This window comes from Cynocephalus volans, chromosome 1 (assembly GCF_027409185.1).
Source record: "Cynocephalus volans isolate mCynVol1 chromosome 1, mCynVol1.pri, whole genome shotgun sequence".
Lineage (NCBI taxonomy): Eukaryota > Metazoa > Chordata > Mammalia > Dermoptera > Cynocephalidae > Cynocephalus > Cynocephalus volans.
This window is the reverse complement of record NC_084460.1, coordinates 252,504,372-252,648,550: the sequence shown is the minus strand read 5'-3', so window position 1 is coordinate 252,648,550 and position 144,179 is coordinate 252,504,372. Positions and strand designations below refer to the sequence as shown.

General features: G+C 34.4%; 1 protein-coding gene across 1 annotated transcript; it reads left to right on the top strand.

Annotated features, from left to right (window-relative positions):
* The first annotated feature begins 37,659 nt into the window (after positions 1 to 37,659).
* FSIP2 (fibrous sheath interacting protein 2) lies at positions 37,660 to 132,452 on the top strand. The gene is made up of 24 exons (XM_063085975.1): positions 37,660 to 37,758; positions 38,105 to 38,230; positions 41,426 to 41,587; positions 42,329 to 42,418; positions 43,406 to 43,545; positions 44,673 to 44,814; positions 45,335 to 45,445; positions 54,679 to 54,799; positions 57,334 to 57,420; positions 58,777 to 58,889; positions 59,760 to 59,805; positions 60,945 to 61,048; positions 63,030 to 63,093; positions 87,908 to 87,965; positions 90,645 to 90,678; positions 93,074 to 99,570; positions 99,619 to 102,059; positions 103,811 to 113,115; positions 115,552 to 116,052; positions 117,298 to 117,395; positions 124,409 to 124,455; positions 127,658 to 127,701; positions 130,975 to 131,044; positions 132,316 to 132,452. Exons 1-24 carry the CDS (start codon positions 37,660 to 37,662, stop codon positions 132,450 to 132,452), a joined length of 20,637 nt encoding a protein of 6,878 aa, XP_062942045.1.
* The last annotated feature ends 11,727 nt before the right edge of the window (positions 132,453 to 144,179 follow it).

Genomic DNA, 144,179 nt, shown 5'->3' with positions numbered 1-144,179 from the left:
CAAAATCAACAAAGTAAATTGATAAAACAAAATCTGTTTTTTTGAGGCCAGTAAATTTAATAAACATTTGCTGCAAATGATGAGAAAAAACTAAAGAAAACAAAAATTACTCATATTGTGAATGAGTAGAGGACACCACTACAGATCTTATAATTTTTATTTTTAAAAAAGGGGATATTATAAATTATTTTATAGCAGTGAATTTAAAAATTTGAAAGAGATATACAAGTTAATTGAAGGATACAAACTCAAATCTCACTTGAGAAGAAACAGATAGCCTAAAAATCTCTATATCAATAAAAGAAAATTAATATGTAGTTAAAAAGCTTCACACATAGTAAAACTCCAGGCCTAGGTGCCTTCAGTGGTAAATTCTACCAAAGATTTAAGAAAGAAGTAATTCCACTACTATACTAATACACAATTCCAGGTAGTAGAAGTGGAGGGAACATGTTCCTGTTGATTTTCATTTTGTTTTGTTTTGTTTTGTTTGTTTTTTTGAGGCCAGCATTATCCTGATGCTAGAACTTTATAAAGATAAAACAAGACACAAAAAAATAGACAAATATCTTAGCATAGACAGAAAAATTCTTAACAAAATGTTATCGACTTCTACCCAACAATACACAAAAAGGATAATATATCATAATCAAGGGAATTTTATCCCAAGAATGCAAGGTTGGTATAACATTAGAAAATCAATCAATATAATTCATCATATTAACAGGTTAACAGGATAAAAAGAAATTCCCTTATGATTTTCAAAGTATGTGCCAAAAAAGCTTTGAGAAAAATCTATCCCATTTTTGTCAATAAAACTCTAAGACATTTAGGAATAGAACACAACTTCCTCAATCTGATAAAGAGCTTAAATGAAAAGCAACAGCGAACATCATATTAACTGGGAAAAAATTAAAAATTTTACCCTAATGTAGAAAGAATGGCAAAGATATCTTCTCTCCCCACTTCATTTCACTATCTTACTATCTTATAACCAGTATAATAAGGAAAGGAAAAGAAATATAAGACATACAAATTGGACTGAAAGAAGTAAGACTGTTTTTATTTTCAGAATACCTAATTATGTAGAAAATCATAAAGAATTTATAAAAAATCTGCCAGAACTAGCTTGTGAGTGTAACAAGTTTCCAAGATATGTAAACATACAAAAATCAATCATATTTCTATGTACTAGAACTCAAAAATTGGAAATTGAAATTTTTAAAAATACTGTTTATAGAAGCATCAAATAGAGATAAATTTGAAAAACATATCCAACTCCTCCCACAGAAAACTACAAAACATTGCTGAGAATTTAGAAGACCTAAAAAAATGCAGAAATATATCATAACAATGGATTGAAAAATCTAATTTATGAAGACATCAATTGTCTAAATTGATTTAAAGTTTTCAAGAAAACTTATTTAAAATTCCAGCAGTATTCATTATAGAAATTAACAAGCAAATTCTAAAACTTATATAGAAATGCAAAGATAATACAATAGCTAAAATAATTTTGAAAAAAAGAGCAAAGTTATTGAATTTACACTATTTGATTTCAACACTTCTTAAAAAGGTACATTAACTATGTCAGGGTTTACTGATATGAAAATAGACATACAGACTGCACATATATGATAAAATGATTTTTGACAGAGGTGTCAAGGCAATTAATGCAGGAAAAGATAAACTTTCAACAAATGATTCTAGGTAGCCATAGAAACAGAAACAAACACTCAACCCTAACTTCACTCTATAAAGAAAAAAAAAACTCAAACAAAATTAATAATAAATCCAAATGTAAGAGAAATCTTTTAGAGGAAACAGGAGAAAATTTTGATGACCTTGGGTTTGACAAAGGTCTCTTAAATAGTGCACAAATAAATAAAATACAAAAGAAAAATTGCTAAATTCAATTTTATGAAATTAAAAAATATATAGTCATCAAAAACCAGTTTTCAAAAAGAAAAGGCAAGTCGTTGACTGGAAGAACATATTTGCAAAACATCTATCTGAAAAAGGACTTTTTCTAGAATATAAAAAGAACTTTCACAGCTCAATAAAAATAATAGCCTAATTAACAGTAGGAAACAGTGTTATATAGACACTTCAGCAAAGAATATATATGGATGGCAAATACTCATATAAAAAGATACTCAATATCATTAGTCATTAGAGAAATGTGAATTAAACAACAATGGGATGTCACTACATACCTAAAAGAATCACCAAAATTAAAAGTTTGGACCATACCAAGTGTTATTGAGGGTACAGAGCAACTGGAACTCTCATACAAAGCCAGAAGGAATGTAAAATGTTACAAACTCTTTGAAAAACAGTTTATAGTTTCTTAAATATTTAAACATATATACACATTTTTTTTTTTTTTTTACTTTTTAAAAAAGTTGCTTACTTTATTTTGAATTCAAAGAAATACAGCTTCATTAAATTTGGAAAATTCAGACATGTAGAAAAAGTAAAATGAAAAAATAGCCTGTAATCATCTTAAAGACAACTATCAACAACATATTGACATATCATTTTAGTCTGTCTTTAAATTCTGTTAGATCTTCAAAAATAAAATTTAGTTAAAAGCTTATTTTTATAATTTCACATTACTAGGAATGATATAATTGTTGTAAACAAATATCTGTTTACTTTTTTATTTTTATTTTTTTAGGTTTTTATTTATTTATTTATTTATATTTTATCAATATACAGTGTAGTTGATTTTCATGTCCCTTTATTGATTCCTCCCTCCCCCTCCCTCTCCCCCCTCTCACCCATCAGCATCATATCTGTTCACTTTGGTGGGACTGCAGAATGGTGCAGCCCTTATGGAAAGTGGTTTGGAGGTTCCTCAAACAATTACAGATAGATCTGCCATATGACCCAGCTATTCCACTGCTGGGAATATACCTGGAGGAATGGAAATCATCATGTCAAAGGGATATCTGTACTCCCATGTTTATTGCAGCACTATTTACAATAGCTAAGAGTTGGAACCAGCCCAAATGTCCATCATCAGATGACTGGAAGCAGAAAATGTGATATATCTACACAATGGAATTCTACTCTTCTATAAAAAAGAATGAAATACTACCATTTGCAGCAACATGGATGGACCTAGAGAGAATTATATTAAGTGAAACAAGTCAGACAGAGAAAGAGAAATATCACATGTTCTCACTTATTTGTGGGAGCTAAAAATAAATAAATAAATGCACCAACAAGTGGGCAGGGGGGCGGGGAAGAAGACACAACAATCACAATTCCTTGAACTTAAGACAAACATATATATACCTTACATATATCCCACTCATCCCCCTTCTAGTTCCTTATCCAAAAGAAATGTAAATATATATGTTCACACAAAGATGCTATGCAATTATTCATGGATGCTTTATTTTTAACAGCTCTAATCTGAAAGCAAGTCAGATGTTGATTAACAGGTAAAAGGGTAAACAAATTGTGGTATATCTTTATGTAATGAACCCTACTCAACAACAAAAATTCACATAACCAGGATGACTGCCAAAATAATTATGCTATTTGAAACAAACCAGAAAAAAAAAAAGAATACATAATTTGTAATTTCATTTATATGAAACTCTGGAAAATGCAAATTAATCTATTGTGACAAAAAGCAGATGTGCATTTGCCTGGGGGAGAGAGTGGAGGAGGATTAGATGCTTCAGTTTGTTCGTTATCTTGATTTGTGGTGATGGTTTCATGTTTCATGGGTTTATTGATATGTCAGAGCTTTTCACATTGGATACCTTAAATATGTCTTGTTCATTATACTTCCATTATACTCTAGTACAGCTGTAAAGTATGTCTGATTTCCCATGTGAGAAGTTTATCATAAATTTTCCTTATAATTTATTTTTTTGCATTAGATTGTAGGACTTTTAAAAAATTAAACTTAACTGATTATAATTAAGAAGAGACATGAAGAATTCAAAAATTCACTTTATATTGATTCAATTTTAATTTGTTTTATTCATCTATAAACTATGATTATTTCCATCCTATCATATGATGCAGATATTAGAATAATTTCAATAATTTTAGAAAAGATTATTTGATAAATAAGTATTTTACTCTTTAAAAAATGTTTCCTTAAAATAAATAAACAACTAGGTTATTGCATTCCAAAATGGAAATTTGAGAGAAGGTCTTCTACCTATTATTTCCTTCCTTCCTTCCTTCCTCCCTCCCTCCCTCCTTCCCTCCCTCCCTCCCTCCCTCCCTCCCTCCCTCCCATACATACAGCATCCAGTTTGTAATCTTACAGCTCTGGGCATGGAAAGGAGAATTTTCAAAATGAAGTTAATTCTTATATTTTAAGTCATTTTTACTCAGTTCATTGTTCCATAAATAAGCTTATTTCCTACATAAATTTGATCTTCTTCAGTATTAATGTATCTTTCCTCCTGAACAACAAAACGGGTTTTCCTCTCTTTTTAGAGGTTCTGGAGTGAATAACATTTATAAATCTATATTCGTATGCTAGGGATGCAACAACAAAATAACAACAGAGATTTATTTTCTAACAGTTCTAGAGGCTGGAAGCTCAAGCCCAAGATCCTGGCAGAGTTGGTTTCCTGTGTGCTCCCTCTCCTTGGCTTGCAAGTGGGGTACCTTCTTGTTGCCTCTTTAAAAGAGGTCATCCCTCTAACATGTGCCATTGGTGTTTCTCTGTGTTGTAGGAGATGAGAATATGCTACCCTAAAATATGCCTTTTAGAATAAGGATTGTTTTGAACCAATTAGTTTGAGAAACTGCAGACACAGGAGAAACTTTGAAAATGGAGTAGAATTGACCCTTTTGTAAAGGAAATTTGCATCTCTAAAGGCAATCTCCATCTGTACAAGATGTCTTCCTCTCCATAAAGGGGGGAAAGAAGGAGAAGAATGACTCTGAATCACTAGAGACTTTTATCAATGAGAAAGGCACTGACATATATCTGCATAGAAAATCTTATCCTTGTTTACCATGCTTTTCCTGGTCAACTTTCTGATACTGGCCTCCCCAACACCTTTCTTTCTTTTTTTCAGTAGAAGATGGCATGTAAGCCTGAACTCTAAGCCATCTCTTTGAGATTTACTTATTTCTCTGGGTATCTAGCATGTATATTTTAGGTATACATGTCAATAAACATCTGCTTGTTTTTCTATTGCTAATTTGTCTTTTATTACAGGGGCTTGTTCCAATTAAAAGCTCAGAAGGGTAGGAAAAATATTATTTTTTTCTCCCCTACAGTTCCCTAATCTCCTCTCTTAGAAAAACACCAGTCAGATTGGATTAGGGCCACCCTAATGGATTCATTTTAACTTATGTTCCTGTTTAAAAGACCTATCTCCAAATATAGTAACATTCTGAGGTACAAGATGTTGGGGATCCAACATCAGAATTTGGTGGTGGGGTGGGGAACACAATTTGGCCAATATATCTCTCTTATTGAGCTGCCTATTTCTATTTTCTTTCTTCCTTGTCTCCCTTCCACCTTTCCTTCTTCTCTCCCTCCCTTCCTCCTTCCTTCCTTCCTTCCTTTTTCTTTCCCTCCTCTGTCCCTTTTTTCCCTTCTTCCTTCCCTCTCCCTCTTTCACTCTTTCATTCTTTCTCCCTCCCTTCACCTCTCCCTCTCCTCCTTCCTTTCTTCCTTCTCTCCCTCCCTCCGTTAATTCCTTACTTTTTTCTTTTTCTTTCCTTTCCCCTCCTTTCCCTTCCTTTCCTTTCCCTTCCAATCTTTGAATGTATGGCAACAAAATATTCCTACCTTAAATATATGAGAAAGGGGAAGACAGACATAGACTATAATTTTACACATTTTATGATTACAGAAAAGAGATATTCAGCAGCACTACATTGATTCTGGTAGACAACACTAATATGAATGTTGCAGCCACACAACATTGTTTTTTTTTTTTTTGGATGAGCGAAAAGATCTTTTTACTTTGAAGCAGCCCTAAGACATAAAGACTCACAAACAAAATGCAAATTATCAGGCTAGCATTCAGCACAGTTCTAAATAGTGAGTGATAATATTAAAACAATCCAAGTCACAATGTGAGAAAAATAATGCTTAATAACATGTATCTGGAAATTTCTTTATTTCCCTGGGAAGTTGAAATACCGAACTTCAGTTAAAAACAGATAGTTGCCAATCACACATTTACCTATGACTAGGGCACATCTGCAGAGGATTTCAAATATTAATATCTTGAAATTACAGAAGCTCTGATGTTACTAATTGACTCTCTCTCAACTCACTAAATAAATTCTGCTCACATACTGTTCAGTTTCTATTTTACTATGTAAATGGCATAGTCGTCTGCTTTAAACTTCTAAGAAAACATCAGAAAAGAACATTAGTCCTACATGGTTCTCTGAATTTGGTCTGAGTCCATCTGGCATAATTTGAAAATGGATAAGTTTTCACATATTGGCTATAATACTCGTGAAAGCCAACCTGTAGATGATTTTATAATCTGCAGATGAGCAGTCTGATTATTACCACCTGTTCTCATCTACAGCACAATTCTTATAAAATATTTCTCTCAATACACGAGATTAAAAAAAAATTATTTAATAGTTGCTTGCTTTACAGTACCCTTGTTTTTATTTCAAGAGAAACAGTTAATTAATAACATGCCAATAAGTATTCTCCCATTTATTTTATTAATTAATCAGATACAATTCAAATATTTCTTTTTAAAATAATTGGAGGAGTGACATCAGAAAAATGGCAGAATTGGAGTTATGTAGCTTTACTTCCCTCTACAGAAATCCAACTAGCAACAGTCTACAGGCAGAACTTAGAACCTAAATATCCCAGAACTTGGTAGTGAAACTGAGATATCTCCTTGGATTGCAGAACTGAGAATAACCATCATCTAATGGTAAGAGAAATAGCTCTTTTGACTGTGCCACCCTTCTTCCAAGCCAGTATAGCACCACAAAAAAGGATTCCACTGTACCCACAGTTTCCACAGTGGGAAAAGTGATTTGGAGGCAGACATTCAGCTTCCCCACAATTCTGGAACCCTTCACAGGAGGCTCATGTCTTTCTCATGTTACAGGAAACATTGAAAGTACCAGAAGGATTAGATTACTGGAGGTCAGTTAGAAACAAAGAATAAGGGTGGAGCTCATTATAACCAGCAAGCCAATCTCAAAAGTTTCTCTGCATTCCAGTGAACAGAAGTGTCACACTAGATAGACTAGCCAACAGTATCAAGATGTAGGAAACATGAACAATGGGTCTTCCAGGCTCTAATCCTAGCCAGTTCCCCCACATAGCCTGGGTGCTCTCATTAAGTCTTCCCCAGGTCAAGAGACAACTGCAAGTCAGTGATTACATACAGAGGGAGCATGTGACTCACCCAATCCTGGCAGTAGAGAGGTAATCAAACTAAGTTCTGGTGCTTATATTAAGTCTTTCCCAGACCAGGATGCAACTACAGGTCATCAGTTATCCACAGTGGGAACATCTGGTCCCACCCAACTCTAGTTGCTGAGCAGTGACTACACTTATCCTTGGTACTCTGCTTAAGCCTAGCCTAGTCTGGGAGGCAAGTTGAAGTCTACACCTATCTGTGGAGCATAGCTTCTCAACCCACCCACCTTGTATAGCTGAGCAACAACCACAGAGACCACATCCAGCCTTGAAGCTCAGCACACGGCCCTGCCCAACTACAGATTCCAAACAACAGTAATGTCCAGCCAGGGAACACAACTTGCAACCCTGCCCAATCAGAGATGATTGCAGAGCCCAGCCAGTAGCTTCACCTGAAGGCAGAGTTCAGTCAGTGCACCAAACCATGGTGCACAGTGAGCAGTACCATTTGACCTCAAGGCACAACCCAATACCAAGGTTTGCCTGTCCAGGGTTGCTACCAGCCAAATTATCCAGAATCCCAGGCTAGACCAAATAGTGAAGGTCTATCACCACCGAAGGATATCTGCAAAGATCAGAAGATGTGGCTGTCTCTTCACATGTGCAGGTATCAGTGTGAGGACACAGGTTTATAAAAAAACAGAAAAATATGACAGTACCAAAAGAAACTAAGCTCCAATGAAGGACTGCAAAGAAATGGAGCTCTATGAAATGACTGACAAAAATTCAGAATAGTTATTTTAAAGAAATTCAGGTAACTCTGAGAAAATACAAATAGAAAATTAAATAAAATTTTTTAGAAAAAGGGCCTCGCTGCCACTGCCTGACTCCATCCCCAGCCCGGCCAAGTGCATGTGGATTAGAGGAGGCACCCAGCCAGAGAAGCAGAAGTTCCATGGAGACCACACACCCTGTGGTGCCAGCGCACGACCCAGCAGGTAGGCCTCACCTCAAATGCCCGACTCCATCCCAAGCCCGGCCGAGTGCATGCTGACCAGAGAGGTGCCTCCCTGGAGAGGCCCAAGACCCAAGGTGACCATGCACCCAAGGCACTAGTGGGCAACTGAGCAGACACTGAGGTAGCCATGCCAAATTGGCAGCCCTAGCCAGACAGTAGTGTCAAACCAGTGGACTTTGAAATCGCCTGCCACAGTGACTAAACAACAAAGGAAAGATACCAGAAATATGAAAAATCAAGAAAGTACATCACCAAAGGGTAATAACTCTCAAGCTCTAGATCCTATAGAACAAGAAGCACTTGAAATATCTGACAAGGAATTTCGAGTGATAATTCTAAGGAAACTAAATGAAATACAAGAAAACTCAGCTGCACAACCTGGTGAAATGAGGAATAGTATACAGGACCTGAAAGAAGAAATGTACAAGGAAATCAATGCCCTGAAAAAGAATGTAGCAGAGCTTGCTTAGCTGAAGAAATCATTCAATTAAATAAAAAAACACAACAGAGAGTTTAACCAGCAGGCTTGCAGAAGCAGAAGAGAGAACTTCTGACCTTGAAGATGGGCTGTTTGAAATAACACAGGCAGACCAGAAAAAAGAATTAAAAACATTGAAAAAAATCTAAGCGAGATATCAGACAACCTTAAGCACTCAATATCCAAGTCATGGGTATTCGAGAAGGGGAGGAAAAAGGAGATTGCATTGAAAACATATTCAACAAAATAGTGGCAGAAAACTTCCCAGGTATAGTAAAAGACACATATCTTCAGATTCGGGAAGTTCAAAGATCCCCAAATGCATTCAACCCCAAAATGTCTTCTCCAAGACATGTTATAGTCAAATTGGCAAAACTCAAAGACAAAGAGAGAATCTTAAAAGCTGCAAGAGAGAAACATCAAATCACCTATAAGGGAGTCCCATCAGACTAACATCAGACTATTCATCACAAGCCCTAAAAGCCAGAAAGGAATGGGATGATATATTCAAAATACTAAAAGACAGAGATTGCCAGCCAAGAATACTCTATCCCACAAGGCTACCCTTCTGAAATGAAGGGCAAATAGTATATTTCTCAGACAAACAAAAACTATGGGAGTTCACTACCACACGACCACCCTTACAAGAAATTCTCAAGGAAGTACTGGGTTTGGTACCTGATACCACCCTGATATCACCCTGATACCAAAACCAGGTAAAGATACAACTAAAAAAGAAAACTACAGGCCAATATCCTTGATGAATATAGATGCAAAAATCCTCAATAAAATACTAGCTAACAGAATACAGAAACACATATGCAAAATTATACACAATAATCAAGTGGGATTCATCCCAGGGGTGTGAGGTTGGTTCACCATATGCAAATTAATAAATGTGATACACCATATCAATAAAATAAAATATGAGGACGATATGATCATATCTATAGATGCTGAAAAAGCATTTGATATGAGTGCCGGTCACGGGAAAAAAAAAAAAAAAAAAAAAGCATTTGATAAAACTCAACACTCATTCATGAGAAAGACTCTCTAAAGTTAGGTATCGATGGAAAGTATCTCAACATAACTAAAGCCATATAAGGTAAACCCACCACCAATATCATCTTGAATGGGGAAAAGCTGAAAGTTTTTCCTTTAAGAACAGGAACTAGACAAGGATGCCCACTCTCACCACACCTATTCAACATAGTGTTGGAAGTACTAGCCAGAACAATCAGAGAAGAGAAGGAAATAAAGGGCATCCAGATCAGAAAAGATGAAGTCAAACTGTTCCTGTTTGCAGAGGACATGATCCTATATATCGAACAGCCTAAAGCCTCTACAAAAAAACTCTTGGAGTTGATACATGATTTCAGCAAAGTAGCAAGATACAAAATCAACACACAAAAATCAGTTGCATTTCAATTCTGCAGTAGTGAGCATGCAGAAAGAGAAACCACAAAAGCTTGCCCATTTAGAATAGCCACCACAAAAATAAAGTACTTAAGAACTGAGTTAATCAAGGATGTGAAGAATCTCTATAATGAGAAATACAAACCACTGCTGAGAGAAATTAAAGAGGACACAAGAAGACGGAAAGATATCTCACGCTCTTGGATTGGAAGAATCAACATTGTGAAAATGTCCATAGTACCCAAAGTGATATACAAATTCAATGCAATCCCCATCAAAATTCCAATGACATTTTTCTCAGAAATGGAAAAAAACTATCCAGACATTTATATGGAATAACAAAAGACCATGCATAACCAAAGCAATTCTGAGCAAAAAAATAAATAAAGCTGGAGGCATAACACTACCTGACTTTAAACTATACTACAAAGCTATAATAACCAGAACAGCATGGTACTGGCATAAAAACGGACACACTGATCAATGGAATAGAATAGAAAATCCAGAAATCAACCCACACACCTACAGCCATCTGATCTTTGGCAAAGGCACCAAGCCTATATACTGGGGAAGAGAATGCCTCTTCAGCAAATGGTGCTGGGATAACTGGATATCAATATGCAGGAGAATAAAACTAAACCCATACCTCTCACCATATGCTAAAATCAACTCAAAAAGTATTAAAGAATCAAATATACACCCTGAAACAATAAAACTTCTTAAAGGAAACATAGCAGAAACACTTCACGAAGTAGGACTGGGCACAGACTTCATGGATATGACCCCCAAAGCACAGGCAACCAAAGGAAAAATAAACAAATGGGATTATATCAAACAATGTATATTGACAAAATAAAATAAGCTTCTGCACAGCAAAAGAAACTATTAACAGAGTAAAAGACCACCAACAGATTGGGAGAAAATATTTGCAAAATACACATCTGACAAAGGATTAATATCCAGAATATACAAGGAACTGAAACAACTTTACAACTACAACTACAAAAACAAAAAACAAAAAAAAACACAAGTAACCCAATTAAAAAATGGGCAAAAGAGCTAACAGACACACGAAAAACTGCTCAACATCACTCAGCATTCAGGAAATGCAAATCAAAACCACACAGAGATACCATCTCATCCCAGTTAGGATGGCTAATATCCAAAAGACTGTGAATGAGAAATGCTGGTGATGTTGTGGAGAAAAAGGAATTCTCATACACTGTTGGTGGGACCGCAAAACGGTGCAGCCTCTATTTAAAATGGTATGGAGGTTCCTCAAACAATTGCAGATAGATCTACCATATGACCCAGCTATCCTACTGGTGGGAATATACTCAGAGGAATGGAAATCATGAATTCGAAGTTACACCTGTTCTGTAATGTTCATTGCAGCACTGTTTACAATAGCTAAGAGTTGGAACCAGCCCAAATGTCCATCATCAGATGAGTGGAAGCAGAAAATGTGGTATATCTACACAATGGAATACTACTCTGCTATAATGAAGAATGAAATACTGCCAACTTGCAGTGACATGGATGGACCTAGAGAGAATTATATTAAGTGAAACGAGTCAGGCACAGAAAGAGAAATATCACACGTTCTCACTTATTTGTGGGAGCTGAAAATAAATAAGTAAATGCACCAACAACTTGGGGATGGGGGGAGAAGACACAACAATTACAATTCCATTAGGTTGATATGACAAGCAAACAGAAAGGACATTGTTGGGAGGGAGAGGGGAAAGGGAGGAGGGAGGGATGTTTCAGTAATGGGTCGCAATAATCAACCACATTGTATATTGGCAAAATAAAATAAAATAAAAGTTGTAAAAAAGATATAGTACTTAAAAAAAATTTAAGAACAAAACAAAACAAACTTGTAACCCAAGGGGAAGTTTGACAAAAAATAGAGAAATTTTAAAAAATCATATAGAAATCCTAGAGATAAAGAACACAGTGAGTAAACCTAAAAATTCAACAGAAAGCTAGAAAAGTTTAACAGTGAACTCAAAGATGAGACACTTGTAATTATTCAATCAGAAGATCAAGATAAATAAAATGAAAAAGAATGATGAAGGCCTTTGGAGACTTTCAGACACCATCAAGCAAACTAACCTTTGCATAATAGATTCTTCTGAAGAAGGTACAGAGAAAGGCCTAGGAAGCATGTATGGGGAAATAGTGGCCTCTAATATCCCACTTGTGGGAAAATGTGGGGAAAGACAGCTACAGCTATGTACAGAAAGCTCAGAAGTTGCCAATCAAATTCAACCCAGAGAGGAGTCCACCCAAACACATTACAATCACATTGTTAAAAATCAAAGAAAGAGAATGCTGAAGGTAGAAAGAGATTTTTAAAAAGTGTGTATACACACACACACACACACACACACACACACACACACAGAGCTCACATTCAAGGGAGTCTTAATATGTCTTTCAGCTGATTTCATGGCAGAAAACCTGCTAGTCAGTAGAGACCAATAGAACAGAATAGAGAATCCAGAAATAAACCCACACTTTTTAAGTTAATTAATCTTTGATAAAGGTGCCAAGAACACAAAATGGGAAAAGGACAGTCTCTTTAATAAGTGGTGTTGGGAAAATTGAATATTCATATGCAGAAGAATAAAATTAGACTCTTATCTTATACCACATAAAATCATCTCAAAATGAATTAAAGACTTGTATGTCTTAACCTGTAACTGTGAAACTCCTAGGAGAAAACATAGCAGAAAAACTCCATGATATTCGCATGAGAAACAAACAATTTTTTGTATATGATCCTTAAAGAATAGGTGTCAAAAGTGAAAATAGACAAATGGGATGAATCAAACTAAAAAGCTTCTATATAGCAAAGGAAACAATTAACAAAGTGAAGAGAGAACCCATAGAATGTGAGAAAATATTTATAAATCATACATCTGATATGGGATTAATATCCAAAATATATAAGAGAGTCAAACAAGTTAAATGTACAGAATAAATAACCCAGTTAAAAAATGGACAAAGGACTTGAACAGATTCCTTTCAAAGCTAGTGCAATAGGGGAGAGTGACCAAAATGCAGTGTGAACTGAACTCCATTAAAACAAAGTGTGGGAGAGTTTTTAGTATTTGCTAATTGGCTTTACCCAAAGGAAAAGTAAACTTCCTCATATCTTTGTGATGGAAGGTAGTTATAAAACATGCAGCAAAGCACCCACCAAAGTTGTACTTCTACCTTCCCACAGACTCTGAGAGATAGGGATTCTAGCCAATGATTTGTCTCAATTTTTAATATTACCACCATTATAGATTGTAAATAATTGTATTTCAAAGGATGGCTTCCAGGTTGAGAAAGATATTCCTGGGTGGTGAAACTGGCAAGAGCCTTAAAGATTTACATCTCAAGGGGCAGAAAAATAATTTACAAGTTTTCCAGAGTACATGCTCTAAGAAAAAGGAAGAGAGCTATCTCTGTGGTTAAATCACCTGGATTTTCCAAGGGCTTAGAGACAGGAAGAAGCCTGTCTAATGTTTGGTCAAGCTGAGGGAAAAGTTAAGGCCTTCTTGATTAACCCCTTTAACTTTAAATGTAAAGAACATGAGAACCAAAAAGGAAAGGAAATGTCTTGATCACTTCATATGACAATTAGTATAAAAAATTGAAGCTAAATATTACATATTTCCAACTCAAGGCCAAAATGGAGAATATAGTTAGCATTTAGCAATCATTTGTTATTGTTGCTATTTGTTTTTAACAGCTTTATTGAGGTATAATTGATACACCATGAACTTCACATATTTAATATGTACAATTTGGTGAATTTGGACATAAACAAACATCCATGTTAACACCACCACAATCAAAGTAATAGTCATATTTAACACCTCCCGAAGTTTCCTTGTTTTCTTTATATGTGTGTGTGTGTGTGTGTGTGTGTGTGTATGCTAAGTATTCATGATGGTCAACTACAAGGAATAAAGTAACAGAATCCATTACTGTGTGAAACAAAACTACCTAGCATACATCATACATCAGCTTCCTTAGCTACCATAATACTTTAATCAGCAGAGAAGCTTATATGAAGTTGCCCAAGAGTTACTCTAGTAGAATTTAAGTACTAGGTGATCCCTTATCAGTACTTGGTTTTAGCCAAAAACATTAATGTAAATAATATTAAAATATATTAATATAAATATATCTTTTAAAAGCCTGAAGTTAAAACTGTGCAATTATTAGAAGCATGCCCTCAAGAATTATCTAGTATACGTTATTAGATATACTATCATATATATGTAATATCTTAAATAATTTTTGAGAACTTGCCTCTAATAATTATAAAGTTTTATCATCAGACTTTCAGAAATGCCTTTGCAAATGATTTACATGGCAATGCCACTGGACCTTATGTACTATGGATTCCATATGGTGATAGTCTTATGATTCAATTGTGGTAGAAATAAAAAACAACTAATTTGAAGTAATACTGTGGTTCCTGGACAGGATTAACCTTCTGATAAAAATGAGCAAATAATTTTTACAAATGCCATAAAAGTGTTCATCTTTGACTCATATCCTCAGTAAAGTATAAATAAAGATGATTTAGGTGGGCATTAAGCTACTTATCCATTCCACAGCTATGACTTCTATTGTAGAGGAGCCATTCGAGCAACTGAAAAATTCCTTGGCTAGTTCTCTCCAGAGTTCCATCCTAAGGCATTTTTGGCCAACCAACAAGCATTATTCTTTCAACATGGACATTTTTTTTTCTGAAAGGGATCAGGTAAACTCTAAAGGCAAAGATAAGCTTTTTTGCACAACTACATTATTCCTAAACAGATAAAGAGAGAGCTATTAGATATGAAAAAGATGTTAATTCATGAATTGCTCATAATTAAAGCCATAGTATCATTGTTGCAGTAGAGTCTTGAAGGGTGATAAAAAAATTCTAAGGCATTCTGGAAAGTTATTTGAATTATTCAGAATAGGCTTGCCTTTGCTGGAGGGAAAAAATAAAGCCTGAGAACTAATGCCTTCATAAAATAAAGGTTGTTTCTTTTCTGTTTGTTTGTTTGTTTGTTTTTCCCACTCCTGTAAAATCTAATGAAATTTGGCTGGCCTTTCTCTATCTTGCAGCCAGGCCATCTGGAGTACATGACCTCCATGGTCTCTATAGTAGGATAAGAGGAAGTTATAAGATTGCACAGGATGTTTTTAATTGCCAGGACTGGAAGTGACATTCATCATTTCTGCCTTCATCCAATTGGCAGGAGCGTGGTCCTTGGCTCAACCTTCCTGGAAGAGAAGTTGGAAAATATGGTCTTTCTATGTGCCCAGGAAGAGATAACCATGTGATCAATACCTATCATTGAATCTGCCATAATCCCCACAGTCATATTTTTTCCTAACTTTACCTTCCAAATTGTGTCACAAAATCAGTATTCGTCAAACATTCAGTGCATATGTGTAAAAATGTTCAGTACCTTGACATGGAACATAATTATTTACAGTAGTCACAATATTATATGTATTCTATCTACTTACAAACTATGATTTGAGTTTTTCTAGTGCTACTACTAAATTATTTATTAAATCACACTCTTTCTCTTAAATAACAGGTTCTCCAGGAAGGTAATGCAAACATTGAGTTACATTCAATTCATGACTTGAACTCAAGAATGAATACTATAAAAATTGATATCCTGTGTTATTAAAGATAAATTAATGTCCATGTACCAAATGTGCAACTAGTAAGAATGACATGTTTTACTATGGTTGTGCTTACTCTATCAGTTGTCCATCCTCCTATTCATGATTAAGGTTCCACTTTCCATGTGAGAATCATTTCCAGTTAGCAGTATCTAGTGAGTAGCTTGCAAGGATACAATTTCTGGACATGTGAAACGTAATCCTCTCAAAACATAAGATTACCCCCTGGAATAAAAGGGTGACTCTTACATTTAAAAGGAATTCTTTAGGAATAGATAACTCACTTAGATAAGCTTGTGTATAATTTATTTCCTTCCTTCATATCTAGTTCAAGAATTAACTCACTATAAGACTTGCATAGGTAGTACAAGTTTAAAGTCTTATTCAATAGCCTTGTGGACAGATATGATAGGGAATTCAAAATTTTTACTATTCTTTTTTAAGGGGGGGATTTAGGGCTTTTCTAATTCTATATGTATAGTCCATATGAATCTGTCATATCTTCTGTTTGGCCCTGTACTCAAACGTCAAACTCTGGATGTTGGAAGTAATTGCTAAGCATAAGAATTCTTATTCTGCTATAAATAAGTAGGCAAGGGAAAATTTTGTGTTGCTCTAGGAATAAGTTCACAGATAGCATGAGCACATCATGTTGCAGATTCTATTGGTAAAATAGTATACATTGCTTTTTCCCAGTTATTTCCATGTTAGTTCCATTGTGTCTCACAATGCAGCACAAATGCAGCACAAATTTCTACTCAGTTATTCTCCTAACTCAAGCTGCATGAAATGCACAGTGACATTATATCATAAAAACTCTCAATGGGATTCTTCTTTTGAGATTTGGGTTGAGTAGGCGGACCTAAAATATATCACATGAGCCTAAAGTGGATGCTGTGGTTTCCTAGGTTCCTGTTCCAATGGCTGTGAGAATATCTCCCTCTTTATTGTCTGCCTCTTCATGCATACATACTTTTGACAGCCATCATGGGAATCACCAAGGCAGCAGATGGTCTATGCACAGCTCCCTAAAGCATAAAACAACATTTCTGTACTTGTTGTCAGGACCTTAAATTACATACTGTTCTATCTGATTATTTTCAAATTCTGGATTTGCCGTAGGGACTAAAATGAAAACTATTTGCATAAAAGAATTGCGAGAACAAGATGAATTACAGGGGCAAGTATTTGAGATGAAATGAAATCTGATGTAAAAATCACTAACACTGTTTCTTTGCTTATCATTCATGTTATTTTACCATGGCCTCTGATAATATTAGGCAGTGATTGGGGTGTTCATTTTTATTCATTCAAATAAGTAAATTCTAGTTCCCGCCCAAATAGAATAATATAGAAAAGTGCAAATATTTACCTTCTAATCTTAAATTTCATATATTTATAGAAATAACAAAGGTAATTAAAATTGATATGAAGTCCTACTATACTAAATAGATACTTTATCTACTTATCACAGTAATTTGTTATGAGTATTTGTGTTATACGCTATTTGTTATGAGAGTTATTTCTACCCAGATATTGAGATAGTGGAAAGTTAGTTTTGTGGATGTTTGAAGAGCTTTGTATTCAAAGGAAATAGTCCACAAAGCCTTTAAAGAAATATATATAAGCCTACTGGCCTTAAACAGATTGTTTAATTTGGATGGTCTTCTTTGCTCTCAATTTCTAGCCTTTAACTTTTCCCTCTCTCAAGGTAATTTGAAATGGGGTGATGTGTTAAACGTGTAGAGAAATTAGAAATTTGGCTCTAGCAAAGAAATTGTTTCCAGGGGAAAAGAAATATGTGAATAAAATGTTTTAGAAATGAGGGTAACAGGAGTAATGAGAATGGAAGTGAGCAGTTGAATCCACATTAGCACATGCATTGAAATCCTGGCCTGAATAGCCCTTGTCTAAGTGCAAGTCCACACTCCATCAAAGGACTTGGTTTTCTGAGTCATCACCCTTTCACTGTAGCATGTGGGAACTACCACAGTAAAGCGCATGGTTTTATGAGTCTTCATTGGGTTCTTCACATTACTGGGACTGGTTTCAAACTAAATTTCACAAAGGATGCAATGGAAGAAAAGATTTTCAGCTTAAATGATCCTTTAGGTTTTGTAGATATAGTTTTGACTACTAATGGGGATATTCAATGTAGAATTTGATGAATGGTCACTAGGTTAGTATACAAGTATAATAAGAAGACCTAAGAGGATATGGAAAATATAATTCTTCAGGTCTTTATAATACCTAGAGGTTAACCTGTACCAACCATTTTTTATATTTTTCTTTTGTTTTTGTTCATTTCTGATTATATTTAGTGAGAGTTGCATTGTATACTAATTGTGTAGGTCTGTTCTGTCCAATATGCTAGCCTTTAAACACTTAAACATGTGACTATTTAAATTTTTGTTGCTAAATTAAATAAAATTAAAAATTTAGTTTCTTGGTTACATTAGCCATATTTCCTATGCACAATAACCACAAGCGGTTAGTGGCTACCAATTTAAACAGTGCAGAATGAACATTTCCTCCACCACAGAAAGTTCCATTAGACAGCACTAGTCTAGATGCCAGATACAGAGGATTAGTTCTCTCTCTTCACAGAGAAGCATCTAAATAAGCACCTATTTCATAGTACTGTTTATTATGGAACTTCCCAGAGTGTCTCTTGAAAGACATGCTATCCTAAAATTCTTGTTAGATGGCATTGGTTTTTAGGGTTTAAAAAATATTCTAATAGTGCACTAAGTTAGTTTAAGTAGGTAAACTTTTACCTAATATTTAACTTTGAACTTTTGCTATAATATTATTATTTATTTAGAAACAGAATCCTTGTTTTATTTGGAATAACATTAGTACTTGTGGGGTGGCAAAATGATCTGTTCTCTAAAGTAATTCACAGGAAGGTGGAGGCTGAATAACCAGGGCAATTTTCAGTGCTTCATCTCTCCCCTCTCATTCCCCTCCATCCCCCCAGTAAATTCCCTGCATAACCAAGGAACACGCAGGGATCTCATTGCACTTATTCACTTAAAGATGGATTTTTTTGCATCATTCTTTCATTTCTCTCTCTTTACCTTCTTTAAAGAAATGAGATTTTTAGTTAGAAAACTAACTCTATATAAAACATATACTTATTTCACCAGTTAACAACTAGTTTATTTTTCTCATTCTTTTCACAACCCTGTAACATACTTCTAGAGTTACTGTTAAATATTCTATCATGGTTGTAATAAACTTAGCTTTGTTATTTAATAATATTGTGCACACATATAGTAAGCTTAATTTGCTCAAATAAAATATACAAGTCTAAAATTCTCAAGGCAGAATTTAAGGACCTTCATCAAATGACCCTATCATACCTCTTTAACTATTTTCTTCTCAATGCCCCCAAACCAACCTCCATCCTAATCTCACTGTTTAAATGACCATGTTTCTATGACTCTACTGAAGTCTGACCTGTGCCAAAGATTAAAGGCTGCTACCTGGAGCCGTGTAAGGGCATAGAGGTCCTCAGGCTTCTTTCTTGTTTATGGTAACATTTTCTATTTTTGGATGTCTGGTGGCTGCAGCCTTAATTTGCTACCACTTTCAGGAAACCACTACACAAACTCAGAGTTTGAGAACTTACATTGTGTCATGGCCATATGTTAACATAATGGAGAGTGAGCTGGGTATTGACCTTTGTGGAGAGCTGGATTAGACGTGTGCTAATGCTTGATGGGGGAATAGGAGCAAAAAACGTTTACCACCCATTGATACCTTCTCTATTGATCACTAATATTCCAATAATATATGGATAACAACAACTCTTGGTTTTGCACTTCTTTTTCTACTTGTTTTTTTTTTTAGTTTAAGATATTTAAAAAAGCATACAGTAAAGAGAAGAATAAAATGAACCACCATGTAGTAACTATTCAGCCCTATCACAACCTAATAATGTTTTCAATACTGACTTCTGGTTTTGGATTTTACGTTTTTTGTTTGTGGTTCTTGTTTTTGTCTTTTTAAAAAGACGAAGAAATAGAGCATTAGAGACAAAGTTGAAACCTCCTATGAACCTTTTTAAATACCTTTATTCTTTGTCTCCAGGAATAACACCTCGTCTTAATAGTTTGGTGTTTGTCAGTTAGGCCTCATTTGAGTAGGTGACATTAAGCAAGTATTTTAAGGAAGTTTTTGTAGTTCTTGTATATAAAAACTTTATTCTAGTATATTTTCTGATGTCTCTTTTCTGACAGCAGAATCACATTTTAATTATTCTTTTCATGAAAGTTTATCAGTTTCATTATTTTGCTCCTGCTTTTAAATGATATATGATCTGGGCATAAAATTTCACACTGGTTTTTCTCATGGCATTATGAAATGTTACTTTATAAATTTATTGGTTCTAATAGGGATGAAAAGTTTTCTATAATGATGGCTCAATATTTTAGGATTATCTGTCTTTTCTCTCTGGTAGTTTATAATATTTGTTCTACCCGCAGTTTCACTATAGTGTGACTAGCTGTGGATGTGTATTTATTTATTCTCCTTGATACTGGGAGTTTATTTTTGATCTGCTGATCTTATACATATTTCTTCAAAATTCTCAACTATTGCCCATCATTTCTTCAGTTTTTTTGGTAACATCTATTAGATATCCACTTCTTTCTTAATTACTTTATGACATTATTGTCTTTGTCTCTCTATGCTGTTTTTGAGTGATTTCTTCAATACTATTATTACTTCATAAATTCTCTTTTTTTATTGTCCAGTCTATATTTTATTTTATTGGGCTTTTCATTTTAGTGATTATATTTTTCAACTCTAACACTTCTTTCTCTTCCAATGTTTCTGTTTCATTTCTTTCTATCTTGTTATATAATTTCTTATATAATTTTTTATTCATAATTCATTATAAGCTTTTGTTTATCCTTTTAAGTATCCAACATATTTATGTTAAAGTCTTTTCCAGATTGTTTTATGAAGTTAAATTTCTTCTGGAGTGCACACTTATTTTCATATTGGTATTTGACTGCAGTCTTTCTTAAATGTTAAACATTTTAATTTCTTTTTTTTTAAGTTAGTGATTTTTGTGGTTGCCTCAGTCCAGCTCTCTGGAAACCAGTTCAGAGTCAGATCTCATAATCTAACAGCAGGCAGTGTTTTTTGCTGTGTTCCTGATCATGTGGTTTTAGTTTTGCCTTTTTGCCATTTTGCCCATAGCTCTCTGTCATATTTACATTCAGCAGATTGTAAACAATTTGGATTTGTATTCTTTAAAGATGATGCTGGCCCAATTCTGAGCCCTTTCACTTCTTAGCATTGGGCCGTGAGTCTGTTTCCAGTTCATGTTTCTCTTGGAGCAATACTGATGTCCATTGCCACACTAGGGTCAAACTTTGAGATGTTTCCTATCTCTGGATCCACAGTTCAGAGCACCCATTGCTCCAGTCCCACTAGGAAGCTAAGTGTTATTTTGTTTCTAGACAATAAAAAATATTTGTCTTGTATTTGAGCCCAGTTATGACACTTTAGTTTTATGTTTTTATATTTCACCTATCATTGTTTAGTTTTTATAGTGTAGAAGTAGGTGCCTTAAAGCATGAACTCTCCATTATCCTGACAGGAATTTACCAGTCTGACTTTTTCATATCAAAGTGTTGCATTTAAAATGTTACTCTCAAAGTATTTCACTTAGAAGTATTGCAAAGTGTGTCACTTAGTGAGCATATGTTCAGGGAGAGGAACTACTCCCTCTTCTCACTCTCAAATGACCAGAGTGTAATAAAAAACTTATATTCCTTTACTTCTATCTTTTGGTTGTTTAGGAAGCCATAAAAATGAGAGTCCCAACTCACTCCAATTAGTATGACTGCATTCATGATTAGTAGTGCATATTTTACCACTTCACGGTTTTATGGTTGACACTTTTATTTTTTACAAAAAGGAAAAAAAATAAATAAATAAAAAGCCTTGCATTACCGTTAGTTTTGAAACAACTTGAGGGTATTGAAGACATTTTTTTCTGATCCTCTTTTTCCTAACATAGAGGTGAACAAACATATACAACATTTTAATTACTTTTTAAGTGAGCTATTATTTTTCTGAGGTAAGAAAGACTTTAAATATCATCCAGTACAACTTTTTGTTTACATATGAATACATTTGTGGTTGGATAAGTTAAGTGATTTGCATAAATTCACACAGCTAATAAGTAACGAGCAGAAGTTGTCTTGTTCCCATGACTGGATTTGAAGATTCTGAGTTGAAAATTTAAAACATATACATCTTTGTGTGCCACATCACATGTGGTAAAATGTCTTCAAAAATATCTTGCTCATAAAAGTTTCTTTAAAATTACAAAGAGATTGCAAGGTCAGAAAATTAAAAATATAGTAATAAAAGAGTGTTATTTTGTTACTACTATTTATATTATTGATAATACTGCTATCATTGACTCTATTCATTCACAAAGTATCTACCATTTTAATGATACAATTTAGAGAAAATTCATAGAACTGTCTTTTTTCCTCATTATGTCTTCAGATCTTTATTATTTTTGAAAATAACTTAATTTTCTATCTCTGAAGCATTTCTGTAGCAACTTCATAATTTTGCAAACCTTAAAAATGCAAGTGTACTTTCACTGCCAGTCATAGTGTAACGAGGACTCAGTTTACTTTACCATGTATACAACTAGAAAACTGATCAAAATATGCAAAACTATGTTGTTTTAAACATTGGACAATAGGCAGCACCGGGTCATGATCCCTGATTGAAAATAAACAAAAGAAAGGAGGCTTACAATAGTCTGCATTTTGAATTTTCTGGAGGCAGTTTCCAGGTCACAGAGGTGTATTAGTCTGTTTCTGTTGCTTATAACAAAATATATCTGGAGCTGGGTAATTTATAAGAAAACAAAATTTGTTGCTTACAGTTTCTGAGGCTGGGACATCCAAAGTCCAGGGAACACTGGTGAGGGTCTTAGTAGTGGCAACAGTGACCCAGGAGTCTCACATGGCAGAAAATGGTGGAGCAGAGAGAAATTAACCTCTCATGTGCTCTTCTTTTAAAGCCCTCAGAACCATACCCCTGACCACCATTATTAATCCATTCACTATGGCATGATTATGCAATTTAATCACCTCTTCATGGCCCCACCTTTCAATTACCATAATAGGATTTCCCACCGTCAACAGCTACAGTGGGAATTAAACTTCAGTGAGATTGAGGAGGTATCCACTCTACAGCAGAGGGGAAGGAAACCTAAGCAGAGCATGGTGGTCTCCTATACTTGAAGGGACAGAGTGGAGTTTGGGAATGTAAAAGCAGATAGAGTTTATGAGCATAGAACCAGAAAGATGGTAGCTTCACAGAGAGGTTCTGGAGATATGTAGAGATATCCTTTTTAGGTTTTTTCTCTGAGTACTAATCTAAAGTACATATGCTTTAGAGGAAACCACTGAGCCCAGGTAGAAAACCAATGGTAAGCAGTAGGTTGATCAACTGCCAGAATACACACAGGGCTGGAAATGAAGTTGCCACAAGCCAGAGAAGAAGATCTTGTAATATGTATTGAGTAAAGTCTTCTGAAGGGTGTCTCCTTGGTGGGGTAGATAAATTGGCACTAGGCTAAAATCTCTAAAACCAACCTAAATATGCTTTAAAAAATGAACAGATAAAATAAATCCCTAACAGGGCAACTGAACAAATGAAAAGTATTTAAAGGAATACCAAAATATAGCACTGAACAATGCAATACAATACATAGAATTCAGCAAAAAATTACAACACAAAAAAAGAAAGACTGCGATATGCCTAATGTCAAGAATATTAAAGGGTCTCAGATTTTACCCTAGCGTCATACTAGCAAGTTAGCCTGCTACATTTTCATAGGTGTTAGAAGATAAATACTCCTAGGTCAGAGACAAAGGACTTTATTACTTTTGCCATAGCAATCTTCAATGGGTTTTAAGTTCACATTACTTCTTTTGCCTGCTCTCCTCCTAAGTCCCACAGGAGATGATGCAGAAGTGGACCTGAGTGGTTGCTGCACACTCAATGGATTTGTGTCACAGCTGAGGAATCCAGTGTTCAGGTAACTTCGAAATTTATAAAATACTGTTAGCAAATCTTTCCAATCTTTGTTCCAGAAGGAAACATTATCTTTATTATAATGGTCAGGAAACAAAAGTGCCCTTTTCCCTGCAGGAAGACATTATCTCTATCTTCCAAGGCTGTTTGCTATAGAAATATCCTTGACGAGGTAATCTGGAACAAAAGCTGGTGTAAGAAATGTAGAAATGTCATAAATTATCTCTTAATATCCAACGTTTAGTAGTTAGTAAAAACAGTTTGGTCCACCTAACTCTGGTATGTAGATTTTCCTGTGTTCCTATATTTATTTTCTATATATGCATGCAATTAATTTGATATAAATTGTTATACTTTATCTGAAAAAATAAGTCAGTGAATGTGATGTAAATTATATGTTTGCATACAACATAACATAAGCAACTTTTATTCATGTTCCCATATGTCTTAGGTGCTAAGATACAGAATGAATGAATTCTATTGATGGTAGCTTCTATTACTGCTCTAGAAGAAATTTGAAAATGTTAACATGGTAAGATTGTGACAGTATTTAGTCAGAATAACCAAATGTAGGGTATAAATTGTTATAAGTATACATAAATCAAGCTAATTTTACAAATAATTTAAATATTTTCAAAATAAACATTATCTCAATGAATAATTATATCATAAAAATCTAACAAATTTACCTCACATGCCATCTATTATGCCAATTAAGATGGATTTTCAAGAAGAAATTTATAATAACCCTAGAGTCTGGGTTTGCAGAATGAAAACTATAATAGATGATAAATGAAACTTTTTTTTTTTTCCTGACCTGTAAGGGGGTCGCAACCCACGGCATGGTGTGGTCTGCACCACGCTCAGCCAGTGAGTGCACCGGCCATCCCTATATAGGATCCAAACCTGCGGCTCGGCGCTAACAGCACTGCACTCACCTGAGTGAGCCACAGGGCCGGCCCAAATGAAACATTTTTGTATGCCCAAATTACAGATTGATGACTACTGCTCAAATAGTCTTGCATTTCTTGTGTTTCACTCACTAGCATAGCTTAAGAAGTTTCTAGTTTATATAGTTACAAACCATCCTCAGTCAAGCATGAAACTAAGTCTGAGGCAAATTTTATAGAAGTGGAATTAATAATTGTTATTATTCACAAAAGTAGAAATGCTATTTTTTATCATTTTTATTTTGATTGTTGTAAGAATTTGTTTAAACTTTTTGAATACATTTTTTCTCATTTAATGTTCATAGAACATGTACAAGGTGGAAGATATAATCTCCTTTTAATAGATTATGAAATAGACTCAGAAAGATATTATGACTTACCCCAAATTGTATAAATTGCCAGAGCCAGAATATGAACACATGTTGGTTTGACTTCAATAACCACACTTTTTCTCTTATGCTAGTCTGCTTCCTATATGTTAATACAATTCACCCTTTAACAAACTGGGGACAGGGGCAATGACTCCCTGCATAGTTGAAAATCCACATACAACTTATAGCTTCCCCAAAATTTAACTATTAAAAGCATACGGTTGACCAGAAGCCTTACTGATAACATAGTCAATTAACACATATTTTATATGTTATATGATTTTTTGTATTCTTACAAAAAAGTAAGCTAGAGAAAAGAAATTGTTTTCAATAAAACTATTAGTAAGAGAAAATTTTCAAAAATATTATTGAAAAAAAATCCACATACTATAGGTTAAATGTATCCTCCAAAAATTTATGTATTGGAAACTTGAACTCCTTTGTAACAGTGTTAAGAAAGCTAGAAATTGTATTCTGGTAATTAAAAAGTGGGGCCTTTAAGAGGTGATTAGATTGTGAGGACTGTACCCTAGTGAATGCACTAATCCATGGATGGTTTAATGGGTGGTCATGGTCATGGTTATGATGGCTTTAAAAGAAGAACAAGTGCGAAGTTTGGTTCTCTCTTGCTCAGCTCATTCTCGCAACGTGATGATACCCTGGGTCACTGTAATAGGCCCTCACCGGATGCGCCCCTGGACTTCCCAGCCTTCAGAAGAGTAAGAACTAAATTTCATGGCTTTATAAATTAACACATTTCAGGTATTCTGTTATAAGCAAAAGAAACAGATGAATACACCATGTATAAGTGGACCAGTGCTGTTCAAATCTGTGTTGTTCAAGGGTCAATTGTAGCCAGTTTAGAATAGGGGTCAGCAAACTACAGCCTATAGGTCAAACGTGGGTACCACCAGTTTTTGTAAGAAAAGTTTATGATTACACAGCCACACTCATTCATTTACAGATTGTCTATGGCTGTGTCTGAGCTTCAGTGGCAGAGTTGAGTAGAGGCAGAGTTGAGTAGCTCTGACAGAGATCATATAACTCATAATGTCAACAAAATTTACTATCTTGCCATTTATAGAAAAATTTGTTACCTGCTGGTTTAGAATATTAAGTTACCTAAGTCTATGGATCCATGATAAAGTAAATACATGCCATAAAGAGGAAGTGAATCAAATTTTCTTTATTATTCCTTAGAACATGAAATTCACAAGAAGTTTCACAAGAAGAGAACAACTACCGTACTAGAGATTTATGCATAGAGAGCTGAACTCTACAGATTAGGTAACAGTTCCCCTTATAAAAGGGGAGGTGTTCTGGAATGATCCAGAGCAGGGGAGGGACTAAGGAAAGCCACATTGGTGATGGTCTGCCAGGCTAAATTCTGAGGTTTGGTGTGCCAAATGATGTGAAACAAAATCGCTGGGCACTTAGCTGGGTGAGGAGGAAGTGATAACAAATGGTAGTGGGCAAATACAAAAGTTTAGCCAATGATAATCTTGAATATAAACAGAAATACTTTTGAGTTTGATACTGAGTCAGTGAGCATGTGCTTTCTTTGAATAGAGAAACCTTTCAGTAAAGGGTGAGTACCTATGGATTTTTGAAGATTGCAGTCTTCAAACTGACCCCTACATAATCTTTCAGTGGTTTCCTAAGAAACCATATTATTTTGTTAAGAGTAAAAATTCTCTGAGACTGTCAAAAAAATAGATTTGATGCCTAAATATTCCTCATATAGTGTGTGCCTTACCTGAATTGCACAAAATCTGTGCTACCCTTAAGTTTTCATCAGCTTGTAAACTTTGACATTAAAAACATTAGTACTCTTCCTTTTTCCCCAGAGTAATGGGAAAACTAAAGGTATAATATGAACCCTACCATTTTACCTTATAGTAAAGTAACTTAACCTCAAATTAATTAAAATGGCACATCAAATCATAAAGTAATTATATGGCATGTCATAGTTATATTCTTTCTAATTCTACCATAGAAAAATTAAATAAAGATACAGGAATTTGAATTAAGTAAGCCTCTAAAAGGAAGAACAGACTTTTAAAACCACAAAATACCACAAATATTCTATTCTAACAATTCTCCTTTCTTGGCATATTCTCAGTGAATTAAGAAGTCATTGAAATATGGTTGATGGGCAGTTCTCTTTGTCAAACATTTATTCATTTCTTCACTTATACGTAAAAGATCTACAAAAGATGGAGAATGGGTAAGTAGAAAAAGTTACTAACTAAAAATCATTGAAGAGTGCATAACTCTTCCCACTTACCTGGTCCCTATCCTCCTTGGGAGATGTGGTATTTACGCTGCTAGGAAAGACTAGATTTTTATGTATAATAAAGAGGTAGCAGGATAACTGAGTAAGAATGAGGAAGATAGCTGATTAGCTGGAGGTAGAATTCTGACTGTTTTAATCAGAGAAGAGTGAAAAAGAGATTAGAGAGGTTGCATTGTTGAATGAGTCTTTAAGGGGATAGCTGCAAGAAGCAAACTTCTTCTTATAAGTTTTGCTGCTTATCAGTAGTGTTACTCTCAACACTCAGTAATGCTTCTAGGTTGGAATTTTCCTTTAGTTGTATCACCACACTGTGATGTGCCTTGGAGCAATACCAAAATAAATACTGAATTACAATCTAAATTGATAAATGTTACACCTCTTTTCCCTGTGTAACTGAGATGAAAAAAGAATTACATAATTACTCAAGCACTATATATGCATTGAGGCCCAGATGGACTGCACTTCAGTAATTTCTCCACTAGGAGGGGCAAAACTGTATGTGTCAGCCCCCTCCAAAATTAGCTTCTCCCTTTTATTGTAAAGACAAGGAAGTTTTACAAGAAAATAGAGTTGATTTAACCATTACAAAAACAGAAGGATATGGGCAGAATTATGGCTAACAAATGGAAAAATAGTAACATCATTGAAATAAGCAAAGTGACATCCCATAATGCAATTTGCAAAAGGTTAAGTTGATCCACCAACAAAAGCTTGTTCTTAGCAAATATTGTGTTTTCCTGCAGCAGTTTCCTCAGTATTTTTACATAACAATCAGTAGGTTAACCTGCTCCCAAGGGCATCTGTCCTTCAGAGCCAGCAACTTTGCTGTGTTACAATTCTATATCCACAACAGAGACTTTAGCTGTCGGGTCTGCCGCCGGCCGACCTGAACAGCCCTTAGCCTCATTCCTTTCGGTGGGCGAGCGAACGGCCCGGGATTTCTCTTTCCCTCCTGCTCCCTTTGGAAGGAGACAGGGGAAGAGAACCATGAAGAGAGGTGAGCACACTGCCGGCCCCCCAAAAACAGCCCAGTTAAAGGACACTCAGACATGGCAGGGGTTCTGTTGAGCAGTTCCATTTATTATCACACAAGCACTTGCTTTTATAGGCAGATAGGGAGGGGAGGTTTTAACATAATCCAATCAGCTTAAAGGTCAAGGGCATGCATCCTGTCTCAATGCCTAGCTATTGCAACCATGCAGTGTTCACCAGCACAGAAGCACATATTTGGCCAATAAGGGCTAAGGCAAGGTTCCCGCAGACACCCCCACCCTACTTCTTCCTGGCGCTGTCTTAGGCTGCCACATTAATACGCCCTTGTGGGCCTATAATGGTGCTGCTTGCAATGTCACTTAAGGTGGTGTTAGTTTTTAAGGCCCGACATTTAGCCTGGGGAAAGTTTCCTGTCTTTTGCAAGTTTAGCATTTCTATATGTAATTTTAAGAAGTTAGGCTAAACCTGAAACTACAGGGCTTTGGAAACTAGGCCCTGTGAAATACATTTGCTTTATAAATGTTAGTATACTCCACAGATAAATGCTATGAAGACTAAGTACAGAGTACTGTGACAGTGTAATTTAAATAATGTTATAGATGGTATCATTGAAGAAATGAAGTCTGAGACCATCTGAAAGCTGAGTAGGAATTATTCAGGTGAAGGGTTGGGGTGGGGTGGGCAGAACATATTATTGGTGACTTTTGTAAGAGCAGTTTTGATATAATAGCAAAAGTAAAAGTCAGATGGGGAGTGAGTGCAGATTCATAGTGAGCTTAGGAGATAAAGTAGTATGTATAAACATCCCTCTCAATAAATTTGACTTGGAAAGAATAAGAAAAAAATTATAGCATATGGAGAAAACATGGAATCCAAGGAAAGATTTGTTTCCCTTTAACATGAGAGATGCCATACAATGTTTGAATGCTCATGGACAAGAACTTGTAGAAAGGGGAGATATAATAAACTGACTTCAGACTCTGAAAAGACGAGTAGAAATAGGATCCATAATATGATGGCAGTACTAGCCTTATGGGAAAGAGAAATGTCAACCCTGAAATCCATTATAACAAGAATGAATAAAGAGCACTGGTGCAGTTGCAGTTTGGTGATGAGATGAGGTAGTTCTTGTCTAATGGCTTCAATATTCTTTCCAAAGTAGTAACTGAGGTCATCAGCTGAAAGTGAGATGAAAGATTAGAGGAGTGAGACATTTTATTAGTGTGGAGAATACATTGAAAAAATCACTGATATGAATATTTTACCAACCACATTGAAAACCGAATAAGGTTGATGGGCAATGTTGATTACCCAATTAATACCAGTAGTCACGACTATACAGTGATACTAGTCTACATAATTTTATAGAGCAGCCCTCAATTGCTGGGATAAAAGCTCGAAGAGAATCAGTAGGATTTTGACCAGCATGCAAGAAAGATAAAGAGAGGGGGGTGGAAATTAAAGATATTGGAAACAAAATGATTTTAATGATTGCCTCTGTAATTTAAGCAGGACAAGAAAAAAGGTGAAGGCACATTGAGATTTATGGAGAAAGTGCTGTTGCATGGAAGTTCTCAATGGTAAACACTACAACGGGAAGTTTGCTTAAGCAGTGGGTTCGAGAGAGGAGCATTGGATTGATGATTTAGTAGTGATGGTGCAGTTTTTGGCCACGTTATGAAAAGTGGTGGAAGAAATAAACACCATTAAAGCGGATGTTCCACAAACTAAAAAAATTTCATAACAAAACTGAAGAAGAGCATAGGTAACTATTAGTCTTTGCTGTGAAGAAATCTAGGCTTCTTCATGTTTTTAGTTTTACCCACCAGTTTATGCTCTGCAACAGACTCATAAGATACACATCTCACTTTGTAATTATTCATAGGAACAATCGCTATAAAGTCACGTTGCTTTGCAAGCATGCATTGACAACATGTCCCGAAAAAGGCAATGTAGAACAGCAGAAGTTAAGCACACAGTGGCCGCTCTTCACTGGAAAATGGAAAAGTATTCTCTTCTACTGTTAAACTGGATATTAAACCCACTTATTTATTATTTTGTGTTTGTTTCCTTTAAAACATATCCTTTTCTTCCATCTTTCAACCCCTCTATTTAAGTTCTTGCAAACAACAAGTAATATTTAAACTATGATGCAAGCCTTAGGAAGGTAAGTCACATCTTGTATGAAAGTAGAAAACTTAAGATGTTTCCTATGTTCTTTGAAACAATATTTTGAAGATAGTCATATTTTAAATTCTTTATTAGGAAATTAATAGGACTAGAACATTACAAAACCATGATGTTTTAGCCCTTGAGCACATGCATATGTCTTATTTTCTGTTTCGCAGACAAGGGTAAGATTTTAAGTGGTTTACATTCATAATTCATTTCTGCAGTGACTTAAAAAAAATTCAACTGTTTCTACATCCTAACTTACTAACATTTTCCTATTAGGTAATATTATGGTCATATTAGACATTATTATGTGCTTTTCAGGGCCAATTTTAATTTTGAGTTTTTGAAAATTGGGAGACTGATATAGATTGCATGTATCATGAAGCCCCTGACAGATCTTAAATTAAAACGTTTTATGGCAGATTTCACTCCTCCAAGTGTTCATAGTCATTTAAATAAGAAAAGCATCTTTCTTCTGATCCTAGATTTTTTAATCTAGTATGCTTAGCATTCTTAATAAATGTAAAATATTGAGCATGTTCTAGAATTAAAATGGCTAAAATATAATGATAGACTCAAGTGATTGTAATTATACCAAAGAGAAAAGAAAAAGTATCATTATTCTTTAGTTACCTGTTAACATTAAAAGAATTATGCTAAACATTTTAATTTCCATTATATTATATAATTCTCATGATATCGTTCCTTTACAGATATGCAGACACTGTAGAAACACAGCTCAGAGAGTTCAGTTATTCAAGTTCATCAAATTCATAAGCATCAAGAATTGAGATTTAAACCTAGGTTTTGATATTCCTAATCAGGTGTGCTTTTTACTATTTTCATATAGATATATTTATATTTTATATTATATTTATATTTATTTGTGTGTGTGTATATATATCTCCCAGACTTTATACCTAAAATAATAGCATTTAATAGGGCCTATCCATAATAAATACATTGGCCTGCCTATTTTACCAAATTATTGTGTAGATGAACTATGTATAAAAACTTCATAAATGCTTTTCTAATAGAAAGGTAATAGTAAGTTAAATACAAAATTTTGATCATAACTTGGGAAGTTAACATTTGTGGACACCTGCATGCCATATTTCAAGTCAAATTTGGTGGTAATATCTCTGATAACAAAGTTTGGGAATGTAGTCTCTCTGTGAGGTATCAACATTTTTTTAAAAAAGCAGCTGCATGGGGATTGTCATCCAAGAAATATAATACCAGAGTTCCAAACTGCATGCTGAATAGCAAAAGGAAGAAAAACATTTCACATAAGGTAAAAAGTCATGCTTTCAGGACTGAATAAGGATTATGAGAAAACAATACAGGAATGATGAATAGTATTTGGAAATGTACTTTCCAGCATCATAATTAGTCTTTGGCTCTTATGAAGTAAAAAGGATACACAGATTCCAATGACTGTAATGAATGTCTCCATGCTTAACTTGACAGCTAGTAACAACAATTATACAAAGTATGAAGAGAGAACAACATGGTTTTGGACAGCATTTGTTAAAGCATAGCTTAAATAAGACAAACTCCTACATTATTACCTTTTTAAAAATAATCCTTCATCATTTATCAAATTAAATATGTCCTTCTTTCAAGGCCTTCCATACATGTTCCAAACCTATCTCTCTGACTTTTCTCTTTAAACTTTATGACATCTATCTTGTTAAACTTGTAATTCCTTAAACATATTTTGTGCTTTGTGCTTTCTCCTATCTTTTTACCCAAACCACACTTTAGCTCTTTTTTCGTTTGCCCATCATTCAAGACCCATTCCAAAATCCAAATCTATCTTCTGTGTGGAGTCTTTCTTGATCCATCTCCAATTGAATATGCTCTTCCTTTTCTAAATCTCTCTAGGACCTTGTATCTTTTTCATCTTATCTTTAGTGAGTACTTAGGATATACAGCAAGAAAGTTCACACAAGAATTACAAGTAAATTATCCCTTTGAGAGTTTAGCTTGAAAACTCAAGGCTAAGGAATCCATGCAGAGAAAACAGGCACTCAAAGGAGAAGAAATGGTTCCCAGTACTGAAAGACTTGATCATAATCTGAGTGAGTGCATTAATATACTGAAAAATGAATGAGACAGTCATATTAAGTTAGAGTTGGATGTAACAGTTGATTGTACATATCTGTGGGGTATAGAGTTGAATATCAATACCTATGTGCAATATGTGATATACAAATAAGGGCAATTAGTATATTCAACAATTTACCATTGTTCTTCATGGCCTTTTACCAACTCCTCCCTAACTGCCTCCCAACCCCCAATCCCCACCCCTGCTTTCCCAGCTCTGGTAACCTCAGTTCTGTTCTCTCCTTTTGAAAGTTCAATGTATTATTGTGATTGTTGTATCTTTCTTTCTTTCTTTTTAAATTTATTTGGTTATTTTTTAGCTTCTACTTACGAGTGAGGAAGGACAGGTAGTATTGCTCTTTCTGTGCCTGACTTATTTCATGGGAGTGCAGGTATCCCTTTGACATGATGATTTCCATTCCTTTGGGTATATACCCAGCAATAGAATTGTTGGATCATATGGCAGTTCTATCTGTAGTGGTTTGAGGAAGCTCCATACCATTTTCCATAATGGCTGCACCAATTTACAGTCCCACCAACAGCGTAGGAGACTCCCCCTTTCTCTGAATCCTTGTCAGCATTTGTTCTCCGTCTTTTTGATAATAGCTGGTCAACTGGTGTGAGATGATATTTTAACGTGTTTTTGATGTGCATTTTCCTGGTGCTGAATGATGTTGAGAATTTTTTCATGTGTCTGTTGGCCATTTGTATATCTTTGCCCATTTTTTAATTGGGTTATTTGTTTTTTTACTGTTAAGTTGTTTGAGTTCCTCGTATACTCTGAATATTAATCCCTTGTCAGATGCATAATTTGCAAATATTTTCTCCTACTCTGTAGGTTGTCTTTTCACTCTATTAGTTGTTTTTTGCTGTGCAGAAGCTTTTTAGTTTGATATAATTCCATTTGTTTATTTTTTCTTTTGTTGCCTGTATTATGGGGGTCATATTCACAAAGTCTTTGCCCATTCCTACTTCATGAAGTGTTTCCCTTGTGTTTTCTTGTAGGAGTTTTACAGTTTCAGGTCTTATATTTAAGTCTTTAACCCATTTTGAATTGATTTTGGTATATGTTGAGAGGTATGGTCTAGTTTCATTCTTCTACAAATGGATGTCTGGTTTTCCCAGCACCATTTATTGAATGGTGGATAGAATAATATAAATCACACCAGAGAGATATAAAAACACCCTGCTATAATGGTGAATTATTTTCTTAGGGCTACTGTAACAAAGTACCACAAACTGGGTATCTGAAAACAACTGAAATTTATTCTCTCAAAGTTCTGAAGGCTACAAGTCGAAAATCAAGTTCTTGACAAGGCCATGCTCTCTGAAGGCTCTCTGGGAGGATTGTTCCTTATCTCTTCCTAGCTTTTGGTGATAATTCCTGGCATTTCTTGCTTGTATCACTCCAATCTCTAACTCTGCTGTCACATGGCTGTCTTCTTTCTGTGTGTGACTATGTTTCCAAATTTTTCTTTCCTTATGAAGATACCAATCATTGGATTAGGGCCCATGCTAATCCAATGACTTCATCGTAGCCAGATTACATCTGTTAATATTTTATTTCCAAATAATTTCACATTTTAAGGTTCTGAGTGAATATGAACATTGGTAGGACACCAACTAAACACAAAAGTGTTACAGAACATTCTACTGATGGTTAAGACTGATATATTGGCTTATCAAAAAGGGACTTGTTAAGGATATTGACTTGAGAGAGGACTCAAAATAAGAATCTGTCTAGTAATAACAAAAAATACATATATCCGAATATTCATGATCTTTGTGAGTTTCTAAATGATCTCAGAACTTGCAGAGATAACAAAGAGAATGAAATTATCAAACTTCCTTTAATTGATTTACTAAAAGTAGACAAAAAGCATAAATGAATAGCACCCACCCATATTCTCTTACCTGGTCTATTTCTGCCAGGTAAAAGCTTAGCTTTTGATTAGTTACTGCTTCTGACTAACCACTTATCCTCATATTGCTGACAAATCTTACTCAAATTTTGAAGTTAACCATCCTTTGAATATATGCAAATATCAAATAACTGTTTTCTATATTTCTGTAAGATAACTTCTATGCTCATGTGTTACATAGGGTTCAATTAATTTTTATTATTACAAAAGAGAAAATAAAAACTTACACCAAAAATCTAGTAAGAATCATACAGAACCTTTTCATAATATGAGGTATATTTCTTTGCCAATTTCTCACCCTTTAAGTGTTGCAAAGTGTTTTACTTTGCAATATACTGTGCATTGCTTTTTAAAATATATGTTTGTCTTAATGATGTTGAAAAAATGGTACTGAACAGACTTCTGATTTGTTAAGTAGTCCAAACCATGAAGAAAGAAAGGGGCCAAATTATTGGTAATATTTAGGTAATTATATAGGTAATAGTATAAACAAATCAGAATAAAATATAAAATAAAAAAGTGATACTTAAACATATTTCCAGCTTAAATTTAAAATTTAAGGTAGCCAGACATACAACACATCAGAGGTGGAGGAAATTCCTTGGTAGTAAGAGACATTAACAATATATATTACAGTATTAGTAGCACAGCCGCAGTTGTAGGATTGCCTGGGTTTAAATCCTATTTATTTTGACTCTTGAGTTTCCTCTTCTCTAAAATTTTCATAATGATAATCCTTACCTCACAGGGTTGCTGAATGAGTTAAATTGATAAAAACACTTAGCAAAATGTGTGGGCCATAGAAATGCTCAATCAATGATAGCTTTATTATTAGCATTATTTTTATTGAGTAGTATTAATAGGGACAATGATTAATTTAAATAGTGGGCAGTCTGACCTAGCTCCGAGTAGTCCTGGCCATTGTACCATGTTTTCTAGATTAAAATCATGGAGACATGGAAAGGCTGGACTTTCTGTTTTTTATAGGTTTATTTATTTTCATGATAATTATTGAAGTACATTGCCCCCACAATCCCAGTTACTATTATATGTTTGGTGTGCTTGAGGGAAAAAGTTTGAAAAATAGCTGGAAAATATTATCCAGCAAAATGGGTATTTTTTAAAAATTAATGAAATAGCTGTGGTTTGTTTTTAAAATTATCTTCCTTATTTTATTCCCCCAAACAATACTAAACAGCATTAAAGCCTTTCAGTTTAATAATTTGATATAAGAAAGAAGAGTAAATAATTTACTCTTATATAATGAAGGGTCTACTGTGGTAGACACTCTCTAAAATGGCTCCCAGTGGTCCCTGCCTTCCGGTATTCATACTCTTGTGTACTATCCCTCACTTAAAAGTGGGCTGGACTTAGTGGCTTGCTTCTAACAATCAGAGTATGGCAAAAGTGATGGGACAGCACTTCCAAGGTATCCCTTCCATCTTGTTCACTTCTACTATCATTTCTTTACTCTGAAGGAAGCCAGCTGCCAAGATGTGAGCTACCTATGAAGAGGCCCATTTGGCAAGAAACTGAGGCAGCCCTCTGTCTTACAGCAAGGGAGGAACTAAGGCGCTCAGTTCAATAGCCTTTGAGCAACTGAATCCTGCCTACAACCATGTAATTGGGCTTGGATTCAAATCTTCCCTTACTTCAGCCTGTAGATAAGACTCAGCGCTGGCTGACAGTTTGATCGCAGCTTCATAAGACACCTTGAGCCAGATGCACACAACTAAGCTGAGCCCAGACTCCTGAGACACAGAAACTGTGTAATACCAAATGTTTGTTGTTTTAAGCTGCTATGTTTTAGGACAATTTATTATATAGCAATAGATAACTAATGCTTATTTTGTACCCTTTATTGTGGTAGTCAACTAACAAAGTATGCAACATTATATTCTTTCATTAACATGTGAGACAGTTACTACAATCTCTGTTTTACAAAGAGGTATTTTGGGCTTGGAGAAATTATTTACCTTATTTATAAAACTTTGAAATGGGCTCAGTTACAAGGGATCATCCTTAACGAACAAACCATTCTCCTTTCTCATCATTTTTTAAAACAAAATCATCTTTTACATCTTATATCTTGAAAAATTATGTACATATTTGCTTCTCATGTTGGATTTCACTAGTATAAAATTAGGAAAAATAGTAGAAAAACCAACATTAATACCACCACGAGCCTATAGCTTTATCATCTCTTCTGTGCACCATGACCTGAACAAGGTCTGTTTATTTTCATTCATTTTAGTAATTTTCTGTGCTTAAAATAAAGAAGAATATGCATGAACTCCATTGTGTATTCAATATTACTGATTTCTTTCTTGGCCCATGAGAGTTGTCTCCTCATGCTAGTGTAAATATATTTGATCAGCACGTCCATGGAACTCATCCACACCATCTGGAAAGGAAAAAGTTACATTGTACTTTTTCAGCACATTCTCTCCCTTCACTGGGGGTGCTTCAGGGAAAGAAAGAAGGTAAGTGGCCTGAAATTAGCCAGCTCCCCACCAACACAGCTTCGTAGGTTTTCGTTTGGACTGGCTGAGGGGTGATGGTTTCCACTGTGGTCCTCTCCGACCAGGCCTCTAGGACCTACTTTTCCAACCCTGCGGGAGCCAGCGCCAAAGGCCGCCCCTCCCCCACCGCTCGGAGCCTGGAACGCGGCGGCCGGCCGTGGGGCCTTGGGGACACGGGGCACAAGCCATTCCCGGTCCGGTCCGGTCGGGACCGAGGGAGGACGGCGAAGGGGTGCGAGGGAAGGCGAGAGCGGAGGGTGAGGTGGGGCCGAGGGGCCGCTGCGGGTCATGGAGCTGTACCTCAGCGCCTGCTCGAAGACGGCCAACGTCGCTGCCGGCAAGACGGCCACCAGCGGTCTGGCCACGTACAGCCAGCAGTGCGGAGACGTGAGTGTCCGCAGGCCTGCCGTTGCGGTCCTCTGCCGAGCCTCAGGCCTAGTGGGGGCGGGGGCAGGGGCCGCCGCATACGGGTCCCTCGGTTCTTAACCGCCCAGCTTCAGGCGCCTTCCGGCCGCGCACCGGTGGCGGCCGCTCGGGCTGCGCTGGCTGTGGTGAGACCTGAGGAGCACCGGCGACTCGGGGAGCGCGAGGGCTTCGGGGGTGTCCGGCAAGGCGAGCTCCTCCACCCCTGAGTGTGTGACCCAGGTTTCTTTGATGGGAGTGGGAGTAGATTGGCCTACACGAAAGGATCACTACCTAAGAGGAGACAACACTCTCCCATTGCTTCTGACAGGGCGTGCACAAAACCCACTTTCCAGGGGTCCGAGCGGCTCAGCTACTCGATCTGCCTCTAGGAGTCAAACTCCCTATGATCCCAGGAAGCGATACTTTATTCTTTACTACGAAATTAAGTGAAAAGGTAAACTCATTTTTATCATCTTACATTAGTTTTTGGTTGTTTTTTTGTACCCTTTTCTATTTGATGTTAAATTCAGAGGTTCCACAAAGTTCATTAAGGGAATTTGCACTAACATTCATAGGAAAAAAATAATGAAACCCAGATTTAAACGAAGTTTTTTTGTTTGAGATGCATATAAAGCAATTTCATGCGTGAAATTCATACCATGCTAATACTTCTGTGCTTTTGTCCACCTTGCCCCCGAACTTGGCATATCCTTTTTTCTTCTTCCCAGTTTATGAATCTTTCAAGATTCTTTCTGAACTATAAAAACCCACAATTAGGTTATCTGTGCTTAGAAATCACATTGCCCTTATTTTGCGTGATCTCACTCATCACTTAATCATACTGGATTGTAGAGTGTACTTCCCTCAAACCTTCCTATGTTTTTAGTCTTCCTCAATGCTACCCCAACCCCAAATCTCCAGCCCTTGTCTAAGTAGCCAAGGCTGAAGTAGATTTACTATATTCTTTTTGAGTGGTTGCTTTCATCAATATTGAGAAAAATTCTAAAAGAAAGAATTCTGAGTGACTACCATACCCTTCCACTGTCTGTGATGTCATCCGAAATAAGTAGGGCCCCTTGGTATTTGATACTTGCCTAACTTGCCTATAGGCTGCTATAGCAAAGTACCACAGACCAGATGGCTTAAAAACAACAGAAATTTATTTATCACAGTTCTGGAGTCTGAAAATCTAAGATGGTATCAGCATAGTCAAGATCTGATGAGGCCCCTCTGGGGTCTTCTTATTGTACCCTCACATGGCGGAAAGGGGGCTAGAGAGCTCTCTGTGGTCTCTTTTGTAAGAGCATTAGTCCCATTCATAAGAGCTCCACCCTCATGACTTAATTACCTACCAAGGCCCCACATCCTAACACCATCACATTGGGGGTTAGGATTGCAACATATGAATTTTGGGGGAGACGTTCAGTCCATAAAACCTAATGAACATGATTTCTTAAAGTAAGTTTTGTTTCTGGAAAATATATAATTTCCCTTTTTGAAAACTAATTTGTTCTACTAAAATGAGCAAACTAACTAAAAATATGCCAACCTCACACAATCTGTGTCACATCTATACAAACTAGCTTTGCTAAAACATGCTTGAAATTTACTCCATTACTAGTTACATAATTTCTCTTTAGTGTGTAAACTTAGCTTTGTCTTTTGTTTGCTTTCTCAAATATATTCTGTTTACTGTATTGCCATTTTCTCTGTCAACCATTAATTCACTTGTCTACTACTTTTTGAAAAGATGTTCTCTCTATTCTTTATTACGTCAATTCCCCCGAAATGTATTCATTTTATTATAACCAGGCCCCAGCCTAATTCCCTAAAGACTAATTTTGTGAGATTCTTATTTCTCTTTCAGTGTGATCTTCTTGATGAAGTAATGCTTTGCTTTATATTTATATATTTTAAAGAAAACCAATTATTTAGATTAATGATAGTAGGGTTACTCTGGCTGTAATGAACAGATTTGTTCAAAGGTGTCAGGTTTGGTCCTCAGAAACGTATGCCTGTCACAACATCCAAAAGAAGTTGACAGCTAAATGTTACCATATAAAAGAGATTATCAATCCACTCTGTAACTTATTATTATTGTTTCTCTTCCAAGAAAGATATGGGCTTCATATCTGATCTCACTGAATTTAAGACTTTGCCCTATAGAATTAATTCCTTTCTTTGCCTTCTCAGGGAAGCTTTGGTAATCAGGGAATCTAGCTTTCTGATTAGGCCTCTTGGAAGGGATTAAAGGTTGGTGTTAAACAAGAGGCCAGAAACTTAACAAATAAACTTTTAAGTGCAAAGGGAGAGCTAGTATCTTATTATGTTCCTTCCATTGACCTTTTTGCTCACATATAAAGCACCCAACTACCTACCTTGTAGGAGTTCTTTTTAGGGTTTCATCTAGCCAGGATCTTTAGTGTTCAAGAAGTGAACTGTAGTTGTGGCTACAGACAGACTGAACACAGGTCATAATTTGGTACCTGTAGGCATGTCTGGATTGGTGCATAATGTGTGGTAGTACAAGTTGAACTGGATGCCTGCAAACTGGGCAGGTGGTGCTCTCTGGTTTGCCACATCCCCCACATATTTAAAGTGTCTCACACCTGAACTGGGTCCTGATTTGACATTATTTTGGACCAAAGCTTATGTTGTTCTGGCTAAGCAAACTTAAAACAAAAAGAAAGAATGGAAAGACAACATTAACCCAGTTTCCACACCTGCTTCCATCCTGTACTCTTTCCCTTCAGATGTCCCCCAATAAGACATTATCACTATCCTGCTCTTGAAAAATTCACCAAGAACTCACACCCCAAAAAATCTCACTTTGGTAATGTTTTAATTCATAAATGAGATTAAATACTCAAATGTTTCTTCTAAAGTAACAGATATAGAAACAAGACGCTTAGCTGATAGTCTTTTTTTCCCTTTATATGTTGTTCGTGGCTATTGTTAAATCTGTACTTGTTCTTTACACATACGGAGAAACCTCAATTCTTATAAATATCCTTTAAAATTAATTCTTCAATATATTAAACTGTGTAATATAGACATTGAATTTTGTTCTGACTGTAGCACTCAAATAGTTGGGTTTCTGGCATTAAAAACCTAAAATCTTTATTTAACATCTAAGTTTTACTTCTATTATTTGTTCAGGTTGTTTCCATGAATCATGGTGAAAGATTTTCTGTTAGTTTTTTTTTTTTTCATTTTCAGATGACTGAATACAATAATCATAATTAATATTATTCCTTTATCTTTTGAACATAGTTCCTTGATCTGAAAGAGGGAGGAGAACAAGGGAGCATCCTAGCATTGACTTTATATCTTAAAACAAATTATATCGTATTCCCTTTCTTTTCCTCTCCTCCTACCTTCTTTGGCTCAGAGCCAGGGGCTGATAAGGATCAGAGGGGGAAATAATTGGATGAGGGTGGGTTTTTGGAATAACTCATGTAAGTGAGGAAAAGAGGAAGGGAAAGGCAGTTAAGCCTGTCCAACTCAAATCTTTCTGTTGCTGGTTTTCCCCACTTTATATTCTTCTTTCATGTTGTATTTTCTGTGATCATTCTAGCTTAAACAGATTATTTAAAAGTATAAATTCATTAATGTTAAATCTGTAATATCTTGGAATTTGTGTTTGCAGCTTTTTCGACCTTCTTATGGCTTTAACCTGACTGATCCTTATTGTCGACTTTTGGAAAACGAATATAAAAGTCTTCATGATCCACATTTAAGAGCGTACTACAAGCGCAAAGATATCCTGAGGAGATTAAGGAAAGGTGGCTACATCACCAGCAATAATAAAGTGGGTTGCAGATTACTTCCTTTTTAATCAATGAAATCTTCAAAACTTGATATAAGCTAGCTATGTCTCACTGGTGGCCAGTATCATCTTTAACTTGGCCATAAGAGGATACTTGATGGGCAATTCCATATATTACTCAGTACTTGGGTCAAGAGAAATCAGAAGACTGTTGTTTCTCAATGATACTACTTCTCTCTTTACCTTTTTTCTTTGTAATATCAAAAGATTATTGACAAATAATTTGAGGATGTAAGGATATATTAATTTTCCCAATTGTATCATTGTACTTTTTCTCAGTCTCCAATGGCACTGTACACTTGTCAAGGATTATGTCCTATACACTTTAGAAAAAACTTGGGATGAAATAGGAACCTAGCAAAATTCAGTCTATTAGAATCCTGATAGAATACATTCTTATTGGGGTTGAATATTATTACTACATTTACAATTACAATCCAGTTACAATTAATTGAAATTATTATTTTAATAACTTCAATTAAGTGTGCATACTAAATTCTTCATTTTGGTATAGATCATATTAATAAAGTAATATTTTGGGATAGAAATTTCCTGTTGATTAACAAATGTTGAGAGGTAATGCTAATAAAATTGTTTGCAATTTATTGCTCTTAATGCTAAAATGTCATCAAATTGTATGTCATTAATATTTTCCCCTGGAAAGTTATTGCTCTGATTTTTAAATATATATTTAAAATATGTTTATTTTTGTTTTTGTTTTAGGTTGTATGTACCTTGAGGGAATTGAATAAGTATAGGCAATATCTTACCAGTTTGAAATTAGACTTTGAAAGAAACTATGTAAGAGAACAAGTAAGTTAAATACTTAAATTTGGTTTCTTTAGGTTTTGAAAGAAAGGTTTCCTTGTGTGTACAGTATTTTCTTGTGCTATTTTGACCTATAACTATTGACAGTGCAATTAAATATTTTATCCAAATGAAAATTTAGAGCAGGAATAAACAATACTTGGAGGTTGTTATATTTGGCTAAAAGGAGGAAAAGGGACTAGGTTATCTATGTACTAATGGCAGCTGGCATAATTTAGTAATTAAATTGCTAGTCAGATGTGTTTCTTCTACCTGAGCTGGTGCCAGTGAGATGTGTCTATTGTGGCAGCACGATTCTTAAGCTGGAACACAAACCCAAAACATTTTAAGTAATAGGAGAACAGTATAAATAGCAGTAGTGTCCTACAGGTGACTCAAAGAACATGTACTCTCTGTGTTTGTACCCATACACATGCACCTGTATTAATCCAGTAAAAAATGTTCCTAAAGATGAAGTGGAATAATTGGGTGTAGAGTGAGTCATTATAGTGACTTCCTTTCAATTTTTGACTCAAAGTTGTGTGTGTGTATGTGTGCGAGTTAATTCAGGTTTTAGGGTCACGAAAGTTGGATCAAAATGAGAAAAGTTTGTGCATCTGTGTTTTTACAAATTAATGTTGTAAAGATAAGAGAATTGGATAAAAATGAGAATGATGTCCCTATACATCTAAGTATTCTATACTTTTTCCTACTTCACTTCTCTGCACCTAGAGTTTCTCCTCTACTTCTTCTGTATTTTCATTTAATTCTTCAAAATAGATAGACAAATAAATTGTTTATCTTTTATTTTCAGAGAAATCAAATCTTTATTTTAGTTCAGTTGTCTATGTCTTTGACTCATAATAGGCTTAAATGCAGTTATACAGAAATAACCACTTACAAAATTTAGAAATTTTAATGGTTTTATTTCTATGAAATGTAAAAAACACATTTCTTATATGAATATGTATAATACATACTTTCTTTAAATAGGAAATGCTTGCAAAACAACTACATAAACTACAGGAAAACAATCAAATCCCTGAACATGCTGATGTTGCACAGTTCCAAAATTGGTTGTTACAAGAGGGTATCCACTGTAGTAAGGACCAGGAGCGGTTAATAAGGCACAGGTAAGATTAAAGTTAATGAATATTTTATGTGTATCTTTGGACCCAAATAAGTTGAAACAATACTGAAAAGAATTGAAGACAGATTTTTTAAAAGTACTAGACACTATATAATGCCCCTGTAGCCCTCAATGTGGAGAGGAAGAAAAGGAGATGTACAGGAATTGGGAACCTTGGTTCCAAGATTATGAAGAGAAAAATCTATCAAAGAAGTCAGGGTTGCTGGGAGCCCAAGAGCTGAGCAAAACTAACTGAAGAAAAAAAATCAGATCCAAAATCCTTTCTTTAGGAGGGGAAATTATCTATAGCACATGCCTCAAATAATAACAGATTTTTATGATACATCTTTAAGGACTGTCAACATTAAGTCTGAGAAAGTTAGCACAAAGTCAAAAAAAAAAGTTTTGATATAACTTCATCTAATATCAATATGAATTTGCGTTGTCTCTAAAAAACATTTAAGCTCATTCAGATATTATTCACTCACACTCATTTATTACCATTCCATGATCAAGCCCATTTCCTAGGAAGTGAAAGGCTTTTATAGATTTTTTCTTTTTTCCCGTTGCTAGGCGTGAAGGATTGTGCTGCATTACCTCTTTTATATTCTATGGTTTTGTTTCATGGTAGTGCCATAATACATATTGATGTACAAGAGACCCAGGCTATAGATGGGAGAATTGTTCAAGGACTTGTAAATTACAAGGAATCTAGTACCCACTTTTTTCTTAGGAAATTCAAGTGTTCTGTTTTTTCTCCCATATTTGTAGTCACTGCTTCAGTTATTTCAGCCTTCTTTGCAAATTCATACTCTTAAACCTACTTTGCTATGGATGTTTACTGTGCAAAGTGCTTTTAATCAGTTTGCTCCACATTTTACCATTATTTTGGCCATGATAACTGATACTGTTATAGTAGAGAGACTTCAGAATGAGTAAAACATGGTGAGTTGGTGGATCAGGCTGATGTTGAACAAGTCCATGAACAAGACTGATAGAAAACCTTTAAAGTTCCTGTAGTTCAAGAAATGAAAAGCAAGCAAGGAGGTGGTTTGGGAGTATCAAAGCAGATTATGCCACCATAAAGGAAACACCCAATTCACCCTTAATAATATTTGTACTCTTACTCAGATATTTGGATATGATAAGTCGAGAATTAGAACGACTTGAGCGCACAGCAGAAGAGCAACGCCTAATCCTGATGGATAGAGAAGAAAGACAACAGCAGGAACACACAAGAAGAAAACTTAGTCTTCGCAGAAAAATTGAGGAGGTGAGAGATATCAAATTTAAAATACTGAGAGAAAACTTGTGTATAGTTTTTTTTTTTTTTGGTAAATTTTAACTATATCATACTGCTTGAAGTCATTTCAATTCTAAATAATTTACACCCATTAAACTTTCTTCACAGCTATAATATACAAGTTAGTACATGAAATAATGAGGCAGATACCACAAAATAGATATATGAACCTGTTTCTGCTTTTAAAGAGCAATTTGACAAAGTTACTAGACACTATTTAACTCGCCTATAGCCTCAACATGGAGAGGAAAATTTTTAAATTTAGCTTTAGTAAAAAGTAATCATACCTGCATTCCTAATAGGAGTGTAACAAAAAATCCCATTCTAAAGCCAATGCATGACTTTCAGTATGCTTGACCTGATTTCTGTTAGACCCTTGATGTTTCTAATTTACTTCTTGGTGGAACAAAATACAATTAATTATTAATTATTAAGTATTAATTATTGTGAGGGGAACACACACTGAGTATAGTAATATTGTGCTGTCCAGGAATGGAAGACAAAAGAGATGTTACTTCTGACAAAGATTGGAGAAGATGTTAAAAGACAACAGAGGATAGAAGAACAACGGCGTAAAAGCAGAGAGGAGAGTCATAGGAAGGTAGGGGGAGCTTTAACCTCTAACTTGGGCTGTTTGAAGAGAAGGTTTTGTTAGTTTTGATTTTTCAAAGTAAAAATTACTTTGTGAGTTGATTTTGGGCCAGTTACCCCAAAGGATATGCGTTATTCAAAACTGAAAGCTATGAACATTTTTAATATTGTATTTTGACCATAATATAAAAAGTACTGCCTTATTATTGATATAACTACTTTTGGCTTTCTCTTTATACCATGAACTATACTTGTAGTTCCTATAAAAACTTAACCAATTAAGTTTTTCTTAGAACTGGAAATTCTTGGTAAAAGTTCTCCATTTTTCCCCACCAGTTAATTTTATTGAACTTAATTGTTTTTAACTGTAATAATATATAATATTTTGGGATTTAGAATATAAATAAGGACAAAGAAAAAGAGAAAACATCTGTAATTCCACCACAACTCTATTAACTTTTTAGTGCATTAACAACTTTCTATGTCAATAAATTTAAACTAAAATTATAAGTAACAACTTTAGGTAGGTTATTATTGACAAACCCAGGTGTGAGAGTGTGAGATTTACATTGTTTGGTTTGTAATACATATACCATTGCCATATACCATTATATACTAATTTTGTAAAGATATTGGGAATTGAAGTATGTATATCTTTAATTGTACGCTTGTTACATGTACCTTTTTATATTGTTTGAGTCTCAATGCTCATATGGTAGACTCAGCTTATTCTAACATACTGTAATTATTATTTTCTAATATTCAATTTTCACCTCTTTTTCTCAGTGGAAGGTCTCTTCAAGTTGGCCTCTTGTTTTTGCTTTGAAAGTGCATACCTCTAAAAGTTATCTTTGTTTCTTAGGAGCAATAAAATGCCCAGGGTTTTCTCTCTCTCTCTCTCTCTCTCTCTCTCTCTCTCTCTCTGTCTCTTTACTTATTCCTGATGTCAATTACTATTCGAGGAGTCCTGATTAATTTTAGTCAAGACTAATGCAATGGTTCAAAATATGAGAGTGCCAATTAGACATGGCCACTGATTGTAGTCATGGTAACACCACAGGCTGTCTGAGCTATTTAGTGGCAGAACCATTTGAACTATCGGTATTTCCAATGGAGTTATTCTAAAATTAGTTTTTTTGTGTGTCTTGTTTTAACATAAGAGATTTACGGTTTGTTTGGGTGTTTCCTAATGTCATGTCTTATGATTTCAAATTTGACATTATATTTATTTTTACTCCAAATTATGTGCTTATATTATAGAGTTTAGATTTTACCCTTAACATCTTTATCAAAAATCATTTGTGTAGGTTTTTTTTGATTCTTTCCTGTTCTTTGACTTTTTGTTTACTATACTGTTTTGATTATTGTACCTTTAATAATTCTTTAAATCAGTTGTGCTAGACTTTCAAGTTTGTTCTTCTATTTCAGTTGTTTTGGCTAATCTAAGCCTTTTGCATTTCCATATAAATTTTATAATCACCTTACCAATTTCTATCAAAAAGTGTTGCTGAGAATTTGATTAGACTTGTATTAACTTTAGAGATCAGTTTGGACTCAATTGACCTCTTGAAAATATTATCTTCTGACTCATGAACCAGATAGGGCTCTACATTTATTTTTGTCTCCTTAATTTCTATTATTAATGTTATGTAGTTTGCAGGGTACAGTTCTTAAATATCCTTTGATAGATTCATCCCTAGGTATTCATAGTTTTTATGCATTTATAATTTTAATTTTTCAATTTCAAATTTTGGTTATTTGATTTAGTATATAGAAAAACAAAATCAATTATTAGTTACAGTAGTTTTTTTTCCTAGATTCCAATTGATATTCTATATAGATAACTATGTTTTCTGCGAATAAACTCGGTTTTATTTATTCCTATGTGAATGCCTTTTGTTTCTTTTTCTTGCATGATTGCACTGAATAGAACCTCTAGTGTAAAGTTAAACAGAAGCAATAATAGTGGCTATCTTTGTCTTGTTACTAATCTCAGAGGGAAAGCATTAACTATGTCATTATTAATTACAAAGTTAGCTGTGTTTTTTTCACAGATGCCCTTCAGCAGGTTGAGGAAATTCTCTTCTGCTAGTTTGTTGAGAATTTTTATCAGTAATGAATATCAGCTTTCATCAATGTTTTCTTCTGTGGTTTTATTGAATTATTATGTGACGAGTATAGTGAGTGTGCCAGACCCTCCTGGGTACACATAGTCCTACACGTCTCTGGTAAACTTGTCTAGATCCACCTACCCTAGAGGGGAAGTTTTGGAAAGCCCACCCACCTCCCCCGGGAACACAGATACCTTCCCAACTTGGGGAGACCATTGGAGTCTCCCACCACAGCAGAAAGGTTGCAGGAGTGTACCAGTCCTGTGTGCCCACAGCCTCAACAATCCTCCCCAGTATCACCCACTCCAGCAAGAAACTCCTGAGGATCCCACCCTCTAGGCCATAAAGGTACCCACAACTCCAAGACTGAATAAAGTTGAAGAAGTCACATGAAGACTACACTTCCATACTCACCCAGAACCAAACCTAAACTCCCAGCTTGACTGTCAATATACAGCACTTCTGCAGGAAAGAATTTCTCCCTTCAAAAACTACTCCAAAAATTAGAAGAAGCACTGCCCCACCAGATGCTCAGACATCAACACAGAAACATGAGAAGCATGAAACAACAAGGAAACATGACAGCCCCAAAGGAAGACAATAATTCTCCAATACCAGACCCCAAATAATAGGAAACATATGAAGTGCCTAAAAGAAATTCCAAACAATAATCTTTAGGAAACTCAACAAAGTGCAAAAAAATATAATGAAGTCAGAAAAACATTCCAGGACCTGAAAGAAAAATTCAACAAGAGATATCATAACAAAGAATCAAACAGAAATCCTGGAACTGAAGAATTTATTCAATGAAATAAAAAATACAACTGAGAGCTTAAGCAACAGGCCAGACTAGAACAAGCAGAAAAAAGAATTTCTGAGCTTGAAGACAGTCCTTTTGAATTAACCCACTAGGAGAAAGAGAGAGAGAAAGAGAGAGAGAGAGAGGAGAATTTTAAAAAGTGAAGAAAGCCTATGACATCTATCAGACAACTGTAAGTGAACAAACATTCCTATTATGGGTGTTCTGGAAAGGGAAGAAAAAGAAAAGACACTGAAAACCTATTTAACAAAATAACAACTGAAAATTTCCCAAGCATTCAGAGAGATACAGTTTTCCAGAAGCAAGAGGCTCAAAGATTCCCAAACAGACTCAACTCAAAAAAGTCTTCCCTGAAATCACATTATAGTGAAATTGTCAAAAGTCAAACGCAAAGAGAGAATTCTAAAAACAGCAGGAGAAAATCATCAAGTTACCTATAAGGGAATCCTCTTCAAACTGACAGTAGTCTTCTCATCAGAAACCTTAAAAGCCAGGAGAGAGTAGGAAGTTATATTCAAAATGCTTAAAGAAAAAGGAAAAACAAAACAAAACAAAACAAAAAAACCCCACCTCTGCCAGCCAAGAATGCTATACTCAGCAAAGTTATCCTTCGGAAATGAAGGAAAAATAGTGTATTTCCCAGACAAACAAAATTTATGGGAATTCACCATCACCAGACTGGCCCTACAAAAAATCCTCAAGGGAGTCCTACATCTGGAATCAAAAGGGCGATAACTACCATTGTGAATACATGAGAAAGAATAAAACCCACCAGTACAGCAGATATGCATATGAGAAAGAAAAGGAAACTATATATGACAAACTCATAGCTAACATCATCCTGAATGGGAAGAAGTTGAAAGCTTTTCCTCTAACAACAGGAAAAAGACAAGGGAGCCCACTCTCACCACTCCTATTTAACATAATGTTAGAAGTTCTAGCCAGAGCAATTAGGCAAGATATGGGAATAAAGGGCATTGAAATTGGCAAAGAGGAAGTTAAATTGTCCCTATTTGCAGATGACGTGGTTTTATATACAGAAAAATGTAAAGACTTCACCATAAAATTCTTACAACTGATAAATAAATTCAGTAAAGTTGCAGGATGCAAAATCAATATACAAAAATCAATAGTGTTTGTATACACCAACAACAAACTACTTGGAAAAGAAATCAAGAAAGCAATCCCAGATGCAGTAGTTACAAAAAAAAAAAAAAAAAAAAAAAAAGAAGAAGAAGAAAGCAGAAAAGAAGAAAGAAGAATGAAAAGAAAAAGAAGAAAAAGAAATAATCTAGGAATAAATTTAACCAAAGAGGTGAAATAGTTTTACAATGAAAACTGCAAAACACTGATAAAAGAAATTAAAGAGGACATTCTATGCTCATGGATTGGTAGAATTAATGTGAAAATATCCGTACTGCTCAAAGTGATCTACAGATTCAATGCAATTCCTATCAAAATACCAATAATATTCTTCACAGAAATAGAAAAAACAATTCTAAAATTCATATGGAACAACAAAAGACCTTGAATAGCCAAAGCAATCCTGAGTAATAAGAATGAAGCAGGAATCATTACACTACCTGACTTCAAAATATACTACAAAGCTTAGTAACCAAAACAGTACAGTACTTGGCATTAAAACAGACACATGGACCTATGGAACAGAATAGAGAACCCAGAAATAAATTCATGTACGTACAGCCAACTGATCTTTGACAAATGCACCAAAAACACACTGGGGAAAGGATGGCCTCTTCAATAAATGGTGCTCAGAAAACTAGATATCTGTGTGTAGAAGAATGAAACTAGACCCCCTTCTCTCAATGTGTAAAAGATCAACTCAAGATGAATTGAAGACTTAAATGTAAGATCTGAAACTATAAAAATTCTAGAATAAAACACAGGGAAATGCCCTAGGACATAGGACTGAGAAAATTTTATGAATAAGACCTCAAAAGCTCAGGCAACAAAAGCAAAGATAAGAGAATGTGATTGTGTTAGTCCATTTCTGTTGCTTATAACAGAATTCCTGGAACTGGGTAAATTATTAAAAAAATGAAATTTATTACTTACAGTGTCCTTTTAAATATATTGAGACATTTTATCATCTTTAAATATGATCATTCTTAGTCAATTAAAATGTACAATTTAAAAAATTTGTATTCTACTGTTGTTGTGTGGAGTATTTATAAATGTTCATTAGATATCAAGTTCATTGGTAGAGCTGTTCAGATCTTCTGAATTATAGCTCAATTTTTGAGAGAAATTTATTAAAGTCTCTAACTCTATTTTTAGATTTGTCTATTTCTTCTTGCATTTACATGAGTTTTTGTTTTATTTATTTGAATCTTGGTTATCAGGTGCATAAATGGTTAGGAATGTTTGGTTTATCATTATGCAAATACCTTCTTTTTCCCTGGTAATATTCTTTGCTCTGATATTACCTTGTGTATTATTAATATTGCCTCTCCAGCTTTCTTTCAATTAATGTTAGCATAACAAATCATTTTTCTTTTTTTACATTTAAGACCTTATTTGGATCTTTGTTTTTAGTTTTTTATTTTATTTTATTGATTATGCACATTCATGGGATACAAAGCTGACCGCCACCACATGTGCCCAGGATGTAATGGTGAGATCAATAGTATCAGGATGCCCATTACCACAAATTGTGATTATTCCCCAAATCCCCCACCCAACTAATCCCCAACCTCCCTCCCCCCACCCCCCTCACTCCCCCAGCAACCCTATGTATGCTCTCTCCCTCTACAAGTCCAGTGCACCACTGCGGTCTTTCTTTTCTTCCTACTTTCTCTCTTAGCTTCCACTTATGAGTGAGGTCATGTGGTGTTTTTCCCTCTGTGCCTGGCTTATTTCACTTAACATAATCTTCACCAAGCTCATCCATGTTTCTGAAAATGGCAGAGTTTCATTCTCTTTGTGGCAGAGTAGTATTCTATGGTTTATATATACCACATTTTCCTTATCCAGTCTTCTGTCAATGGACACTTAGGCTGCTTCCATATCTTGGCTATTGTAAATAGAGCTGCAATAAACATGGGAGTGCAGGTATCCCTTCAACATGATGATTTCCATTCCTTTGGGTATGTACCCGCAAGTGGGATTGCTGTATTGTATGATAGATCTATCTATAGCTGTTTGGAAGCTTCCATATTGTTTTCCATGGCTGTGCTAATTTACGGTCCTGCCAGCAGTGCATGAGTGTTCCCTTCTCTCCACATCCTTGCCAGCATTTGTTATTCTCATCTTTTTGATAATTTCCAGTCTAAGGGATGAGATGGTATCTCAGTGTGGTTTTAATTTGCATTTCCCTGATAATTAGTGATGTTGAGCATTTTTTTTAAGTACCTGTTGGCCGTTTGTATGTCTTCTTTTGAAAAATGTCTATTCAGCTCCTTTACCCATTTTTTAATTTGGTTATTTGTTTTTTTACTGTTAAGTTGTTTGAGTTACTTATATATTCTGGATATTAAATCCTTGTCAGATGTATAGTTTGAAAATGTTTTCTCCTGTTCTGTATGTTGTCATTTCACTCTGTTGATTGTTTCCTTTGCTGTGCAGAAGCCTTTTAGTTTTATATAATCTCATTTATTGATTTTTTTTCTTTTGTTGCTTGTGCTTTGGGGCTCTTGTTCATAAAGTCTTTGCTCAGTTCTACTTCCTGAAGTGTTTCCCCTATATTTTCCCTTGAATCTATAGATCACTTTTGGTAGTATGGACATGGTCAGAGTGTTAATTCTTCCAACCCAAGAGCATGGAATATCTTCCCATCTTTTTATGTCTTATTTAATTTCTTTCAGTAGTGATTTGTAGTTCTCATTGTAGAGATCTTTCATCTCCTTGGTTAAATTAATTCCTAGGTTTTTTTTTTTTTTTTTTTGATGGCTATTGGAAATGGGCTTGCTGTCTTGATTTCACTTTTTGTTAGTTCATTATTCAAAAATATAAACACAACTGATTTGGGGGCATTAACTTTGTGTCCTGCAACCTTACTGAAATTATTAATCAGCTCTAAGAGTTTTTTGATAGAATCTTTAGGTTTTTCTATATGTAAGATCATGTCATATGCAAATAGGGAAAATTGACTTTGTCTTTTACAATCTGGATGTTCTTTATTTCTTTTTTTTTTTTTTTTTTTTTTTTTGTCTTTTTTCGCGACCGGCACTCAGCCAGTGAGTGCACCGGCCATTCCTATATAGGATCCAAACCTGCGGAGGGAGCGTCGCCGCGCTGCTAGCGCAGCACGCTACCGAGTGCGCCACGGGCTCGGCCCTGGATGTCCTTTATTTCTTTCTCTTACCTGACTTCTCTGTGTAGTACTTCCAATATTATATTAAATAGTAGAGATGAGAGTGGACATCCTTCTCTTGTTCCTGTTCTTAAGGAAAAAGTCTTCAGTTTTTCACCATTCAAGACGATATTGGCTGTGGGCTTGTCTTTGATGGCTTTTACTGTGTTGAGATACTTTCCTTCTATACCTAATTTGCTGAGAGTCTTTATCTGAAGGGATATTGAATTTTGTTGAATGCTTTTTCTGCATCTATAGATAAAATCATATGGTTTTTTGTCTTTGAGTTTGTTGATGTGGTGTATCACATTTATTGACTTGTGTATGTTGAACCATTGTTGCATCTCTGAAATGAATCCCACTTGATCATGGTGTATAACTTTTTTTATGTGTTGCTGTATCCTGATTGCTAGTATTTTATTGAGGATTTTTGCATCTATGTTCATCAGAGACATTGGTCTGCAGTTTTCTTTTCTATGTAATATAACTTTTTTTCCCCTGGAAATGTTTAAAATCTTCATCACTGACTTTGAGAAATTGTATTATTGTATGTCTTGGTGAAATTTTCTTTTTTTTTTTTTTCTGTGCATTTTTTTGGAGGGGGGACTCCTGAACCTATGAGTTTATGGTTTTTTGTTTTTTTGTTTTTTTTTTTTTGTCAATTTTAGGACATTTTGGGTCATTATTATCAAATATTTATTCTATCTTCTTTTTCCTCTCTATAGGTATATAGTCTACTTGAAGTTGTCCCTCATCTCACTGAAACTCTTTTCATTTTTCCCATTATTTTTCTCTCTCAGTGTTTCTTTTCAGAAGGTTTCTGATGCTGAATTCACAGTAACTAATCTCTTCTGCAATGTCTACTTTGCCATTAACATATCCATTGTATTACTCATATCACATATTATAAAATTGACTTTGGTCATTTTTATGTGTTCCATGTCTCCTCTTTACTATGTAAACATACAGAATTCAGTTATATTAACTATAGTAATATTCTTGTCTTTAATTCTAACATTTGTGTCGTATCTGGGTCTATTTTAATTGATTTATTTACTTCTTTTTATGGGTCAAATTTTGCTGCTTCCTTACATGACTGATTTTTTTGATTGGATGCCAGATATTGTGAATTTTACTTCATGTACTGAATATTTTTATATTCCTGTAAATATTCTTTAGGGTTTTTTTTGGATGTAGATAATTTATTTGAAAACAGTTTGATCATGCAGGTCTTGCTATTTAAGATTTGTTCAATGAGGCCAGAACCATGTTTAATCCGGAACTGTTATTCCCTACTACTGAGACAAGACCCATCTTAGTACTCTACCTAATGCCCTGTGACTCATGAAGTTTTTCTGTATGGCTGGTAAGATAATACATAATTTCGATCCCTAGGTGGGTGCCAAGCACTGTTCTCTCTAATCCTTTAGGATGGTCCTTTCTGTCGTCTTGGGTAGTTTCCTTACATGCATGTGTTGAACCATTTTCTTGCTGAATATTCCACTTAACCCTCTGAGGATCTATGGGTTATTTTTCTGTGTAGTAATCTCCTATCTGGTGCACCCAGAGTTAATACTAGCCCAGAAATTCACAAAGGGAAGTTATATTTCATGTGTTATGTTTTGTTTACCTATGGTGGACCTGAATGGCTTTTGGTTAGCCACTCAGGAATATCCCAATTGAAGATGATTGAGAAATTGCTTAAACTTACTAGGATAGCTATGGATAAGAGACCCTATCTGATCAGAAACTGGACTAGCTCTTTGAAGGTGTCCAGTGAGTAAATTGCATCTGAGTGTTAAATATATTCTTCATGTTTGATCACAAATAGAAATTTATCCCTTATTACCCTCCCATTTTTGTATTCAGTGCAACTTTATAAGTCACAAGACAAGAATGATGTCCATTTTTAATACACTGTCAAATTTTAAATATATTTTCGTTGTGTATTTCTTAACAGAAAGTTGATAATATCCAATATATTTTCTTTAATATTTCAGAAACAAGCACTTCTAGAGAAAAAAATGGCTTATCATTTACAAAAAATGCAAGATACTGGCTTTAAAGGAGAAGATATTGGAAAAAATACATTTGAATACAGAGGACAAGATGGAACCTACTGTGAACGTGAGAACATTAAAAGATGATATAGCTAAATAAGAAATGATTATCTGCATAAAATCCTTTGTAATACTCCGTGTGTTTACACTCGCTATCCACTTTCTGCCAGCCATTGTTTTAGGCATATCCCCGTTATAGTTCAAGTTGGAAAGTAGACACGTATGAAAATTATAACAAATCTAAACAATCTTATCAAGTGGCTCGGGAGAAAATCTTGCCTGTACTGCATTTCTTACCAACTTTACTATATTAAAATAATGCATTTGTTATTAATGAAACTTGAAAAACTTGTATGTAAGACAATTGCTCTTATACAACATCATGGTGTTCTACTGGTGTTCTATCTATGTTGCCAACCATTCAGAGCAGACAGTACCAGGAAAAAAAAAGAAGGAAGAGAAAATGGGATGGAGGAAGTAGGGAAGGAGGGGACAGAAGGAAAAGAGAAAGAAATGAAGAAAGTTTAAAAGGAGAAACACAGAGCCACAATTTTGCTATGTCCAATCTCTCCCAGCTTCCTTTTAATCATAACATTATAAAATTATAGTGAGTTTTTCCTATCTGATATTAGCTAAAGTTTCATGGCCAGAATGCAAAAATGTAGACTTGTTTTAATTATCTGTGGCTATGTAGTAACAGGAAAGAACATGATTATCTCCATTCAGCTATCAACACAGTGCGCCATCAATCCTATTTCTGCCCCATCAACCCTATTTATAGGTAAGAGCCTACCTGTGTCACTCTAGGAGATTACTAACTAGTCTCTGTTGGCTCTTATTTTTACCTACCTCAAGTTCATTGTGTGTACTTCTGCCTAATTATACTTAGAACTCTGTTCTGATGGTTTCTTCTCCTGCCTTCAAAACTGTTACCCATTAAGTAAAGCTCAGACTACTAAGCAAATTCGTCAGCATCTAGAGTCCAGTCCTAACCTGTTTAACTTTATTTCACACTACATCCTTGAAGAAAACAGCTAATCTAAGGGTGATGGGCACAGGCTCTGGAACCAGACTGCTGAAGTTCAAGTCCTACTTTATTATTTTCTAGCCATGTAAGTGGCTTGGGCAAATTATTTAACCTTTCTGAGTCAGTTTTATCATCTGAAAACAATGATAATACTCCTAAATAATTCCTATAAAGAGCCCAAAAGTTCTAGAACATAGTAAGCATTTCATTTATTTTATTGTTCAATCAAATGAGATTACTGACCATTTCTAAAACACAGGTTAACTTTCCTACTTCTGTGCTTCTCTTTATCCACATTTCTCAGCCTATAATGACCTGCCCACTGTCTCCATCTATCAAAAGTCTATAATTCTTTAAGTCCCACTGGAAATTACACTCTATAACATCTTTCTTAATAATCCCTAATTGGAAGATCCCTCTCCTTTGAATCTGTTTAGTAGTTCGTACCATTCTTTATACACTTATATTCTTCCTACTGTCTTAATCACTCATGATAGTAAACACCCAACTTTGTGTTTCACAGAGCACCAAGTGAAATATATGTACTAAATACATGTTTGCTAAATGGATTAATTCAATGTATTTATTTTTATCGAGGCAATGATAGTAATATCATGCCTCAGATAAAAAAAAGTAACTTTAGTTACATTTAGTTACATTCCTGTATCTTCACTTTCTCATGTGGTATGAAAAGAGTTTCAAGTAGATACCTTAAGCATTTGTTACCTAAAATCCTCTTTTGAAGAAGTAGAATATAAATGAATTTAATTTATATTAACAAAGTAACAGAAGAATAAATATGCCTATTTTATAAATGAAATCCAATTATACCACTATAGTAACATTTTCATCTTCCAACAAGTAAACAACTTCCAGAGGGACAGAGAGAAAAGAGAGAGAAAGGGAATATCAGAAGAAACTGTTCCAGTGATCAGTGAGTGGAGAGACAGATTACTTTCTCACATTTTACATCTCTAATGAAAACCCATTGAGCACACGTGCAATGAGGATCCTCTGCCCACCTAAATAGTTAGAAAAAAAAAACTATAATTACCTCTATCACAAAGAAGGGATATATGGAGATAGGTATATATATATATATATATATATATATATATATATATAAATATATAAGGGTACTTCAAAAAGCTTATGGAAAGATTTATATTACTTATTCATATGAACTTTTTGAAGTATTTGCTTATGCCTGGCTATAAAGCACATCCAAGAACTGCAGTAGTCACTGTGGGCTGGTGGGTCTTTAGTCCAGTCACTATGTTTCTCCACAGAGAGGAAATGATATGTTCCAGAGGAACCAGGTGCAGATTTTCCTTTCTGCCAGAAGAAAATTCTCTTCCTTCAAATATATCTTTTAACTTGAAGGGATAATATTTCAAGAATAATTGTCCTTTCTCCCATCTCACATTTCTCCAGTTGATCCTCAAAATCTTACATGTAGATTAGCCTATGGCTCTCCTACTCTTGGGCATGAAAGGATAAATAGTTTATCTTGGGTAATTCTGTCATCACCATTATTAAAAATAAATATTTTGTTATATATCTTTAAGCTTCTGCAAAGAAGAAAAAGAAGAATTCTGGTGATATAAAGTTAGTTTATCCTGTTGGTGACCAGAAGGCATATAAAGGAGCACATGGTAATTGGATATTGTGTTAGAAATATTAACTACTAAATAGTAATTTGGGGAAAGACTGAGTTTGATGATGGCTTTTTTCACTTAATTACAGATAAAATCCTCTGTTCTTTTTTGTCAAATGACTGATTTAGAGTGATGCTTACCCACTGCGCAGCCTCAATGGCTTTCAGAATTTGATCCCTAGGTTATTGATTTAGTGTTTTGAACTTGACATACTATCATTTTAGAAAAACTAAATGAAGGGTCTGTTGCTAGTAAATTTAAAATACAGGATACCTAAAAATTGTAAAATAATTTATAATGCTCAAAATTATTTTACAAAACTGAATCCTTCATGTCAGAAATTAAATACATTAGCTCCAGAGCCACTGTGAACCTTATAGAAATATCACTTTATTATTTCTTATCTCATACTATGTCAATTCATATCCATTTGAGTTCAGTAGATTAGACCGAGCCCAAATAACAACATAAACATTCTCTAATAGTACACTAACAAAAGCATAAGACTATTCAAAGCTGAACAATATGACTCCCTTCTCATTATTACATGTCAGAGAAAAAATTAAAGTGTTAAATACCTTTGTCCTTAACAGTTAAAATCTAAAGAAAATAAAGTCCAAAATCTTCCCTCCCTGAGTATTCAATTTCCTTAGTCTCATCAACACACAGAAACCTAGAGAGAGACAGGTGCCTTAGCCTGAGCTATCTTCACCTTCAGGATCACTGAGGTTGAGTTAATTCAACTCTAAACTTCATGGGTCGCATTTTAAAAGTTGAACAGTTTTTACAATACACCAAAGGGTAATTACAACATGTACAATTATGGCAACACCAGACCCATGACTACTAAATGTAGACAATAAAATCAAATCCTCCATTTCTAAAGCAGTTATCTCAAGCAAAGCAAAACTGGAAGAAATCCAAATGTTCATCAACAGATAAGAGTATTAAAAAATTACATATCCATGCAACGAAATACTTCTTCCAAATAAAAAGGAACAAACTTTGAAACATATAGCAACATTATGTTGAGTGAAAGAAGCCAGGCAAATCAAAAGTGCACACTATATTATTCCATTCATATAAAATTCTAGAAAAAGCAAACAAACTAAGCTTGAGAGGTACAGATCACTGTCTGGGAATGGGAATAGAGAGATGGATGGATTCCAAAGATGTATAAGAAAATTTTTAGGAGTAATCAAAATGTTATCTTGATTGCTGTGATGGTTTCACAGTTGTATATATGTTTCAAAATTAATTAAATATAAATCAGTACAATTTATTGTACCTCATTTACACTTCAATAAAGTTGTTTAAAAAAACTAGAGTTTCTCTTTCATTTACTTTTAGGAGCAAATGCAGCAAATGCTGTTCATCAATCTCAGTGTAGCTCAAAGAATGTTTTGAAAAAATCAATAACTTCAGTTTATCAGCGAGATGTACAGGATAATGGTACAGAACAAAAGGTATAAAATTATATTTTAAACTTTTATACAGTGCTTATTAATTTATCTATTTAACTTTACTTCTATAAGCTATCTCCTTCACTAGCATGGTACTGATTGATTAGAGATACTGAGTTCTATTCATGAGACCCGATCTCCTTCCTAGGCAGAGAAGGTGTTGAGTCAGCTTTGTAATAAATGCACTATGCAATTTAGCAGAAACTAATCCAAATAGACATTTAGCAATTATAATGAAAACAATGGCTAGGTATTTATTAAGTGCATGCTATTGACTAGGCACTGTGCTAAGCCAAGAGGAAGAAAAATGAGGAAATAAATTGGGTCACGTAGAATACCAAGATGAATAAGACACAATCATTTCCCTTGAGGACTCATTGTCTAGTGGGGTAACAAACACAGAAAAAAATGTTATTACAATAAAATAAGTCTAAAATGATTAATTTTATTTCCGTTCAAAGCAGTGTTTTCAATAAGCATTACATTGGATTGTATTAGATATGAATGGGTTGAATTGGATATCTCTGAGACAAATTGAATGACTCTAAACTGTTTAAAAACAACCATTGAATGGATTACCATGCCTTTAAACAAAATATGGACTATTGGAGTAGGAGTAAGTTTGTACATTACTGCACAGTAAGCTCGGATGGTTTTGATCTATTAAAATTTGAGATCCTGTGAAAGGTACCCTAAGAGATTCATAATATGTATTGTCCCTGAAGCAATTTTTATGATAGAGTTAGGAGGTAAAATGGGGAAAAAAAAATCTTTATTTATTTGGTTAATTGATAGAGAGGGCAAATCTCTTTAGGAAGTACAGTAACTAATGATACTAATGAATGTTTTTCTCTTTAACGTTGTACCATACAGAGAGATGGAGTAATAAGTAAAAAATCAAGTATTTTTGATAATAAAGGTAAGAAAATAAAAAAGTATTTATAATTTCATTATTAGGTGCATAATTACAGTTTCATCATATAGTTTTAAAATTGTTTTACCTGATTATAAATGTTATGCTGATTCTGAAAATAAAGGATTATATACATTGTTTATGAATATAGATATTATAATTAGCCTATACATTTGAGTGATTGCTGGATGAATGTGCCTTTTGGAATTTGCATAGTGTGGAAAAATTAGGGTCCCTGCTGCAGGTTGCAATAATGAGAACTGTCCCCTGGAATATCCCCATACTTAAATACCATCAATTCCCGACAAACAGTACATCCTATTTCCCATTTCCCCTTAAATGAAATTTTTCCCCTTAAATGAGTTTAATTACCTAAGACTTTTTTTTGCCATTTTAGATTGCTGCAAGTCACTAAAATACTCCTACGCAATCCTACATACACACAGAAAATGCTAGACATCTCCATCCACCTAATGACTACCACAAATACAATACAAAACCAAATTTTTTATCTTCCTAATCCTCCTATTTTTACTGAAGCAAAAAACCTGAACTATCTTTGATTCTTCCTCTTATAGTTCACAACTTCCAGAAAAGTTGCCACTTTCTGTCTAATGTACCTCTTTAATTTATCTTGTCCTCCACTCCTTTCTTTTTCCACAGCTCCTCTCCTTATATCCTCTATTCTTGACTACCGAGTAATGTTTCTGCAATTTTTCCTCTTTTTGATCCACCATGCATTTTTCTGTGACAGCAATCTTCCTAAAACATAGCTTCGTGTATTCCCCTATTCAAGTCATGAGTGGTTTCTCATTGCCTACTGAATGAAAACAGTTAATTCTGGCAGTGGGCTATACTTAGCAGCAGAAGATTAAGTTGGCATAATAAATTAAGAGGTTAAGGATTTCAGATTTGTTTCCGAAGGTAATGGTGAACCACTGAAAATTTGTAGGCAGTGAACATCGAAAAGTCATGCTATTCTTGGAGATAGTTCTTTAATTCAAATAAATCCCTTATTGTGGTAATTCCTGTCATTTGTGGTAGCTCAGCAGGGAGAATATTGGAGCAATCCTATAAGTTAATATTCACCCTTGTTCCAGCAATATTAACTTCTCATATTTAAAGATATCTCTTTTTTTCTCTAGGCGCTATAAACAAGTCAGCTCGAGATTCAATTATTTCAGTTCAAACATCACCCACAAGAAATGTTACCAGATCACGGTCACTTTTGGATCCTCCAAAAGTAGAGGTATGTAATATGTTTTTTTACTCCAAATACAAACAGAATAAATGAGATATGGTCTTATGATCATCACTGGCATACAAAAATGTCATTTTTAAGTGACCATGCAGAACAGCTTTATTCCCTGAAACTAATCATACCGTCATAAGATTTTAATATCCCAAGGGCAGTCTGCCTAAAAAATGTAAGCCACAAGAAGGTAGTTCACAGTATGTACCTGCAGACTTAGAGGAAGTATCAAATTGGACTTCTTTGGTTGGGCTTCTACTAGTATTGATTCAGTACATTTTGATCAGTGATCAGTTACCTGCTGTTGGAAAGTGACCAGCAAAAGTCCGTGTACATAAAATAGGATTTCTCTGTGGGTTGCCAACTTGTTATTGTAGGAATCAAATCTATATCCTTGGTTCCATTATTGGCATGGTATTAACTGTTTGAACTGTGCTAAGGAATTAACATGGTTTAAAATAAATTTCAATAAAGTGGAAATTTACTGAATTATTTCCAAATGAGTTTTCTACGATTAAGGTAGAACATGGCATACTTTTCCATGTCTAATAATGCAGCATAACTGGCAGACTAAATTACACGTAACTCCTAAAAAGTAGTATGCTTACTGAAATATGTTTCTCTGTGGTGCATTTTTATTTTAAACACTTGGCAAGTGTATACTGGCCTTAATTCACTGCTCTAGTATGTCAGTAGCCACATTAAATATGCTAAGAGTCACAAAAAGAAATTTCTTAACATTGTTGACATTTAAAGTGGTCATATTGCTTGACATATTTCAAAAGCTATGCCCTATACTTAGAAGAAGAAAAGAACTTTTTAAAAAACTGTGTCTAAATTTTATTACTGATCTTTTTAGTGTAATGGATGTACTATTAACTTTGCCATCCATATTAATCTCAAATGAGTACCAAATGTCCCCAAATATCTAATTTATAATAAGAATGAGCATTTTTAAGTATTTAAATAGAATGAGCAATTATAAGTATTGTATTCTGTTTTATGGTATACACAGTGTACCACTGTCAGAAAATGTATTTTTGATGGCCTGTTTTCAACTCTCATACCTAGGAAAAAAATCTATTACACTGCTATTAATCTGCTTCCCAGATTATGCTGAATTCTGGGATAAGTCTAGAGAGCCACATCCATGTGGCAATAATTCAGAGAATCTGTTCTCTGCCTTCCAGCTCTACTTAAACTGTACTCCTATTGTTTGCTTTGTTGAAAAACAAACCTTTTTTCCCATTGACTTGATTAACTCGCTTGCTAATCAGATTGTTAACTTTAGGATACCAGTGAGTACTACTGTGCAGAAAAGAGGTAATAACCAAGCTTGATACTGCTTTGGCTGGTGTCTGGGAACTTGACTGGGAAGTTTTCTACACTGATTTGATACTGAAAAGAGTGGTTCACTGTGCCTAGACTGTGCAAACAATGTGATTCTTACTAAATACCCGCTTTTCTTCTGGGAATCTGGAATTTTGGCATGTGCCAAGGTAAAGAGTTCTACATGACCCCACTTCAATAAAAACTTTGAGTGCTGGGTTTCTGTGTTACCGTATTTTTATTGGAGAAAAGAGCACCCTCAAGTGTGTCCTCTCATAGAAAAGAGAGCACAAGGAAGACTGTGCATGGATTTCTCCAGATTTAGCCTGTGTCTTTTTCTCTTACTTAGGCTATTGTGTATCCATTTTACCATAATAAATCTTAGATGTGAGTACAACTATATGCTGATTTCCTAAGTCAGCAAATCACCAGTGTATGGGTGGTCTTGTAGACACCTTCTGATACAGTTACAAACTTTTGAATTTTGTAAATAATAGGTGTAATATGAACATAAAAAATGTGTGCATTTCTTATACATTTAAGAAATTTTCAAAACTTTCAGTTTCTTTATTTTAAATATAGAAATAATTGATGTTAAAATTCTAGAAGAAATCTTTGGGGATCAGTTTTATTTTTCTGAATTATGTAGAAGGAGACAAATGCTGATTGGAATGAAAAACCATCCAAGAGATCAAACTACCTCTATGAATCAGGTAAATATCAGCAACAATTATGAGTAAATCATGCAGCCTATTAATTCATTCTTTCAACTAACATATATCGAGCTTCTGCATTATGCTAGGTATGGTGCTAAGTCCTGAACATATAAAAAGAGAAATCATGATATTTACCTAGGGCTGTTACAGTGTAGTGGGGAGAAAATCATGGCAATAACACAGCCCAATATGAGAAGTGCAGTAATGAAAGTAGGTGTGCATAAAGTCAGAAGAAGTATAGGGAGGACAATGCCTAGGTCTATCTAGGGTCACTAGGGAAGCCTTAAAAGAAGAGACCATACTTGAAACAGGAAGGATGAGAAGGAACTTTTTATTTTCTTATCTTTTTGCTACTTTTATTGAGCTTGTACTAATGTTGACAGCCAAAATTGAAAAACAAAATTGTTAAAGTTTTTATGCCCATACCTTATACTTATTACTTTTTTGCTGTTACAGCAGCTTTTCCAGAACTTATTCATCTTGCATAACTGAAATATTGTACCCCTTGACCAACCTTTCCCCCTACTGTCCTCTCCCCATTCTATTCTCTTTCTATGAGTTTGACATTTTTATGTTCCACATATAAGTGAGATTATGCAGTGTTTATCTTTTTGCATTTGGCTTATTTCACTTAACGTAATGCCCTCCAGGTTCATTTATGTTGTCACAAGTGGCAAAATTTTCTTTTTTTTAAAGGCTGAATAGTATTCTGTTGTACCTATCTAGCTGTCTGTCTGTCTATCTGCATGCATCTTTCTACCTAGACACACAGACATATTTTTATATATTTTAATTTCTGTCTGTGTCAGATATATATACCAAATTTTCTCTATTCTTTCATCCATTGACAGACATTTAAGTTGTTTTCATATCCTGGCTGCTTTGAATAACGCCACAGTGAACAAGGAAGTGCAGATATTTCTTCAGTATACTGATTTTATTTCCTAAGGATGTATAACCAGAAGTGTGGTTGCTGAATCATAAGATAGTTCTATTTTTAGTTTTTTGAGGAACCTACATACTGTTTTCTATAACGGCTGTACTAATTTACCTTTCACCAACAATGTAAGAGTGTTCCCTTTTTTCCATATCCTTGCAGGTACTAGTTACCTTTTGTCTTCTTGATAACAGCCATTCTAACAGGCCTGAGGTGCTATCTCATTGTGGTTTTAATTTGCATGTCCCTGATGATTAGTGATGTTGAGCACCTTTTCATATATCTTTTGGCCATTTGTCTTTTTCTGAGAAATATATTTAGATCTACTCAGGTTGTTTGTTTATTTTTTTTAATCAGCATATTTGGTTTTGTTTGCTGTTGAGTTGTTTGAACTCCTTTTATGTATTTTGGATATTAAGCCTTTATCATATTTGCAGATATACTCTACAATTCTGTAGGTTTCTGTTTCCCTCTTGATTGTTTCTTTTCTGGGCAAAAACTTTTTAGACTGATATAGTCCCCTTTGTCTATTTTTGGTTTTTTGCCTGTGATGTCAGTGTCATATCCAGAAACTTACTGTGAATTTTAATCTGCTTTGATCAATATCTACTGATTTACATGTTAATCATATTTAAAAGTATACTTGAACAGTAAGATATACACTGGTGTTTGACCAAACAATAAGCTCATTAGCTTAGCCAATTTGACAAATGAAATTAACGTTTTCACTCTGTTTATTCTTTTCTCTGATGTACAGAAGTTTTTTAGTGCAATGTAATCCCACTTGTCTATTTTTGATTTTGTTGCCTGTGTTTTGAGAGACAAAGAATTACTTTCCAGACCAATGTCAAGGTTTCCCATATGTTTTCTTCTAGGGTTTTATGGTTTAAAGTCTTTTATTTCAGTCTCTAATCCATTTAATCCATTTTGAGTTGTTTCCTGTAAATTATGATGGTTTTTGTGTTTTTTTTTTTTTTTTGGTATAGCACTTTTTTTTACTGGTTATGAATATTCATGAGATACAAAACTGATTGTCATCCCTCATGCCCAAGATGTGACAGCCAGATCCATACTGACAGCATGCCCGTTACTACAAATTGCGAATATACCCTGTGTCCCCCACCTAATTATCTCCAGCCTTCCTTCCCATGCCCCCCTTCTCCCACTCAACTTTGTATCCCTAGGTATGCTTGCCACCCCTGGATGTCTAGCACACCACTGTGGTCTTTCTTTTCTTCTTTCTTTCTTTCTTAGCTCCCACTTATGAATGAGTACATGTGGTATTTATCCTTCTGTGCTTTGCTTATTTCACTCAACATAAATTTCTTCAAGCTCATCCATGTTGTTGCAATTGAGAGAATTTCATTTTTTTATGGCAGAGCAGTGTTCCACGGTGTATATATACCACATTTTCCTTATCCAATCATCTATCAATGGACATTAAGGTTGGTTCCATATCTTGGCTATTGTTAACAGGGCTGCGATGAATGTGGGAGTGCAAGTATCCCTTCAACATGTGATTTCCATCTGTCTGGGTATATACCCAGAAGTGGGATTGCTGGATCATATGGAAGATCAATCTGTAGTTGTTTGAGAAATCTCCATACTGTTTTCCACAGTGGTTGTACTAATTTACAGTCCCACCAACAGTGCAGGAGTGTTCCCTTCTCTCTACACCCTTGGCAGCATTTGTTATTCTCCATCTTTTTGATTATAGCCAGTCTAACTGGGGTGAGGTGATATCTCAATATGATTTTAATTTGCATTTCCCTGATGACTAGTGATACTGAAGTTTTCTCATGTACCTGTTTGCCATTTATGTCTTCCTTTGAAAAATGTCTATTCAGCTCATTTGACCATTTTTTAATTGGGTTATTTGTTGTTTTACTGGGTAATTGCTTGTATACTATGGATATCAATCCCTTGTCATATGCATAGTTAGCAAAAATTTTCTCCCACTCTGTAGGTTGTGTTTCACTCTGTTCATTGTTTCTTTTGCTGTGCAGAAGCTTTTTAATTTGATATAGTCCCATATGTTTATTTTTGTTGTTGTTGTTGCCTGTGCTTTCAGGCTCATGTTCATAAAATCTGTGCCAAGACCTAGTTCCTGATGTTTTTCACCTATATCTTCCCTTAGTAATTTTGCAGTTTCATGTCTTACACTTAAGTCTTTAATCTATTTTGAGTTGATTTTAGTATATGGTGAGAGATGCTTGTCTAGTTTCATTCTTCTGCATATGGATATACAATTTTCCCAGCACCACTTATTGAAGAGGCAGTCTTTTCCCCAGTGTAGGTTTTTGTTGGCTTTGTCAAATATCAGATAACTGCAAACCTGAGGGATGATTTCTGCATTCTCTATTCTGCTCCACTGGTGTGAGTGTCTATGTATATGCCAGTACCATGATGTTTTGGTTACTATGGCTTTGTAGTATAATTTGAAGTAAGGTAGTGTTATACCTCTGGCTTTATTTTTTTAGCTCAGGATTGCTTTGGCTATTCAGGGTCTTTTGTTGTTCCATATGAGTGTTACGATTATTTTTTCCACTTTTGTGAAGAATGTCATTGGTATTTTGATAGGGATCGCATTGAATCTGTAGATTACTTTGGGTCATATAGACATTTTCACAATGTTAATTCTCCCATTCCAAGAGCATGGGATATCTTTCCATCTTTTTGTGTCTTTAATTTCTTTCAGTAGTGTTTTGTAGTTCTCATTGAAGAGATCTTTCACCTCCTTGGTTAAATTGATACTTAGGTATTTTATTTTTGTGTGTGACTGTTGTAAATGTGCTTACTTTCTTGATTTCTCTTTCTGCTAGTTCATTATAGGAGAATATAAATGCAACTGATTTGGGGGCATTTATTTTGTATCCTGAAAGTTACTGAAATTATTAACCAGCTCTAAGAGTTTTTTGATAGAGTCTTTAGGTTTTTCTGCATATAGTATCATGTCATCTGCAAATAGGGACAGTTTGACTTTATCTTTTCCAATCTGGATTCCCTTTATTTCTTTTTTTTGCCTGATTGCTCTGGCTAGTAATCACCAATACTATGTTAAACAGAAGTGGTGAGAGTGAGTATCCTTGTCTTGTTCCTGTTTTTAAGGGAAAAGCCTTCAGTTTTTTTCCCACTAAGAATGATACTGGTAGTGGGCTTGTCATAGATGGCTTTTATTGTTAAGATAATTTCCTTCTATACCTAGAAGAGAGTATTTTTCCAATCTGGATTCCCTTTATTTCTTTTTCTTGCCTGATTGCTCTGGTTAGTAATCACCAATACTATGTTAAACAGAAGTGGTGAGAGTGAGTATCCTTGTCTTGTTCCTGTTTTTAAGGGAAAAGCCTTCAGTTTTTTTCCCACTAAGAGTGATACTGGCAGTGGGCTTGTCATAAATGGCTTTTATTGTTAAGATAATTTCCTTCTACACCTAGAAGAGAGTCTTTATTATGAAGGGATGTTGAATTTTGTCAAATGCTTTTTCAGCATCTATTGAGATAATCATATGGTTTTTGTCCTTTAATTTGTTAATACGATATATCACATTTATTGACTTTCATATGTTGAACCATCCTTCCATCCCTGGGATGAATCCCATTTGATCATGATGTGTAATTTTTTTAATGTATTGCTGTATTCTGATTGTTAATATTTTGTTGAGGATTTTTGCCTCTATGCTCAGCAAGGATATTGGCCTGTAATTTTCTTTTTTTTTGTTGTGTCTTTATCTGGTTTTGGTATCAGAGTTATGTTGGCCTCATAGAATGAGTATGGAAGAGTGGCTTCTGTTTCAATTTCTTGGAACAGTTTGAGGAGAATTAGTATTAATTCCTCTTTACAGGTTTGATAGAATTCTGCTGTAAAGCAATCCAGACCTCTGCTTTTCTTTGTTGGAGGTTTACTGATTACCACTTTGATCTTGTTGCTTGTTATTGGTCTGTTCAGGTTTTCTATCTCTTCTTAAGTCAGTCTGGGTAGTTTGTATGTGTCCAGAAATTTATCCTGATTTTCATATTTGTTGATACACTGTTGTTAAGTCTCTAATGATTCTTCATATTTCTGTGGTATCGGTTTTAATGTTTCTCTTTTCATTTCCGAATTTCGTTATTTGGGTCTTCTCCCTTCTTTTCTTTTCTGTTAATCTAGCTAATAGTTTGTCTATTTTATTTATCTTCTCAAAAAACCAACTTTTTGTTTTGTTGATCTTTCCTGTTGCTTTTTGGGTCTCTATTTCATTTAGTTCTGCTCTGATCTTAATTATTTCTTTCCATCTACCACCCTCAGGGTTGGATTGCTGTTGTTTTTCTAGTTCTTTTAGGTGTAGTGGTAGGTCATTTAAGTCTTTCCACTCTTTTGATATAAGCTTTTATTGCAATAAATTTCCCTCTTAGCACTGTTTTTGCAGTATCCCATGGGTTTTGGCATGATGTCTTTATTTTTATTATTTTCAAGAATTTTTTAGATTTCCTCTTAATATCTTCTTGGACCCACAGGTCATTCAGGAGCCTATTGTTTAGTTTCCATGTATTTTTATAGTTTCCAGAGTTTTGCTTGTTATTAATTTCCAGTTTTAGTCCATTGTGGTCTCAAAAGATACTTGGAATGATTTTAATTTTTTTAGATTTGCAAAGACTAGATTTGTGACCTAATATGTGGTCTATCCTGGAGAATGTTTCATGTGCTGATGAGAAGACAGTATATTCTTTAGTTGTTTGCTGAAATGTCCTGTATATATCTACCAGGTCCCATTGGCCTAAGGTGCAGTTTAAATCCTACATTTCTTTGTTGATTTGTTGCCTGGAAGATCTGTTCCATACTGAGAGTAGGGTGTTCAGGTCACCCACTATTAATATACCAGGGCCTATTTCTTTCTCTAGGTCTCAGAGTGATGGCTTTATATATCTGGGTGTGCCAGTATTTTGTGTATACATACTTAGGATTGTTATGTCTTCTAGCTTGATAGATCCTTTTATCATTACATAGTGGCCTACCTTGTCTCTTTTTATGTTTTTTTGTTTTAAAGTCTGTTTTATCTGATATAAGAATATCTACTCCTGCCCATTTTGGGTTTCCATTTGCATGGCATATCTTTTTCCATCCCTTCACTTTTAGTGTGTGTGTGTCTCTGTAGGTGAGATGGGTTTCTTGAAGACAGCATATACTTGGGTTAGCTTTTTAATCCAATCAGTCTGTGTCTTTTGAATGGGGAGTTTAATACATTCACATTTTGGGAAATTATTGACAGGTATTGTTTAATTCCTGTCATTTAATTGCTTTTTGTTTAGATGATTTAAATATCTTTTGATAATTACTTCCCCTTTTATTTCTCTTCTTCAATGTTAGCTGGAAATTTGAGGTGGCATGATTTAGCTTCTTTCTCTTTTTCTGTGGCATTTATGTTTTAACACTGAGTTTTACTCTTTCTTGTTTATTCATGATAGTGATTATCATTATTCATATTCTAGATGAAGGACTCCCTTGAGAATTTCTAGCAAGGCTGGTTGTGTACTGGTGAGCTCCCACAATTTTTGTTTGTCTGGGAAATATACTATTTCTCCCTCATTTCTGAAGGAGAGCCTTGCTGGGTAAAGAATTCTTGGCTGGCAATTGTTTTCTTTTATTATTTTGAATATATCATTTCACTTTCTTCTGGCCTGTACAGTTTCAGTTAAGAAGTCTGCTGTTAGTCTGATCAGGGTTCCCTTATAGATGACTTGGTGTTTTTTTCTTGCTGCTTTTAGAATTCCCTCTTTGTCTTTGAGCTTTGCAAATTTGACTATAATGTGCCTTGGAGAAGATCTTTTTGCATTGAATCTTTTTAGGGACCTTTGAACTTCCTGGATCTGAATGTCTGCATCTCTCCCTACACCTGGGACGTTTTCTATGATTATTTCCTTGAATAGGTTTTCAATACCTTTTCCTTTCTCCTTCCTTTCTGGAATACCCACAATTCAGATGTTAGAATGCTTGAGGTTGTCAGTTATCTCTCTTAGATTTTCCTCATTATTTTTAATTCATTTTTCTTTTTTTGTCACCTGAGTTATTTTGAAGAGACCATCTTCAAGATTTGAAATTCTTTCTTCTGCTTGCTGTAGTCTGCTGCTCAAGCTCTCTGTTTTGTTTTGTATTTTCATTCAGCAAATCTTTCATTTCTAGGAGTTCTGCTATATACTCTTTTTTTTTTTTTTTTTTTTTTTTTTTTTGGTCGTTTTTTTCGTGACCGGCACTCAGCCAGTGAGTGCACCGGTCATTCCTATATAGGATCCGAACCCGCGGCGGGAGCGTCGCCGCGCTCCCAGCGCAGCACTCTACCGAGTGCGCCACGGGCTCGGCCCTATATACTCTTTTTTAAGGTATCAATCTCTCTGTAAATTTCCTCCTTCATATTCTGGATATTTTTTCTTGTTTCATTGTGTTCTCTTATTGAGTCTTCTTTTATCTCTTTGAGTTTTCTTAAGATTATTGCTTGGAATTCCTTTTCAGATATTTCAAGGATTCCCTGTTCTCTGGGGTCTGGAATTTGAGCATTACTGTGTTCCTCTGGTGGTGTATATCTTTTTGTTTGTTTGTAGTTCTGGTATCTTTTTCATTGATGTTTGGTCATCTGGTAAGGCCTTGCTTCTTGTATTACTCTGGGGTTGGCTATGAGGATAAAGATTTCTTCTGTTTGTAGGCTCTACTGGTGATTCTTCTTATATCATTGTAGTCGAGTGAGCAGAGTGGCCCTGGCTGCTACTTTATTAGTGAACTGTTCTTGCAGTGGCAGTAGGTGTGGCTGTGGCTACATTACACAACCTTGGCTCCTGTTCTGGAGTCCATGGCTGTAGATTGAGCCCCCGGTACCACACGGGTCTTGGATCACCTCCATGCCTGCTGGACTTAGGCATGCTTCCCTCCAGGGCCTAAGAGTGAGCCCTCTTGCCACCTGGGTCTCAGCTCACCTCAGAGTCTGCTGTGGCTGTGGGTGCTTCCCTCCATGGCCTCTAAGACTGAGCCCTGGTGCCACACGGGTCTCAACTTACCTCAGCAGCTGCTGCAGCTATGGGCGCTTCTCTCCAGGTCGTCTTCTAAATTATGTCATATATGGGTTCAATTTAGTTCTCCTGCCTATGGATACACAGTTTTCACATTAATATTTATTGAAGAGACTATCTTTTCCCCATCATTTTCTTTTATTTTTTCTATTTTTATTTCATTTTTAATTGACAAATAGTAGCTGTATGTATTTATGGGTTATAATATTTTAATAGGTGTATACATTGTGGAATGATCACATGAGGTAATTAGCATATTCATCATCTCAAATATTTATCATTTTTTTGTGGTGAGAACATTTAAAAATTCTCTTTTGAAATACCCATTGTGTTTTTCTGGCACCCTTTTTGGAAATCACAGTTGACCACAGATGCATGTATTTATTTCTGGTTTCTGCATTCTATCTAATTGGTTTATATGTCTGTTTTTATGCCAGTACCATACTATTTTGATAATTGTATTTTGTAATACATTTGAAACCAGGGAGTGTGATGCCTCCAGCTTTGTTCTTCTTGCTCAAGATTGCTTTGGCTTTTCAGGTCTGTTGTAGTTCCAAATGATTTTTAGGATTTTAAAAATATTTCTATAAAGAATGCTACTGGGAATTTGATAGGGATTGCACTGGACTTGTAGATTTGTGGATTTTAACAGTATAATTCTTTCAGTTCATGAACATGAGATGTTTTTCCATTTATCCATGTCTTTTAAAAAATTTTTTATCAATGATTTATAATTTTTGGTGTACAACTCATTCACCTCTTTGGTTAAGTTTATTCATAAGTATCTTCTTTTTTTTGCTATGTGAATAGGATTGTTTTCTTAACTTCTTTTTTGGGTAATTTGTTTTGTATGTATAGAAACACTATTTTTGTATATTGTTTTTGTATTCTGCAACTGCGCTGAATTTGTTTACCCTAACAGTTTTCTTTCTCTCCCTCTCTTTTTTCTTTCTTTCTTTCTTTTTTTTTTTAGTTGGGTCTTCAGGATTTCTATGTATGTCATTTGCAAATAGAGATCACTTTAATTCCTTACACAAAATGGACCTAACAGAAATACACAGAACTTTCCATACAACAGTAGAAGAATACACATTCTTCTCAAGCATACATGGAAACTTCTCCAGGATAATCACATGCTAAGTCACAAAAAATGTTTAGCCAATTTAAGAAGAACAAAATCTTTTCAAGAGTCTTTTCCAATCAGGATGGAATGAAACTAGAAATTGGTAACAGCAAGAAAACCAGAAAATTCACGGATACTTGGAAATAAAACAACACACTGTTAAACAACCATTGGATGAAAGAGTATCAAAAGGGAGTTTTATTTTACTTTATCTATTTTATTCAAAGTATTTTAACATTTACATATTTGTGAGGTACAGTGTGTTGTTTCAATACATGCATATATTGTACAGTGATCCACTTAGGGTAGATAGAATACTTTTATACCCATTTGTCCACCACTTTTCCTCCTTCCCTCACCTCCCACCTCACCTCCTGGCCTCTGCTAACCATTATTCTACTCTCTACTTCTATTACTATTTTTAAAAAGAAATTCCACATTTGAATGACGTCATGTGGTGGTTGCCTTTTTCTGCTGGACTTACTTCACTTAATATTATGGTTTTCAGTTCCATCCATGTTGCTGCAAATGATAAGACATCATTTTTTTTTAATAGCTAAGTAGTATTCTATTGTGTATATATACCACAGTTTTTTATCCATTCATCCATTGATGGACATTTGGTTGATTCCATCTCTTGGGAATTTTAAATGTATATCTAAACAAACAAAATAAAAACACAACATACCAAAACCTATAGAATGCAGTAAAGGCAGTACGATGAAGGAAGTTTATGATGATAAATACTAAATATGAAAAAAGAAAGATCTCAGGCAACCTAACTTTATACCTCAAGGAACTAGAAAAAGAACAAACTAAGTCCAAAGTTATCAGAAGGAAGGAAATCATTAATATTAGGGAAGGAATAAATCAAATAGAGAATTAAAAAAATAGAAAAATCAACAAAATTCACACACACACAGGTACTTCAGAAGTTTGTGGAAAAATGGAATGAACTTTTGAAGACCCGTATATATGTGGGAATAGCCCTTATACATAAATGATAAATTATCACAAAATAAACACCAGTGAAACCACCATCCAAATATATACGCATCAAACTGACAACTAAATGATTAAATAAATATTTTAAATCTTTAAACTGTAAATAAAAATTACCTAACAAAGAAAACTACTAGCCCAGATAGCTTCACCAGTAAATACTACAAAATTTTTAAGAAAAAAATTGCCCCAATTTTCTTAACATATTAAGGAAGTTGTTTTAAATTCTTAACCTGCTAGGAGTTCCTATTATGAATGGATGTTGAATTTTGTTCAATTTTTTTGTTGTTGAATATTGTTTTTGCTTTGTATCTACTGAGATTATTGTATGATTTTTCTCCTTTATTCTGTTAATGAATTATATTGATTTTCTTGAATGCTACTTCAACATTTTATTACTGCAAATAATAATAATTTTGATCATTATGCATTATCCTTTTTCTATATAGCTGGATTAAATTTGCTGATGTTTTGTTTTATTTTTGCTTCTGTGGTCACGACAGTTATTGGCCTATAATTTTTCCTTCTTATAATGTGTTTTTTGACATCGCGGTTGTACTATCCTCATAAGTGTTTCATCCTTTACTTTCTTCTGAAAGAGTTAGGGAGGAGAAACATTTTTGCATATGAAATGACGAACTGTGAAAATGCTATTTGCCTTGAAATGTACTTTGTCATATATTAATATACCTGCTTGATCAATGTTTTTGTGGTATAGTATTTTTTATACATTTTCACACATTCTTATATTTTAGATGTTTTTGTAATTTGCGCACAGTTGGTTTTTATTTTTATCTAGTCTGTCAATGTTTTTATTTAAATGAAGCATTTAATGTGCTGAACTTTTAAAATTTTAGTAAGTTTTTATTAATGTGTAAGTTACAAACAGAAAAGTCCATTACAAATAATCACAAAATAAACACACCAGTGAAACTACCATACAAATCAAGAAATACAACATAAATAGCATCCCAGAAACCTCAGTCTGTCTCCCATCCCTTAATAATTAACCTCTCTAATCTACAAAAATACTATTATCTCTTAATCTAATTATATAGATGAGTTTTAGCTGTTTTAAAACTTTATGTAGGTGGTATTACATAGATATGAATTATTTAATTTTTTCTTATTAATGTCTTTGAAAAGTTTAGCCAAGTTGTTGCCTATAGCCCTACTTCATTCATGTCATTCTTGTATAGTATTTCATTGTACTAATCAATCATAATTTATTCTGAAGAACATTTAGTTATTTCTGGTCTTTGGACATTGCATAGGGATCTGCTTTGGGCATTTCTGCTCTTGTCTTTTTGACAGTGTACATGCATTTCCATTACGTATATTCCTAGTAGTGTAGTTGCTGAGTTATGTGGTATGTTTATGTCTGACTTTAGCAGAGAATGCCAAACAGTTTTCCAAAGTGAAGTGTATAAATTTGTACGTCCATCAACAGTATGTGAGAATTATTATGGCACCACATGCTCACCAACACTTGCTATTTTCTGTATTTTTAACTTTCATCATTCACATGAATGGTTCATGTTATATTATAGTGGTTTTAATGATTAATTACCTGATTAGTTACTAATAAAGTTGAGCATTTTTTATGTGTTTTTTGACTATTTATTATCCTGTTTCTTAAAGGGCCTGTTCCATTCTTTTCTCCATTTTAATTGGATTGTTTGCCTGTTTTATGGACTTGTATGAGTAATTTATATTATTCAGAAAAGAATCCCTTTTCTGCCCCTTGTACCCAGAGGGGAGCACCAGACTGCATGCCCTGACCTACACCGACGTGAGCCCAGCAGCAAAGCCATGTGGTTAGAGGTAGCCCCTCCCCACTCCTTGGACCCAGAGGGGAGCACCAGCCCACAGGGTCTGACCCACCGAGGTGAGTCCAGCAGAATCATGCAGCACTAAGGGCTCATTCTAAGACCACAGATTCTGGAACAGGAGCCATGGTGGTTTAACATAACCACCACCACACCTACTGTCAAGCAAAGACAGTTCATCACCACAGTAGCAACCAGGGCCACTCTACAGCCAACCTCAGTGTCATAGAAGAAGCAAACCCTTTACCGAATGACCAAACATCAATGAAAAAATATTAGAAGTACAACCAAACAAAAGATGATGCCACCAAAAGAATATAGTAGTGCTCTAAAGTCAGACTCCACAGAACAGGGAATCCTTGAAATATCTGAAAGAGAATTTTGAGCAATGATCTTGAGAAAACTTGAAGAAATAAATGACTCAATCAGAGAACACAAACAAGAAAAAATATCCAGAATATGAAGGAGGAAATCTACAAAGATTAATACCTTTAAAAAGAGTGCAGCAGAACTTCTAGAAGTGAAAGATTGACTCAGTGAAATAAAAATCATAACTGAGAGTTTGAGCAGCAGGGTAGAGCAAGCAGAAGAAAGAATTCAGATCTTGAAAATGGTCTTTTGGAAATAACTCCAGCAGAACAAAAAAAAAAAAAAAGGAAAAAAGAATTAAAAGTAATGAGGAAAATCTAAGAGAGATAGCAGACAATCTCAAGTGCTCTAACATCCAAATCATGGGTATTCCTGAGGGGAGGAGAAAAGAAAAGGTGTTGAAAACCTACTCAAGGAAATAGTAACAGAAAACTTCCCAGGTGTAGGGAGAGATACAGATCTTCAGATCCAGGAATCTCAAAGGTCCCCAAACAGATTCAATACAAAAAAAATCCTCTCCAAGACACATTGTAATTAAATTTGCAAAGCTCAAATACAAAGAGAATTCTCCCAGCAGCAAGAGAAAAGCAGCAGGTAGCTTAATAGGGGAACCCCCATCAAACTAACAGCAGACTTCTCAACTGAAACCCTACAGGCCAAAAGAAAGTGGAATGATGTATTCAAAACACTAAAAGAAAAAAATTGCCAGCCAAGAATTCTTTACCCAGCAAGGCTCTCCTTCAGAAATGAGGGAGAAATAGTGTATTTCCCAGATAAACAAAAGTTGTGGGAGTTCACCACCACACAACCAGCTCTGAAAGAAATTCTCAAGGGAATCATTCATTTGGAATCTGAATAATGGTGACCATTATCACAAATACACAAGAAAGAGCAAAACCCACCAATAATACAAAAATGCCAGCAAGAAAAAGAAACTAAGTCATCCCACCTTAAATTCCCAATTAACATTGGAGAAGAGAAATAAAAGGGGAAATAATGATCAAAAGATAATTAAACCATCTAAACAAGAAGCAATTAAATGACAGGAATTAAGCAACACTTGTCAATAACTACCCTAAATGTGAATGGACTAAATTCCCCATTCAAAAGACACAGACTGATTGGATTAAAAAGCTAACCCAAGTATATGCTGTCTTTAAGAGACCCATCTCACCTGTAGAGACATATATAGACTAAAAGTGAAGGGATGGAAAAAGATATACCAGGCAAATGGAAACCAAAAATGGGCAGGAGTAGCTATTCTTAGATTGGACAAAATAGACTTTAAACAGAAAACATAAAGAGGGACAAAGAAGGCCACTATATAATGATAAAGGGATCTATCCAGCTAGAAGACATAACAATCATAAACATGTATGCACCCAATTCGGGAGCACCCAGATATGTAACGCAAACACTCTTAGACCTAAAGAAAGAAATAGGACATAATACATTAGTAGTGGGTGATCTGAACACCCCTCTCAGTATGGGACAGATCCTCCAGGCAACAAGTCAACAAAGAGACACAGGATTTAATCTACACCTTAGACCAACTGGACTTTTCAGATACATGCAGATAATTTACCCAACAACTAAAGAATACACTTTCTTTTCATCAGCTCATGGTACATTCTCTAGGATAGACCACATATTAGGTTACAAATCTATTCTCAGCTAATTGGAAAACAATTGAAATCATTCCAACCATCTTTTCAGACCGCATTGGACTAAAATTGGAAATAAACAATAAGAAAAACTCTGGAAGCTAACAAACACTTGGAAACTAAATAATAGGCTCCTGAATGACTTATGGGTCAAAGAAGAAATTAAACAGAAAAAATTTCTAGAAACTAATGAAAATAAAGATACATTATACCAAAACCTGTGGAATACTGCAAAAGCAGCACTAAGAGGGAAATTTATTGCAATAAATGCTTATATCAAAAGAGTGGAAAGACTTCAAATAAATGACCTAAAGCTATGCCTCAAAGAACTTGAAAAACAACAACAATCCTTAAAGGTAGTAGACAGAAAGAAATAATTTAGATCAGAGCAGAACTAAATGAAATAGAGATCTAAAAAACTATAGAAAAGATCAACAAGACGAAAAGTTGGTTTTCTGAGAAGATAAATAAAAGAGACAAACCATTAGCTAGGTTGACAAAAAAAAAAGGAGATGACCTGAATAACAAAAATCAGAAATGAAAGGGGAGACACTACAACCAATATCACAGAAATACAGAGAGTCATTAGAGACTATTATAAACAACTGTATGACAACAAATATGAAAATCTGGAAGATAATGGATAAGTTTCTAGACACATACAAACTACCAAGACTGAACCAAGAAGAAATAGAAAACCTGAACAGACGAATAACAAGCAAGGAGATTGAAGTGGTAATTAGCAATCTTTCAACAAAGAAAAGTCCAGGTCTGGAAAGTTTCACAGCTGAATTCCAAAATAAACTTTTTTTTTTTGTTTAATGCGACCGGTAAGGGGATCACAACCCTTGGCTTGGTGTCCTCCGCACCACGCTCAGCCAGTGAGCGCACTGGCCAACCCTATATAGGATCCGAAGCCGTGGGGGGAGCGCTGCACTCTCCCGAGTGAGCCACAGGGCCGGCCCCCATCAAACTTTTAAAGAGGAGTTAATACGAATTCTCCTCAAACTATTCTAAACAATTGAAACAGACTCTCCTCTCCCAAACTCATTCTATGAGGCCAACATAACTTTGATACCAAGACAAGATAAAGACACAACAAAAAAAGAAAATTACAGGCCAATATCCCTGATGAACCTAGATGCTAAAATCCTCAACAAAATATTAACAATCAGAATACAGCAACATATTTAAAAAATTATACACTATGATCAAGTGGGATTCATCCCAGGGGTGCAAAGATGGCTCAACATATGAAAGTCAATAAATGTGATACATCACATCAACAAACTCAAGGACAAAGAGCATATGATAATCTCAATAAATGCTGAAAAAGCATGACAGAATTCAACATCTCTTCATGATAAAGACTCAAAAAATTAAATATAGAAGGAAAATATCTCAACATAATAAAAGCCATTTATGACAAGCCCACTGCTAGTATCATTCTGAATGGGGAAAAACTGAGAGTCTTTCCCTTAAGAACAGGAACAAGACAAGGATGCCCACCCTCACTACTTCTATTCATTATGGAGGTCCTAGCCAGTGCAATCAGGCAAGAGAAAGAAATAAAGGGAATCCAGATAGAAAAAGATGGAGTCAAACTTTCTCTATTTGCAGATGATTTAATACTATATATAGAAAAACCTAAAGACTCTAGCAAAAAACTCCTAGAGCTGGTTAGTAACTTCAGTAACATTGCAAGATACAAAATAACTGCCCCCAAATCAGTAGCATTTATATACTCAAATAATGAGTTCACAAAAAGAGAAATAAAGAAAGTAAGCCCATTTACAATTGTCATGAAAAATATGATACCTAGGGATAAATTTAATGAAGGAGGTGAAAGACCTCTACAATGAGAACTACAAACCACTTCTGAAGGAAATTAAAGAAGACACAAAAAGATGGAAAGATATTCCATGCTCTTGGATTGGAAGAATTAACATTGTGAAAATGTCTATACTACCCTAAGTGATCTACAGATTCAATGCAATCCCCAACAAAATACCAATGACATTCTTCACAGAAATGGAAAAAACAATCATACCTTTCATATGATAAACAAAAGACCCGCAATAGCCAAAGCAATCCTAAACAAAAAAAAATTAAGCCAGAGGCATAACACTGCATGACTTCAAATTATACTACAAAGCTATTTTAACCAAAACATCATGGTACTGGTATAAAAATAGACATTCAGACCAGTGGAGTAGAACTGAGAACCCATAAATCACCACTCAGGCTTATAGCCATCTGATATTGGACAAAAGCAACAAAAATCTACATTGGGGAAAAGACTGCCTCTTCAACAAGTGGTGCTGGGAAAACTCAATATCCATATGCAGAAGAATGAAACTAGATATGCATCTCTCACCATACACTAAAATCAACTCCAAATGGATTAAAGACTTAAGTATAAGATCTGAAACTGTAAAACTGCTAAGGAAAAATGTAGGTGAAACACTTCAACAACTAGATCTGGGTACAGGCTTTATGAGCTTGAGCCTGAAAGCACAAGCAGCAAAAGTAAAAATAAACAAATGGGACTATATCAAACTAAAAAGCTTCTGCCTTCCTTTGAGTAAAGGAAACAATCAACAGAGTGAAAACAACAACCTACAGAGTGGGAGAAAATTTTTGCTAATTATGCACCGACAAGGGATTAATATCCAGAATGTACATAGAACTCAAGCAATTATACAGTAAAAAACCCAAATAACCCAATTTAGAAAAGGGCAAAGGATCTGAATAGATATTTTTTAAAGGAAGACATGCAAATGGCCAACAGATACATGAAAAAATGCTCGACATCACTAGTCATCAGGGAAATGCAAATTAAAACCACATTGAGATATCACCTCACCCCAGTTAGACTTGCTATAATCAGAAAGATGGCGAATAACAAATGCTGACAAGGATGTGGAGAGAAAGGAATGCTCCTCTACTGTTGGTGGGACTGTAAATTAGTACAACCACTATGGAAAACAATATGGAGGTTTCTCAAACAACTACAGATAGATCTTCCATATGATCCAGCAGTCCCTCTTCTGGGTATATACCCAGAGGAATGGAAATCACATCAAAGGGACACCTGCACTCCCATGTTCGTTGCGGCTCTATTTACAATAGCCCAGACATGGAACCAACCTAAATGTCTATCGATGGATGTTTGGATAAGGAAATTGTGGTATATATACACCCTGGAATACTACTAACCCATAAAAAAGAATGAAATAGTCCCATCTGCAACAACATGCATGAACCTGGAGGAATTTATGTTGAGTGAAATAAGCAAAGCACAGAGGGATAAATACCGCATGTGCTCACTCATATGTGGGAGCTAAGAGAGAAAGAAGGAAAGAAAGAAAGACCACAGTAGTGTGTTGGTCTTACAGAGGGAAAGAACATTCCTAGGGCTACAAAGTGGAGTGGGGGTCAAATCGTAAGTTGGAGGGAGGTTGGGGGATAATTGGGTGGGGCACACAGGATACAAAAGTAATTTCTGGTAATGGGTATCCTGCCAGTATGAATCCGGCCATCACATCATGGACACGAGGAGTGACAATTAGCTTTGTAGCTCATGAATATTCATAAATAAATAAATAAATAAATAAATAAATAAATAAAACAATCCCTTTTCTACTGCATGCATGGAAAATATCTTCATCCATTCTGTAACTTGCCTTTAATGGCATATTTTTATAAATAGAAGTACATCTTTTTGATTTAGTCCAATATTTAAATCTTTTAAATCTCAGTGGTAGAACAGATAAGTAAATGAGAAAAAGAAATTATATCGTATCACTACAAAAAACTCGAAAACAACAAAAACGAACAATAAAAGAGAAAGAAAGTAGCAAAAGATACCTAAAACAGTAAAAGAAGTAACAGAATGTCAGGAGTAAGGCAATAGCTTTCAATAACAACCTTGAATGTAAATGGATTAAATTCCCCATTTAAAAGAAATAGACTGGCTGAATGGATTAAAAAACAACACCAAACTTATATACTGCTTATAAGAAACTCACTTCACCTATGCAGAAACACATAGACTGATGGTGAAGGGATAGAAAAAGATATTCCGTGCAAACAGAAACCAAAAACAAGCAGGGGTAGTTATATTGCATAAAATATACTTTAAACCAAAAATTATAAAAAGAGACAAAGGACATTATGTAATGATAAAGGGATCAATTTAGCAAGAGGATATAACCATTGTAAATACATATGCATTCAACTTCTAGAAGAGATATCCACATCCCTATGTTTATTACAACACTATTCACGATAGCCAAGATATGGAATCAACCTAGTTGTCCATCAACAGATGAATAGATGCAGAAAGTGTGGTATATATATATACACAAGGAATATTTGCCAGCCACAAAAAAGAATAAAATCCTGTCCTTTGCCTCAACCTGAATGAACCTGGAAGACATTATGTTAAGTGAAATAAGTCAGACACAGAAAAATAAATACTGCGTATTCTCATTCATAGGCAGGAGCTTAAAAAAAAAATAGTGGAACTTTTAGAAATAGAACTGTGGTTACTAGAGTCTGGAAAGAGGAGGAGAGAAGGGGATAGTGAGGAATTGGTTAATGGACACAAAATTACAGCTAGAAAAAAAATAAGTTCTAGTTATATACAGTAATGTTATGCATCTATAAGTAAGAATATTTTATTGTATGTCCTCAAATGTCTAGAAGAGAGGAGCTCAAATGTTCTCATCACAAAGAAACAGTAATTTTTTGCAATGGTGAATTTGCTAACTGCCCTGATCCTATCATCACACATTGTATATGTATATTGAAATATAACTCTGTACCCCATAAATATGTGCAATCAATGTTTGAATTAAAAAAATAAGTAAATTTCTTTAAAAAATTTTTGCCTACCTAAAGATATAAAGCTACTCTATGTTACTTTCGACAAGCTTTATTATTTCCTTTCACATTTATATTTGCAAATAAACCAGAATTTGTTTTTGTGAATGGTGTGAGGTATAGTATAAAGTTAGAGTATATTTAGTTAAATATATTTAAAGTATATTTAATATAATTATCAATTTTGTTTCATTTAGGTCTACCATATTGTTATGTGTTTCTATTTGTGTTATATGTTGTTCTCCTCCTTTTTCTCATTTCTATTAGATTGAATATGCTTTGGCATTCCATATTATTTCCTCTGGTGGTTTACTGGATAAAATACTATTTTTGTTGTTTTTGTTTTTGTCTTTAGCAGTTTGTCTAGGGCTTAACATATTTTTTTTTATAACTGGTCACACTTTATCTACAAATATTACACAACTTCACATATAGCAAAAGAATCTGACACCAGTCTGCTGTTACTACAATTATCTATAACTTTGTTACTATCATCATATGTTTTATCTTACATGTTTTACCAGTGAACATATTATTATAAATTTTGCTTTGAACAGTGAAGTACCTTTTAAACAAATTTAAAAAATATTTTTAAAGAGTTTTTTATGTTTATCTGCATTTGTCATTTCTGTCACTCTTTATTCCTTGTGTAGATCTGAGACTCCAAGAACTTCCTTTAGCATTTCTTGGAGTGCATGTCCACTGGTGTTATATTTTTTTTAACTTTAGTTTGCCTGAGAATGCCATTTACTTTCTTTTTTTAAATTTTACATCTCTGGGTATGAATTCTAAGGTGATAGTTTTGTTTGTTGTCTATTTTGCTTTTCTTTTAGTATTTTAAAGAGGCCATTCCATTGTTCTCTAGCTCACACTATTTTTTAACAAGTCTGTGATATTTCTTATCTTTGTTCTCTTCTATGTAATGTGTCTTTTTCTCCCCTCTGGCTGCTAATATTTTTTCTTTATATATTTTTTTTTATCAGCAGTTTGATTATGATGTGACTTAATGTGAGTTTCTTTTTGTTATACTGCTTGGAGTTAAGTTTTTGGATCTCTGTGTTTAAAGATTTAGCCAAATGTGGGAAACTTTGGGCTATTATTTTCTAATATGTTTCTGCCCCCTCTTCTTCTGGGACCCCAATTTAAACATATGTTAGTTCACTTGATATTTCCCCACAGGTCACTGAGCCTCTCCTCATTTTTAAAGCTTTTAAAAATAAATATACTTAAGTTTGAATAGTTTGTAGGCCATATCTTTGATATCATTTTATTTGTCTGTAGTGTCAAATCTGCTGTTAATCATACCAATGAATTTTCTCATTTCAGATATTGTGTGTTTTTTACAATTTCTTTGTTTCTTTTTTATGTACTTTATTTCTCTCATTGTTCATATTTTCCTTTAAATCTTTGAACATATTTATGATAAATGTTTTCAAAGTCTTTTCTACTAATTCCCTCATCTCTGCTATTCATGGATCTGTTTCTGTTGACTAATTTTTTTTACTGGTTATAAGTAACATTTTCTTGTTTCCTTACATGTCTAGTATATTTTATTCATATTGGACATTTTTATTACTTTGTTGTTGAGTTTCTGGTTTTGGCTGCTTTCAAAGATTGGAAAATTTTGTTTTCATGTTTATGAATTATGATTTATTCGAGGCTTGTGTTTAAACTTTTATAAACAGGATTTTTAAGTACTGAAAGAGCTAAATCATATGTATTATTCTTTTAATATGAGGGTACTTCAAAAAGCTTATGGAAAGATTTGTATTATCTTTTAATCTTATTTTTTCCACAAACTTTTTGAAGTACCCTCGTACATGCCCTGGATGTATAATGTCAATTTTACTTTAGGGCTCCTTCAACCCTCTGAATAAAAGGGGAATTTTCTGGGATATCTATAACATGTACCAGATATTTATCAAAGTCATTCTCCAGCAGCCTTTTTTCCCCCCTCACCAGCAGTTGTCATTTGCCTGGAATATCACACTAGAATGTGCAACTTAATATACAACTAATCATGAGGCTGGCCAGTTAGCTCAGTTGTTAGAGTGTGATGTTATAACACTAAGGTCAAAGGTTTGGTTCCCATATAGGCCAGCTGCTCCCCCTGCCAAAAAAAAAAAAAAAAGACTCAGGAGGATGCCTTTTTAGGCACATGGACCTCTTCCTGTATGTACATAGTACCAAATATGTCTTGATATTTTAATATATTTTATGGACATTCCAAAAAATGGCTATTGTCTATTTGAGGGTTGTAAGATTCTAATTCATGTATTAGCCAGACACAGGACTCTGTTGCAGCTATTCAACTCTGTCATAGGGAAATCAGCCATAGACAATACATAATAAGTGGGCATGGCTATGAATCTTCCATCAGTTTTGCTTCTGAGAATATGGAGTGTAGTCCTCAGCCTACGACTGCTAATTTCCCTTTAATTGAGTACTTAATTTTCTGTATCTGCTCAGGCTTTTTGTATAACTTCAGTTGTTCGGTCCAAGCTCTTAGGTGTCTGTATTAGCAGAAAACCAGCAAGTGGAACAAAATACAGTCGTTTCTGCTTTATGGAGACAGGATTAATAGACTAGTAAATATCAGGCCCTCTGGTGAGAAAAAAGAGAGTCTCTCTGTTCCTAACCTTATCTAGGTGTAATTTGCAGCCCTTTCTTATTATTTTCAAGGACTAGTGCAACAGAGTCTACCAATGGAGCTCCCCTTCAGGTCCTCTCAATATAAAATTGTATCAGCTCCCTGCCTTTCTTGTCTTCTCCCCAACATGGATAACTGTTTGCCCCACTACTACTCAATGAGTAGTCTGTCCTCCCTCACTGATCTGGAATGCTACCTCTGTAATATATTTAGATATCATAGTCTTAGTCTGTTTTCTGCTGCTATAACAGAATACCACAGACTGAGGAATTTATAAAGAAAAGACATTGATTTGGCTCAGGATTCTAGGTTCAAGAGCATGACAACAGCACCTGGCAAGGGCCATTCCATGGTAGAAGGCATCACAAAGCAAGGAAGTGTGTGAGAAAGAGACCAAGAGCACACCAGACAGAGAGAAAAAGGGCACGAACTCCCTCAATAACTAATCTACTCCCACAATAATGGCATTAATCCGTTTTAAGTCTCTTCCTCTTAATACTGTTATAATGGCAATCAAATTTCAGCATGAGTTTTGGATGGGACATTCAAACCATAGCACCATATATGAGTAGGTCTGTTTCCAATTTCTCTACTCTTTTCCAAATGGCCAGTTGCCACTGCACCAGTTTCACACTATTAATTATTTATTATGATGTCTTGACACCAAGAAGAGAAAGACAAGTAAGTTCCAGGGGATAGTTATTTTTTCTTATCACTTTGAAAGTATTGTTCTATTTAATGGTCCTATTGTTTATTTTACTTATTATTACTGTTTAAATGATTCCTCACCCTGACTCTGCTACCATGGTTACCTCTTTCTTGTCCTTTTCCTACAGTTCCTTTATTAACTCTCATTCTTTTTCCTAACATATAAATTTTGAAGTTGTCCTCTTAATCATACACATGGGCATGTATACAACACGTGCGCACACACACACACACACACACACACACACACACACACACACACACACACACACACACACACACACCAACAATGCTAAGATTTGATTGGCATTGCACTGAAACTATATCTCAATTTGGGAAGAATAGGTATCTTTACAATATTGATTCTCCGTACCAATGAACATGGTCTATCACTTCATTTTTTAAAAAAATATTTCTTTACTTTGTTTATTAATTTTCTCCACAAATATTTTACTTGGTTAGATTTATTTCTAGATACTTAACACTTCTGTGCTATCAGAAATGATATATTCTTTAACTGGTTGGTGCTAGCACATAGAAAAGTGACTGATGTTCATATGATGATTTTGTATCCAGTAACCTTGCCAAATTTTGTAATTAATTCTTCTTACTTCTCTGTTGATTATTTTGGTTTCTTAAAAATATAATCACATCTGCAAATAATGAAACTTTAATTACTTCCTTTGCAATTCTTGTATTTGCAATCTTTTCTTGCACTCTTCCCTTTCCTATGACCTTCAGTGCAATGATGAATAAAGTAGTAAAAGAGGGCTCCTTGTCTTCTTTCCAATTTTCAAGAAAACATTTATTTTAATAATTCACCATTAAACATGATGTCTACTGTAATATTTTAGTAGATAACAATGCAGGTTAAGAAAGTATTCTCCTGTTTCTAATTTGCTAGGATTTTTAAAATCATCTGTGAATATTGACTTTTTCAAAAATGTGTTTTGTGCATCTGTTGAGAGTATCATTTTTCACTGTCAAAACAATCATGCATTTCTTTATTAAATCCATGTTATTTATCATGTATTATTTTCCTTATACATGTGTATATTAAGTTTACTAGTAATTTGTTGAAGGTTTTAGCATCTAGGTTCTTGAGAGAAGCTAGGCTGTTTTTTTCTTTGTTATAGTATGGTTTTTGTATCAAGATTACACTAGCTTTATGAGTTAGTTATGTTGCTTCTTTTTATTATTTTCAGAAAATTTTTAAAGTTGGAATTATATGTTCCTTGGATGTTTGGTAGAAGTCACTGGTAAAATATATAACCTCATCTTCATCCTCTTTCTTAGTGAGAAAAAACTTAGATTATACATTTACTTTAGCAATTCAGAGCTATTCATGCTTTTTATTTCTTTTCAAGTCTTTCTAGCAAGTTACATTTTTCTTGGAAATGAATTCAATTCATCTAAATTTTTTAACTTATTGGCCTACAGTGATCATATATCCTATCCTTATAGGTCAGATTATTGAAAGACAGCATAGCATAATGTTCTATACGGAATTCTAGGCAAAGTTTTTAAAAGATTTCTCCAGCATATTGCTGGAAGCCACAGAAGAGTGTTTCTTTGTTTTTAAAATAGTGTTGTCTTCACACTTAATTTCGCAGGTCTGTGCACTCTTAATCTCAATTACTTCTTTCAAACTGAACACACAAAAACATACCTACAAACTCTAAAAAGATTCACAGGATTTAAGGTATTTTATATGGTACCTATTGGTTACTAGTTTTTTGGTAGAAAGAAGAAAAACAATTAAATTTGACTTTAGATTGGCTCCAATTACTAGCACTACTTTCTGTGACCAGAGTGATCTATTTGTCTAAGATTTTCATTCGTGTAATTTTACAATTGATATATACCAATCCAGTATACCAGTAGAGATGTTATGCATAAAGACTTCTTATGTCACCTAGATCCAGAATATTTACTAAAATAAGCAATGGAATCTTACTTTATTACACAAAAAGCAAATTAGATAGTATTTGTGTGGGAAAGGGTAAGTGGCTGACAGGTCAATGAATAAATGTTAAGGAGACACTTGAGTCAAATAATGTATTCAACAAATAACCAAGAACTGAGGACGTAGTGGTGAAATCATATCATAGTCAGGGATACACAAGAGAAAACATATAAATCCAATATAACATAATAAGTTTTATAGTATGAGCATGTTTAGAGTGTTCTGGGAGCACCAGGGAAGGATGTTTATTTAAGTAGGTTTCAAAGAGTTAACACAAGTGAGACCTAAAAGATAAGTTAAAAGAGGGCACGGGGTGCTTTAGACAAAGGAAATGGCAAAAACAACAGCCCAGAGGCATGGAAATCATGATCCATTTGGTAACTTCAAATTAGAATAACTCTGGACGATGGAATGCATATGAAAGACTAGCCAGAGAAGACATAGTGAGGTAGACAAAGATTTCAGATCATACGATATGTTTTATGCCTTGCTAAGGACTTTGGACTTCACTGTGGAGAGTCTCTGAAAACTTGTAAGCAAGGCAGTGACAGCAGAGAATAAAGACCTAATGGAGGATGTTATTATCATTTAGCAAGCTGCTGAGGATATATACAAACTATAGTTTTCTTTTTTGGTAAATAGGACCACAGACTCATGATGCAGCCCAGGGTATTTTTTCTTCTCCTGTTAACTCAAATATGTAAGTATCTAAGAAAATAAGCAATCAAATTAATATTTTCATAATTACATAAGAGTGCTGTTCACAAGCAAATGATTACACGGAACCCTTCATTCTCGTAGTTCTACTTGGATTTAGTGAAACCATCTTTTGCAAATTTTAAGTACTGAGCATAAATTGCAGACAAAGTGAATGTCTTCCTCTTTCTCTATCTCCTTATCCCCGCTGCAGTTCTATACCCCCTGATATTCAGGGTCTTCATGACACTTTTCAGGTCATCCCCACTATGACCTCTCCTCTTCAGGTAGCTTTCCACCATCTGCACTATCCCTTTGCCTTTTCCCCCTTTGAAACATTTGTCATTTTGTATGCCTTTTGAGGTTATTGGCTAACAAAGATTAATAAAATAGTTTACTATTCAGTATTAATGATTTAATCAGTTATTCCCCTCCTAAAGGGTATTTGCAGTGTAATTCAAAGTAATAATCTGTAATGATGGACACTGCAGGGCCTTGGAAAAGATATTTTTTTAAGCCTGGGAGCTTTTTAGTTCTCAAATAGGTGACTACCTATTCTGTTGATGTTTATATCTGTTTTTCTCAACTCGAGAAGAGAGAGAAAGACTGGTTTTTTAGACCCAGTGCCATCATTTTTTCTAAAAAAAAAAGTTAATGAGTAAATATATATTATTTTGAGGGAAGGTGTAAGGAATAACAGAGTAAAAAAGGCAGTAAGTTTGCTTCCCTGAAGACTGGTTAGAAACTTGTAGTTTATTTATTGGGTGACAGTCTGATGGTTTGGAAGGGGGCAGTTATGGTCAAATTGGCATACATAATGAATAACTGACAGCAGTATATAGGAAAAAATGAGAGTGAGAAACTGGAAACCAGTTCTAGAAATCCATTAATGACCTGCACAAAGGCTTCATTTGGGATTAGAGAGAAATAGGCACAGATTCAAAAGATTTTAAATGGGAATTTGTTTATTAAGTGGTTATTGAGGATCCATTACATTCAAAGTATAATGCTGGATGTTAGGCACATACCAAGATGAACAAAATTGTGCCATTGCAATTGCAAGGAATTGTTTTTCAAGAATATCAAGGAGATGGAGAAAGAGGATGAAACAGGACAGGTTAGGACACCAAACAACTAACCATTCTTATTCATTCACTGTTTTTCTTGAGTAAATACTAGAATGCTGCAGGCCTCTGGTTAATTTCCAGAGTTCTGAAAACTGTGGTTCTGACAATTTTTGCCAGTTTACCCATTGCTTTTATGGAAGAGTAAATTTTTGGAGGTTCTTACTCTGATATTTTTGCTTATACCATGCTTTATTACTATTGTTTTTTAGAAGTCATCAATGAAGCTTTTTCAGTTATTTCATTAATTGTATTTGTAAGTCTTTGCTCTTTGTTTCTGATCTATGTGCATGCTTTTGGAGCAGAAGGACTGTTGGGAACAGGTATCAGTGAATACATAGGACTCCTTGAGTTCCATTTTGTGCCTGTATTATATTGTAGAGAGAACAGAAAAATGAATGTGGGAGCATTAGTTTGCAGAATATCTAAAAGAAGGAAACAGGAAATTTGGGTTGAATTAAGAAACCAGGTCGTAGAAAAATAAATGAGGATGGATAAATAGAGAACATGCTGCTGAACATGACATAATCAGTTTTCATGATTCTGTTTCCATATTGCAAAAAGTTACTAGTCTAAGGGTAGACTATTGCTGCCAAGCCCAACTTCTGAGCTGAAACCAGTGAAGTTTTCTTTTCTGCCAAGATTTAGGATATAATTTTCAGTCTGTCTGTTTCTCAAAATTGAATTTTAGACTTTGGGAAAAAGGTAAATTTGATAAGGTAGAGTACAAGCCTAGTAGAAACAATGAAAAATATGTGCCAGTATTCCTTTAAGAAAGTAGGAAGAAGACAAGCAAAGTGCCCAAATTGGCAAAAATATATGAAAACAAATCAGAATATCTGTTTAGATCTTGTTTTAATAAATATTTATTTTGTTTTTCTATCATTTTTCATGCTGAGTTGTTCTTTTATTTGTTACAATTTAGAAAACTATGTTTTTTACTTATTAGTATGAATTACCTAATTAGATAATTATTACATACACAGAATAGAGATATATATCTAAATTGCAATTGAATATAACTAGAAACCTATGCTTTAAACCTATAGTTATCGTGTAATTATTCACATATTCCCTTCCTACCATGAGATATGGGGAAGGGATAGTGGAACTATGAGATTTGAAAGCATAAGTAAAGCATTATCAACAGACTCTGGTCAGGTGACTTGCTACTCCATCATGCCTTTTAAGCAGACAGAAGGTACTAACCTACCTCCTTTCTGCCAATTCCATGTCCTTTCCCAGAGAACTGTGAAGCAGGCATGGCTAAGGTATGTCAAAAGTACGACTATCAGATAGGTAATATATTTTTGCAGCAGCAATAATTCTACTCACCTGAGTAATAAAGCATATTTCTGAATCCAGGGGCCAATTCCTACCTAAGAAGGAAGTGAAATAGGGGAGTTGGACAAAAAGTAGAGTTAATTCTAGCTTTTGAAATTCTGTAGAAAAACTTTGATATAAAGAAAATGATTCAATAATTAGAAATTTTGGGAAAAGTTTCATAAATTCTTGACTCTAAGTGATAACTAAATGATCAACATTTCTTGCCTTTACAGACAACAGAACCTAGGAAATTGCTTGCAAGAAAAAGTATGTATTGCAAAATGTACTGATAAAGCAGCATGTTAGTGATACTTTCTAATGTGTCATAAAAATTGCGAACAAGAGAACTAGGAAATCATCTGTTGGTATTTTTGTCTCCCTCTTTCCTTTTTTTCTTCTTTAAAGTTTGTTTTCAGTTAATTTTTAGATTTTGTTGTGGTCCTAATTTGTTATCAAAAGGTAATGTTGGCCCTTCCAGAAGGGATCTCATGGGTATAGAATGGGGGAGCATTAAGTGACCTAGCCATCACAGGTAGAGCATCAAATACCACAAACCCATTCTCTCATGGGAAGCCATTAATCAATGTGGCTTTGCAGATCTTGCTGGTGAACTCAGTAGGAGGTGAACCGGGATACCTAGAACTGTCTCTAGCTTTTTTTGTGGGAAGGGACTGGTCACTTATGAGCTGAGGCTTGGAACAGGCAAAGATAGGACAGTATATTTTTATAAGGCCAAGCTCGGGATCTTGACAGACAGTCAGGAAAGAAAAAGAGGTTGGGTAAAAACACATACTTTGTATGTTGTGGATATTAATCCTTTGTCGATGCATAGTTAGCAAAAATTTTCTCCCACTCTGTAGGTTGTCATTTTACTTTGTTGATTGTTTTCTTTCCTGTGCAGAAGTTTTTTAGTTTGATATAGTCCCATTTGTTTATTTTTTCTTTTGCTGCTTGTGCTTTCAGGCTCATATTCATAAAGTCTGTGCCCACACCTATGGGCATAAAGTCTGTGCCTATTCCTGAAGTGTTTCATCTATATTTTCCTTTAGTAATTTTACAGTTTCAGGTCTTATACTTAAGTCTTTAATCTATTTTGAGTTGATTTTAGTATATGGTGAGAGGCACATATCTAGGAGTGGGGGGAGCGGTGGAGGGAGGTTGAGGATAACTGGGTGGGGGACATGGGGTACAAACACAATTTGTGGTAATGGCCATGCTGCTAGTATGGATCTGGCCTTCACATCTTGGGCACGAAGGGTGACAATCAGCTTTGTATCTCATGAATATTCATAACAAATTTTTAAAATACATACTCTGACTCACTATGTCACATGGACACCTGCTCCATTCACAGAATGTGCAGTAAATACAAAAGCTTAGACTCAGGGGATATTTCTCAGTTTAATATTATAATGGAAACAATTGAAAAGTAGGATCTTATTTACCACATTTCACTAAATAGAAAACTTTAGGAATGTCCCTCTTTCATATATCAAAGCTGGAAGCTCTTTCTCACACTGACCTTGGGAGTAATAATGTAGACCTATTGTTTATTATCTCTGGTAATAAGAAAATAACATGTACTGAATGTCTGAATTTATATTTTATATGCATTGTAGTTGATTATCTTCTCTGCTAAAATTTAGTTTTTATTCTTAGAAATATTTGATTTAGGTTGTATTTATATAAGACAAGTATTTTAAAACATAGGCTATCATCCCAAAAGATGTTTTCCAAACCACTAGCCATTGTCTGTACAAGAAGTGAAAAAAATGTATTAGAAGGTTTGGGGGTTAGAGCTGAATAAAATGGCCTTTCCCGGAGTGCTCCCTGAACACTCAAACTGAGGAATACTCAAATTTCCCTACGCTTGCTCAGCCCTCCTGGCTCTTTAATTCCCAGTTCTGCCTTGGACTTTATTTTATATCTAAATTAATTTGTTTCTTCACTTTATCTTCTGTTCTCAGTTTTCCTATCTAAGACAGTTTGCACTGATATTCTTCTGTTGGGTACAAAGCCATTCAATATCTATAAAGCATTAGCTTTTATTGTTGTGTATCAAATAATTTTCAACAATTAGCTGTAGTAATTTCCATGAATGCACACCACAAATTTACCCTTGCAGCAGGGAATGGGTAAGGGGTTGGCTTATTTTCCATCCTCATATTTCAAATAGATAGATGCCTCTGAAGGCATCCAAATATCTTGACTGCATCTGTTTTGACAAATACTTTCTTAGAAGTAATTTGATGTATCTTTAAAAAATTTAGCTAGGTTCTAACCACCACCTTTCTTCTTGCTAAAATACTTGTGTACTGTTTACCTACACAGGAATTTGGTGATTTGTTTTAAACCAAAAAGTCATTTATCCCAGTAATAAACGCTGGGGGGTGGGGGTGAGAGGAGACAACTTCTAAAGGAACCTGAATAAAATGAAGTTTTATGCATAAAATATTTCACTGTGGTACAAAATGTAGTATGACTTGAAATTAATCTGAAATTTGGAATAGATTATTAGGTTTTCTTTATAAACAATGATGGTATTCCATAAAAAATTAAATGATGGTATTCCATAAAAAATTAAATGTTACCTTCTGTCCCTAGAATATATAGAGTAAATTGTTACATGGCTGTTTTTCATCCCTGCTTGCCTCCTTTCTAGATAACTTCTGAAGAACTGAATAGTATAATTCAGAATATAATGACCTGGGTTGTGGCTACAGTGACCAGTATACTATATCCAGCTATCACAAAGTATGAAGAAAGGTTGCAAAATAATATATACTCAGTGTCTGATGATTCCGTCCTCTCTTCAGATAGTTCTAGTTTCTGTAGCACATGCAATGAAGAGTTTGCATATGGAAGCTACACATCTGCAACAACTAAAACATTTCAAGCAGAGCCCTGTGAATTTACAGTTGACATGTCAGTAAGGAGACCAACCACATCTTTAAAACCCTCTTCTGCCCATAGGGAAAGAACAGTTGTGGGGAAAACACATCACATGAAAGAGCAGTCTGTAACTTCTGGATTCACATATAATAAATCCAGTGTGATATATTCATATCCTAAGATCAGAAGTTGTAAATCTGATAGTCACCTTTTAGTATCATTTGAAACAGGCAAAAAAACATCTAAGGATGCTACCACTGAAACAGATGGCTTAGTGAGTCCATTGCTTTGTGATCAAAAAGCGAAAGCCATGGATGAGATGAAGAATTTAAAGAATGTTTTTGTTAACTTTAAATGTCACTTGAAAGAGGAAACTCAATTGATTTTAGAAAGCATCTTTCAAGAAATAATGTCTGATTTAACCCATGCCATTCCCTCTCTTTCTTCTGTTACTGCTGAAGTTTTTGTGGACCAATGTGAGCCTGAAAAAGAAGACTTGTGCTCCAGTGTTGATATCTGCTCAGTAGCTTCTGAGATCGTGGAAAATATGCTTGAGAAGCTAGAGTCTGCAGTTGAGAAAAAATGTGTTGAGATGTTTTCACAAGAAGATTTGTCAGTTGACATTAAACCAAGCTTAACACCGAGTAAGGAATATCTCATATCATCAAATGAAAAACCTTTAAAAGATTCATTGCCTTATGCTTTGGAATCCATGTGTGATATTGCAGATGATATGGTGCATGCCATTTTAGAAAAGCTAATGACTCTTGCATCTTGTAAGCAAAATGAACTTCCTCATCTTGAAGATACAACTAAACTTTCCCATCAGCAACATAAGACAGATCCAACATATATACTCTTTCAAAGAGCCAACGAAAAGAAATCTAGTCCTGAACCTGATGCAGCTAATTTGATTGTCAAAGAAGAAATCCAAAATTTAATATCAAATATTTTTTCCCAGTCTTCTTTGGTTGGTTATATAGAGAAAGCAATCAGCACTATACTAGGTTATGTACAAACTGAACTTAATAATGAGAGACTTATTGCATCTGAAGAAACAGTAGTACTCCTCCAGCTACTTGATGATATTTTCACTCAGTTCCATCAGGAACCAGTAAAACCATGTGTTCAAAAAAGTAAGCAACCTAGACTGAGAAATCCTCCTGACACAGAAGAAAAGTATAGACTCACTGGCACTAGATTATCTAATTGTCCTACATCTGGAAGACCATTTCCACCTGTTAATGTTCCAGGCATGGTCCTTTATTCTGAAGATGATAATGAAGAGATAGATAAAATTGTGAAAAATGTGCTTGATTCATCTTTCCGAAATGAAAAAGCAAAATCACAAGAACAGATTCATAATCATTGGTCTACAAAGGAAAACACTTGTTTTGAACACAAAAGAAATACCAAGCCACCTACAAAGCCTTCTTCTGGAAGCAAAGTTGCATTTCATGACAGGGGATTAAAGACTGAGCTACCATCTCTTAATAATGAAAATATTTTGAAGAAAAAATCCTGCTTAAATAAAGACATTTCAATTTTTAGTCAAGATCAAAAGCATCAAATACAAAAGACTTCAGAAAATATAGTTAAAAGTATTTTAACAGAAATGCTCAAGGACATATCTTCTGTTCCTCCTCGTCACTTAGACAGAAAAACTGGAAAAGTAGCTTCAGTTTTTGTTTCAGAAAAATCTCAAGGACTGCCAAATCAAAAATGTAGGGATGCGATTTTTTCTGTGTCAGAAATTAGTACTGTAGCTCAGGAAATAACAGATGCCGTGTTAAATATACTTTATAAGGCATCAAGATACATTCCTAATACAACTAAAAGTTACATTTCATCATCAGTTCATCAAACTTCTCTAGATAATTCTGATGCTCCTCACATAGTCAAAGAAGCACCAAATAAAAAGCCATTGAAAATATGGTTTGACAGTGAAAAAAAAATGAAATTTTTATCTTCACTTAATGTAGATCTTGCAAAGCCTTCCTATTTAAAATCTGGAGAAAGTGAACCTAAACCTGTAGATGACATTATTGATAAAATTATTAACACAATTTTTAGAAAGCTAAAGTTATTTGTTTGTCCAAAATTGCAAATGGACTTTGAACCTTCACTTGCCAAGCACTTTTCATTACGATCTCAACTTAGTACTTATACAACTAAAGTAGTAAACATTGTTTTGCATGCTATCCAGAATGAACTGGAACTCAATAAGAAAAACCTAAATCATAAAGAGATAGATCATACCAAATGCCATACAGGTAAAGGAGTTTTAGCTGACACTGATACAAAATTAGAGTCTCTTGTCACAAATCGCAATGATGACATTATGGCAAGTCCATTATTAACTTGTATTTTTGAGCTGTTATCAGGTGGAAAAGCAGATCAAAGAAACATTTTATGCCCTTCAGATAAGCCAAGGTCTGCAACTTCATACACATCTGAAAACATTGATGTAGAACATATCTTGCCAAGTATTCAGGACAAAAAGTCTTTCTACAAATATCTGCCTACTCCATGTACTCTCCACAGTGTTGTTAATGAAAAGGATCTCAAAGAGAATGCCAAATTGGAAGTGTTAGATAGAATTGGGGAAACACTATATGAAATGTTAAGCAAGCTCATAGGAGCCCATCCTCACTCTCAGCCATCCTGTAGTCAGCAAAAGAGAGAGATGAACGAGGGTCAGCAAGTGGCCGATGCTTTGCAATCTAATATCCAGCTCATTTCCAAAACAATTTTGGAATACATACTTACAAAATTATGTAGTGTTGACATGGATACCAGTTTTGCAAGTTATGGATTTAAAGCTGTTTCAGAGTCTCTTGACATCGACAGCTTATCATTTGCTTCAATTCTTGAGGAAATGGCCAAGTGCACCAACATAATTTCCAGCATAGTTTCCAGAATGATTCAGGGGGGTAAAGAAGTAGCTAAAAACAAAGCAAAAACTATTGCTTCTGTATCTTCCAAAACTGGGAGCACAAAAGAAATGTGCCTAAATAATCTGAAATCTGTAGCTTCAGATATTCTTAATATGGTTTTTGATAAACTGGAAGGATTTGCCAATGGAAATTTAGAAACTTTGAGTGCTATTGATGTTGGAAATAAAAACAGTAATAAGATGGACCGGGAATGTGAAAGTACCAGTGTTTTTACAGACACACATGAAGAACTATTGCAGTCTGCTTTATACAAGCATGCAAAGAAGGTATCAAGTGCTATTTTGAAGGCTATTCAAACAGAATTAAATGTGAATTCAGATTTGTGGACAAGTATAGAATGCCCACCACCTGAGACACAAATGCTTAAGAATATAGTTAATTTAATTTCAGATGCAGTATCCTCAGATATGTTTAATGAAACTGTATCTGAAGAGAGAGGCATTGAAACTTATCGATACAGGCCAGCTTATGGAAATTTTCTTCCTGGAGGAGCTGAATCAGATTCATTTCTAGAAGATGATGCAAATCCAGATAGAGAATTCATTGGAGAGAAAACACCGCTCAGAGAAGAAACACATTCTCTTCAACACTGGGTTCTAGAAAGAACCTTAAATAAAATTGAAGTGAAACTCAAAGAACCAAATAAATCTCCAATCATCCCCATTATAAGATATATTTTGAATGAAATTTTTCAAAGTGTTTTAATCAATCAATTAAATGTGCTTTCTCTCTCCTACACTCATTCTAGTGGCATGCCTCACAATGTTGATGAGCCAGTTGCTCAAACATCTTTTCAATTGAATAAAATGTTGGGTTCTTTAGTGTCTGAAGAAGATGTAACCATAGTGGCAGATGATTTTGTTAGAACTGTATTCCATAAACTTTATTCAGCTGCCATGACAGAAAGAAATGTAAGTGAAAATAGGTATAAAACCATTATCTTTTCAGCAGATGTTTCTTTTCATGGACATACCTATGGAGGAAAGCCCTCTGTTACTGCGTTGGAAAGAAATCCATGTACTCTTCAGTCCAAATTCAGTGATGTGAAACAACAGGCCAATGTAAATGTAGTTGAAGATATTGTACAGGCAATATTAACCAATTTAGAAACTTTTGCTACTTCCAAAGTAAAATCCCTCTTTTGTTCCCAAGTCAACTTCACAGTTCCAACGGCTTTACCTATTCAGCAGGATACAAGTCCTTTGAGCAAAATGTTATCAGCCAAAGATACATCTTCTGATGAGCAGATTTCCTGTTCCTCGGTGGATCATATTAAGTCAGGAAAGACCAACTCATTGTGCCAACTGTCCTTGTCTAAATTAAATATTTATGCAACAGAAGTGGCTAAAAATATTTTACAAGGAATCAAATATGAGTTAGATAAAGAAAGGGAAAGTCCCTTCTTAACTCATAACATTGTGGTTTCTGAAAGTATTGCTAGTCAAATTGTTAACACAGTTTTAGATGTTGTATCATGTAAGGGGAAATGTGACAAAAACAATTCTGACAAACAGATTGATTCAGATCAGCAAGAACGTATTATTGAAAAGTTGTTCAATAAGCCTGAATATCGAAAAGTACTTCAGTTTCAAATACAAGATACCATTGAAGGTATCTTATATGATATTTATGAAAAAACATTACATCAGAATAATTTCTCATTTGCTACACCCACTCTGAAATGTAGCATAGCTGGTAAACATTCAGAAGCAAATTCTGAAATATTCCTCAAGGATGCAAATAAGATTATTCCTAAGCTTTCAGTCCCTAAATCGGATGTCATTTTGATATCCAATAATATAGTGGATATTGTTCTTGATAATCTCAGTTCTGCTGTCATGCTTGCCATAAATGCAAAGGATCATACTTCTGCGAGATTGTCCCTGACCTTTTGTGATACATTTCCAAAAGCAGAGTATCAACAACCTCTTCTTATGGGGGCAAAAAGTGAAAGAAAAGCAGAATATTTTCCGTATTCAAGGAATCAGAAATCAGCTTATGCTGATGATAATCATATAACTGTAATAGAGAAAGACACCAAGAAATCTGCTCCTGACCCTTATGAGGAAAATGTTGACTTCATTACTACAACTATTTTCAATCGGTTAGAATCTTTTGCCACAGAAAGAATAGATACGCTAATTACTCTTGCTTTCCAGCCTATAGTAAAGTCATTTGTTAGTCCAGAATTTGAAAACTGTAAACAAGATGACAGCGTCGTATATGAATCAAGCCAAGTGGAATCTGATGTGAATATCCTGCAAATATCAACAAATGAAACCATTCTCAGCCAAGAGCTGGATTCCACTTTTGCCAGTTACAGAGAAAAACTTGGATCCACAATTCATCTATCACAAACTAGCCTTAAAGAATATGCTGATATCATTGCCAGTGCCATTTTGAAACTTATTAAAAATGACTTAGATTTAGAAATCCTAAAGATGTATCCATATCCAAACAATGTTTTATTCCAAGATAACATCATTCTGAGTGAAATTGTTGAGCAGATCTTAAAGATTTTATATGATAAAAGATCTGTAAAGGAAATTAGTTTTTACTCAAAAGACAATCCTAACTTTTCACAATTTATTGTATCAAAAACATCAAATGAAATATTGCTGGGACACAGAGAGAAGGAAGAAAACACCAAACTATCCTTGCTTGCAGAGTATCCATTAGAACAAAACCAAATGACATTGGAAAAGGAAAGCCAGAGAAGTGTTTTAGAAGAAATATTTATGAGAAATGGAGACTCAAAACAAAAAGAGAAAACTGAATTGCTTGGTGCAGTGAAAGAACTTTTGAATAAGCTGTATCAAAGAGTAACTGAAGTCACAGGCTATTTGCCTCCATTTAATAAAATTCCTCATTTTTTATCTAATTCTAAGAGTAAAACATCAGACATAACACAAAAAAATTTTTTTCAATCACATGTTAACAGTGTAGCAAATAATATCATTGAAAGTGTTTTGGGGAAAACGTACTCTGTAGTTGTGACATCAATTTATGAAAATAATAAAAGTAGGGGAGAAGTAGAAATATCTAACAGCAAAGATACCTTACCAATGAAACCATCATGCTTTAGAGAAACTAAACAAGCAGGAAAAAGAAGTAATCCCCATAGATATGTGATACCACAGATTTATTCTTATGCAGACAGTCAAAGTGTCTCTGTGTTGGAAAATACTTTTTTGCAGTATCCATCATTGCAAGTGGGGAAAGATTTAGTCCAAATGGTTCTCAGTAATGTCATAAATTTTGTCTCACTTCATCTAGAAGATAGTTTATCACCTGAAGGTTGTTCTGATAAGTTGCAGCTTCTAAGCCCACACAGTACTAAAGTAAGGCCTATGGGCAGTCCTAAGCCAGATTTTAAAACAAGTTTAAAAGCAAGATCAAAAATTACTTCTTTGCCTAAATTTAGAGCAAAACCACGTCTAAGACCTAGTGGCGCTAAAGCCAAAATCAAGACCAAGTTAGATCCTGTGGAGAAGTCTCCAAGACACAGCCAGTCCAATACTGCTATTGGACTCTCACACATCCAATCAACAGGAGATGCCAAGAACTTGCTTGAAACAAAATTGCCTACTTTGGAACTAAAAATGTATGCCAAGGACATAGTAAGTCATATCTTAGAAACAATTCTGAAAGAATTTGAAAAGGTGAAGCAAATTAGAGCAATGGTAAATATAAAAGCTTTACCAGCTGATCAAATCATGGTAGCAAGTGAAATAGTCAATACAGTTTTGCAAGAATTATACGCTATAAACATCCACAATTTGGCTTATCCAATCAAGTTCTCACATCTGGATGAACTCAAACATTCACAAGGGAATATAGGTATTGGGTCCCTTGCCAAACAACAAGCATGTTTTTACCTGGAGAATGTTTCTTCACAGCTAGAACAGATTTTTCCTAAGGATGGTACATTTAAAAAAATGTTTGATAAATGGCAAACAGAATTAAATGACATGGAAAATGAAAAATGTAAGCTATTGATGATAGCTGAAAATGTTTTGACTGAAATTTCAATAAGAGCAAACGAGCTAGAATATTCCCTTTCACTTTTAAATTTGCCAACTCTTGAAGACTGTGAAAGCACGTTCTATAATAACGTTAAAGGAGCTTCTACTAGAACTAATACCAATGCACAGATTAATATGTTTGGAAGAGAAATTGTTGAAATGCTATTTGAAAAATTACAGTTGTACTTTTTGTCCCAGATGCCCACTCCAGATAGTAAAGAAACTCTAGCAAACAGGAAAGCACATATTACTGCTAAAAGTAGATATGACTTTCCAACCAAGCATACCCTCAGCAGTTTACCAACCTGTAACATGAAGATGAAAGACCAAATTTCTATGAGCTCTAGCAACCAAATTGTTCGAGAAATTGTAGAAAGAGTGTTAACCATGTTAGAGTCATTTGTGGACTTGCAGTTTAAACATATCTCTAAATATGAGTTTTCTGAAATAGTGAAAATGCCTGTAGAAAACCTTTTTCCTGTCCAAAAGAGACTATTAAGCAAAAAGATGTTGCCAAAATTACAACCACTGAAAAAGCCTTCTGATGAGTCCAAATCAAGTACTATTTTTTCCAAGGAAAACATACAGAATAGCCTTCTACAAGTTCATTCATTCCATTCAGAGTTACTTACATATGCTGCTAATACTGTCAGTGATATGCTTGGTATAATTAAGAACAAGCTAGAGAAAGAAATAAGCCAAATGGAACGATCTTCAAATAGTGTACTGCAAGAAAACATTGTAGCAAGTGAGATCATTGGCACACTAATGGATCAGTGTACTCATGTCAGTGAATCTTTGATCAAAAACTTTCCAATGCAAAATTTGTTCCAAGGAGTTGAAAATACCTACACTGTCAATCAGGTTGAATTAAGAACGAATATGAAAATTCCCACATTAAAGTTAAAGGAAGCTAGTTTGGGAAATAATCCTCCACAAATAAGTGTACCTGACTTGGTGTTTTGTTCAGAGGAAGATATGAAAAAAAAGTACAGGATTTCATCAAATTTACCCTCATATGCCAGATCTTCTGTACAAGACACGTTTAAAAGCTCAGAGCCAATAGAAAGGCCTGATTCAGAAGCTAGAAACAAAGTACAAGACCACAGCCCAAGGAAATCTAACTTTGGCCATTTTGATGAACCCATGAAAGGAAATAGCTCCATCCCTGAAGGCAGTGTCTTACAAAAACTGTTTAAGAAAGTGAATGACTCTGCAGAAGCAGGGTTAAAGCAAGTCATGTCATTCATAGAAATGGGAAAAGGCGAAAATCCAAGAGTGTTTCATTATGAGACCCTAAAACCAGTTGTTGAGCCAAACCAAATTCAGACAACTGTTTCTCCACTCAAAATATGTTTGGCTGCAGAAAATATTGTCAATACTGTGCTGTTCCACTATGGCCTTCCAAGTCAACCACACACTAGTGAAAGCATGGAAACAATGAAACCATTTTTTATATCAAAACAAAGCCATTTCTCTGAAATACCTGGAGGACAAAAGAATGAGGAGAAAAATTTGCTTAGAATGTGGGATAAAAGAAGCATCTGTATAGCTGAAGAAGAAAACAAAAACCCTGAAGCCAGCCGGGGAGATTTTTCCTTATTACAAAAATGGCAAAACAAAAGGTACCTAAGGATAAAAAAAATAGAGACTCTGGAAGAAGTTGAAGTCATTGCTTTTGCTGATCATGAACTGGGTCCAAATGAGATTCATTTGGTAGCAAGACATGTCACCACCTCTGTGGTTACACATTTCAAAAATGTCAAAACTAGAGGTAAGTAAGAGATAACTTTAAAAATTGGCATAATAGGGAAATTAGTAAAAGATACATTTAAAAGATCCCCTGCTCAAGATGCTGCATTTACTACTTTTTTGAAAATAGCCTTGGAGGTGGGGTAACTATCTAATTACTTTTTAATCTATCATAATGCTAAAAAAACAAATTGTTAAAAAGTTTAACATTTGCATGGTTTGAGTCTGAAGGGTGGGTTGCTCAGTTTTCTGTATCTGTAGATTAGAGAAAATGAGACAATTTGAAGGCAGAAGATTTCGGTTGAGCATGAGGCATTAATTCCAAAGTGTTTTTAAAATTCGAATGCATAACTTTTTATACTCCTATGTCACATACAGTTAATTGATAAAAGTTATTCAACTTCTTTTCAAGATGTATAGTTGAAGCCTTTGCTATTATTATTCAGAGTTTGTAAGGATGGTAGAATGTAATATCTTGTTTTGCTTGCCTTCCAGTATTCTGCCTTAAAGTCATTTTAGGTATAATTCTCTAAACATATGCTTACATGGGTTATATTTGTGTTCCCTTTCTAAGAATGCTTATCTGTATATATTAGGCTAAACCAAATGTAGTAATTTTTATGCATCCAAAATTTTTCATTATTGACAATTTTATAAAATTTAACCTAATAATAGCCCTGAACTGAATCCATAGTTTCAGTTATCAATAATTAGTTGATACATGACTAGTCTAGATACATCACTTGTCCATCACTCAAAAGGGTAACCACATATTAGCAATCCTACCCACCTGTACAAGGAGGCTATTTCCCATCTTTAAAACCAGTATTCTCTCAAGGTGGGACAGTGTGCATAAGCTATTACAAACTCATAAATAGACTTTCCCCAGGTATGACATAGTTGATCTTAGAAAAATAAAGAAAAACTAAATGAGCAAGAGAAGATCCATGATTTTATCTCATTGGCATTTGGATCTTTCTGTCAAATATGTTCTCTGTTCTCAGAATGTCCAGGGCCTTCAGGTGACTTCATTCATGTTCCTTCTTCCACTTGGAATGCACTTTCCTTGCTCCCTTCATCTTGACATGTGTGAGCAATAGTGTGTTGCTCTAGCTACCACTCCCAGAAATTGACCATCCCAAGTAGGTAATGATTTGTAACAAATACTATGTTGAACATAACAAAGAATAGAATCCTTTGCCTGGCTGGGCTGGCCTGCCTTTTTTGTGACAAACTGTAATCTACAAGTTGAAAGTACTACTGTCATTGCATCTATCACTAACGTTTCTAAAGTCGCCCCACTTTTATTTTAGTCAAATTGCTATTGCAACACATCTTCTTCACATCTTAAAAGTAAAACATAGCATAACACTAAATATTTTGACAGAAAATATTTTAAAATAATTATATGAGACCTGTAGATATCACTGGAGACATAATAGGATGTATCATTAAACCTGAAAATCATTTCCCTTGCACAGGCTTTCCAGCTTCTTTAGAGGCCATATTCATGTAAGCAAGGCAAACAGGTGCACTTGACTTAGAGATTTTTATTCTTTGGGTTTGTTTTCACAACTTACTCACTAAAGTTAAGATTCCACAAGATGGGAAATAAATATTTCAGGAAAACTCAATTTCTTTCTTGACTAGATTTCTATTTTTTTTTACTGAGGTGCTCCAAAGGTGAAAAACATATGTAAATAATTATCAATCTATTGAATTTTCCACATTTTTTTAATACACACTAAAAATGGTATTGTTTTCTTTTTTAAGTTTCCAGTGAGGAGAAGGTGTCTGTTGTTTCTCCATTTTTAAGGAAAAAATATGAATCAAAACAGCATCTAAGAAGCGTTTACCGTGATTCTTCAGTTTATCAATTTTCTGAACATCTCACTGATTTGGTTATTTACCACTTAAATTCAAGCATTTCGGATGGCTTCAAAGAGGGTAGAGAGGAAGAGAAAGCATGGGAAATCCAAGACACAGCATTTAACAAGATTATTTCCATTCATTCTCAAGTGTTTGAAAGCAGGTCAATTTCTATTAGAGAACTTGCTTTAAGTATTTCTGGAATTATTATTAAAATCCTTTTTAATAGTAACATTATAGAAGCTGACATTGAACAGCAAATGATTTCCATAAAAACAAAATATGTTTACTGCACAGGAGTAGCTTCTGCTGACTTTGATGATGTCTCTCAGGATCTCTTAATAGGAGTGGTTCATGTACTGTCCAAAGAAATAGGCATAAATCATCACTTTGAAAGCAGTGGAAGAAATGAATCACTTTCCATGCTTAGAAACGAAATCAATACCACAGAAAAACAGACAGGCCCCAGTGATAGGGAATCATCTCACCAAATTGATCAACTCATTCAAAAAGTTAAATTAGATTATCTGGCATATAAATTAGACAGCTTGGTTGGTAGCCTAAAAACTCGTGAATCCAAAGAAGTAGTTAACAAAGTTTTTAATATTGTTTTAGATTTATTTTTGCCAGATGAATGCCCAGATAGGGCTATGGATTCTGATAAAATAGCGAGAACATTTTTCTCTTCCCCAAATAATCAACAGAGTAATAGCATACTTAGAAATAACCTGGGGCTCTCCCCAAAATCAGTTTTTCTACTCAATGTTGTATGTGAGAAACTTATTAGAACACTTTTGGAAAAATGCACAAGCACTGTCTTTCTTGATAATGTTCCTTTTTCTGATGAAATATCAGCAGAAGAATGTCACCTTTTAAAAATCCTTCAAAGTGCAGAAGATGGAGGAGAATTTGATTATTGCAAGGGAGCAATGGACTTGGAACAACTTCAAGGAGATTACCTGTCAGACCTTTTGGAAAATCTGTCAGAAATAGATCAAGATTTATTGTCATCAGACTCTATGCTTACTATTATTTCCCACAGTTTGGTTAAATCATTGATGGACAAACTATCTCACAGTATACAACAAGCTCCTGAAGGTTCACCTTTTGCAAACAAGCATTTGAACTACAGAACAAGAGAAATACAGTCTAGTTTCACAAAATTAAAAATACCAGAATTCATGATTTATGACAGTAATTCTTCACCACTTGGCAAGCAATTAACATTTTCTTCTATGTCATCTCTTAAAAGACAGGAAACAAAGGAAACGAGTACAATAGCCATTCTTAACAAGCTACATCAAGGAGGTATGAACGCAGGTGTTTATTCGGCCACATTTTTGGAGGAAATAATTTCAGAATTATTTTTTAATCTCTCTACTTCATTGTGGGTCAAAAATAAAAAAATCACTGAGGCCCGACTCAATGAGATGAACACATTATTTGTCAACAATGTAGTGAATGAGTTTAAAAACATGAAAGTCACTGTTGTACGGAATGCTGAAGAAAGGATGTGTTTTCCACCAATCCATAAAGAAACTGTTAGCAAGATTGTTGATTCAGTTTATTATGATGTTTTACAACAATATGAACTGGAAGTGACCCGTGCTGATAATCTGGCATATGACAATACCTCAATAACACAACAAATAACTAATAGCATATTATTAGAGATTTTAGACTACCAACTCCCATCTTGCTTTGCAAAAAGGCTCATACCTCATTCGTATTACCCTCTCAAAGCTGAAATTATACTGCAGAAGCTTCAAAATAACCTCCGAGAATTTATTTCCCATCCTATGTCTTTAACAGGCTATAGCACCATGTTATCACACTCATTTTTAGAAGATGTCATCAGAAGGCTTTTATCTCAGCTCATTCCTCCATCCAGTAAGGACTCCTGTTTGGGAAAAAAATATTTAATGAGTTCAGATTTTAATGAAATGTCCACCTATCTAATAAATAAGGTTATGTTCGCTATTTCAAAACATAAAATCTGGTTCACTATGTATGATAATCAATACCTATGCACAGGAAAAAATCTCCAGAAGATGGTGGATTCTGTTTATAGTAATATTTTGCAAATGTCTGACTCTATTGTTTCAATCCAGAAAAGTATAGTTAGCCAAAGCCCAGTTATGGTTGACCGAATAGCCAGTTTTATTATCCAAGAGATTATTGAAAATCATCTTCAGCCATTTTTGCGTGAACAGCTTTTACCTCATCCAAGGTCTCCACTCGATGAAGTATCCAATATGGTTAAACAGGTTCTCAGTGAAGTCATAGAATCCCACAGACCCCAGAGGCCATCACCCTTAGGTATTTACCATAATACATTTGTAGGCAAGATTGTTGCCAGACTTTTATCAAAGATTTTTAGCCCAAAGCATAACAGTGAAGTTGAGGTAGAAAACATGACCCAAAAAATAGTGAACTCAATAAATAACTATTTTGACAAAGCTAAAATTCATATTCCATATGATGACAAAGAACAATCATTCCCCTCTGTAGATCCAGATATTGTGGATAAACTTGTCACCTCCGTTTATAGAAATGTTTTAAAACAGCATGGGCTAGACCCTGACATTGATAAAGAGTCTGAAGATAGTGATATTTTTGTGAAAAATATTACCGATTTAGTTGTAGCAGCTATTTCAGATTATCTTCTTCATCCACTGCTTTCTGGGGATTTGTCTGCTTCTTCCTACTCAGTTTCAATGACTGAGAATATTATTCAGGACATCCTTAGTAACATCAGTAAATCTACCAAGCCTAGTCAGAGTTTACTTCCATATAACACCTTGCTGCCATATACATTTTTAGAAGATATGATCAGAGTACTATTATCTAGATTCTTTTCTCCTGCATCTAGCATGGTTTCAAACAGAGAAATCCCAAAAGATAAATTAAGAGTGAATTTCAATGAAATTGCTTCCAACCTAATTAGTGATATTAGGATGAAAATTTCCCAACATGAAATTAGATTTTCAAAAGATGGAGAAGAAACCAGGTTTGTTTACTCAGAAGATGATGTTCAGCATCTTGTTGACTCCGTATTCAAAAATATTTTACAAGACTCTGGGTCTCAAGAATTAGTAGAGCAAAATATTACAAGTAGTAATGATGTTCTTATTGATAGAATAGCAGCTTTTATCATTAAACACATCTGTCAACAACATCTCCAGCCATTTATGGATAGAAAGTTATTATCATCTTCTTCATACACGTATTTTGATGATGAGAGAAGACAGTTGTTTTATGCCAGTGTTTATTCCTCAACTTTTTTGGAAGATGTGGTCTCTGGGGTTTTAAGCAAAATATTTCACAGGGTGGTAGGCATTGTACAAATTAAATCAGTAAGATATTCAGAAGATGAACTATTTGATAAAGCTGAAAAACTCATACATTTGATAACAGAGGAATTTTCAAAAGCCCAAGTTACCATTATAGATAATGCTGAGGAGCAACTGTTTTTGCCTCCAGTAGGGAGAGATGTAGTCAAAGAAATTATTGACACAGTGTACAGCAAGGTTTTGCAAGAATATGAAATGCAAGTAATGCCCAACAAAGATCTTCTAAGTGACACGAAGACATTGGCTGAAAGGGTAACTAAAATCATCCTGGCTGAAATTTTTGATTTCCAAGTTCATCCAGATCTTATAGAAAATCTGCCTTTTAAGTCACATTCCAAACTCAATGCAAATGTTTTGATAAAGAGAGTCCAGTATGATATTAGTAAATCAAGATTCCAAAGACAGGCTTCAACAATATATACGACTACATTATCACATACTCATTTGGAAAAAATAGTCAGTCGGCTTATATCTCAGATGAGTCCATCGGCCTCCGGTGCAGAACATCCAGATACTTCTCAATCAGACTTAAGTAATACATTAATAAAACTGATAAATGAAATCATGTCAATAATTTCAAAACATGCAATATGTATTATTAAACATGGGAATGAAAAACAAAGTATGATTTCAGAAAAAGATATTCAGTCTATGGTTGATTCTATTTATGATGATCTTTCTTATTCAAATCTATACCAGTCTCTTACAAAAGATAAAAAAGGCATAAGTAACATACCTGTTTCAAAAATAGCAAGTTTTATAATAAAAGAAATCTTTAACCATCATCTTCAGTCATTTATTTCTGGAGATAAAACTGTCCTTTCACCGGCAGTTGATCAAACTTATAAACAGAGAGCAATAGATCCTAAACAAAGAGAATTGTCTTCCATTGTGAACTCAGCTGGCTTTTTGGAGGAGGTAATTTCTGAGCTTTTATGCAAAATCCTTTATGCATTCTCACACAATGTCTTGGCTGCTCAAAACCCAGATAGGACAAAAGCTGAAATTACTGGCATTGTTACAACATTAGTAAAATCTATTGTTTGGGAGTTTACCGCATCAGAAATTTTAGTTGCAGATAACTTTGAGGAAAATTTGTGTTTTTCAGCAGGATATAAAGAAATGGTTCAAAAAACTGTCAACCCAGTTTATGAAAAAATATTAGATGAATATAAATCTTTGATTCAAGTATATAGGGCTATACAAAGTGACCCTGTCTGTTTTGGAAGGAAAATTTATCATTTGCTATTGGAAGAAATTTATGATTATCAGGTGCAGTCCTTAGTTTCAGGAGAATTAGTGTCTTCTTCTTACTCTTCCCCTCAAGCTGATAATATCATCAGCAATGTACTCAGCATCATCATGAAGGATAGCCATGCCTTGCCATCATGTATTACTGTGTTGCCTCGTTCTCTTTTAGAAGATATTATTTACAAGCTTCTAGTACATATCTTCGCTTCAACTGACACGGAAAATGAACTAAAAGAGGAAAAGCTTCCACCAGATTATGAATTTGTGGATGCAGCTTCACAACTGACTGAAGAAATAATAAAAGAAATTTCTGAACATGAAATCCGACTTTCCACAGCAGAGGAGAATGCAGAAAGTATGCAGTTAGAAGATATTGAGAATTTGGTTGATGCCATATGTAATAACATTTTGAAAAAATCTGAATTCCAAGCTGCAGTACAGAAAGATGCAGACAAAAAAGGAGGCTCATTTCTCAGTAAAATAGCTGGCTTTATTATGAAGGAAATCATGGATCATCATTTACAGCCATTTTTACATGGTGAAGAATCATCCTCCAGTGACTTAGCTGGTTATGACCATGTCTCTGTACTAGCTAAATCTGGTAAAGAAGAGACACAGCCTTCTCTATATTCAGCTACATTTTTGGAAGATTTTATTGTTGAACTTGCTCACAAATTTTTTTCTCTTCCAACTATTTTTGAAGATTCTAAGAAAAAAGAAATGTTGGAGCCAGGCACTGAGGGCTTGGCTATAAAATTTGCAAACTCTCTGATAGCGGAATTTAGGAAAAGTGATATTAAAGTTTTACCAAATGCTGAAAAAGTGTTTTCTTTTCCACCAATTGACAAAGAAACAGTTGATAAAATATCCAGTTTTGTGTATGATCAGTTCATAGGAAAATATGGATCTAATGATATTCAGACAGATGATAGAAGTAACATTGTCATAGAAATGGTTGCTGCTTTAGCCCAGAAGGCAATATCTGCATTCAAGATTCAACCACTTTTTTCAGGAAACTGGTCATCCACTTTCTTTTCATTTCTAGATCCAGATAACATCACTCAAAGGGTTCAACACCTACCGCAAAAAGCCTCTGCACAGATAACAAGAGGCTTAAAAGGGAACCAACTTACTTTACCAGAACAGTCATATGAACACACTTCTCTAACCTCAGACAAGAAAAACACAAGGGACACTTTGGAAATAGATGGAGGTGCAATAAATAGTTTGAAAACCAAGGACACTTCAATGAAAAAAGGTGGTATCCAAAATCCAATACTTAGCTCTATAACTGCCATTATGAAAAGCAACAGGATTAACCTGGTGTCAGAGTCAACTGCAGGTGTGGCAAATAAAAAGAAAAAGGATGAAAATAAAATGGGAATTTCAATTCAAAAACATAGTGAGAATGTATCAAAAGTTACTTCTCCAACTACAAGTGTGAGAAGAAAAGATACTCAGGAGCCAGATTTGAGTGAAACACTTATAAATAATAAAATTGAGAGGAAAAAAAAATCAGCTCTGAAAGAGGAGAAGGGGAAAGGTGATGAGAGAGACACACATTTTTCAGTTGCTACTGATGAGATGGAATATGAAAAGGAAGTATTTGAACCAGATTTTGAAATAAACGAGGAAAAGATTGGCAATACAGGAAAAAGTTCATTTAAAAAAAATGACAGTTCCTTTGAATTATCATTTTTGAAGTCCAAACACAGTAATATGGGGATCACAAATACAGGTGAGGAACTATACTTAGATCATGAACATGTTCAAAACGTTACTGAAAATATTTATGATGATGTTTTAGAAATATCTTCTTCTAAAGAACCAGCAGATTTTTCAAAACTCAAATTCAGCAAAAGCTCCCCAGGTGATGATGTAGCATTGAATGTAATTCAAGAAGTTGGCAAGGGTTCTGAACAATTTGTTACAACAAAAAATGCATCCCCCTTAATTAACAAAAATGATCCTGCCAAAGAGGAAGAAAAGAAAGAGAAAGAGACAGGAAGAGAAAAAGAGAAAGTAAGCGAGAAAGAGATTAAAAGTGAACCTACTAAACTAGACCATCCTCAGTACCTACCCAAAAGTAAACAAAAAATTTTTCCTGCTAACTTTTTAGAAGATGTTATCATTGAAATGATTAACAAATTGATCTTTTCTTCCTCACCACAAACACAAAGAAGTGATAGATGTCAACGTGTAAATGATGATCAAAATCAGGCTGAACTCTATGCCACTGCTATGAAACTTATCGATTCTCTGTTAAAGGAGTTTTCAGTTGCTCAAATTAAGGTATTTAAGCCAAATGAGGAAAATCAATTTTTTTCACCTGCAGGTAAAGTGTCTTCAGTTCTTAAAGTATCTCCCAAGTGTAAAGAACCAACTACAGATAAATCATCATCCAACATTAAGATAAAAACTGAGGATAAAATGCCACATATGCATAAAATGACTAAAAATCACTCTTTAGATAAGATACCATTCTTAGATAAAATGCCATCAATCGATAAAACATTGGTTAATAAAGTTGTTCACTCCTCTATTTGCAATATTTTGAAGGAATATAGATCTCAAGACTGTATTTGTAAAAATATTAATAGTAATGGGGAAAATTTAGCAAGAAGACTAACTAGTGCAGTGATACAGGAAATTCTTCAACATCAGCTCAACTTGGTATGTTGTGATGAGGTTCCTGTCTCAGCATGTTTGACTCTGGAATCAAAGGATATTGTTAAAAAGGTCCAAAAGGTGGCCCAAATAGCCAGCAAAGAATGTCAAACATCATCTCCATATACCATAATATTGCCTTATAAATTTTTAGAAGATGTGATTTCTGCTCTTTTATCTAAAATTTTCTCAACAATATCCAAAACCAAAGCAAAAACATCTGAGGGCAATTTGTTCACAGGACTAGATATCCTTCAAATGAGGTTAGTAAGTGAAGTTGCAACACAGATCTCCAAAGATGAAGATATGATTATACAGTATGTAGAATCCTTACATCCCAATGATGATGAAATTATTCAAGTAGTGGTTCAGTCTGTTTATAATAATCTCCTGCCACAGTTTGGATCCCAAGAGATTATACAAAATTGTGTAACCAGTGGATGCAGAATCCTTTCAGAAGCCATAGTTGACCTAGTTCTACGAGAAGTGGCTGGTAATCAGTTGCAGAACTATTTTTCTGGAGAGCTAACTCCTTATCAGTGTGCTGAAGTTGACCGTGTTGTTGAAAATATCCTTAAAGATGTTATCCAAACTACTGATGCTCCCATACCTCAACCAACACATGCTCATAAACTGTCTTATAACATAATAGAAGAAATTGCTATAAAATTTTTATCTAAGCTTTTGTCTATGTTTCCAAAAGTGCATGAGGAAACAAACAAATCTCTAGAAACTGAAATGCAAAAAATAACCTCAAAAATATTAAACTCAATGCAAGAATGTATCTCCAAAAGTAAGATTAAACTTGTATCAACAGCCAAGGAATCACCTGCTATACCTTTAGCTGACTATGCAAATATTGAAAAAGTAGTTAATTCTGTTTATACAAGTGTTTTAAAGCTTTCTGGCTCTCATACTTCTGTATTTAAAGATTTAATGGGTAAGAGCAATGTCCTCTCTGATATAATAGGTTTTTTAATGATGAAGGAAATTTCCAGTTCTGAATTTCAACCTCAAGTAGAGGAAGAAGCATCAAGTTCAGAATTAGTTCTGGAAGCTGTCAAAATTATGGAAAAAGTGGTTAAAATTATTGATGAATTTAAGTACCAGGAAAAGTCTTCATCCAAAAAAGGTTCTATGTTAGATGTCAAGTTTTTAGAGGAAGCATTGGCCTTGTTCTTGGCTAAACTAGTAAAGTTGCCAAGTGCCTCAAGCAAAGATGCAAAAAACTTAACAAAGCCTGAGTTAAATAAAATTGCATCTCAACTGACAAAATCTGTAACGGCTGAAATTTCCAGAAGTAACATTAATCTTGTTCATGTTGCTGATCCTGAAAAACACTTTTTAAACCCAGAAAACATAGAAATGATTTCTCAGGTTGTTAATTCTGTTTATAGTAATGTACTGCAACAATCTGGAACTCATAAAAAACTTTATCATGATGTAAAAGATACAAACATAGTCTTCCCCCCAGAAGTGGCTAATTTAATTATTGATGGAGTTTCAAGTTTTCCAATAGGTACAATTAGATCAAAGAATGCAAATGCTGGAGACCTAGACATTGATAGAATTGTTCAAAAGGCACAAAAGTATGCTGTTTGTGTAATTCCTGATTTAAACGAAGAAGAGTCAGATCAAGATTCATTAGATGAGGAATTTCCAGTTAACATAGTTCCACATGTTGGGGAAAAACCAATCAAAATAGATCCAGATATTATTTCAGAACACTTAGCAGTCATTTCTGTAAAAACTCTACCTCTTGAGAAACTTAGGATGGAGTGTTTAAGAAGAACTGGACATAGCATAGCAGAACTAAGAAGAGCATCAATAAGTGGGAAAAGTTACCCCTCTTCAGATTTGCTTTATGTAGGAAAGAGAAAACAGGAAAAACGTAGCTCATTGACTAGGACGGGACGACTGGATGTAAAACCCTTAGAGGTAAGTGTAAAGGCAATGGCAGAAAAATGAGTGAATAGTGAGACATGGTTGTTTTGTAATTTCTTTCTTCCAACAGTTATATGGGGATGCATTTTGTTGTTGTTGTTGCCCAGTCCAATAGGTGAGCTGGTGGCACTAGTTCATCCATACAGTCATGATTTACTGGGACTTGCCATATCAATTCTATGGCTCACTCTAAAGGTCTCAGGCTGTTTTTCTTCGGACAATCCATTTGAACTAAGATTTTTTTTTTTGTAGAATGGGAATATAAGGGCATATTCTTAATAGTGAAACCAGAATGACTAAAGTTATAATCATCAATTGAAGATTCAGAAGAAACACAGTTTTATGTAGTTCCCTTAGTTCTTCATTATAAATGTGTTCAAGAGGGTCAGTTAATAGAACATCAGCATATATGGAACTATCTAAAGTAGTTTTAATTTTCAAATTTAAGGCTCCATGGTAATACATTTTTTCTGTTAGCAATATTCATCAGCAAACATTAGATTCCAAACTCTTTGATCACACTTGTTTTTATTATTTCACTTTAGTTATATCAGCCTTTCCCATTTGCCTTATACTCTCAAAATGCACTCAGTTTCTTTCCTCTTCTACCCTTGTTCAAGTTCCAGCTGCCCTAATTTTCATATTTTTATGAACCTGTTTCCTCTTGGTGTAGATATCTCTGCCTGTAGCTACATACTCAGGCCTCTTGGGAATTCAAAATGCCAAAAAGGATTTCATCGTTATAAGGAAACTACTACCAAGGACAAAGTAATTATCTGGCCAGTAGAGTTAACACTGATCTATTATCTACATTTTGATTTTTATCAAAGCACATTGTATTGATGGTGTGAATTTGTAAGAGGGCTAGTTGTGCTTAGGGATATCGGCTATGGCAAAGTTTTATAGAACCATTCCCCCTGGAGCATAAGCTCAGAATGAGTTTTTTGGAAAAGATGATGGTTTTTTCCAGCTCTAAAATTTCTTCTTCCATCTGGTTTCTCATCGTTACATTAGCATATACTTCATAGTAGTCTCCATTCATATATAAGTAATCCCTTGGGAGTAAAATTTGTGTGAACAGACTGTAGAATAACATTAACCCAACTTGGTTTTTAATTATCTATCGAATTGTCTGTCACAAATCTTACTTGTAGTTACTGGCTATCTTAAGTCATTTCTAAAGCACAGAAAGCAGTAGGAGAATATCTAAACCAAAACAAATACTTCTGTCATCTTAACAGAATGAAAAACCATCCTAAAAATTTAAAAATAAATAAATAAATAAAAAAGAAGCAGATATAGGCAATGTAATTAAAGCATATGATCTGCACCAATCTGGGTACCAATGTTGTCTATCCTTAGCAAAGGGACAGAGAAGAGACAGAAGAATAGTAGATTAGTTCAAACACTGAGATGCTTGATGGATCTAACTCAGGGCTTAATACTCTGTTTTGAGGTACCACAAATTCTCAACACACCAAATATATGCATATTAAAACCACTTGCAGTAATAAATCCCAAAGCCATATAGAATGATTTTGGGCTTTCCAAACTACTGTTTCCCACGACTAGCACAGATAATCACATTTGATTGTTTTAATTTTTTTATAGAGTTTCTTTCAATACTTTTTTTCCACATAAGATATTCTTTTAGGGTATCTTTATCTAAAAATCTGACTTACCATGTTACAAAGGGAGGTAGAGATCTAAGATTATTAAATTAATTAAGGTTCTGTGGCATGGTCAAAGGCTATGAAATGGGGAAATTCCATTATTTAATTATAGTCTTTTCTTTGATATGTCTTTTAACACTGAACATGGAAAGTGGGATTTGACTAGGAAGGAGAGAAGAAATGGAGATTTATGGTTTGAAGAATCTTTTGGAAGATATGTTCAAAGGATCAGGAGTGGAACAATGGAAAGTAAAAATTCAAAGACCACAATTTTGACTATTCATTATTTTTAAAAGTCAGGGTCAAGCAATATCTTGCCTTTTTTAAAAAAAAAATATGTCTATTTAGATTTTTATATGATTCCTTACCTCAGAGGTTAGAAAAATAGTCTTCTTCTGTCACAAAACTGTCAATGTAAGTAACAAAAATTGAAAGTAATTAAATTATTTTACAACAAAATGTAAAGTTTAAGCAAACAAAAACAAAAACATCTGTTAGCCTTTCCTCTGCTTTTTGGAGTAAATTACAATAGATTAGTATGATCACTAAATGTAGAAGAAATGATAGACACCAATAAATATTGTTTATGACTTTTGTTTCTTCTTTTTAAAATATTACCAATATATAAGTAAGTGTCATTTGAAGGTAATACTTAAACTGGGACTAAAAATCATAAGAAAGTAGCTATATCACAGTAGAACTATAGGAAAAGTGATTAAGGTATTCATTTTTAATATTGTTATGCCTTCAATTTAAGGCCGTTGGCAGAAATTCATTTCCGAATATAAGAAAGCCTGATATCACCAAGGTAGAGCTTTTAAAAGATGTTCATGGCAAAAAAGATCTTATCATTCGATTAGTAGTTCATGATATTGATCAAGAAGAGTCAGAAAGAAACATACAAGAGGTACCAATTTTTGAAGAAGATGAAATTGTTTTAGGAGAGATTGTTGCACAAGGAAAATGCATAGGAGAACCATTTGAAGATCAAGTGGAAGAAGTTGTGAAGCCAGTAGAAGGCAAAGTCATTTCTCCCAAGCCAACAGTAAGCAAGAGCAGCCTGAAAAAATTTTTGTCACTAAGCAGATGTTGTCAGCCTACAACCAGCACATATATTGAAAGTACTGAAGCAACCTCACACCAGATAATAGAATCTGAAGAGACACAAGTTAAAAGAGCTGTTGCTGAGCTTCACATGAGCACACCCACCACCATGACTGAAACAGATTATTCTTGGCAGAAGAAGCCATGGTATAAGGTAAGTGAGAAATACGATTCAGTGCCTAGAAAGGGTAGACAGTTTCACAAATTCTGTCCAAGTATGTACCTTGATTAGGCAGAAAGAAATACAAAGTAGATTTAATCTCCTCCTAAGCCTAGTGATATTTGTAGTATAAGAGAAATAATTAACAGATACAGTCATTAATTTCAACTGAGGGAAAGCAAATAATGGAAAGAAACCTAGATTAGTTAGAAGCCCATGGAAAACAGAAAATTTAAACCAGTTAAGAGAAATGTATTCTAATTATTTAAAACAATAGAATCTAACTCTTTTGTATTTTGGCTGGTGGACACTTCTTGAACACTGAGTGTGGAAGGCCTCAGGCCATTAGGATGGAACCAGAGGTTGGAGGTTGGCTTAGGTAGGAGGAGGTAAAATAAGATCCACAGAAATTAAGATTTCTGGGTTTGAGTTCTGATTCTTACTTAATAGCTAAGTGACCCATAGACAAGTTGTGAAACCAACTTTTTTCTTAAAATTTTCTTAGCTAATTTTCCCAAATGTGACAAGTTAATCAAAATATTTTAAATATCATCCTTACAATCAGCACATAAGCTCCACTATCATCATGGTGAACAGCTCTTGTTACTGATTCTGAACCCTCAGATGGTGTTGCTGAGGAGCCATAATGAGTCTCTGCGTTTGGCCCAGTACAAAAATATGTACCATAACATCATTTTGGTGACTATATGATTTAGGATTTTCTGATGAGACAATTTTCTTGATTATCAATTTAATGTGATTGCCAGGTTAACATAAAAGCTGAGATGAACGAAAGAAAAAGAACAGAGATATAACTGATCAACTCAGAAGCACACATGACTTCCCAACAAGTAGATTAGAGTCAGTGTTAAGATGATTGCCCTGGCAAGCTCCTGAATTGACCAGACTTATCTCTCTCTTCTTCTTTTTTAACTCAGTAAAATATGATTTAAAATATTTTATAAAGTTTGGAAGTGGAAAATTGTATTCTTCAAACATTGTACCAGGTTCATGTTTAAAATCTATTTGAAACCCAGTATTATAATTTAGATATCTTCACTGAGTCATTCAAAAGAATTATAATGGAAGAGACATTTTCATTAGAATTATAAGGTTCATCCATCTTTTAAGTAATCTCTAAAACTTTTTCATTAAGTTGCAGATTAGACCGCAACAAATGCCAATAAAATGAGAAAGCCAAATTCAACTTTGTGTAATGCTTGATTTTCACTTTTCCAGAAAGAAGAAAGGAGTCTTGTTACTGAACCAACACATTACCTCATACACAGAATTATGAGTTCCTCTTCATATAACCAAGATCTCATTTCATCTGCCAGGTACTTAAAATTAAAGCAGTACAAATATAGAAATTTGAGACGAAAGTAGGGCTTATGGGAAGAATCAGGCCCTTGCTAGAACTGTAATTGAGTAAGTATTCAGCTTTAGACCTTCTCTCACTTGTCATTTTTCCCTCCCTTGGCTTCCTGTGGATCATTTGTAAGTCTCTCCTTGCTAACTCCTCCCCCATTTTAAGTTACCTGGCCTCTACTTTCTTGTTTTGAGATGTGCTTTTCAAGTGGTCTTGGATCAAGTATTTGCTAATGTGCTAGGGTATTTTTTAACCAGAGAAATAGGCACTGGGTGAGCAAGAGAATATGAACTATCATCAAAAAAGGGTTCTTGCTCAGCTCTCTTGAGTAAGCTAAATGGTTCTAGTATATAGCACTGCCTTTAGAAGAATCCAGAGGGAGCGAAAAATGTAAGTTGGAACATTTAGTGATGAATTCTGGAAAGCAGTAGAGTTTGATGTGGGCCTGTAAGGATGAATAACATTTAAATCACTAAAATGACTTTAACACAGCTCTGAAAATCAAAGATCTGCTCAAATCAAATGAACGTTTAGTCAGGAAAAAGCCAAAACCAAAATGGTAAAAAAAATTCTGTGGACTTTAACTTTCTCTTACCCAACCTCCTCCCAGCATGGCACAGCACAGTTGAAAGAAAGAAACCCAATTTCCATTTGCCACCCTATGGCAGAAAAAGCAAAGTAGAACTTTTTTTGCACTGTTCTGGACTGTTTGTGGGCTGCCTGAGGAAATTATTTTTGTCTCAACTGAGTACAAGCTCAAATAGGCAGTGGTGGCATAATTTGTGTCTAAGCCTGTAAACCACAGAAGGTACTTGATGGGTGCCACAATGCATGAAAACTACAGGGAGACTGCAGAACCACAAACACTTGGGCAAGAGATTATGGGAAAAGAAATACAATTCCATATCTAAGGCCCTAAGAAGAAGTACAGTAAGTGTCTTTGGGAAATTAAGTAATTTAAAAGCAGCTCAGGAAAATTGGGGGGAAACACACACACACACACACACACACACACACACACACACACACTCACACACCCCACACACACATACACAGGCTCAGGAAGACATGTCCAGAAAAAGACCCGAGAGGACCTCAAAGCTCCACTTCAGACTGTTCCCAAAGCGTAGGGATTCACTAGTTAGTGATAGTTTTCCACACCAATCTGTGAAAACTGGAAGATGTGGCTGTTTTTCTATTTGGATACTGTAATTTTAACAAAGTGTTACTAGGCATACAAAGAAAGAGAGAAATATGGCTCACTCAAAGGGAAAAAAAATCTTCAGAAAATGTCCCTGAAAAAACACATAAATTAGATATACATGAGAAATACTTTAAAACAACCATCTTAAATATGTTCAAGAATTATAATAAAGCACAGACAAAGAACTAAGGAAATCAGTAAAAACAATATATGAACAAAATTAGAATATTAGCCAAAAGATAGAAATCATAAAAAAGAACTGAACAGAAATTTTGGAGCTAAAAAATCCAATAACTAAATTGAAAAATTTATTGGAGAGGTTTAACAGCAAATATAGACAGACAGAAGAAAAAATCAGTTAACTTGAACATAAGTCATTTGAAATTATCAAGTCTGAGGACCAAAAGGAAAATATACTATGGAAAATGAACAGAATCTAATGGACTTTTGACACACCATCAAATAGACCAGTATAGGCATTATGTAATTCCCAGGAGAAGAGACTGTGAAAGGAACAGAGATTATATGAGGAAATAATGACTGAAAACTTTCTAGATTTGAAGACTGATGTATATATATATAAAAGTATAAGAAACTCAACAAACTCCAAGAAGGATAAACATAAAAATATTACACCAAGATATATTATAATCAGATTGTTAGAAGACAAAGGGAGAATCTTAAAAGCAGAAAGAGAAAGGTGACCTATCATGTACAAAGTAGTTCAACAAGATCATCTGTGGATTTCTCAGCAGAAATCTTTTAGGCCAAGAGTCAGTGGGATGATATATTTAAAAAGCTGAAAGAAAAAAAATAATAAAGTCAAACAAGAACTCTACATTTATTAAAAATCTCTTTCAAAAAATGAGAGAAAAATTAAGACATTGGAATGTATTGGAAGACAAAAAATTAAAAGCTGAGGGCATTCATTAATGTTAGACATGGCCTACAAGAAATGTGAAATAATGTTCTTCTAGTTGAAACAAATGATCTAGATGGTAACTCAAAGTGATATGAAAGTATAAAGTTCTCTAGTAAAGGTAAATACATAAAAAAATAAGAAAACAGTATGACCATGATTTTGATTTATAACTTCACCTTTTATTTTCTACAGTATATAAAAAACAAATGCATAAAACATAGATTATAAATCTATGTTGATGGGTACAAAATATATAAAGACATAGTTTGGGACCTCAATAATATAAAGGGTATGGGGGCAGATCTATAAAGAAGTAGAGTTGCTGTATGCTATTAAAGTCAACTTGGTATCATTTTAAAAAATGTTGTCATAACTTTAGGATGTTATATGTATACAATCCCTGTGGCAACCACAAAGAGAATATCTGTAGAATATAGATAAAAGGAAATGAGAAGGGAATCAAAATGTGTCACTAAAAATCATTCACTACACATGAAGGAAGATGGTAGTGGAGGAAATGAGGGAGAAGAAAGCTATAAGACACAGAAAATAAGTAACAAAATGGCAAAAGCAAGTTCTTCCCCATCAGTAATTACTTAAAGTGTAAATGGATTAAACAGTTAAATCAAAAGACATACAAAGACAAAATGGATTTAAAAAACAGGATCCAAGTATGTTTTCCACAAGATATTCACTTTAAATCTAAGGACACATATAGGTTGGAAATGAAAAAATGGAAAAAGACCCCCCATGCAAATAGAAACCAAAAGAGAGCAAGTGTAGCTATACTTATATGAGAAAAAAAAAAAAGAATTTAAGTGAAAAATTGTTACAAGAGAAAAAGGACAGTAATAATGCTGAAAGGGTCAATTTACCAAGAATTTATAACAATTATAAAAATAAACAGATGGTCCCCAACTTATGATGGTTCAACTTATCATTTTAAGTGTATTAAATGCACTTTTGACTTATGATATTTTCAACTTATGATTAGTTTTGTCAGAATGTAACCCCATCATAAGCTGAGCGGCATATGTATGCACCAAGCATCACAGCTCCAAAGCATATAGAACAAATTCTGTCAGAATTGAAGGGGAAAATAGAAAGCTCTATAATAATAATAGGAGACTTCAATAGATCAGTTTCAATACTGGAGAACAATCAGACAAAATACCAGTAAGGAAACATAAGATGTGAAGAACACTATAAACCAATTGGGCCTTAAAGACATATAGACAACACTCCACCCAACAACAGCATCACACAGTTTTCTCAAGTGCACGTTGAACATTCTCCAGGAATACCCTATCTCAGGCCACAAAATGAGTGAATAACTTTTAAAAATTTGAAATCATACTAAGTATTTTTTCCTCTAACAGTGGAATGAAACTAGAAATTAGTAACAGAAGGAACACCTAAAAATTCACAAATATGTGGAAATTAAATGACACACTCTTAACTATGGAGTCAAAGAAGAAACCATAGAAGAAATTAGAAAATATTTGAGATAAACAAAAGTGAAAACATAACATACCAAAACTTATGGAATACAGCAAAAGCAGTGTTGAGAGAAATTTAGAGTTGTAAATTTTTTATTGAAAAAAGATCTTATACCAGCAACCCAACTTTATACCATAAAAAACTAGAAAAGAGCACACCAAATTTAAAGCTAGCAGAAGGAGGGAAATAATAAAGATTAGAGTAACAATAAACAAAATAGACAATAGAAAAACAATGCAGAAAATCAATAATACCAAGAGTTGACCTTTCAAAAAGATCAACAAAATTGACATTTAGCTAAACTGCCAAAGAAAAGAAGATTCAAATAACTAAAATTATAAACTAAAGAGGGGACATTGAAACTGATTTTACAGAAATAAAAAAGTATTATAAGAGAGTACTATGAACAATTGTATGCCAACAAATTCGATAACCTGGATGAAATGAGTAAATTCCTAGAAATGCACAACTTGCTAAGACTGAATCATGATGAATTAGAAAAATCTGAATGTATCTATAACTAGGAAGGATATTAAATTGATAATCTGAAACCTCCTAACAAAAAAAAGCTAGGACCAGATAGCTTGACTGGTGGATTCTAGCATGGTTTTTAAAATAATTAATACCAATTCTCAAACTCCAAAAAAATGAAGAGGAAGGGAATGCTTTCAAACTCTAAAGGCCAGCATTACCTTGATACCAAATCCGTACAAAGACCCTGCAAGAAAACTACAGACCAATATCTCTGTTGAATATTGATGCAAAAATTTTCAACAAAATGTTGGCAAATCAAATTCAGCAGCATGTTAAAAGGTTTATACACCATGACCAAGTGGGATTTATCCCAACAATGCAGGGGAGTTTCAGCACACATAAAACAATAATGTGATATACCACATTAACAGAGTGAAGGGGAAAAAAACACACACACACATACTCACTCATCTCGATTGATGCAGAAAAGACATTTGACAAAGTGCATCAACTTTTCATGATAGTATCATTCAAATGAGGAGTAGAAGGAAACTACCTCAACATAGTTAAGGCCATATATGAAAAATCTACAGCTAACATTGGCCTGACTGGTGAAGTAGTGAAGACTTTTCCTGTAAAATCAGAAACAGCTGCAACAACAAAATATGTTCACTTTTACTACTTCTACTCAAAATAGTACTGGAAATTCTAGCCAGAGAAATTAGACAAGAAAAAAGAAATGAAAGACATTCAAATTGGAAGGGTAAAAGTAAAATAATCTCTGTATAAAAGTATGAAACCCTAAAGAAACTTTAAAAAAATCTTGTTAGAACTGATAAAAGAATTCAGTAAGGTTGTTAAATACAAAATCAATATGGAAAAACCAGTTACATGTCTATATACCTACAATGAACAATATAAAAGGGAAATTTTAAAAATTTTAAGCAGAATAAAAAACTTAGAAATAAACATAACCAACAATGTGAAAAACTTGTATGGTAAAAACTACAAAATGTTCCTGTAAGAAATTAAAGAGGACCCAAATAAGTGGAAATACATGTCATGTTCATCAACTGGAAAATTTAATGTCGTTAAGATGCCAATACTACCAAAAATGAGCTACAGATTCAATGGAATGCCTATCCAAATACCAACAATATTTTTTGCAGAAATAGACAAATTCATCCTAAACTACATTGGAAACTCAAGGGACCCTTAATAGCCAAACTAGTCTTTAAAAAAGAACAAAGTTGGGTGTCTCTCACTTCCTGATTCTAAAACTTACTGCAAAGTCACAGTAATCAAAATAGTGTGATACTGATATAAAGACAGATTTATAGGCCAATGTGATGAAATAAACAGCCCAGAAATAAACTCTTGCATATACAGTCTAATGATTTTTGACAAGGGTGCCAAGACCATTTAATGGCGAAGTGACCCACTTTTCAATAAATGGTGTTGAGAAAAATAGATATCCATGTGAAAAAAAGTGAAGTTTTCTACCTTTACCTTACAACATATGCAAAAATAACTCAAAGTGGATCAGAGATCAAAACATAAGAGCTAAACCTCTACGATTCTTATAAGAGGACATAGGAGAAAAGCTTCGCAACATTGGATTTGGCAATGATTTTTTGGTTATGACACCAAAAGCACAGGCAAGAAAAGAAAAAAAATAGATAAATTGTATGTCATCAAAATTAAAAACTTCTGTGCTTCAAAGGACACTATCAAAAGAGTGAAAAGTCAATCTATGGAATGGAAGAAAATATTTGGAAATCGTATATCTCATAAAGGATTTTTATCCAGAATATGTAAACAACTGTGGCTCAACAACAACAAAAACAAACAACCTGATTAAAAACTGTGCAAAGGACTTGAATTGACAGTTCTCCAAAGATATACAAATGGCTAATAATCACATGAAAAGATGTCCAACATTACTAATAGAGAAATGCAAACCAAAATCACAAGATACTTTAAACCTATTAGGATAGTTGTTATCAAAAAGAGAGAGAGAGAGAATGAGAGAGAGGAAGAAAGAAAATAACAAGTGTTGGTAAGGATACAGAAAAATTGGAACTCATGTACATTGATGGTGAGAATTTAAAATGGTACAATGGACACTGTTGAAAACAATGTAGGGGGTTCTTGAAAAATTAAACACATAATTACCACATGATCTAGAAATTTCACTTCTGGGTATATACCTAAAAGAACTGAAAGCAGGAACTGGAACAGATATTTGTGCAGTCCTGTTCACAGAAGTATTATTCACATAGACAAACAGTGGAAGCAACCCAAGTTTCCATAGATGGATAAACAGATAAACAAAATGTGTTATATACATTCAATGGAATATTTTTCAGCCTTAAAAAGGAAGGGAATTCTGACATGCTATGACATACACCTTGACGATATTGTGTTAATTGGAATGTCAATCACAAAAAGACAAGTATCACATGAGGTCCTGAGAGTAGTCAAATTCATAGACACAGAAAGTAGAATAGTGGTTTCAGGGGATGAGGAGAGAAGGAGATAAGGTGTTAGTGTTTAATGGCTACAGAGTTTCAGTTGGGGAAGATGAAAAGGTTCTAGAGATGGACAGTGGTGATGGTTGCACAACAGTGTGAATGTACTTCAAGCTATAGAACTGTGTACTTAAAAATGGTTAGGATGGTAAATTTTATGTATATTTAACTAAAATTTATGAAGTGCAGAAAAAAGTCAATTTAGAAATCATTTTCACTTGATTTGGTATCTCAGTGGCATACTATTCCAGGTTTACTCCCATATGAGGAATGACTGATAATTGTTTCACTTACCCAGTAATTCATTTATTAAATGCACAGAAAATAATGTTCTTTTTCTTTTGTTTTAGTGAGGCTGATGATTGTAATCCTGATACAAGGGCTAAAATATTAGAAGGTTGGAATCTTTTTTCTTAACTAAGAGAGTATTCAAAAGGAACTTTGTTTATTACTTTGATATTTTTTAGTTATCAAGCTTGAAGTTAGTGTTTTTTGGTTTCTTGTGAGTAAATTTACTTTTGGAAAGTGATTCAGTAGTATATCACTCAAGTGTTAAAATCAGCCAAATACTTTGCTTTATTGTTATAAAGATTTCATTAATGATTTTGGTATCAAAAATATATTGTGGTATTATGAATTTACATTTACCATGTTCCTGTGAGAAATATTCACAAAATAAGGGTGTATTATAATGATATTTTGTATCTGGATCACCCAAGCTACTAGAATTTAATAATTTCTTTTCTGCTTCTTTTGTTATGTTTAGCTCTACTAAAATGTGCGAAAAGCCTTTTAAAGCAGAGCTTATTTGCTCAGATTAAAATCTGGCTAAAATGGGCCTCATTTTCTTTTTTTAAACCTCTGTTAGTACTGACTCCTTAGAACATTTGTTAGGGTTTTTTGGTCTTCTATTTGTTGAGACCTCAGAAGATCAATGTGGTTCTGACAATGACAGCATGTACAAGAGGTAAAGTATCATGTTTACTGTAAAGTGGCCTTGAATAACAGCACATACAAAAGGTAAAGTGTCATTTTTACTATAAAATCACCAAGGTTTATCATGACTATTTCAAACTTGCAACACACTTCAAAAAACATATTCTCTCAACTTGGATGTGGAAATCATTTTCACTAAGATAATCCATAGAATAGCAGTAAGTATGTCAGAATACCATGCACATACTATAACCAGTAGGTGTCAAAATAATCACTGGTATGATTTCTGAATTGTACAATCATAGGCTGTTAGGCTCAGACAGAGACTGCTCAATACAACTCTCCTGATTTTATAGATGAGGGAACACAAGCAAAAACTTGTCCAACATCACTCTGAGTCAAAAATAGAGTTCAAGTCTGGTTCCCAAGTCTACTGCCCCTAAATTCAGTATTCTGTTTTGTCGTATCCAACTTTGTTGTGATGATCATGCTTAGCTTGTGTATCCTTCAGTAATATTGCAGCTGTCCAATTTGGTCAGTTATTTATTCATTCATTCAAAGATTTGCTGAGCATCTCCTTTGTATTCTAAAATCCCATGTGTGAACAAGACTGACAAAGTCCTCACTCTCATGGAATTTATATTTCAACTTGGGGTGGGGTGTCAAAGAGTAAGGACATAAGCAACATAACTCCACACATTGATAAGTAAAACAAAATCCCATGTCATTGCAATGGCTTACAAAATTCTACATCATCTGGGCATCATTCTCAACCCCTATTATTTCTCTAACTTTCTACTTTGTTTCTCTTTCTTGCTCCTGCACTCCAGCCTCCCTGTCCTCCTGCTGTTCCTCATACATTACAGGCATTCAATGTCTTTTCATTTGCTGCTCCTCTTATAGGGCTCTTCCCCCCTGCATCTGCATTGCTCATTCCTCACCTTCAGATCCTTGCTTAAGTGCCACTTTATCAGTATGGTCTTCTCTGATCACACTCTCTGAAACTGCAACTTAAGTCCCACTGTAGCACTACCTATCCCACTTCTTTGCTTTATTTTTCTCCTTGGCACTTATCTGACAGACCATTTGTTTTAAGTATTTGTTTTCTGACTCTCCCTTTCCAGAATATAAGCTCCATGAAGGTGGAGATTTATGTATGTCTGTTTACAGCTCTGTCCCTCAGAGACCAAAACATATGGTATATGTTTTGGCATATGGCATATGGTAGATGGAGGCATTTAGTGAGATAGGAGAGTCTACTGAGGAACTAAGGGTGAAGGGGTCAGGGGGACACAAGAATTCCATTTGGATTACGTTGAGATCATGGTATGTCTTAGATACTCAAGTTGAGACATCACATAAGCAATTGGATATTTAAGTCTGGACTTCAGACAAGCCTGAATAAATAAAATCCTAGTTTCACAGACTATACAGTAAAAATCTCAACATAAATCTGAATATCTGGGCCCATCAAATATTAGAATTTTTTTGTGTCTTTTCATCAAAACAACTTCCTAGTTTGTCCTGGAAGTTTGATAGCCTAGAAACTTAAAAACTCATGTTTGGAATGATGGCTCTAGAAATAAACCCAAGTGTCCTTAGTCATTTAAAAGCAAAAATTAGTCCAATTATGTGCAATATAGAGTAGATTCAGACACTTTAAGAAGATTATCAACCAACAATGAAATTTTACTAATTTTGTCAGATAATTCAATTGCTCCCTCTCATATTTTAGGTAATTGAGGTTTTACTGTAAATTTTTTCCCCCTAGAATCTACATTGGCCCAAGATATAATTCAGAGAGCAATTGCTTGTGTTGGCTCTTGATCAGTACATGTGTATAAAATGTATAGTTTTTACATATATGGTATCTCATTGTATCCCCTTGTGAGACAGGCAGAAAGGATAGTCTCATTCCCATTTCTACATATGAGACAACTGAGAATCAGAGAAGTTAGATTTTATTTGCCAACGTTCACACAGCTCTAAGCAGTGAAATTAAGACTCAAACACAGGTTTCCTGACTCCCCAGCAGGCGAGTTGCCTCCCTAGTAGTGGGTCTTTGTGTAATTTCTCTCACAGTGTCACTTCTATCTCATTGGCTGAATTTCTTTCTCTGATATTTGACCTCTCCTGGAACTCAGGCAACTTTTAATTCCATAGCAATTCTACCAGATTGTCCTTAGGTATTACCTCAAAGCTCTCCGGAGTCTCACTAGAAGTAACTATTTCATAATATCAGCACTTTCCCCTTTATTCTAATATCTGCTTTTAATTAAGTATGGACAAAGAGTGTTAGAACTGGAAGGGCCCTTCGGAATCATCCACAGGGTAATCCTCATTTAACAGGTCGACAAACAGGCCCATGGAGATTGTATGGTTGTGCACAGATGTGTAGCTGCTAATTTACAGAGCCTGCCTCTCCTGCTACATTACACTTTATGTTGTACAATTTCTAAGTGAAGGGCTAAGACATGCCCCAGCATTCTAGGGCTCTCACCTATGTCAGACTTGTGCCCATTGTCTACATGCTAAAAATAAAGATTTCTTCTATCAGCCCAAATTCTATGATTTTTTGGTAGAAAAGAAGTAATAAGATCAAATTTGTGTCAACAAAAATATATGCCTCAGAAAAAGACTATTTTCCTTTTTTACCCCTACAGAAAATTCTCAGGGACAAAAGGCAGAAAATGCAAACAGTGTTAAGGTAAATATTTTTCAGTAGTCTTTAACTGGTACACACTAGGGTCCAATTGGGAATAGACTAGTTTTCAAAGTCCAGTCAGGGACTGTGTGGTGTGATTTGAGAGACATCAGGAAGCATTCCCCTGTTCACAATTCCTTCACCCCCAGATCTCTTCCCCTGAGGTCTGTCCCTGGTACGTGAAAATCCCATAGTCAAAATTTTCACATTAGTGGTAAGTCAGCATTCCTTGTTAAAGTGCATAGGGTGAGTAACTGATTTTCCCTAGCACCTAAGTACAATTCCATTCATTAGCTCTGTTACTCCAGTCTCTGGAGAAAAGCCTAGAGGGAGTGAGTCACTTGACCCTGTCTGAGGTGGGGTAGACCCAAGTAAGGGACTTTGGAGAGGTAGGGAGGGAACAGAAACTTCAAAGGGGGGGAGGGGGGCTTGCAGGAAATGATTGCTGATTCCACCACCTTCTCTGTATTTTTAAGGACTGACTCTTTATAGACAGCTTTCCAAAAGGCCCACCTACTCCTTGGTGTGAGTTCAGGAAATTTCCTCTTTCTTAATCTTTCTTTGGAACTTTTTAGTGAGGAGAGAAGCTACAAATCCTTTTCTCTGTTTTCTTCTCTATTTTTTACCCCCTTTTTAAAATCACACTATCTCTTTTTGGCTCAATTTAATCACCCTTCAAGCAGGTCCTCTCACCTCCATGTACATATGATTCATCAATTATCCAGTCATTTCTTAGTATCATGATATAGCACAATTTTCAGAACCAATTCTTAAAATCCAATAACTCAGACTTAAAGTAATTTTTGACAAGTTCTCAAAGATACTGGGTTAGTCCCCCAAACAACCTAATCCTCATTTATGAACATAAATATCTATTTAACAGCTTCCAGCTTCAATAGGCCACACTTTTCAAAAAGTAAAATCATATGACAAGAAAGGGGAGATGCTGAGGCTGTAGTCTGGGGACCTGTTGGTACTCCCTGTGCCAAGCTGCATTTCTAGCTAATCTGGACCTATTCTGCTCTTTGTCTTTTCCCTCATTTGCTATCTTTTCCATGGTAAAACTGCGGTTAAAGTTGTTATCCAGTTCAGTTCTCACTGATTTCAACTAAAAACTCTAAACAACTACTAAGCATTCCAAAAAGTAATCAACAGCAGGAATTTGGGCAGGGAAATCAAAACTCAAAGAATAACCAATACCATTGTGAATCCTGGGTTTTTTTCTTATATTTCCAGACTCAGGAAATCTCAAATCATGGAACTGCATGGAGGGAATGAATAGAATAAAGCTTCAACAGAAATCATTGCTTTCTGACCTGAGTTAGGAAGGAAATTCCTGTAGGATGGAGACTGTGGGGATTCTCCCCACTTACTTTTCACTCCCCCATGCCTTCCCTCTGCCTCAAGGCAAGTTTTGGTCATGAAGTTGCATGGCAGTGTCAGCAGAAGCTGCTGAGGCACCACCTAAAGCTGTGAACGAAAATTCTTTTCTTTGACCAGAGGAATTACGAAAAGGGTCCCAAATTGCCTAAAGAGCATTGGGTGAACTTGTTATTTTTTTCTCTACTTCCTTTTGTCACTTTACTCCAGAGGGGAATGCAGTCATGTGAAGTATGAAACAGCACACACAGTGGGGCAAGAGCCACAGCATTCTAGCCTTAGAACTAGAAAAGGGGGCAGCTGAGAGCCAGGGACACTGAGGGAAATCCCAGAAAGGAAGGGCCTTGAAAAAGGGATCCCCTAAATCTGTTTATAAACTGTCTCCTGAGCTGTACATACATGGAACCAACTTGAAGTTATGTAGACAAAAGTCTTTGAGAAGAAAAAAATGTCTTGATCGACACACACAAGGCTACTCAAATAACACTACAAAAACTTTGAAAACTGAGATTACATAGGAACCACAGCCATACTACTTTCAGATGTGTGGTCTGAAAGTAATTGGGTTGATTGCCTACTTAAACAAACAAACAAAAAAAATCAGCCTTCTCCAAAGAATTTTAACAGTGTTGACAATCTCATAACTTGTTTAAAATGCCCAAGATACAAATTCAAAATTACTCAGCACACAAAGAACAAAGACAATATCTACAAGAAAAATGACATGACATGCCAACTCCAACATAGCCAACATTGTGAAATTTTCAAATAAAAAACTTTAAAGCAGTGATTATAACAATGCTCCATGAAGTAAGGGCAAACACCTTTGAATCTAACAAGCAAATACACATTCTCAGTAGAACTTAAGTATATTTATTCATCCCAGACACATGATGTCTGCCTTTTGCTTTTAGGTCAGGGATCCTCAACTCTAATTTTCCCACATTAAAGTCTTGTGGAGCATTTTTTAAAAATATATCAACCCTTGCCCCACCCTCAGGGATTCTAATTCAATTGGTATTGTCCCCAGGGAATCATACTTTAAAAAAAAAAATTACAGATAACTTTAGGTTACAACCAGGGTTGAGAACCAATGTTTTAAATTGTCTCTGGTCCATTTTATTCCTCGGATCTCTTGTTTGTAATATCTTAATACATGAACTTCTTAAAGTTCTTGCAGAGGAACTACGCTAAAACTCTTATAATAATATCTGTTGCTATCTATGTGACTTATACACATCACATTTCCCTCATGTTACATATTTAGGCCTTACTTCATTGATTTTTCACTTTCTTTTTTAACTGATAACATTATAGAATAGCCACACTGAAGCCCAACCACTTGTCTCAGGCTATTTTATGCCTCTCTGGGACAACTGTTGCACCTGTATTCAAAGAAGTGATAACGGTCTACAGAGTAAAGCCAGTATCTGAACCACATTTCCAGCACTTCCAGGTCTACAAAGCCACTTTTCCTGACCCCACAATGGCTAACATTTCCATAAAAAACATTAGGAGTTATGAAGTGAACATTCTTTTTCCTTCTCCCCTATTGTTTGTTTTATCTATTTTCAGGAACTTACTCTAGTTCAGCCAAGGGAAGGAGAGGGATGGAAATGGAGTTGGCATTTCCTATGAGTTAATATGGCTGAGCCTTTGCCTATCATTTAGTGGTAGCCAAGGTTAACTAATGTTCATGACAAGGACCAATTTTAGGCATTGTAATTGGTAAAAATTGTGAGCCTAAGTTTCACAAAGCAATTTTTTGAGACTGCAGAGCACAGATATTATTTAAGATCCTATAAGGTTGTGCTCCATCCCTTGAGGATTTTTAGTTGTATCTAGTGCTTAGTGTGCAACAAAAGACTAATTTAGTATTTCAATTTCCCTTGGCAGTTTATCACCATTTTTGAAGGATCCAAGGATGTTCTTGGCAGTGTATATCCCTCAAAGGAAGTCATTTCAGGTATAAAATATACCACCCGTTTAACAACTAGTATGATAAAGCTCTCAATTACATCGTTTTGAATTTTGAATTTTTGATGATTTACCCTCCTGGAATGAGTGGATCTTCTCTTGCACATTACCAATATGGAATGTAAATAATTATTCTTACTATTTATATAAATAGTAATTTGCTGTTTATTATGCAGTTGCTACTTTAACTTTACACCAAAGAGGCAACAGATAATGTAGCTAACATTTATTAGACATCAACTATCCACATTTTATTAAAGAGAAAAGTGAGATTCACTAAGGAGGAAAATGACAGTAGATTATCTAAGGTCACCACACATCTAGTAAGCTGCAGAGCTATGATTCAAATACACATCTGTCTAATTTAAAAGCCTAAGCTCACTGTAAATCATCATAGTTCACACACACAAATAGTTACAGAAGCTAGATAGGTAATACAAACAGGAGCAGCAGGTTGAGCAGGGGTCTAAGGCTAATTAAGAAAATTAAGCCATTTAATTAAGAAAATATGGGTTTTTAATGTCATGTGTATTTTCACGTCCTATCACAACCTATTGCAGAGTATAAGAAAAATACATAAATATAAATATTATTTGTCTTTACTTTAGAATATAATCATTTTGTTAAACTAAGATATGATATTCTCCAAGAGCCTCATGTGCTATACAGGTAGTGCAAGAAAAAAAAAAAAACCCAAATAAGTATTCTTTTATTATCTACACAGTTCTATCTCACATGACACACACAAAAAAATCACTTGGGGTCAGTCCATGGAAAATTTACCCAAAGTAGGTAAGACATTACAATGTTTTTAATGCACTTCTGCTTCCACTTGAGCATTCTGAAATAAACACCCTCACTATTTAGAGTTGAAAGTTACTTTCCTGTTTAGAAAGTTACTTTCCTGTTTAAGCATTTTCAGAGATTCTTCTGCTGGAAAAAGAGAATTGGGCTTTGCATACCTGACTAGAGAAGCCTCAGGGTGCAGTAGGCATAATAGTGCTATGAGAGTATGAAAGACTGGACCCTATTCCCAGCTTGGACACATTCTTATATGACTGTAGGCGAGGTATTTGACCTTGCCAAGCTTCAGTGTCCAAAACTAAAGATATTCTTTCTGCTTCCTTCATAAGAGTGTTGGAAGGACCAAATAAAGAGAATCTTTAATTTCTGAATTCTAAATCATCAATGCCCTAGTATGACTTGCCTCAATTAAAATGTCTAATAAATGTCCATAATACTTTTTTGCTCTGTCCACAGAAACTCCCAAGCCTAGTACTTCCAGACAAGGATCCAAAATGCTAGCGAAGGTATCTTCAGCTCTGTCAAAGGTGTTTTCCCGATCTAACACCAGTATTCCTAAATCTTCCTCACCATCTCACCAGGATGAGTGCTGAGCTTCTGTACTTGATAAGAGTACGCTTACTCCTTAGAGAATAAAATGGTTTTTAAAGCATAACATAGTGTCCTACAAAGTGATTCTTATAATACAAAATTAAGAGCAAAAGAAAATATGAAAGGAACCTCTGTAAAAGAAGGGTTTGATAAATATTTTTGATAAGAATTTTGGTATAAGAAGATGCTAAGCACTGGTATTATCTGTGTGTCATGAGAGTAAGTGCCTAAACGAGTAATTAGTAAACCAGATTACTCATAGTCTCCACCAGAAAATGAACATGGATTTTTTTCTTTTTACTTTTTGGAGTATGCTATCACCAAGAGGGTTAGCAAATTGAGATGAAAATCAAGCTGAATTCTATGACACAGCTATAAAACAGATTGGCTCACTATTAAAGGCCTATTTAGATGCTCAAATGAAAGTATTTATACCAGAAAAAGAAAATCAGTTTTTCCCACCTGCAGGTAAAGTTTCATCAGTCCATAAAATACTTCCCAGGCAAAAAAGATTGAACTATAATTAAGAGCAGCATCTGGAAGTAGATAATAACTGTAGATATAATACCATATGTGCATAAAATGTCTCCTGTGACTAAAAAAAATCCAAACCTTTTCAAGTAGGATACCTTTTGTGGATAAAATGTTATCGATCAATAAATCATTCATCAGTAAAGTTATTAAATTCTTTATATAAGTATTTTACATGAATATGGATATCAAGACTAAATTGGTAAGAACATAAACAAATAATGGGGAAAGTTTAATAAGATGGCTGGCTAGTGCAGTGATAAAAGAAAAATTTCAAAACCAACTAAGCTCACTACTTTGTGATACGGTTCTAACTTTAGCATGTTTGCATCTGGAATCTAAGGATATTGTTAAAAAGATCCAAAAAGTGGACCAAATGGCCAGCAAAAAATGTCAGACATCATCACCATTTATCCAAAGGCTGACTCACAAATTTTTAGGGAATGTGATATCTTCTATCTAAGATATTCTGAACAGTCCTAAGGCAGAAACATATGAGAAGATTTTGTTTTACAAAGTTGGATTATCATTAATGAAGTTAATCAGTGCAGTTAAGACAGGAGCTCTAAAAAAAGGGATTGTATAGTAGACTTTTTACGTATGGAATAATAATGAAATTATTTAATTGTTGGGTTAGTCTATTTATAGTAATCTCTTCAAACTTGGGTGATCTCAAAGATCATACAAAGTTGTGTAACCTATGGATGGAAGACCTTTTCAAAAATGATAGTTGATGAAAGTAGCTAGAAATCCAGCTCAGAATTATTTTTAGGAGAGCTGACTCCACATTGGTTTGCATTAACTGTGTTAAAAGTCTTGTTGAAAATATGCTTACAGATGTCGTTCAAACCACTGATATTTCCCAGACTTAGATACCATATGCTCATAAGCTGTCTTTCAACATAACAGAAGATTTTTCTGTAAAAATTTATAGCACTCTGGTTTACATACTTCTGTATTTAAAGATTTAATACGTAAGAGTAATGAACTTTCTGATCTAAGAGGATTTTCAGTCGTGAAGGAAGTTTCCAGTTTTCACCAGCTCAAGTAGAGGAAGAAGAATCAATTTCAGAATTAGTCCTTGAAACTATCAAAATTTTGGAAAGAAATGGTTAAAAATTGTTGATAAATTTAAGTTCCAGGAAAAACCATTTGGAAAAGGTTTTGTGTTAGATGTCATGCATTAGATGAAACAGTCCTTATTCTTAACTAGTGAGTTAAAGATGCCAAAAGTGTAAGGAATCTATAATTAACAGTGATTTACTGCATATTATCAAACAACTAGAAGAAAGGAGAGTAAATGTTCATATCACAAAGTAATGATTAAGTATTGCAATGATGAATATGCTAATTACTCTGATTAGATCATCATGCGTATGATCTACGTGTGTTAAAATATTACTCTGTACCCCATAAACATGTAGTCAGTATGTTTCAATAAATGTTAATAAAAATGGCATCAAAACCTAAATTTAAAAAAATGCATATCACCTAATAAAGTCTATGGTAGCTGAAATTTCTAGAAGTAATATTGGTCTTCTAGCTGTTCATCCAGAAGAATACTTTTTTAGCTCATAAAGCATTGAAATTAATTCTTAGGTTGTTGATTCTTTTTATATTATACTGAAACAGCAGTTGGAAAACTTTTTATGTGAAAGACTAAGTAGTAAATATTTTAGGTTTGCAGGGAATATGGTCTCTGTCAAAACTACTTCATTATATTACTGTAGCACAAAAGCAGCCATAGACAACACAAACAAATGAATGTTGATGTGATCCAATAAAACTTTATGGACACTAAAATTTGAATGTCATTTAATATTCAAATCACAACATATTCTTTTATTTATTTATTTTCAGTAATTTAAAAAGTGTAAAAACATTCTTACATTGGTCAAAAACAGGTAATAGGCCAGATTTAGCCCATGGTGGTAGTTTGTTGACCACTGTACTATAATAATTTGGAACCCATGAATAAGTTTATTATACATGAAGGGTACAGATTACTGCTTAAAAATAATAACCTTTACTACTAAAGGTTAAATTTCATTACAAAAAAATTAGTTTACAAAGTCCAAATGTTGATCTGTTTAGTGATTTTATTATTAAATACATGGTTGAGAAGGCACATGAGCATGCTGTTAAAACATATGCTGATTAGAAAAAGAAGAGTTAGATCAAGATTTAATTTGAAAGTGAATTTCTAATTTAAATTTCTTTCTTATTTTTGAAATAGTCAATCAAAATGGATGCAAACATAATATCAGAATACTTCGTAGTAATTTTTGTGAAACAAAAACAAGAACAAACAAGCAAACAAAAACCCCTAGTTTCCATTGCAACAAAATGGTAAAGTAGGCAGCTCCAAGCTCTTACCCTCCCATAAAAACATTGACAAACAAGCAAAAACTGTCAAAACCAACTTTTTCGTAACTCTGGAAAATGGTTGAAGGTTTACAGCAACAAATCAAATATTGAATCAAGAAAAGGGTAACTGCAAAATTCTAAGAAAGTTCACGGTATTTTCATTTGCCCAAACCCCTCTGAGCTTAACAGCAGTCTTGAAGAAAGGAGACTGCATTCCCTGTGTGGGGCCTTTTCAGGAGAACAGAGCAGATCTTATTGGAAAATTATCATGTATGTCTGTTCTAAACTGTCAAGGTGCTACATGAACAATTTAGGCAAGGTGCTTATCTCTTCTTCACTTAAGTGGGAACTCAGACTGGAAAGAAAGCAGTGGGCATTGCTCAAAAACACTGCAAGCCAAATAACAACCTGCAAACGCCTGGAGCAAAAGATTATGATAGAAATGCAAAACTTATGCCAAAGGTCTGGGATCAAAAGCTAGGGAGAAGTTCATTAAGAAATTAAGACATTCATAGGTGTGAAAATCCTCAACAAAATACTAGCAAACAGGGTTGGCCAGTTAGTTCTTTGTGTTAGAGCACGGTGCTAACACCAATGTCAAAGGTTCAGATCCCCTTATAGGCTAGCCACTAAAGATAAATAAATAAATAAAATAATATAAAATAAAATGCTAGCAAACTAAATCCAACAACACATTAAAAAGATCATTCACCATGACCAAGTGGAATTCATCCCAGGGATGCAGGGATAGTTAACTGTTGTTCCACGAGACAAAGAATGACATTATACATTGATAAAAGGGTCAGAATTCAAAATATAAATAGTTCTAAAATAAAGTTTTCAAAATACCACTTTCAACAATTAATAGAACATGTAGGCTGACCAATAAGTAAATAGAGAACTTGAACAAAACTATAAACCAATTAGATCTAACACATAGATAGAACACTTCACCCAACAACAACAGAATACAGAAGTACACATAGAACAATCTTCAGAAGAGATGGCAAATCACATCTCAATAAATTTAAAAAGATTGAATCATATAAAGTATCTTTTCTGAGCACAGTGAAGTGATGCTAGAGATATCACTATGAAAAGAAAAATGGGAAAATTCACAGATATGTGGAAATTAAACAAAACAATACACTATTAAACAACCAATTTGTAAAAGAAGAAATCACGAGGGCAGTTAAAAAAATCTTATAGATGAATGGAAATAAAAACACAATGTAACAAAATTTATGGGATGCAGCAAAGGCAGTGCTCAGAGAGAACTTATAGCTGTAAACATACATTAAAGAAGAAAGATATCAAATCAATAGCATTAACTTTACACCTTGAGGTAGAAAGAGAGGAGCAAACTAAACCCAAGGCTATCAGACAGAATAAAATAGTAAAGATTAGAATGGAGATAAATAAAACAGAGAAAAGAAAAACAAGAGAAACAATGAAGCTGAAAGTTGTGTTTTTTAAAAGATAAACAATATTGGCAAAACTTTAGCTAGACTGACAAAAAAAGAAAACTTTCAGTTTTTCATCAAGTATGATGCTAGCTTTGGGATTTTCATAAAACTGTTTTATAATGTTGAGGAAGTTCTCTTCTTTTCCTAATTTTCTGATTGTTTTTATCATGAAAGAGTGGTAAATCTTGTCAAATGCCTTTTCTGCCTCAGTTGAGATGATCATGTTGTTTTTCCCCTTCATTCTGTTATGTGGTGTGTGTTAGTTTCCTATGGCTATTATAACAAAGTACCCAAAATTGAGTGGCTTAAACAACAGAGATCTATTGTCCCACAGTTCTAGAGATGAGAACTTCAAGATCAAGTTAGCATGGTCATGTGTTCTCTGTAGGCACTAGGAAAAAATATGTTCCAGGTTTTTACTCCTAGCTTCTGGTAGTTGCTGGCTTGGCACAACATGACTCCAGTCTTCACATGGTGTTTGCCTAGTATGTTTCTGTATCTTCACATGGCATTCCTTTTTATATGTACACCACCAGTCATACTGTTTTAGGGGCCTACCCTACTCAGAATGACCTCATCGTAAGTAATAATTATATCTTCAATGATTCTATTTTCAAATAAGGTCATATTATGAGTTACTAAAGGTTAGATCTTCAACATATGAGTTTTGGGAGGACACAATTGAACCTATACCACAGTGTTTTAAATTGGTTTTCTTCTGTTGAACAATCCTTGCATTGCTGGGATAAATCCCACTGAGTCATGATGTATAATCCTTTTAATATGCTATTAAATTCTGCTTGATGGTATTTTGTTGAGGATTTTTGCATTTACATTCATAAAGCATAGTGATGTTTAATTTTATTGTGATATTTTTATGTGGCTTAAATATCAGAATAATGCTGGCTTTGCAGAATAAGTTAGAAAGCATTTCTCCCTCTCCTGTTTTTTGAAGAGTATGAGAAGGATTGGTATAAATTCTTTTAAGTTGTTGGCAGAATTCACCAGTGAAGCCATCAGTTTCTGGATTTTTCTTTGTTGGAAAGTTTTTGATGCCCTGTTTCACTGCTGCTATTCAGCATTGTACTAGAATTTCCACCCGGCCCAATTAGACAATATAAACAAAGAAAAGGTTTCCAAATTGGAGAACTCAAACTATTTTTATTTGCAAACAAGAATAGAGATCCTATATATGAGTATAGCAAATCTAAAAGAGTTCACAAGAAGACTATATTAGAACTAATAAATGAATTCAGCAAAGTTTCAGGATGAATAATTAACACATACACAAATATCAGTTATGTTTCTATATCCTTGAAATAAATAACCCAAAGAAGAAATTAAGAAATTTCATTTTTGATACCTTCTAAAAAATTAACATACATAGGAACAAATTTAAGGAGGCAAAAATCTTTTACACTAAAAAGAACACAACATTGCTGAAAGAAATTTTAAAAGGGTTAAATAAGTGGAAAGACATTCTGTGTTCATGGGCAGGAAGACTCAATATTGTTAAGATAGTATAACCCAAAGTGATCTACAGATTCAATACAATTCCTATCAAAGTTCCAACAGCCTTTTATGCAGAAATGAAAAAGCCAAACCTTACATTCATATGGAATTGTGAAGGGCCCTTAACAGCTAGAGGTTGAAAAGGGAAAACAAATACATAGTAATCACACTTCCCAATTTCGAACTTTTCTACAAAGCTATAGTACTCAAAACTGTGTAATAATGGTGTACCAAAGGACAATACCAAGAAAGTGAAAAGACAGCTTACAGAATGAATGATAATATTTTCAGATCAGATATAAAGTTTTTTATTTAAACTTATATTTAATTGTACATATTTGTGGGGTACAGGGTGTTGGTTCAATACACGCCTGTATTATACAATGATTCACCTAGAGTAGACAGCATATCAATCACCTAAACATTTTGTTGGTGTTGATATACCTAATAAAGTTTTAATATCTAAAATATATAAAGAACTTCTACAACTCAACAATAAAAAAAAAAAATTTAAAATATGAGCAGAAGACTTAGGCATTTTTCCAAAGAAGATATACAAATGGCCAATAAGCCATTTTGGAGAATAAGTTTTGGCAAGAATGTGGAGAAATTTTAACACATACATTGCTGAGGGACTGCAGCTGCTGTGGAAAATGTTTGTCACTTTCTCAAAAGGCTAAACATAGAATTAACACATGACCCAGCAATTCCACTCTGGGTATACTGTATACCAAAAGAATTTAAAACAGGAAATCAATCAAATACTTATACATTAATGTTTATTGCAGTATTATTTTCAATAGCCCAAATGTGCAAACAACCCGAGTCTATCATCAAATGAATAGACCAATAATATATGTATATATATGGTATATACATACAATGCAATATCATTCAGCCATCAAAAGGAATAAAGCCCTGATACATGCTACAGCATGGACGAACCTTGAAAACGTTATGCTAAGTGAAATAAGCCAGACACAAATGATAAATACTATATGATTTCATTTAAATGATTTATGTATCATAGGCAAATTTATAGGCAAAAATAGATTAGAGGTTAACGGCTGAGGTTTTGGGTAAGAATGCGGAGTTACTGCCTAATAGGTGCAGAGTTTCTGTTGGAAGAGAGAAAAAGTTTTGTAAATAGACAGTGGTGAGGTCTAACACTGTGAACAACATATCGCCGCTGAATTTTACACTTAAAAATAGCTCAGTTGGTTAGAGTGAGGTGTTATAACACCAAGGTCAAGGGTTCAGATCCCCATACTGCCCAGCCGCCAAAAAAAAGTTAAGATGGCAAATATTACATGTTTTACCACAAAGAAATTTTTTTTAAAAAAAATAAAAATGAAACCAATGAAACCCTCTTAACTTCTTGGGAAACTGAAGATGCAATCCTTAACAAGAACTCGACATAAAATAACTGAACTGAAAAGAGCATTAATAAGTGGAAAGAGTTATTTAGTAGGCAGATCTGGTGCAGAAAATAGAAAGGCCTAGGTCATTAGGTCTAGACAACTGAATGTAAAATTCTTAGAAGTAAGTGAAAAAGGCAGTGATAGGAAGAAACGAGTGGAAGTGAGACAGGGTTCTTCTGGGACTCCCTTCCTCAAACTGGACTCTGAGAATGGGAATACAGTAAAACTAACTCACTGGTTGAAATTTTAATCCTCATTAGCCATTCAGAAGAAATGCAATCTCTTACAATTTCTACAGTTCTTTATTATGAATATTTATTATCTTGGCATTGTAGGGGTGCAAAAAGGCAGTAAATAGAATATCAAATAAACCAATCTTTACCACAGTTTTAAATCTTCAAACTTAGTGTTCCACAGTAGTACTATTCTTATTTTAACAATATTAATTTTAACTTTTAACTTTAGATTTCCCTCACTTTTTTTCTTATTGTACTTTTATTGCATAAGCCTTTTTTAGTTCCCCTATATATTCATATTCTCATTATATACCCAATTTCTTTCCCTTTTACTTTGTCCTAAACACAGTTGAATGAATAGTGTTAATTTTATGCACCAGTTTCAATTCAGGAGCTTACCAGTTCAATAAGTTTATCTCATATTTTATTTTTAGAAAGCATGGATTTCATGACCAACTTCAATGGGCGTTTTCTTTCTGCAGCATGGTCAGAAACACTAACATATAGAAATCTAAGAAAATTCTATGCTATTTTTCCCTAGTTAATACCAAATTTTATTCTAATACCTGACTTGCATTTTTCCAAAAAAAGAAAGGAGACATATTATTGAACCATCACGTTACTTCACACACAGAATTGTGAATTCACCCTCATGTGTCCAAGAGGACCTAATTTCATTTGCTGGTTACATTTAATAAAAGCAGTTTACAAATATAAATCTGAGACATGTTATGCATATGGCAAGACAGGGGCCTTGACAAAACTTTGAAGAATCAAGTGTTCAGCCCATCAATCTTTGCTGACTACTTGCCCATTCCTCCATACCCTGGCTTTCCACTATCCACTATCTAAACCTCCCCTTTTTATGTACTCCAATATTCCTGTTTACTGATTTCTATTTCCTTTTCTTAGTAACTTCTTTGACATGAATCAAATTTTTGCTAATGTGTTAGATTCTTTAATCGTGAGACAGGCACTGGGACTGGGTCAGTAATAGTACAGTACTCACACTATTGGCCCCAAAGTTACCTCATTCATAGCTTACATTTCAGTCTTTACTATTCAACTTATTTATTTTATAAAATCTAAGCCCCCTTAAACTTGTCAACACAACTTACAATCTGATATGGTCACTTGCAAATAAGTAAATTGTGTTAAAATTAAAAGCATTCACTTTTACTTGTATTTTTTGTTTAACGCTCAATGGTCCGATGTATCATTTGGACAGTATAAAATTGCCTTAAACATTTACTATAGCTTACAAATTTCTTTATGTAATTTTTAAAAAACTTTTTAAAATTGAAACTTAATTGATAATACATATTTGGGGGGTGCTGAGTCGACTGTCAATACTTATGTACAATATATGATGGCTGTCAGGATAATTAGCATATTCATCATTACAATATGTAATCATCCTTTATGTCCATTAACCAAATTCTCACTGACCTCCCTACCCTATACCCCTTCCCCATCTCTAGTAACCGCACTACATGAAAAAATTAGCCTATTTTTTCTCAAGCAATCCAAGCATCTACATCTGATCACTTTTTACAGATGATGACACAAAGGATTCCAAAATACACAAGCTTCAATTTTCTTTTAAAGGTTTGAAATTTGGGTATTTTGTTTGTCTATAACCAAGAAACAAAAGTTTCAAAATAATACTACAACACAATTAGAATAATTGATCATTATCAACATATCTTGGCTTGGATTATATATTCAGGTTCTGAAAATTATATATTTCTAATTTGCTGACACAATTTTAAACACTGAATAAACTTATTCTCTAATGTATTTCTCCTATGATTTATCTTTGATTGTAATTTAAAGAAAAAGTAAGCAGCTGCACTCTCCAGCTGTGACAAAGTGTTTCAATAAATGAGGCAAGAAACACCAGCAATAAATAAGGCAATTTAGTTCTTTACAAAAATGAGTATCTCCATTTAAAATCAAAACTGTATCTAGCAGTAGAGCCTAGCAGCTGGTAGGGCTTAAAGTGAATACTTACTGGGAAATTAGGTTGCCATTATATCAGCTATATTATTCTGACACAAGGGTATGCTAAGACTTCTGTGGAAAACATTTAAGACCTTACCTTTTGAATTCACCAACAAGAAACTATTCATTTCACTTAGGTCACTGATACCAGCTGAGTGACAGAATACAGTCCATTTCTGCCACCACAAGCAATTAATTTCCACTTCCCACTGTAGGCAGAGACTTCAGTGTACTCTTTAATGATAAATAGAAAGAAATTCAATCTATCCATAAGATTGATGCAAAAAACTAAAAATTATATTGCATCTACAGAGGCGGGCTATCTTTCTAGAACAGTCGGGTTGTGGAAGTAGAGCATGTTCCAATATTAAGCTCTCAAGTAATTCATTTTACACACACACACACTCTCTCTCTCTCTCTCTCTCTCTCTCTCTCTTCTCTTGGTTGCTAAGTATCACAAATAAGATAACTATAACAAAATTAAAATTTCCCAAAGTGTCTTTAGAACTAATTGAATTTTCTAAAAACCACTAAATCTATCAGGATCTGCAGTTAAACTGAGTTTCCTAATGTCATTATGCACTGGAGAGACTACACAACTACCCAACAGTGATGTATCAATTCCCAACCTGAAAAATCATATTCTCACACTAATATTCAGATATTATACATAAAAATACTACCTATTTACGGATTCAGGCATGTGTCTTGAATTTACATAAACCAGTGCTTAAGGACTAGTGTGTTTATATTTCACTGAAATATGTATAGCTTACATTTGTATGCCACCTTACAATTTACATTATGCTTTATATATATCATATTTTATTTTATATGTAAATATATGTAATAAATATGTAAGAGGGATGGGAAAGAAATTACTGTCCCAATATCATTGAGTTAATGATAGATGAGACCACTAATTTCAGAAGGGTAAATAATAGTTTAATGCTATATATCTAATCAATCGCAATCTTTCTGTTTGCTACACTGTAAAAAGGAGAAAATTATACAGAATAACTGTCAGAATAAAGTCATTATTATTCCCTTAACACACCAAGTTTGGGAAGTGAGTTAATGATAAGAGAGAAAAAAGTGTAAAAAGAAAAAGCTCGTAATAGAGAATTAATGGAGGAGATAATTACATAAGTATTTCCAATGAACCTGCACATTCTCATCAACATTATATCCCATGTCTCTTTATAGTATGGCCTGAAATGGATTTTTGCTCATAAAAGCCTACTTATTATGTGTCATATTGGGAGAAATTCTGTATGTGAGTGTGCTGACATTATTGCCAACTTGCTTGAGCTGCTAATGCTCAGCAGATACATACTGATCACAGTTTTTATATCCCCAAAGGTCTAAGACTTGAGGACAAATTAAATATTTTTTTCCTACTTGCCACATGGTACAATAAATAATTAAAACAAACTGATACTTAAAAGGCTCTTTCTTGGGCCGAGCCTGTGGCGCACTCGGTAGAGTGCTGCGCTGGGAGCGTGGCGACGCTCCCGCCGCGGGTTCGGATCCTATATAGGAATGACTGGTGCACTCACTGGCTGAGTGCCGGTCATGAAAAAATGACAAAAAAAAAAAAAAAAAAAAAAGGCTCTTTCTTGAGTTTAAAACACATTAAATGGTCAATGAGGTTAAAACTACTTCCTTAATAATAACAATTTTGCCTTTTTCATTTCCATTGTCTTACGTGTATTCCAGATCACATGGTGTATGATATTACAATGGATTGAATGAACTCTCTTCTATTAAACAGATGCCCACTTTCACCACTTTCATTCAACATACTAATAGTAAAAGTCCTAGCCAGAGCAATTAGGCAAGAGAAAAAATAAAAGGCATCCAAATTAGAAAAAAAGGAAATCAAATTGTCCCTGTTTGAAGGCAATGTGATTTTATATATAGAAAAACCATAAAACTCTTACAGCTGGTAAATGAATTCAGTAAAGTTGCAAGATACAAAATCAATATACAAAACCAATAGCATTTCTATACACTAATAACAAACTAGATGAAAAAGAGGTCAAGAAAGCAATACCATTTACAATAGGAAAAGTAATAAAATATTTAGGAATAAATTTAACCAAAGAGGTGAAAGATCTCTACAAGGAAAACTATAAAAAACCAATGAAAGAAATTGAAGAGGACACAAAGAAATGGAGAGACATTCCATG

Bases quoted from the DNA above. Each gene is read 5' to 3' on its own strand.
- FSIP2 (XM_063085975.1), top strand. From the start codon at position 37,660: ATGGAGCTGTACCTCAGCGCCTGCTCGAAGACGGCCAACGTCGCTGCC. The intron at 87,966-90,644 runs GTAAGTATCTAA...TTGCCTTTACAG, and splicing joins TCTCCTGTTAACTCAAATAT to ACAACAGAACCTAGGAAATT. The intron at 124,456-127,657 runs GTTGGAATCTTT...TTACCCCTACAG, and splicing joins AAGGGCTAAAATATTAGAAG to AAAATTCTCAGGGACAAAAG.